At 25.9% G+C, this 114,978-nt stretch overlaps 15 protein-coding genes and 1 pseudogene across 27 annotated transcripts; 10 read left to right on the top strand and 6 right to left on the bottom strand.

Moving 5' to 3' along the window:
- Positions 1-4,389: 4,389 nt before the first annotated feature.
- On the bottom strand, positions 4,390-6,129 carry LOC112602498. Its single transcript, XM_025350588.1, has 2 exons — positions 5,624-6,129; positions 4,390-4,699 (listed from the first exon to the last, which is right to left on the bottom strand). The coding sequence occupies exons 1-2, from the start codon at positions 6,127-6,129 to the stop codon at positions 4,390-4,392; spliced, it is 816 nt and encodes a 271-aa protein (XP_025206373.1).
- A 7,127-nt stretch (positions 6,130-13,256) lies between these two features.
- LOC112602713 lies at positions 13,257-22,486 on the top strand. 4 transcript variants are annotated; one of them, XM_025350944.1, is made up of 13 exons: positions 13,257-13,563; positions 13,693-13,785; positions 13,849-14,029; positions 14,112-14,288; positions 14,366-14,500; positions 14,565-14,910; positions 14,971-15,085; positions 15,864-16,041; positions 16,119-16,374; positions 18,189-18,311; positions 19,623-19,793; positions 19,995-20,174; positions 21,698-22,486. In XM_025350944.1, exons 2-13 carry the CDS (start codon positions 13,721-13,723, stop codon positions 22,465-22,467), a joined length of 2,697 nt encoding a protein of 898 aa, XP_025206729.1. In that variant the 5' UTR covers positions 13,257-13,563; positions 13,693-13,720; the 3' UTR covers positions 22,468-22,486. The 4 variants fall into 4 exon arrangements, with proteins under 4 accessions (XP_025206729.1, XP_025206732.1, XP_025206733.1 ...); XM_025350947.1 differs by having other exon boundaries at positions 13,665-13,785; XM_025350948.1 differs by lacking the exon at positions 13,693-13,785.
- A 6,788-nt stretch (positions 22,487-29,274) lies between these two features.
- On the top strand, positions 29,275-36,783 carry LOC112602537 (mitogen-activated protein kinase kinase kinase 15-like). 4 transcript variants are annotated; one of them, XM_025350656.1, is made up of 15 exons: positions 29,275-29,375; positions 30,961-31,147; positions 33,171-33,374; positions 33,467-33,642; positions 33,769-33,937; positions 34,005-34,114; positions 34,209-34,492; positions 34,765-34,924; positions 35,005-35,161; positions 35,226-35,395; positions 35,476-35,659; positions 35,742-35,875; positions 35,942-36,066; positions 36,140-36,444; positions 36,515-36,783. In XM_025350656.1, exons 2-15 carry the CDS (start codon positions 31,013-31,015, stop codon positions 36,755-36,757), a joined length of 2,556 nt encoding a protein of 851 aa, XP_025206441.1. In that variant the 5' UTR covers positions 29,275-29,375; positions 30,961-31,012; the 3' UTR covers positions 36,758-36,783. The 4 variants fall into 4 exon arrangements, with proteins under 4 accessions (XP_025206441.1, XP_025206443.1, XP_025206442.1 ...); XM_025350658.1 differs by having other exon boundaries at positions 36,140-36,427; positions 36,515-36,603; XM_025350657.1 differs by lacking the exon at positions 29,275-29,375 and adding an exon at positions 29,570-29,630.
- Positions 36,784-38,443: 1,660 nt separating this feature from the next.
- LOC112602718 (protein PFF0380w-like) lies at positions 38,444-46,032 on the top strand. The gene is made up of 12 exons (XM_025350951.1): positions 38,444-39,884; positions 39,974-40,081; positions 40,150-40,495; positions 40,586-40,676; positions 41,091-41,268; positions 41,351-41,630; positions 41,726-41,884; positions 43,335-43,475; positions 44,322-44,417; positions 44,891-45,019; positions 45,084-45,185; positions 45,239-46,032. Exons 1-12 carry the CDS (start codon positions 39,729-39,731, stop codon positions 46,006-46,008), a joined length of 2,556 nt encoding a protein of 851 aa, XP_025206736.1. The 5' UTR covers positions 38,444-39,728; the 3' UTR covers positions 46,009-46,032.
- A 918-nt stretch (positions 46,033-46,950) lies between these two features.
- On the bottom strand, positions 46,951-51,613 carry LOC112602534 (peptidyl-prolyl cis-trans isomerase G). Of its 2 annotated transcripts, XM_025350652.1 has the most exons (13): positions 50,802-51,613; positions 50,557-50,731; positions 50,328-50,435; positions 49,868-50,143; positions 49,663-49,805; positions 49,263-49,402; positions 48,948-49,178; positions 48,782-48,886; positions 48,592-48,708; positions 47,489-47,636; positions 47,347-47,430; positions 47,162-47,277; positions 46,951-47,105 (listed from the first exon to the last, which is right to left on the bottom strand). In XM_025350652.1, the coding sequence occupies exons 1-13, from the start codon at positions 51,244-51,246 to the stop codon at positions 46,998-47,000; spliced, it is 2,196 nt and encodes a 731-aa protein (XP_025206437.1). In that variant the 5' UTR covers positions 51,247-51,613; the 3' UTR covers positions 46,951-46,997. The 2 variants fall into 2 exon arrangements, with proteins under 2 accessions (XP_025206437.1, XP_025206438.1); XM_025350653.1 differs by lacking the exons at positions 46,951-47,105; positions 47,162-47,277; positions 47,347-47,430 and adding an exon at positions 47,960-48,065 and having other exon boundaries at positions 47,544-47,636.
- Positions 51,614-51,805: 192 nt separating this feature from the next.
- Positions 51,806-52,742, top strand: LOC112602535 (transcription elongation factor 1 homolog). Its single transcript, XM_025350654.1, has 2 exons — positions 51,806-52,369; positions 52,581-52,742. The coding sequence occupies exons 1-2, from the start codon at positions 52,254-52,256 to the stop codon at positions 52,711-52,713; spliced, it is 249 nt and encodes an 82-aa protein (XP_025206439.1). The 5' UTR covers positions 51,806-52,253; the 3' UTR covers positions 52,714-52,742.
- An 842-nt stretch (positions 52,743-53,584) lies between these two features.
- On the bottom strand, positions 53,585-55,915 carry LOC112602604 (E3 ubiquitin-protein ligase parkin). 2 transcript variants are annotated; one of them, XM_025350771.1, is made up of 8 exons: positions 55,622-55,915; positions 55,170-55,526; positions 54,961-55,100; positions 54,710-54,908; positions 54,312-54,449; positions 54,127-54,246; positions 53,816-53,900; positions 53,585-53,760 (listed from the first exon to the last, which is right to left on the bottom strand). In XM_025350771.1, the coding sequence occupies exons 1-8, from the start codon at positions 55,820-55,822 to the stop codon at positions 53,657-53,659; spliced, it is 1,344 nt and encodes a 447-aa protein (XP_025206556.1). In that variant the 5' UTR covers positions 55,823-55,915; the 3' UTR covers positions 53,585-53,656. The 2 variants fall into 2 exon arrangements, with proteins under 2 accessions (XP_025206556.1, XP_025206555.1); XM_025350770.1 differs by having other exon boundaries at positions 54,961-55,526.
- Positions 55,916-58,727: 2,812 nt separating this feature from the next.
- Positions 58,728-60,981, top strand: LOC112602656 (dehydrodolichyl diphosphate synthase complex subunit nus1). Its single transcript, XM_025350849.1, has 5 exons — positions 58,728-58,837; positions 59,075-59,452; positions 60,246-60,368; positions 60,518-60,755; positions 60,842-60,981. Exons 2-5 carry the CDS (start codon positions 59,149-59,151, stop codon positions 60,930-60,932), a joined length of 756 nt encoding a protein of 251 aa, XP_025206634.1. The 5' UTR covers positions 58,728-58,837; positions 59,075-59,148; the 3' UTR covers positions 60,933-60,981.
- A 1,418-nt stretch (positions 60,982-62,399) lies between these two features.
- LOC112602704 (arginine/serine-rich protein PNISR-like) lies at positions 62,400-66,551 on the bottom strand. The gene is made up of 12 exons (XM_025350919.1): positions 66,169-66,551; positions 65,781-65,879; positions 65,514-65,717; positions 65,223-65,437; positions 65,051-65,165; positions 64,793-64,947; positions 64,553-64,717; positions 64,323-64,425; positions 64,127-64,171; positions 63,759-63,865; positions 63,461-63,638; positions 62,400-63,126 (listed from the first exon to the last, which is right to left on the bottom strand). Exons 2-12 carry the CDS (start codon positions 65,866-65,868, stop codon positions 62,567-62,569), a joined length of 1,935 nt encoding a protein of 644 aa, XP_025206704.1. The 5' UTR covers positions 65,869-65,879; positions 66,169-66,551; the 3' UTR covers positions 62,400-62,566.
- A 732-nt stretch (positions 66,552-67,283) lies between these two features.
- On the top strand, positions 67,284-77,175 carry LOC112602567 (DNA polymerase zeta catalytic subunit). Its single transcript, XM_025350713.1, has 26 exons — positions 67,284-67,440; positions 67,570-67,762; positions 67,826-67,919; positions 68,016-68,161; positions 68,501-68,577; positions 68,666-68,844; positions 69,120-69,219; positions 71,130-71,286; positions 71,397-71,513; positions 71,575-72,214; positions 72,299-72,439; positions 72,508-72,643; positions 72,704-72,855; positions 73,018-73,191; positions 73,248-73,366; positions 73,688-73,829; positions 74,396-74,526; positions 74,611-74,724; positions 74,820-74,991; positions 75,057-75,200; positions 75,264-75,512; positions 75,595-75,708; positions 75,815-76,005; positions 76,106-76,333; positions 76,399-76,630; positions 76,695-77,175. Exons 1-26 carry the CDS (start codon positions 67,284-67,286, stop codon positions 76,836-76,838), a joined length of 4,443 nt encoding a protein of 1,480 aa, XP_025206498.1. The 3' UTR covers positions 76,839-77,175.
- A 771-nt stretch (positions 77,176-77,946) lies between these two features.
- On the top strand, positions 77,947-80,432 carry LOC112602569 (annotated as a pseudogene).
- Positions 80,433-82,835: 2,403 nt separating this feature from the next.
- On the top strand, positions 82,836-86,004 carry LOC112602568. Its single transcript, XM_025350714.1, has 4 exons — positions 82,836-83,831; positions 85,229-85,297; positions 85,648-85,737; positions 85,894-86,004. Exons 1-4 carry the CDS (start codon positions 82,836-82,838, stop codon positions 85,963-85,965), a joined length of 1,227 nt encoding a protein of 408 aa, XP_025206499.1. The 3' UTR covers positions 85,966-86,004.
- Positions 86,005-86,934: 930 nt separating this feature from the next.
- Positions 86,935-93,698, top strand: LOC112602696 (leucine-rich repeat-containing protein 27-like). The gene is made up of 10 exons (XM_025350909.1): positions 86,935-87,015; positions 87,112-87,301; positions 88,566-88,801; positions 88,881-88,945; positions 89,467-89,583; positions 91,936-92,015; positions 92,107-92,180; positions 92,877-92,932; positions 93,164-93,296; positions 93,404-93,698. Exons 1-10 carry the CDS (start codon positions 86,935-86,937, stop codon positions 93,452-93,454), a joined length of 1,083 nt encoding a protein of 360 aa, XP_025206694.1. The 3' UTR covers positions 93,455-93,698.
- A 776-nt stretch (positions 93,699-94,474) lies between these two features.
- LOC112602622 (DCN1-like protein 4) lies at positions 94,475-96,661 on the bottom strand. 2 transcript variants are annotated; one of them, XM_025350796.1, is made up of 7 exons: positions 96,400-96,661; positions 95,955-96,063; positions 95,779-95,873; positions 95,563-95,707; positions 95,374-95,482; positions 94,936-95,143; positions 94,475-94,642 (listed from the first exon to the last, which is right to left on the bottom strand). In XM_025350796.1, exons 2-7 carry the CDS (start codon positions 96,029-96,031, stop codon positions 94,590-94,592), a joined length of 687 nt encoding a protein of 228 aa, XP_025206581.1. In that variant the 5' UTR covers positions 96,032-96,063; positions 96,400-96,661; the 3' UTR covers positions 94,475-94,589. The 2 variants fall into 2 exon arrangements, with proteins under 2 accessions (XP_025206581.1, XP_025206582.1); XM_025350797.1 differs by lacking the exon at positions 96,400-96,661 and adding an exon at positions 96,231-96,385.
- Positions 96,662-99,414: 2,753 nt separating this feature from the next.
- Positions 99,415-110,556, top strand: LOC112602634 (cullin-5). 2 transcript variants are annotated; one of them, XM_025350814.1, is made up of 17 exons: positions 99,415-99,578; positions 99,715-99,802; positions 100,386-100,598; positions 100,769-100,951; positions 101,833-101,974; positions 102,065-102,285; positions 102,360-102,453; positions 102,518-102,648; positions 102,738-102,905; positions 103,890-104,024; positions 104,094-104,218; positions 104,289-104,419; positions 108,452-108,624; positions 108,705-108,866; positions 109,792-109,910; positions 109,992-110,115; positions 110,211-110,405. In XM_025350814.1, the coding sequence occupies exons 2-17, from the start codon at positions 99,788-99,790 to the stop codon at positions 110,403-110,405; spliced, it is 2,331 nt and encodes a 776-aa protein (XP_025206599.1). In that variant the 5' UTR covers positions 99,415-99,578; positions 99,715-99,787. The 2 variants fall into 2 exon arrangements, with proteins under 2 accessions (XP_025206599.1, XP_025206600.1); XM_025350815.1 differs by having other exon boundaries at positions 99,416-99,802; positions 110,211-110,556.
- A 1,165-nt stretch (positions 110,557-111,721) lies between these two features.
- Positions 111,722-113,557, bottom strand: LOC112602617 (protein sarah). 3 transcript variants are annotated; one of them, XM_025350790.1, is made up of 6 exons: positions 113,464-113,557; positions 113,021-113,339; positions 112,699-112,921; positions 112,460-112,633; positions 112,223-112,391; positions 111,722-111,909 (listed from the first exon to the last, which is right to left on the bottom strand). In XM_025350790.1, the coding sequence occupies exons 3-6, from the start codon at positions 112,906-112,908 to the stop codon at positions 111,782-111,784; spliced, it is 681 nt and encodes a 226-aa protein (XP_025206575.1). In that variant the 5' UTR covers positions 112,909-112,921; positions 113,021-113,339; positions 113,464-113,557; the 3' UTR covers positions 111,722-111,781. The 3 variants fall into 3 exon arrangements, with proteins under 3 accessions (XP_025206575.1, XP_025206574.1, XP_025206576.1); XM_025350789.1 differs by having other exon boundaries at positions 113,432-113,527; XM_025350791.1 differs by lacking the exon at positions 113,464-113,557 and having other exon boundaries at positions 113,218-113,425.
- Between the last annotated feature and the right edge of the window lie 1,421 nt (positions 113,558-114,978).

Genomic DNA, 114,978 nt, shown 5'->3' with positions numbered 1-114,978 from the left:
CATGAATGAATGATGTCAGTTGATTTGAGAGAGGGTTTTCGGGAGGAGAGTCATTAATAGGGGATTGGGTTTTACCTTTTGTTGCGCTGGCGTAGGAGTTCTGTCGAGTGGCCGGACTGGTTTGAACAAGGTTGGGGTTGGTCTGCTGAGAGATGTTCGAGCTGGTGAGGTTTGCATGGCTGGTGGTAGATGAGTTGCTTGAGTGTTGATAGTATTTGGTTTGGGTGAAGTTCTTGAGTTTGGAGTTTCTTGATCGCAACAGAGTTTTGTGTTTGATGCATCCCTTATAATTTGCAGGGTGTGCTTCCCCACAGAGAGCGCAGGATGCCGGGGTATCCCTTGGTTTTTCACAGAGTTCAGAGAGGTGACTTTGGCCGCAGCGGACACAGCGAGGGTCGCGATTGCAATAAGTTTTGGTGTGGCCATAGTCCTGGCATCTATGGCACTGGGGAAGGTCCTTCCGGGAGTGAGGCTCTTCGACTTTAATTTTGGTGTAGCAAAGTGAGGTAAGTTTGAAGATATTTGGATTTTCAGGAGCCGGGTCTAGATCGACGAAGAAAAGCGGGAGAGGAGATTTGGAAAGTCTAGCCTGGATATTAGAGATGTTTCTTACAGCGAAGCCCTTAGAAGTTAGTTCGTCCTTAATGGAATTTGTGTCCGTCGTTGGGTGAAGATTTCTTATCACAACCCGATAGGGCTTATCAGCTTTGACTTGGTAAGTAAAATACTCGAATTTGTTCTCGTTTAGCAGATGTATAATAAGGCGATAGAATTCAATTTTGGTCGTAGTGAGTTTTAGGTGTTTGGTAGATGATTTGCATTCGAAACCGTTTTCACCCGTGATCGATAGTAAGGATTTGCAAAAATCATTAAAATCGACTGGTGTAGTGATGAAGATAGGTGGCGGAGTTGTAGGAGAAGGTACATTTGTTTGTTCAGCCGTATCCATGGAGTCGGGGGTAACCTCATCACTGAGTGCTTTCATAGCGATTTGGAGTGGAGAATTTGGAGGTGTTAGTTTTAGTGATTTTTGGCTCTTTAGATTTTGGAGAAAGACCTGGCGAAACGATACGTTTGTTGTTATTAGTAGACCATGATTGGTCGTCGGAATCATCGGAGAGATTACGTAAGTCGCTGTTTAAGTTAATAATGATGGTTAATTTCTTATTTACGTTTTTATCGGTCTTATCGTTCGGCTTGAGAGGCCGATTAGAATTGTTTTGACTCGAGACATTATCACGAGCGGGATTTTTATTTTTACCCGACGACCTTGAGTTGAGCATCGTCGACTTGAGATAGTGAGCAGCGGTAGGCAATTAGACCGATAAGCCGGTCGGCCGGTAACACGCACGTGACGGGCGGGCAGACGCCGCCCAAGTAGGCAATTAAATATGTTACCGATTTTCGATTTTTGAGACAACCGCGGGTCCGATCAAAGAAAGGTAGACGATATGTTTAAGGTTGAGATAATACGAATTTTTAGACACTTCAACGAAAAAATTCGGTGGTGATTGACTCGCACAGCTAGTACTATATGCGGAAAGACGAAGTAACGATGTTACGCTGACGGCGTACATGGCGTGACTAAATAAACATTTAAGTTTGTTATATTGTATTATTGTATCGTATTAGCTTCGTGGCTTAAATTTATTTGCCAATGCTTTTAAATACTGCAATTTTGAAATTTCATTCATGTTTAATTTATCTGCAATTAAATTATTAATAAAATTTTTTATTTTTTTGTGGCTGTCCAATAATTTTGATTTCCATTTTTGATGATTTAATTAATATTACCGTATCTAACTGCATTGATTTTAATACATCCAAAAATTTATAAATATGAGGGTAAGTAGATGAAAAATTAAAATATTGTATTTACTGTGAAATGATTCACAGCCGTTAGTAGACATTTGCGCACTCGATGTCATTTCAGCCCATATTTTCGGTGGAAAAGACGAATCTTTATCTATATAATTGTCAACCAAATAATCGAGAAATTCAGTTATTTTGTCATTTTCAAGTTTTAGTTTACTAAGGTCTATAGCAAAAACGTTGCCTACCTGAAAATAAATAACTGTTTAATTAAAAATTATAATAATTATATAATAAATTAAAGTAATCAAAATTTTACTTCTTCTAGATGTAAAAATGGAAGGCCAAATATGTATGTGAGATATTTTCCAATCTCGTTGTTTTTTTAATATTCTGTAGCTAAGCCAATTTTTTGTATATTACACCACCAAGATTGACATAAATGAAATATACAACCCTTAATTTCAATTTGTGACCAAACTTCAAGTAATGCATTATGAATGGATTTTTTAAAATCAACGAAACACGTTTTTGGTTCAAATACTTCCACGGAATTCAAACATTGGTTACGTAATTCGACAAAAGCTCGTTTATATGATACTTGACTTTTATCTCTTAGCAAAAAAAATGTTAAGAGTATATAATATTTATTTTTAAAACTATATACGAGTATTGTAAACAATTGGCAAAAATATTGAATACAATAATCAAAAGTACTATCCACACATATAGTAGGTAGTTAGCGAACTTAAGAATTTCGTATTTTTATCACTCGAAAACATCACAAAATCATTTAATAGGTAATTTACTATTAAAAAGTTCTCACCCTTAAATGTCTTAATCTCAATGAATGATAAAATATTAAGGATTTCATTCGCATCTTGTGGTAATTTTGGATAAATAGAATTCCTAGCACGATTCATATTATTTTTTATGAAAATTACGTCTGAGCTTGTTAATGTACTTATATTACACTTTTTCATCTCGTCATGAAATAATTTTGCAGGTCGTTCAGAGAGCTGCTCTTAAGCTTTTCGTTTTAAATTGTTGCTGAGTATTTATCTATTAATTTTTTGCTCCGAGTCTTTCGCAGAATTGTGAATAAGTTTTAGTGCAAAATTTTTAAAAATAATAACCAATAAATAATAATACAAATTATTTTAAACATTAGATAAGAAATAAATAGTTAATAAGTTTATATTTTTTTGAAAATTATAAGCTATCGATAATCAAAGTCAATTGTACGTTTTTAAATAATCAATTCGTTAATGTAAAATGTTTACGCAAGTAAATTTGGAAAAAATATATCTTTTATTTTGGCGCAAATGGGGTGTACCCAAAACGAATTAATTTTTTTTGGCGCAAATAGGTAACCACCCTGGTTTTTACCGATTTCAAGACCGAAGTGGCTACACCCACCCATTTAAATTAAGTATCTATACGACATTATTGCCACAGTTGAACCACAGATTAAGTAAAACTTAATAATTTACTTAATAATTAATTTATTTAATCTGTGGTTGAACCATAAGTTCTGCGCTACTAGTTGTAATCATAAATCATAATGATTTATCTTGGCGTTTTAAAGTCGTGAAGATAAAACGTCTAACGAGTGTACCATAAAGTTAGGTATGACAGTTTAGCAAAATGTATGATCAAAAACTTTTTAATTGCAAAAAAACAAAAAATTTAATCCACTAAAGTTCTTGTGATAGCTGTTCGCTTATTTTCGTTAACCATCATATACATATACGTGCGCACACACTTATGTCGAACTCAACAACAGCGGAGCTCTCTTCGCACTTATGACAGTGCAGCGGTGGAGTTAAATAATTTAATATACGTAGTTTTATACTTCGTTGTTTGATTTTCAAACTCTACTTATATTAGTCATTAGTGACATGCTAAAACAGTTATTACATATATATCTAAATATCTTATATTAATATTATAATATTGTGTTCGGGATATTTAAAATGTTTTTTTAAGGATTTATTTTGCTAGAAAATCCGAGCCATAAATTAATCAGTAACAAAATCTATTAACACAATGGTCATGATGTGTTGGTTAGGAAGTCGGAGTATGTTCCGTTTACCTCTCGAAAAGAAAAAAAACATGTTCCTAACGCTTTGTACACTCACTAGACACCATGGAATTTGCAATTACCTACATAATGTCAACATCCACGCAACAAGAAGAGCTATCTCCGGACCTCGCCATTTGTAATTTGTATATGCTAATAATATTGTATTTTTGATAATTTCAATGTACGATACTGCATGAAGGTAAAAGACATGTCTTGTGAAAACGGTTAATCCCTATGTAATGGTTTCAAACGTGGGAAAAAATAAAAGTTATATATATATATATTACGTCTCATAAATAATTATTTATATAATTAAAGGCATTATAATTTATACTATAATATATTATATATAATTATTATCCAAAAAAATTTTCATTATTTTTAATAACATAAAAAAAAACATTTTGTACATAATGTATAAATGTATAATAATAATATAATATAAAATATTAAAGAACGCGTTAAGTGTTTAACAAAAATATTAATCTAAATTATTTCATAAAACTTTGCTGAACATATCTATTGTAGATTTTTTTAAATTGCTTTTCGTTCACTTTATTTTTATTCTTTTTCGTTTTTTTTAAATAGTTTAAATACAGAAAATGGCAGTTAATACTACATTCGAATTGGAACGTTTCTTCGTTGTTCTCTTGGTTTATCCAAGTACTCACCACTCTCGGTGTAGTTTGAATATAACTTATCACGCTATTGTAAACTGAATATGTTATTCCGTCCAAGTATACTTCCACATCCGAATCTGTTTCTTCGACGAATGCCGAATTGTTTTTGTCTAAATGTTTTCTAAATAAATAATATTACAAATTACAATACAAATATTTAATACTTTAAATTTAATATATACAAATATGCATACGTGTAGCGAATTTTCGAATTCCTATTTCTATTTTATATAATGGTTTAACATTATTAACTATGCATATAGATCAATATTAATTCTTATTTAGATGGGCTATAACAATTTTTTAAAAAATCTCATGGGATTTGACTTGCACTCATCGATTACACACCTGTCACCCAGCATACCTATATCCTCTCTAAATTATAGTACAAGAAAATAGATATTCAGAAATCATGTTTAGTTAATTTGATATAAACTTTTTTGGATATTTTGTCTACATTATGTTGCGGGTAAATGAGTTTATTTATGTACCTATATAGAATCTTAGCTTATAACTAAATGGATGCTTATAATATATATATATAAGAACCTATTTAAATACCTAATAAACAATGTAGGTAATTTATAACAAGTATCTATTAAAAGTTACAAATCATATATTTAAAAAAAAAAATCCAACACTAAAATCTAGTAGGAATGATCGAATACAACGTCATCACAACTCACAAGTTCTGAACTGTAGTTTGAAACAAAATGTTCCGATCGGCTCGGAAAAGTTTTACTCGTTCAGTGTGTGCCCAGTCTAATAACGATCATTTTACATGCGTATATTTAATAAGAATCTTGCATACCTTCTAATAATAGGAGTGTAAAAAGTACAGCAGGGAATTTAAAATTTTTATGTAAGGGAGAGGATATGCATTTTTTTATATACCTCTTTATAAGTATCGAGTTATATAATATGCACTATATTATCAAACTATCAAAGGTTTTATATTTTTTTCTAAAAACAAAAAAATTATCAGGTCCCTCCCCTTTCGAATATTTGCCGACTGCCACTGAGTAATAATTGTATTGTTACTTGCCTGGAATTTAGCACGAAATTTGTGCAGGGCGTTTCGTCGTCATTACTAGGTCCGCCGTTCGCATAACGCTGTCGTCGGTGCTCGTAATCCTCGTCGTGGTATTCGTCATCATTGATATCGCTCCAGCCAAAGGATCTGCTGCAATCGCGGTACTTCGAGAACCATTCGAAGGTGTCGGGCTCTAGCAGCGCCTCCAATCGCGAGTCCGGCAGTCCCAGGGTGCTGGCAAAAAACGTTTTGCACACCTTCACCTTAATGTCGTTATCGTCGCCGTCGTCGTCGCCGTCGTTAACATCCAGCCAAAACTCGGCGGTCTGCTCGATGATGTCTTCGTCCGTGTCCACTGTCCGATGATTGAGCTCGACGCACGCACACAAGTACAGGTTTTGCGCAACGCGCGTTTCTGGCACGTTGCGAAACGCGTCATATGCCACACGACGACTTGCCTCAGGTACCGCTACCGAGCACTCGAGATCGCAGTCCTCGTCACACTTAGCGTCTAACATTTCATCGTACGACGCCACCAGGCTCGCGTCGAACAGTACCCGATCCGGCGCGCCTTCGGAGTAATAACGATTCGTATAATTATATTATATTAATATAATTTTATCATATTTACAACAGTATAATAATATAACATAAACATAGAAGTGATATATATTGACTATATTTGCATAGTTATAGTTATTATCGTCAATCAAAAAAATAAGTGAATAAAAAGAATAACCGCTCTTTAATATTCACGAATAATAATAATAATAATGAATAATGATATAACATACAATAATAAATAATAAATAGGTTCAATTACAGGCTTTATTTAAATTTTTTTTTTTTCAAAAATAATTAAATGGCGTCCCAATAGTCCCAGATGTTTTTGATCTCAAATAAGAATATAGTTATATATTTTAGTGTTATAAAGAACTACCTATATCTTATAAATTATTTTCTAAACATTATTATGATATATCTTAGTTAAAAAATAATACAACGAATAATAAATATTTTAAAGCTTATAGATGATTACACAGATTTTAAATATTTTGTGTAAATTAAAAAAGTTTAATAGTACGTAACGATTTTTTTATTTTTTTATTATTCAAAAAATACTAATCGGAGAAGTTCTAATCATAATCCCATTGTAACAGAAATTATCATTCATATGTGTTATATTATTACATTTTCAAAATATTGAGAATTATTTTAAGCTATTTATACCAACAATCTATTCACATTGTTTTTTTATTATAATATGTGCCAATTATGCGGATAGTATTGACTTCGTTATTAACAATTTAATATTAAAACAATAATATATTATATATGTGTACATAATAAATGCGATGGTTTTTGCAAAAAAATATTTTAACATTCTTGTATAGAATCAATAAATCAGATGATAGAATAATAAATTATTTAAACTCTTATTTATATATATAGATACATATAAACATATTATACAAATAAAAACTAATACACTGTTATTGTTCAAAGTTTTTATTCGTATGCAACGATAAATTGGTTAGTGAGTTTTTATTGAAATCATTAAATACAAATTTAACACGTCCATATTACAGTAACCTATTAAATAATGACGTGTGGACCATGTGGTATAATAGTTATTCGAAAACTTCAATATTATATATTATAAACAGAATACTAAAAATCGACTGTCCGATTTATTTTACTTGTACTCCTTTAATAATATATTACAACATTAAAAATTATATATTTATTGATCTGTGATTAGCAATACTATCATGATAATTGCAGATATTAGTACATATAAATTATATACGAAAAAATAAATAAATATGTATCATAAAATATTATAAAATTAAATTCTTACTCGTGAAATCAAATTTTAGTGCTTCTTGCATGATAGTCTGCAACAGTAATCTGTATAAACTATAAACTCAAAAATACAGGATTATTATGTAACTGTTTGAAATGTACATATTATATTTAGTAGATATAGAAAAAGAAATAAATTATGAATTTTTAACATAGATGTCTCTCTTAAATAATATGAACCACAGATACAGAATATACGTCTCATTCAATCAGATGTGACGTTTCAAAATGTTTAAGATAATATCTATTTGTGTATTATACAACACACCTCACATCAAATGAGCTCTACGCTTCCATATTGCAGCCAAGAAGATTTTATTTATGATTTTTCATGGTATGTAATTATTTGTAAGGTACTAAGGTATGCACTAAACTATATAATTTAGAATTATGAAAACTCAGTACATTATACACACATCTGGTCGCAAATTTGTACAAAAATCCCATCAAAAAATCGCATTTAGTTTTTTTCGAATTGTTTTATTTTCCAGACAAATTTCTAATTTTTCTTTCTCTAAAAACCTGATTTGTATTATTACGAATAAATTTAAAATAAATAAGCCCTATAAGTAGTTGGTTTCATTTTTATTCAAATTTTGCGTTTACCAAGATATTTTCAATTAGGTATGTACATAATATATTATAATATAAATAGATAGACATAAAATACGAGTAGATCATGTAAATGATACCTAGTATAGCATGTTACATATTGTATGCTAATTATTGCTAGTTTTAATTATTTTATAAAAGTATTTCAGTAAATCACACCATTATATTCACACTATAACATTAAACATAAGAAAATTACTTACAAAGTACCTTTTGCAGCAAAAATAAATTATTAATAACTAATAGCAGAAATCTTTATTCTGTAGTTAGGTATACCTATCTACTAAGTTAAACCTTGATATTTGTAAGCAATTTCCACTTTTTAAAGTTGAATTATTTATGTCAAAAACATGGAATAAGATATACCGTGACACTGACTATGATCTATTTATTTCAAATATCGATGTCTATGAGTATAAGACATTTTTATTATTAAATATCGATAAATAAGTTTAATATTAATGAGTATTGTCCTTTATTATCTACGGTTACACAATTGCGCTTGTTTTATATTTTTACTAAAAAAAAAAAAAAAAACGCAACTTAATTGCGCTCCATAAAATATGGAGGAAATATGATGTTGTTTTTTTAACAATTTTCCAATATACAATTTAAAATTGTATTTGAATTTCATCTCTCATAATACTATATTACAATAAACTTCTACAAGTTGTACGCCTCTCAGCTGAATCGTTGACAATTCTTAGTTGTTCAATGATAGTTTTTCATTTTTTATATTCACTTGAATTTAACTATTCAGGCGGATGAATATGTAAAAAGTTTTCAATTTTAAAACGCTGAAAAATTTTTGCCGATTTTTGACTTAATAGTGATATTAAAATTTATTTTTCTGCTTAAAAACATTGTTATTTCACTAATTTTTAAGTTCAATTTTTTCACGTGAATTTCGGGATCGTCACATTTGATTTACACAATGCCGTTCTGTATCCTTTGTCCGTGTCCGTTAAAAGGCGTTAACCTACCTTAGTGAATACACGTACGTTTTAAATACCTTGTTTCATTGTTTTTTCGAGTATTTGACTAAAATTATAACATGACTGAAAGTGTAGACGAATCGCTAGAAGATCTAGCAATATTTGCTTTGTTACTGGATGAAGAAGAGAAAAATAATTAAAGAAATAAGAGACAAAAAAAGGATTTGGGTTCATGCGATATATAGAAAAATAAAAAAATTAAAGGCGAATTTACTACTTTTAATGGTGAGTTGGTAGATCATGAAACAAAATTTTTTGAATATTTTCAAACGTCATAGTACTGTTTTAATTTATTATTAAGTAAAATTGAACATGTTATAAAAAAAATGAGACACTTTTTGGATTTTTCATATTTGTGTATAAACCTAAGAAAAACTTTGTGAGATTTTGGATTCAACTTTAATGAATCTTTTGACCAAGTGAATATTTTTTTTATTGGTATTTATCTTATGCCTATTAATAGCTCAAAAAGTGTCAAAATATTTTGAAAACTATACCATACATTTAAAATAATGATAAAAACATTTTGTGAAAATTTGAAGTACATATTTATATTTGCTTTTGAATTACAACAAAAAATAAAAATCGTTAAGGAATAGAAATAATTAATATACGGGCAATAATACAAAATTACAAATGTTTTTTCCTATGAACTTATTAAATTGTAATACGCTTATATATACGCGTGAATTTACGTAGTTCAAAACAAAAAGAATAATATTAGGTGTAATTATTTCTCACAACATTTTTAACGGAACATGGTAAGTACGATTAATTAGAAATTATTTAAAAATATAAACATTCATTTCACATTATTTGTATCTATTGTGTAAGCCAGTTTTAAAAATGGCACATACAAATAAACTTAAGAGTATCAGTAGATAATAGGTATGAATGTATGATGTATGTATCTATTACAAGAAGCATACCCTTAATTATTTGGAGTTTACTGAGTCAGGCGCGAAGAATTATTCTTGAGGGGTGGGGGTGTCAAAATAATAAAATGCCGACTTAAATATTTATTTTACCTACTTGAATTTAATGACACCTTTTTGAAAAACGTCGTTGTATATTAATAATAGACATTAAAACAAGATTATATAATTAATTAGTACACATTTTTGTTGAAAAAATTTTTTAATTTATGACAAATAAAAACAAAACAAAATTAAATTTATTCAAGAGAAACTATCATAGTTTACAAAAAAATCCTATTAAAATTAAAATTTGTAAATAACTAACAAACATATTTAAATTTATAGTACACACTTCTATAAATAAAAAAATTAATAAATTTTTATTCGACGTTTTTTTAATGCAGCCCAATTGGTTATAAGATTTTCCAAATTTAAGTTATCAACGATATCTTTGGCTGAGTTTAAAATCATGAGGTCATCCATTCTATTTGTTGCCATTGTTGTACGAAGATGGTTTTTTATCATTTTTAATTTACTAAATGAACGTTCGTTAGAAGCTGTTGTCACGGGAACTGTAAAAGCTAATCGACAAAGTGAATTTGCTACAGGAACAAGAGTTTTCAATTATTCAGAAACATTCAAAACTTTCTCCAATGTATTTACATGGTCCATTTTATGACGAAGTATGTTTATTTAACATAATATAGCATCGTAATCAGTTACCAATGAAGCTTCATATGAAGGGGGAAATAATCCACAAGCTTTTTCGACATCTTCATTTGCAATATCATTTTTTTATTTAAAATAAAATATAAGCTTAATATTTTAAATATTGGTTCAACTATTTTAAAACAATCTCTTAAATTATTAGCAGATTCATTAATTAACGTGTCCAATACCTCTTTAAATTCTTTTCTATAAAATGTTTGTAAATTAAATATTGCTTGTGTAGGAGAATTACAGTCAATTTTTTTTTTTTTGGTAAATTTCGTTGTCTGTGAAACCTATGAAAATCTGCATTAGAATCAACGCCAAGTTTTTTAGCAAATATTTCAGCACTGGTTATAATATTATTAATTTGAGACTCATCTTCATTTATTTCTTTTAAGGATTTTATACTAGACTCTATTAACAGAATAGCATCGATAATACTTGAGTTGTCTGTTTCGAGTTGTTCAGTTAAAACTTTTATTTGATACATAATATGTTTCATTAAATAAATACATACTATAAAATCAAATGATAGCATTTTTTTTTCGAGACCTAAGGCTCGAGCTCGTGTTTTATTGTCAATATTTTTATCATTAATTAATTCTTTCAATACGTCTAGTTTATATTCAAATAAAATCCAAACAGCCTTAATTGATTCTGCACGCGCAGTCCACCGTGTCATCGATAAATTACGTAATTTTAATTTGATATCGACTTCTAATAATTTATTGTTTAAATAAAAATAACGCTTACACTCTGTCTCAAAGTAGAATACACCGGTTTCGCGCATCGCGACTGACGGTCGCGGAAGCTCGTTGCCCGATTTTCTCCCACTATGCGGCGAAATTGACAGCAGATGCGCGGCACCAAACTTAAACCGGTCAGCCGCCTGGTGTATTCTGAGACGGAGTATAGTACTTGAAGTAAAAAAAACATATAAACTTTCTAATACTGAAAAAAAAATGACTGACTGTGGTGCTAGCGGAACAGCAATGTATTTTTCTTTTTCAAAATCACTCATTATAAAATAAATTAGCTAATTTAAAAATGAGTACTTTATAGTAAGTAGCTACTAGCTAGGAAATAGTTCACCACAATAATAATATGCTTTGAACTGTGTGTCGGGCCCGAATGCCCGATCGATTAATAAATGATAAAAAATTTACAATAATGTACACAGTAGTATACATGGCCTATTAATAAATATATTTATAATATACTATTCACAACAACACATGGACCATTTTAAATGTTAAATGGTAATTCCTAATCGCATATGACAATTTCTTATCTGCACAGATACGAAAATACTATAAATAATTTACATCGACAAGTTTTTGTATTTTTTATCTTATAAAAAACAATTTGACGATCTCTACTTAAATCGTAATTGTGCCGACTCGATACAGTCAAATTTTCCGAGCGGGGGAGGGGGGTATGACATCCCCTAGACCCCCCTCTAACGCCGGCCCTGAGAGCATCCAAAACGATTTCTTTAAAATGTCGTTTTATTGTTATTTTCACTCCACGATATTATTACATAAATAATATTGCCAATGTGGCAATGTCGACGGGCTAACAAATAAAATAATCTATAAATATAATCGTGGACAGTCATTCAATTTATTCCATTATAAAGTAATTTAATTTTACAAGAATAAAATTTTTTTCCAAATATAATTTTTATTTTAAATTTTTTTATATTGGTGATTTGTTTTTGGACTCATAATGTTTCTTTATGAGCCCTCTAGAGTCACGGGTCTATGACCCATTGCCCGCCATGCCACTCAATGTCTCTATCGTGGTACGCCACTGGTTTTATTACTTAATCAAAAAATTATAGTTATTATACAGACTATAAAAAAAAAAAAAAGCCATGTAGCCATATTTTTGTAATTTACGAAGTCATGGACTTACAAAAAAGAGATTAAATGGATCTATACTTCTATAGTCTTTAATACAAGATTACTAGAATACATTTAGGTACAAATATCTATATAATATATATATATATATTATTAAGATTCTCCAGTGATTACACTTTAACACAAGAGTTAATCTTTATTATCATGTGAAAAAAGGCTTTAATCTTTAAGGACTAAGATCCATTTAACAATTTAAAATGTTCTTACTTCTTGGCGAAATAATATTGTCGTGAAATAACGGTTTGTACGCTAGGCACGTTTTTCATATCCGAGGCCATAATCACGATTCTATCTTAGCCCGTGGCCATATTTGAAGATAAACGCTGGGCACATTTTATAGTAATAACACTAATAACAATACTTACTGCGTTGTGAAACTTATGTATCTTAAATCATGGCTCAGTGTTATATTTTGTAATGTTAGTAAGAATAAAATGTATAATTTTTACTTCATATTTCCTTAGAGGTACCTAGTGGTATTTAAACTTTTTTGAAACATGACACAACAACATTTATTTTTATTTTGGTTAGGTATCTTAAAGTGTATCTAAATTTATTTTTATATTTTTACTATTAATTATTTTTATGTATTATAATTTGTCACAATTTTTAAGACTTTTTCCTGGTCATTATTTAATTTTTCAAACTAAATCTCGCGGCAAATCTAGAGAATGTTTGCGGCACTTAGATAACTTGAAAATCACTATGGCACAGAATAATTACCTACCATGATATCGTCAATGATAATATTGTTTGCTAATTGATTACACTGTTTTTTTACTGAACATTAATTTGTGTTTTATTGATAAGAATAGTACATAATATTTTATTATTATTTATTTGTAGCGGCTACTATTAAAGAACTATAGTTCGTTACTATAGTACAGTAATCAGTATTTAAAGTAATAACTCTGAAGTTAAGAGTGGTAAGTACTCTTTATTGCTAATTAACTGATCAGATTAATAATGATCTTGATTCTACTTTATAATTTATACCTATGCGAATTGAAATTGTTGTAAATGCTAGGTGTATAATTTTTATTTTTTTTAATAAGTACCTATAAAATAGTTCATACCATTGCCATGGAAAATCGTTGTTGTATTTTGGGATGTTTGATGACTTCTGATGATGGAGTTAAATTACACGAGTATACATACTTTTAGTTGAATGTTTAACAGTAATAATTAAAACATTGTGTATAATTTTATAGATTCCCATTCGATAATCAGTCGTTATTGCCCATTTGGATAATGGCAACAAACCGTTCAGATTGGTTACCGATTGCAAAAAGTAGGATATGTGAAAAACACTTTAGTATTGATGATTATGAAGCTGGTGATAAGAGTAATATGCTTAAACCAAATGCTTGTCCCATGATCAATACAAACAATGTAAGTAAATATAATAAAGTGTAAAAATAATGAGTATGTTATGAATTACAGAAAATGTTCAAGAGTATGTATTTGTGTGTAGAGTGTTATAGAAACTAAGACATTAACAGATTCTGAATATGGTGATTTTTCATCTATCAGTGATTTCAACTGTTCTGATATTAATTCTGACGATTTACCAGATACACCAAATACTAGCGATCTGAAATTCAGTGATGATAATTCAATTCTAAGTACATCATCTTGCAGTTTTTATACTGTAAGATTATTTTATTAAAATTTATAATTTTCAATTACTAAAATTAATAGCTATGAGAATTATTTTTTTTTTTTTAGAATTCAAATGAAGCTACAGGATTTGATGAAGATTTTCTATCATCACTTTCCGATACTGAACCAGATAACATAGATTATGAAGAGTCAATGCAAGAATTTGACTCTGTTTCATTATCTTCATCTATAACAAGTTTTGTGAGCGTTGGTTTTGTTATTTTATTATTTAAGTAAGTATCTTATAATATTTTTAATTTTTTAGACAAACCAGCCAATGAACCAAGAATGTGCGGTTGTATTATGTAATCAAAATGCAAGAAACCAGTTTGATAGATTATTTTTTATCAACTTTCCAAATGATAATAAAGAACTTTGTGATCTCTGGTGGAAAACTTGTGGGCGCAAAGACAAATTTGATCCTTTGTCAAAAATATGCTCAATTCATTTTGATCCTGATGATTTTACATCTGTAACTATTAGACGAGAAGGTCAACTTTTTAGACAAACTATTATGAAGAATAATAATACTGTACCAACTCTTTATCTAGAGTCACATGAGTATTTAAAGTTTACAAGAAAACGAAGAAGAAGCGTGAATAATAGTTCTAGTATGTTTAATTAAATTAAAGGTTAACATAAATTTATATTTATTGTTATTTATATTTCAGAAAAAAATGATTTAGAAGCAGATACGCAAAAGAATTCAACAGAAAATGAATTCTGTATTATTCAAGGTTGTGATAAGACATTTTTAAAAGATGGAAAAAAGACATTGTTTTTTAAGTAAAATAGTTATTTTTATTATTTTTAAAAATTAAATAAAATTGTTAAAAACTACAAAATAATAGAAATAGTATGTAATGGTATAATTTAATAGTATACATATTATCTGACATACTGACATAGTCACTTTTTTCTTAACTCTTCAACTCAATAACAAACTGTACAATGCATGTATTGATTCACATAAAAATGCATCGAAGTTAAACTCATAGTAGTATCAGTAGCTTATTTGAGTGTGCATCAGTATGATATATATAATGGTTCAAATCTCACATTATGTATAATTTTTCATTTATATTTTGAAATACATTGCTCTCTGAAATGAAATGGGAAATCCAAAAAAAAAAAAAACAAATATGAAATAAATTACATAAACTTCATATTTAAAAATACTGCATTTAATTTTAATAATTGATTTATTTTATTAATTTTCTTTATTATATTATATTATATTTAATATGTAATCAAAAAATTCTATACTATTTTAACATAATAAAAATGAAAAAAATGTATGCAAATTAGGACTAGTTGATTTTAGTGAATGATAATTGTAGTACGCCAGTTACATAAAATTTACTTTATAAAAATACATTTATTATTTCTAAGATTCTCAAATTAGGTAAATAAAACAAATATAATTCCTTATTATTTATTTGTTGCTTTTATTCTATAGGTTTTTTTCTTATGGGATTTTATTTCTGCCCAATGGTGATGAGACTAGGTCATATATAGCCAATTACTATATTCTAAAATGTTTATAATTTGTTATAACTTTTAGATTTCCATTGGAAAATCAAATTATGCTCAAAAAATGGATAAATAGTATTGGATTACCTAATTGGCAGCCAACAGTTACAGATCGAATTTGTTCTGATCATTTTGAAAATAATGATGTCTTAAAAATTAATGGTGTTTATAGTCTGAATAATGATGCCATTCCATCAACTAAACCACAAGTATGGATACAATTATAAGATAACAAAAATGTTATTAATAATTTAATCATTAAAGAATTTTTTTTAATATTTTGTAGAATTCATTTGTATTGAGTTTTGAAGACAATCGTGATAAAAAATTTAAATCCTCAGTTAACAACAGAAATATTGATTTTGTTTTCAATAATTTAGAATTTGATTATTTAAAAGATGACGACGTTTTAATAGTTAAAGATAATACTACAGAATTAAAAAATGAAAGTAAATTAGATGACCAAGAACAAGAAAATCATGAAAAAATCTTTAAAACATCTACATCCCAATCTAGTTCAGCTAAAATAAATGACAATAAAGGTAATTAAAATAATGTATATTAATAATCACATATAATTCAAAGAAGTTATAAATTCATATCATATACTTAATTGAATTATAAGATTAAATACAAGTAACTAATTAATAAATTTCATTTTAGGTATTTTAATATTAAAATTGCCTTTTTTTTCATTCTTATGTTTGTTACTAAAATTTCTTATTAACTCATAATCTATTATATTGTTTATTTAATAATATGAAGTAGAATACTTGTATAAATATTTTCAATTTCTGGAGTATACATTTTAAATATGACTAATAATGTTTTTATTATTATTAAGAATTTAAATATTTAATTTAATGTGATTGAATAGTACACTACATATTTCTTAAAGGTTACTTTACTATTTTTATCATAACTTGTTAAAAATAAAAAAACCATTTGTTTAGGATATTAATATTTATGGCCTAACAAATAACATTAAAAAAAATTATTGTATGTTAATCATTAAACATAAGGATGTAAAAATATAAAGACAATCTGTCAACATAGATTATTAAAATAATGAATAGTTTGCTTAGATATATATATTTAAAAAAATAATTTTATTAATAGTAAATACTTATTAAAATAATAAATGTTTCTTTTTAAAAGAATCAACTTTTTTATACTAAAAATAATTTCTCATCAATAAAAAAAATCATCATTTTTCAGAAACTTTTAATAAATCCAATTGTGGTGATATTTTGAATATTAATTATATACTAGGAAGACAGTATATACATAAAAATGTAGGGAGCTCAATTAATACATGTATAAAACCATATGAAGAAGAAATCACCAAAGGTATTCCTTATAGTTTATTTTCATGATACATAATATATAATTTTTGATTTATTTGATAGTTATAGAGTAAAATATAGTGATACAATTTTATCCTCAGAACTAAAAATTTTTTTTGTAAAATTTATAAATTTGATTATAAAGAGAAGAAGAACAAACTAAAAATCACTCAATCATAGATATACAAAGTATACATTTATTATATTTTCAGGCATTATTTTACGCTTCGGTTCCAAACTAATTCAAATATTTCAGTCAAAAACAATAACTAAAAAAGTATATCTGTATATGATAAAATTTGTAAAAGTATTTCAAGTAATTTGAATAAATATAAAAACATATACTAATAATAATAAAATAATAACTTTATTGCAAAGTATTTACATATTTTTAATTTACTCCCTGTTTTGCATATTATAAATATAATTACTAAAGGGCATTATTTATCTTCTGTTGTATACTCTTATAAAGTTACTAAGTATTTTAGATGCATAAACCTGTTAAACTATTGTATATCATAAATAATATATAATTAATATTTTAATGTATATTCATAGTATATATATTTTATGTAAAAAGTCTATCATAATTTATAAATTGTATATTATCTCATTTATCTTCACTGAGTTTTAATAGTATGAGAGAGTGAGAAGATATTACATTTTATAACTATTGTAAATATATGATTTCAAATAGAAATAATTTAAATCTATGTTGGCTTACATTTCTTCAAAAATATTGAAGGGTATTTGTATTTTCTTTTATTTAGGGAAAATATTGAGAAAATATGTACTTTTTTTTTTTAAACCAGTCGGAAATCATTCACAAAATTTAAAGAAGCTAAATGAAAAATTTTGAACTTTTATTCTACCTATAAATATGTTCATAAAATAGTTTAAATAATAAAATTAAAATAATAATAAATTTATACATCAATACAAATCAATATATACTACTGTTTCACTCAAAATCTAACATTTTATTATGTTTAATTTGATATACATTTCAGAAAAAAAGATAAAAGATGAAAATTCAGCCAATATTGACTTGGAGTATGTTTATATGGACGTATTGAACTGTAAAAATTTGATAAAAGAACAACCAACAATTGAAACAAACAATAGTGTAAAAGGTAACTTTTTTTGATGTAATTACTAATTATTATATTTTTGGTACTCGTCCAATATGCTATCTACCTCACGTTTAATGGTTTAGTATGCTATCTACCGTAATTTTGAATTATGTGTCGATATAAATAACTCATAGTAAAACCACATATATAATCGACACGAGTCACAAACACATACTAAACAGGTATAATATAAAGGTATACCTACTAACCTACCTAACTTACTAAGGTATAAAATATAAATATAATATGATTGGGTTTTAAATAAAAACTTAATTGCAAAATTATAAAGTATACGGACATACAGTAGATATCATACTAAACTATAATAAAATTACAGTAGATAAAATATTTAAGGTAGATAGCATATTGGATGAGTACCATATTTTTAAATAAATATTCATTGATTTATTATTATAATTAAATGTTTATATGATTTATAATTAAACTATGTGATAAAGATCAAATTTTAACAGATAATTTGTCATCAAAAATAATAATTAAAAAACCATGTATATGTAACTATCCCGTTAAATTGAAACATAAAAAAAAATACTATATACTTATGGTATTCCTAATAGAAATTGTAGGAATTGCATATTGTTCTGTATACACTCAATTTATAGCAGACCAAGATAGAAATCTGATATGTATAATGGAGAGTTAAAAAATTGTAAATTTAAAATGCATATTTTGCATTTTTTATTAATTTTAGCTAAAAAATGTGTATATTTCATTGATTTTATACGCACATTATAAATATTTCATATTTTTTTAAGAAAATTGATTTTTTTCTTTCTTAACCTGTATATTTTAATTAATATTGAATATAAAACTAAACATTTTCATTTAAGCTATTTATTGTAATTTCAAAAATACTGAAGAAATATTTTTAATTATATTTTTAGCTCAAAAGATGTCAAAATGCCAACCAGTTGTAAATTGTTTTCAGTTATAAAAAATTTTATATTTATTATTACTTTATTAATTTATTAACAACATCTGATGTATTTTTTTTTATTTTTTGGAATTCAGAATAATTTTTTTACATATTTAATATCATTTTAATGCATATTTTGTAATTTTTTCATGCATATTTTGCCTTTTTTAGCTCCTAAAATTTTCAAACTCTACTTATAAAAAATATTTACACTACTCCCTTCAAAAAATTGTTTCTTTGAACAAATGCATAATAACTACTTAACATTATATATTGTTAACATTATTGATCTTTCTAAATAAAAATAATAACAATGTTAATAATGATATGTTTAATTTAAATTAAATAATATGTTTTAATAATTATTCATTAAGTGTTGACAGATGAATGTAATCAAACTAAATTAGTATACAAATCAAACAACTATAATTTTAAAAATGTATCTACTAATGTTTCAAATGTTACTACTATATCAAAAAATATATTTAATTCAACTGAAGTTAAGAAATCATATGGAGAATCAATTAGTGACGATGATTCTGATGGTAATTTTTTTAATTTACTTGTGTTTTTCCTTAAAATGCTGCTTTCATACAATCAAATATAGTATATTCATATTGCTTAAACAGGGAAAAAAATTATAATTCAACATTTAACACAAAAAAATAAATATTTTCTTATGTTTTTTTTTTATTTATTGTTCTATCAAAATTAAATCAATTAATTTTTTAAATATTATTTTTTAGTTATAATAGAAAAAAAAAGGATTCCAAAATCAATAAATAATGGAAATGTCTGCGATTATTTTTACTTAGACACATTGGATGAAGAAGAAGCTAAAAATGTTTTGTCATTTGAAAATAAGTGTGCTTCAAAAAATCCAAGTCCAAAAATTTTGAAATTATTAAAAAAAAAAAATACATTTGGTAAGGACAACAATTTAATTTAAAATCTATAATCAGTATAAGCTCATTCATAAAATATTTTATCTTAGTGAAATCTGCAAATTAATTTTAATTATAAACATGATTTAAGCATAATTGCTGTTTTAGATTTAAAATGAAGTAATGAATGTATCGTTTTTATAATATGTATTTTATTTTTTTATGCCTGTCCTTAGCTTTTAGGGCAATAAAATTACTTTGATTTTCAACTTTGAATATAGTTTCTGGTAGCAAATCAGATCTAGTTGATCTTTTAGGGTAGGAAGAGGGGGTCCGAGGTAAAAAGTAAATTGTTTTTTATTGGCATTTTTCTAAAAGAAATTTCAAATAACTATAGACACTTAAATGTTACCTAAAATTGTTGTTAAAATTTTCAATTTTTGACTTTATAAGCTATATGTATGGACACTTATTAGTTATTATTTTTTATTTTTTTAAATTTATTTTTACAAATGTTCCTTAAAAATATTCTCTAGTAAAAATGCTAAGATCTGGTACATTTTGAAATTATTTTAATTAAAAATTCATAGGTTTTTCTTTTTTTATCCAAGATTTTAAAATATAATTCAAGGTTTATTATTATTATTATTATTTTATAAGTTTTTCAGCCTAAATTAAAAAAATTATAAATTGGTTTGTAGTTAAAAATGTATAAGCTATTCAATTTCTATAACAAATAAAAAAAATTTGAAACAAAATATCGTAAGTAATTCATACTGTAATCAATAAAACTTAAAAATATAATATTCACATTGTATTATATAATTAGGTTTTTTTTTGTAGACATTTTAAGTTCAAATTTTGACAAAATAAGGTATTTAAACAAAGAATAATAATTTTAGTTATCTTGTTCTAATTAAAAAAAAAAATTTTGCAGCACTTTTTTGGTATTTGAAACATTAAACTATATATTATTATATTTTTACAAACAATATCACAATGACATTTTAAAATATTTGATTTAATTTTATATTATTTCTTTTTTATTGGACATACCTTATTCATATTATTCTGTATTAAATCGGTAATACTAACTCAATTTTATTGGCTTAAAAATAAATAAAAATAATATATAATTTAAATATATACTAAATAATTTTATAATAAATACAATGTTTACTTCAAAAATTAATTTAAATGACCGCTTTTTTAATATTAAAATAAATTATTATAATTATCATTTTATTATAAAATATACTTAGTAATTTAGACCAACAAACCATCTTTACTTAGAATCGATTCTATATGCTTTAACTTATCATTGAATTTAACATATACATTTCAGTGACTTACTCTCATTTATTAAATGATAATAACTATAGCTATATGAAACATAATATTAACTTCTTATGGATAAATTTTCTTTACAATATAATTTTTCAACCATCATATATTTAAATGACTACGTGTATGTTCATTTATCATTGCTATAAATTTTATTATACTTACTATAGAAAAGAAATTACATTTAATGGACACATTTTCAATGTTTATTATTTTTCTAGGAATTCCAGAATCTATAATTTATAATCAAGACTTAATAGAATGTTATGGTGAAATGCTTCCACCTTATTGTGACCAGGACTGTCAATTTATATGTTATTATTCTATACCTGGCCCTGAACGAAGACAAATTTATAAAGAATTTCAGATGTTACATAATGCAACTGAACAGAACTGTAAAATAACTCAATTAGTACAATTGCGTATGGCTAAAAAGAGTGATAACACTTTTGAAAGTTGTCCAATATATCATTTTATCAGAAATAAAAAATCTATAAAGGTGTGCAGAACTTTTTTTATGAACACATTAGGTATTACTGAACGTCGTCTTGATGCCATTCTAAAATCAACTAATTACAGTTGGTATTCTGATAGAGATACTGCGTTAAAAGCCAACCAACCTAAACAAGTACATGTAATTAATGAACCAATTTTGATGACAGATTTTATGAAAGAATCTTTAAAACCATTGGACAAAGACTACAATTTATATGAATCTGAAAGTGACTCAGAAGTTAGTTTGGAAGATGTTCCTTTTAAGGAATATGAACAAGTATTTCTATACATGAAAGGTATCCCTAGGGTTTTGAGTTCATATCAAATGCCTGGAACATTTAAAAAACATTTCTTTGAAACCAGTATTTGTTTGGAATATATGTACAAGTCATATTCTGAAGATTTTATTAAGAACAAAACTCCACCACCTTATACAAAACGTCAGTTTAAAAAAATTTACAACCAGTACATGAAGACATTTTTAAAAATAGTTTAAATCCACATCATATTTTATTATTGGGTATAAACTTTAAAATAAAATGTTATTGGTACTTTAAGGTATTATATTATTTAAAATTATGAATGTAACATCTATACAATTCTATTTTTGAAAAATAACCTTACTATGTTTTTTTTTTTTTTTATTAAATAAGTTATTATTTACTGTTTAGTATTTCAATAGATCTCTTATTATCTAATTATTTATAAATAGTAATCAGTGTATAACATTAGAATAAATTTAGATATAATATAATTTTATTAGTATATTTGATTAAGAGATCGTTGTAACCTGCACATGTTGTCTCCTACTTACTAGAACACATGGTATTGAAAAGTGTTATCATTAGAATAATCCATTTAACTTGGTTGTTTTTAAAATTAGATTGAATTTATCTATTAAGAAACTTATGTAAGAATATTATCTAGAGTCACAGTAATAAAATGTACATAATTATCTTTAAAATTAAAATATCTAGAAATAACGTATACATGTTACCACATAGACACTAGTCTTACTTTTAATATATTTATAAATAGATTAACTTTAATATAAAAAAATAATGAAGTCAAAAGGATTATTCTTAGCCTACAATTTGATATACTGTGCGTTAGTAAAATGGAAACAACACAATTATTTTATAATATTTTTATATTTTCTTTTATATTCTACACAAAAAACTGAAAAAATTGTCTGATCTTATTTTTTAATAATATATGTGGCGTTTTTTCAAATTAAAAGTATAATTATTGCTTACCTATTATCTTATAATCTATTACCATAAGTAAATACTTGGTGTACTCTTGCAGTTTTTTATTAATTACAATTGTATGTATACAATTAAAAAGATGATATTGATTGTTGTTAAAATTTATGATTTTTAAGGCATTTTTTTTATACAATATTAATTATGATGCTGGACACTTAGTAATGCAATGAAAAAAAAAATAAATTCTATAATTTGGCTGAGAAAATTTTTTATTGGGAAGCACTTTAAATCTTTTTTAAACCTAGGACTCAATTTATCTTAAATCTATTCAAATTCAGTTCTCAGTTTACTATAAAAAAAAGTGTTTCAGATTCAATTTACCTAGCCTCATTAAATAAGATAGCAACAATGCAGGTTAACCACAAACAAGGATATTGCTGACAAAGGTGTATAGTGTATTCCAATCATTAAATAGCTTAAACTAAATTTAGTACAGAAGGAAAATTATCTATACAGGATTTCGATAATGTTTCTGACATTTTACTCCTTGGAAAATTTCTGTTAGATAAGTCTTTAATTTTTTATTTAAAAAAACAATTCAAATAAAATTACTAGGAACTGGTATGCTCCTCAATAGTCAGGACATCTATAGTTGGTACTTCAATTTGATACACCAAAAAAATTTGATTCACCTAAACCTCAATTGGTCAACCCTTTCTTTAACACTACAGGAAATATTAACTTACTCATAGGCAGAGGAATTATTTTCGAATTATTGGAACCAAAAAGAGTTCAACTTCAATCACAAAATGCTTGTCTACAAGATACAAATTTTTCTAGCTATAAACACTAAAGGTAAAGTTGCGAAAGTGATTTTAAAGGTCTATGCTAGGATAAACCTCTGCAGATATATGAATCTGTATCCAAGTCTAATAAGTAAAGCATAGATAAGCAAGAGACCTTGAATCATTTTACAGACATAGAAAACGAAACAGAATCGGTAGATCTATTTTACAATTAGCATAGATGGCATACGATAGGAAAAATAGAAATAGCAACAGCAAGATTTCTCAGTCATACGGAGATTTCAGCGAGATCTAGAACTACGACTTAAATATACACAATTTATGGAATAGTATTTAAAAATGAGAAACACAAAAGAAGTGAGCAAGTAAGAGAACCATCCAAGTGCGACATTTTATTTTCCACACTGAATAATCTTATTATGTGGTCTGTTAATTATTATTTATGGTGATGTTCAATATACGTTTGAAATAATCAAAATTTAATAAGTCATTTGCCTAATTTTCTAAGAAATTTAAAAAATTTTAAAATGTATCCCAATTTGTTTGTATTGTTGATGGATAATCCGCGAAAGCGAATTGTTAACTGACCTTAAAGTCGCAACGGCATCAGTCGGCGAAGTCACTCTAGTAACTTTCGCGAAGGTGGCTTAACCATCAATGGCCCCATAGAAATTACTGCAACACGTCATAAAGACCTGTGTGCGATCTGACAAGATAGCACATTGGAAACAGTTGGTGAAGTCGGTGAAGACGATTTTACAACCAAACTCGTAGACGTATTCGCAAGTCGCAATACATCGTAAAGACTTACGTTTAGGCATGACCGACACATTCGAAACAGTTGGCGTCGTTGGCGAATGTGATTTTACAGCCAAACCGGTAGATGTATCCGAAACACCGTAAGGCCTATGTGTGATCTGACAAAATGGTACATTGGAAACAGTTGGCGTCGTCGGCGAAGGCGATTTTACATCCGAATTCGTTGACGTATTCGCAACATGCCATAAAGGCCTTTTACTATTTCATCGTGACAGGGCACGAATACACGATGACACAGTAAAAGCTGTATGTGGAGGCGTCTCGTCATGAGTAACATTATAAGAGTATAAGACCGCAACATAAAAGATCTTGAACGCAATAACGTAATAAATTTAGATAAATATATTGTACAGCAAAGAACAATGTGTTAGTATAAATTACTAATTAGTAATGAACACGTAACTAAAACACTTTGTTTAAAAATAATGTTTTTTTGTATTTAGTTACCTACCATAGTGATAATATTAACTATTAAGTTATTTTGAGTTTATTTATTTTAAATAAGAACATTTTATAATAGTACCTAATTGTTATGTTAAATTATAGTAAGTAATAATAATCTAACAATCTTTATGGCTTGTAAAAATTGTCCAAGTATAATATTGAATAGACCATATTTGATATGTATTTTATTTTAATTATGTAGACTTCTTAACCTGAATATTACGAACAACTGTAAATTATATCGTTAGGTATTTAAAATGTTTAATTTTTATACATAAAGTTTAAAATTTTAATACAAAGTTGCTCATAATTCATAAGTAGTTCATATTGAAACAGAAAAATATTACAAATAACTAATATCAGTATTTTTTTTTTTTTCTAACAGACATTCGAAGTTTAAATTTAAGCGAAAAATAATATTTAAGTGACGATTTAGGAGATAAGTGATTTTTTTATAATTGAAAAACATTATTATTATTTATAAGGATTTAAAATTTTTATTTACTATTTAAATATTTAAATGTGTGTTATAAATTGTATAAAATGTGAACTATTATCGTGCACTGTCTCGCCAACCGCGAGTATAATATTTTAACATTAATTGTAACATTTTGTAACACGGTCGTTGTCTTCTTTTGGTACCTACTGGCTATTGTAGTACTGTATGTCTGTATGTTGCGCGGTAGTATTAGCGCGCGCTAATAATACCTACCTATTTTAGAATATTGTTTGTTTTTACTCAAGTAGCAAAACTATTATTTTTTATCATTGTGAGCCATATGAGAGGCGTAAATTCTATATACTTATATTAGTTATATTGTAATTCGTATCTTTGTCAAGCATTTTTTTATAATATTATTTATGCTATCGAGCAGGGGTGCCAAACATGAATAGGTTCACTGGCCACATGGACAAATACAATGATACCAAGAGCCAAAATGTTTGTAGATACATTTTATTTTAATTTGATAATTTTTTATAATCTAATATGTATTTTGATATTATATATAAAACGCGAGCCGCAAGTTAGTCACTTATGGTATGGACGACATAGAGTCCCTATAAGAGTTATAGGACCAGCTAGTCCGTCTGCTCTAGTGCTCTCCACAAATTGTGAATTATTTTTTATAAACTATTGTTGTTTATTTTTTTTTTTTTACACTATACAGCCGTAGATTTTATTTTTAACAGTTTAAATAACTTGTTATTTGTTACATTATGAAATATTGAATTATATTCATCGATTTAATCATGAGGATTTTTTCTTAATAGGTACTAATTACTATTATAGTAAGTATTATAAACTACTAGCAGACCCTTCACGGCTTCGCTCGTGATTAGTTGTTAATTTTGCCTTCGGACGATGATATATTGGTATATAGAATTTTCTATTCAAATTTTATCGTTTAGTTATGTCGTATTAAGTGTTTGGAATAACCTTTTGAAAAAAAAATGGAAAAAATATTAAATAATGTCGTCAGAAAATTGGAACATTTAAATACAATGCACCCTCTCTCCACCTCCAAACAAAAATAATTAAAAATCGAGTGATATGATGACATTCAGGAGGGTATTTGGAATAAATATGTGAAAAAAATGGATAAAAGATAAATATTGTTGTTACAAAATGAAAACTTATGAATATGCGTAAAAATTCCAATTTTACTTAATTTATTTTATTTTTTTTATTAACAAAAGTGTTACTAAAACTTTATTTTTGATTTTTCTAGTTTTTTTGAAAAAAAAAAATCATGAATAAAAACGCTTTATGGTTTTTATAACTGATTAGTTTCTAAATTAAAATATTTTTATATCCGAGTAAACATTTTACCAAACTGTACCTATTGCAGTGTGTTGTAATCTGTTGCATAGATAATTATTATTATTTTTATTCTATATTTGCCAAATTAACATATTTTATTATTAAAAATAATTATTATTTTTATTCTATATTTGCAATATTAACATATTTTATTATTATAAATTATCATATTTTTATTTTATTATTATAAACTTATAAAATATTGTAATTATCAAAAAAACACTAAATTTTATAATATTATTATTTATTCGAAATGCCATGTAAAATTGTTAAATACACTCACTTGATTACCTACCTTAAATTACAATCGTTTTACTTAATATTCACAGTGTCATCTTCTTCAATTTGGTAAAATGTTTTCTCAGATATAAAAATATTTTAATCTAGAAACTAATCAGCTTCTATTCATGCGTTTTTTTTTTTTTTTTTTTTTTAAATAATAGAAAAATCAAAAATAAAGTTTAAGTTGTACCTAAGTGCATGATAAATAAAGTTAAACTTATAGGTACACGGCATGCAATTCGGACATATCTCTCTAAGAATTGGCATGCAATTCGGACACTACAATTAGTGTTTATTTTTTTGGTATGCAATTCGGACGCACAGTTTTTTTCGATTAACGCGGTCGTAGAAAATCCCTTACAATTTTATATAGTAGTATAAATAGATACAAATTTAGATATTGATTAATACGAATATTTGGTATACATGTTGATGGTGTACGTGCAATAAACTTCTTGGAACAATTCATATCTACATGTCGACATCAAACGGCTATATGACAGAAGCGCCAAATGCACAAAAATGACCTATCAATTGCGCCAAAATGTGTAGGACATAAGTGCCAATATAATATTGTATACCTAACATGTGAAATAAGCGCCAAAGGTGCAAAAATTACAAATAATTTGCGCCAAAATTAAAATTTTATATTTGTCAATAATAAATTATGATATACATGCGATTAAATATAAATTTAATAAATCAGTTGAGAATTTATAAAAAATCCTACTTTTTTTCACATATTCTAAACGATTTATTTCACAATCCTGATATTTCTTCCATTGTGTAATTATTTCTTCGTGAGATACTCTTAATTTATTGTTAGGAAGAGAGTTCATAAATAAATATGTTTCGCTTTGTAATTTTAATAATAAATTTTAAATAATAATTTAACATCTATTAACCGTGGCACACAGGTACCAAGGATTTTGGCACACAGGTACGATACGATTTTGGTGCTTTTGTACGATACGATTTTATTTTTTCTTATCTAATTTTGGCGCTTATGTCTTCCACTGCATCAAACAATACAATTTGACGAACAAAAAAGTCAGGTTACAGGTAGCTGTAAACCCGCGGGCCGCCCGCCATGCCGCACAATACGTATATAATATAGGTAAACAATTTTTTAATTTTTCAAGAACTTTATACTTATTATTTATCGACAAAAGTGCAGGTACTAAAACCTTCTGTAGAGTGTTGGGTATAACAGTAGAAAATTTCAGCCATACCAGTTCAGTAGTTTTCTCGGTTAGCGCTGTCGTAGAAAACCCCTTACAATTTTAATTACAATAGTATAGATTATATTCAACTACTGAATTAACAATGTATTTATAACTTAAATTAATTTTTATTTAAAAAAATCAAGAAATATTATTATTTTTTTCACGGAATTGTGCTCATTTAGTAGATTTTCAAAAGGAAAAACTCCTATGAAATAAATTGTTGCACGTCGGTACTCAACATATAGTTATTACTTATTTCAAACACACGAATACACGACATATCTTTAAAAGTAGTCGTATTCCGCATAGGTATGTAATAATGTAATATTATACTACATTTATGTAAGTTTATTTATATAGGTACGTGCATTTATACTAAATTACACTTGTCACGTACACATATTGACGTATTGTTACAATCGCGTAATTATGTTCTACCTATTGAAGCCAATTTTCTTAATCAACGGTACCCAAGTAGGTATGTTAAAATGTATACTAATATGTCTTGATAAATGATAATAAAGGCATTTAATATATATATATATATATATATATTGTGATTCTGTAATTTGGTTTGTCCTGTATAAATGTATTTTAAATTGTTATCTTATGATTTTCACACTTAACAATTATATTAGTTTTTGATAAGTCTTTATTTTTTGCGTAGAAATTTAAATACAAATAGAGTAGAATAAATAGCAATAAGCAACTCACCAACACGCGGCGTTACAGACTACAGTGTTTTAAAAATTGCAGTATATGCACTTTGACATTGACGTCTAATATTCGTTATGCTGGTAAGTCTACCTTCCTGTGAATACATTGTACTTAAATATTAAATAATTTGTATATAGGTGTGTATTTTGTATAATAAAATATTATATAAGGGTTTTAATGTTTACAATTATTTGAGTAGGAAAGTTATAGGAGGGGCCTAGGAGAGAGTCGTTTTACCTTTGTGTTGTGTATGATGATTAAACGCACCATTTTTAAGTAGCTAACCTCGATAAGACAGTAGAATTTTTTAATGCTGTCTTAGTGTTCTCAGCAATGTAAGTGTTAAATAAATGAAATTTACTATTTTTTAAAAATATTACTGACTAATGATAATGATTGTATAGTTATTTTAATTTATATTTTATGGTGCATACTCTTAATAATACAAGATTATATGTAATGTTATTGAAGTTAAGTACGTAGGAAACGTATTAATGAATAATTAAAGACTAAAGTTTAACTTTTTCAATAATCATACATTAAAATATTTCTTATATTTTCAATGTAATAAGTTTCAAAGTATTTTTATCATAAATTCATAAAGAAACACACCAAATTAGTTGAGATTATAATTAAATAGTAATTTTAATTAATTAATTTTTTTTAAATATTATTAGATAAAAAAAAATGTGCACAGTCGGTAATGAACTTTAGACAAAATAGGTAAAATAGTATACACATTGTACAATTCCTTAAGAGAAAGGGTTTTTTATACTAGAGTTTCAAAGTTTTAAAATTTTCTTTTTTTTTGGATTTTTTTTATCTGGTCAGTAGTCACTCTCACCAATTCACCATATATATAGACATATTAGGTATATATGAATATATAATGTATACAAGGTTAAAGGGGCGTATGTAATTTGCGCCAAAAACAACCCAAAAAAAAAAAAAAAAATATATATGTAATTTGCGTCACATCTAAAAATTGGTAATTTGCGCAACTTTTTAAATTTGTAATTTGCGCCATTCTTCATCTTATTAAAATTATAATTAACGCGACTAATATTAAAATTATAAATAAATGTATGTAAGTAAAACAAACTCCACGTATATTAAATAAGTAAATTTTCGTTTTGTAATAAAATATATAAAAATAAAATCAAAATTATATTGGACACGCGTCGGTACGTAGTATTGTATATCTTATGCGATATCAATAAATTTATCTGCTGGTAAATACTAAATTCTAACTGCAATTGAAGTAGAAAGTGTAGCGTAAATTACATATTCCATTTCATTTAATGTCGTGGCGCAAAATACCAAAATTAATTTGTTTATGTGGCGTAAAATACTGTTATATTTTTATATTTTGGCGCAAATCACATACGTACTCAAATGTACCTATTCGTGGCACAAATTACAAGTAATAAAATTGGCGGAAAATGCCATCATCCGGTTAAAGGTACCCTAACTTTAAACAATTATTAATGATGATTTAATTGCTAAAATCCATTCTTTAAGAAAATTTAACATAGAATATATTACAAAAAAAAACCTAGCTATGAGCATCGTTCACGGTTGATACGCATAAATATTAAATACGTACAATAATACCTAGTGTCAATAATCTTAATTGTTATAATTATATTTATTTTTGAATTCCAGATAATTTTTATTCTATGCATTCTTGTAGTAACATTTTAAATCGCACCAAATTATGAATATTGTGTGTATTACAAATGCGGACCATGTAGTCCATAATAATAATAATAATTTATTATGCCGCAAAATATTGGAAGAAGTACAACAAGCAACTAGAATGGTTAGCTGTTATAAATTGAATACTTTTTCGGTAATATTATATCTTTACTTTATCTAAAATTAAAATTAAACACTTTTTAGAACTTACTATATTTTAAATAAGTGGTGTCATAAGTACCTTTGTTATATTTTTAACTTTTAATGCTACCGCATATCCTAAAGAAAGTCTTAACCTTTCTTTAGAATAAAATAAGTGACAATGTTTCTATATATTAGATAAGTGTATGATGGGTACAATGGTTAAATATAATTATTCATTTTGTGATACACTGCTGATAAGTTACTTAGGTACATAATTTTGTAATTCATTTTGAATTAATTTATAGGTATCTTCTAATTGTCTAATTAGTATGTTGATACTAATAAGTATAATACATAAGTCTATACTTTAATTAATAAGCTAATCGTTAATATAATTATGTAAGAATTTGATTGTATCTATAAGTAGAACAATAAGTAATAGTTTTAATTTATAATATAAAATAAAATTGTAATAATAATATAGGTAGTTATTAGTTGAGATTTGATATGTAGGCATTTTTTTTTATTTATCCTATTAAAATACATTTGTTTTATATTATGTAGCCATGTAGGACTTATTATTTTACTTCATTTATATATCATAGACCATTATAGAGGTCTATCGAAGACAAATATAGAATTTATCTATATCTATCCGACGATCAACACTTGGTCTATTAATAATTTAATATGATATCTAAATTTTTCTCCCGTTTTTTTAGTTAATAGTATTTTATTTTATATAATGATAAATTAATATAATAACATCGTAATAATTACGTTAGATAACCGAGGCTATTCGTAAAAAACATTTGAAATTAATTTTTATAATGTATAGTTAATGTGTATGAGAATCTATCAAATACATTTTATCTTGCAACGACTTTTATAATGTTTAATTTATCTTATGTGTTTATAAAAAATATTGATATACATAATAGACTCGTATAGTTTTATACTTGTTTATCGTATACCTATTCGCATATATAATAGCTGCATGTTTTAAAATTATTCAATATTCAGTCATTAATGATGGGCATGTTCGAATTTTAAAAATCTAGATTATTGATATCTGACTCGATTACAAATGAAAAATTAATGTTTGAATTAATTATACTATAGTCGATAAACTTTAATTGTAAACTCATTCTTTTAAATTTTTAATATAATAAATTAGAAATAACTCTTAGTCATATCAAAAAAATAAATTTGAATCCGGATAAGAGTTAAATTCAAATCCGGAATTGAATATCCGGGTATTCGAATAATCAAATCCATGCTTACTACTATTAGTTATCATGCGACGTGATCACGTGGACACATCTTTTTAGCAGATACCTATATCGGTACTAACTACTATATGTGTATTTTTTGTTTTTAATTAATTTGGGATTACCTTTATTGATCATTGTTTATACTTATTTTATCTGTTAGAAACACGTCAAATGCTAATATTAGTAATATTACTAATATTTCTTATTAGTTATTTTACATATGGTTATGACGTGATCTGTGATTTAGCTAAGGAATAAGCAATAATTCCGTATTTCAATGTTTAATATTAAACATTATAATAATTATTACTATATAAAAAAAATAGGTAATATAAATTATTAATGTTTTTTAGGATTTTTAACTATTACTTTCTAAAAATTTTTTTAAAGATATAACTTTTGGTTTAAATTAATAACTACCTAGGTAATAATTTTAAGCATTTATGGAGATCACATAGTCATTCTTAACAATCTTAACATAAGTTAACATTTAAAACGTAAATCATAAAAGCATTCAAACATTTGAAACATCTGAAATAGATTGATTGCACTTATTCATCTCCTTAAAAAAAAATATGAGCTCTTATTCAGTTAGATATGAATAGTTCATTAAATTCATCATCTTTGTAAATCTAAAGGGGCTGAAACCTCAAAAACATAATTTATAATCTTAGTAGCCTCAGTTTATAATTTATAAAATTGTATACTTGTCACTTATTATTTTACTTATTATATTTTGTATTTTGATACCAATTTTAGTTTGAACTATTTGAAGAATTCGATTTAGAAGAAAATGATGAATTAAAAACATTTTATTATGCAGATGTAGTTATAGTTGATTTTTCAACAGATATTCAACGCGGCTCTTTATTTTATTATTTAGGTTGTCGCCAAAATTTTGGAATGAATCAAAACATAATTTTATATAACAATTTAGATGACGAAGTTACATTACGTCTGAAGGTATATCATATGTACATAAAACATAATATTTTGCTTTTTTTATATTAGATGGAAAAATATTACCTTTTTCTAATAATTATTTATGTTCTTAGTGGTCTTGTGATGATTCTATTACGTTTATTCCATATAAATTAGCTGAATGTGGCGTATGTCTTATATGTATTAATTCTTCATTGCATGACAATAACAGTTCAACTGCTATTGAATCTACAAAATCAGTTGCAGAAACATTACAAAAATGTTTAAAAAAATTTAAAATTCAATCCAAGTATGAAAGTATTTTTTTAATTTTTTATGAAAGCAATGAAACTAAAATTATTTCTATTATACAATATTTATAAGTACATTAGTAATAATAGTAATTAACAGAATACTTTTATTTTGTTTGATATAGAGATTATATTAAAGAGAAATTTTTATCAGACTTAAAAACAGCTACAAAAACTTACTCTGGCGAAATGTTACGACAAAAATTGCTCATAATGAAAAATTGTCTAAATGATCCAAATGTACTTACTATTGATATACTATACAACATTATGGAAGCATTTTGTGATGTTCAGGTAGTTACAAAATCTCAATATTAATTAAAAATTATCAACATTTTAAATAACTGTCATATGATATCAGGACTATGATGGAGTGATTCAACTTGTTAAAGACGTAGAAGCTATTCCTGACAAAAAACATTTTATACAAACACCATTATTGCAATACTTATATTGCTTTGCTTTAAATAGGTGATTTAAAATTGTTAAATTACTTAAATTGTATCTTTATTAATAATTTTATTTTAATATTTGTATTACCTATCTACCTATATTTTACATTCAGAAGTAATAAACCTGAGAATCAACTAAAAGCAATGCAAGTAATAGAATTTTCATTGATAAAAAATGAAGGTTTTATACCCGATTTAATTTGCTTATATGGTCGTATTTATAAAGACAAATTTGTCGAATCTATTTTAAAAGATAAAGCTGCCCTTCAAAATGCTATTTATTGGTATCGGAAAGCTTTTGAAATGCAATCAAATCTCCATTCTGGAGTCAATCTTGCAACATTATTACTAGTTGCTGGGAATGAATTTTCTAAGTCTGAAGAGCTTCAACGCATTGGTATCTATATATCTTATTATTATTTTTGTTAACAACTTAATAACAAATAATAATATACAGTTGTATATTTTTCAAAGTACCTAGCTAACAAAAATTTAAATGTTCATTGATGGTTTTGTTGCTCATTTTTGTAATGCATATTTTTCAATTTATATTATTTTTTAACCATACATAACCTAACTATGCATTTTACTTTTTAATTCTTGAGTTATCTAACACCAAAATATATTTTAACAGTTTTATATTTCACTTAAATTAGTAATTCTATATAGGTGTATTTTTAAATAATTTAATTGGAAAAAAAGGAAGTTTAACATCTCTTGATGACTACTGGACTATTGCAACATATTTTGAAATTAACGTGCTAACAGAAAATTATGGTAAAGTCATTAAAGCTGCTGAATGTATGTTTAAACTAAAACCTTCAATTTGGCAAGTAATTCTTTGTAAATTATAATAAATAACAAGTGTACCTAATGTATATAATATTGTATATTTATATTGTATAATAGGTGTTATAAATCAACAATTGGAAATATTAAACTAATATGTGAGTTTAGAAAAAAAAGTGGAAAAATTAATGCTCAAGAAAATAACTTTAAGTTTTGGATGGAATATTTTATAGATGTTACCAAACAAGAAATTGCCAGTAACATTTACAGTTTTCCTGTGAGTATATAAATAAAATTAAAAACTATTTTAAAATCAATTTATTAACAAATTTTATTTTTAGGTCATAGTTTTAGAATCATCAAAGATTTATTTGCCTGGCTATGTTAAAGTAAACTTTGAGGTTGAAAAAAAATCTGTTTCCCTGCACAAACAATGTACAACATGTACTATAAAAGATTGTAGACAAATGGAGAATTGGATATTTATTAGTAGTATGATTAGGAGTGTTAGGTATTTTTATTTATTTAATATTTATCATTATATTATAATTTTTTAAATTTTTAAATTATATTTGTTATTCATTTTTATAGTTGTTGTAAAATAGATGAACGGTGTTTATTTTTATGTGTTAACACAAATTTTGATAGTTTCCAATTATATTTTCCATCATCTCTATGTCGTCAAAAGTTTTATGATCTTGTAAAAAATATGATGGAATATGATAAAGGCACGACCACTTACTTGAATAAAGATTTGTCTAAGAAACAAATTAATGTAGTTATTTATGTTTCTTTGAATAATAGTATTAATTGCACATATCAACTTAATTTATATTAAAACGAATATTTTTTTCTAGTTTATATATGAGCTTAATGATGATAATACTAAAAAAATTCTTGGCCAGGGAACATATGGAATTGTTTATGCAGCTCTTGATAGCAACACAAAAAAGAAAATCGCAGTTAAGGAAATACAAGACATTAACATTAAGTATTTATTTATTTAAGTATAATATTTATTTTCATTTTTTATATTAATGTATTATTATTTTTCAAGGGATGTTCCGCAACTGCTAAAAGAAGTAAATCTTCATTCTCAACAGTATCATCGCAACATTGTTCAGTATTTAGGATCAATATATGAATGTGGTACTTTTAAAATAATTATGGAACAATTACCAGGTAGATATATTTCATATTTTATTGAGTCTTGAGACATTGACTTGAAAGTTCATAGACAAATTATTGTTCTTAGAAAGTCTTTCCACCTTATTACGCTCGAAATGGGGACCATTAAAAAGAGATGAGCCTGTTATTTCATTTTATACTAAACAAATTCTTGAAGGATTGAAATATTTACATGATCAAAATATTATACACCGTGATATTAAAGGAGATAATATTCTGATTAATACATTTACTGGTGTGGCAAAAATATCTGACTTTGGAATATCTAAACGTCTTTTTGAATTATTTCCAACTACTAGAAGTTATACAGGCACATTGCCGTATATGGCTCCTGAAGTGATAAATATACCTTCAGGTGGTTATGGCACACCAGTATGTTGAAAACAAGTAGAGGCTAAAAAGTTAAAACTATTATTATAACTGTTTTTTGATTTTTTTGTAGGCTGACATATGGTCATTAGGTTGTACAGTTGTAGAAATGGCAACAGCTAATGTACCTTATATAGAATATAGAGAAGCAGCTGCTTATATAATTGGTCATTATAAGAAACATCCAGATATACCTGTTGAACTGAGTGATCAAGCATATCTTTTTTTATGTCGGTGTTTTACTTCTGATCATAATCAGCGAGCAACAGCTACTGATTTATTAAACGATGTATTTATTAGTCAGTATGCCAACTGAATTATATACATAACATTTAAATTAAAGATCATTTTTTATTTAAGCGGGCCTATAATTAAATTAATTCAATTGGTGAAATAATTTAAATAAAATACTATTTAAAATATATTTTTTATAATTTTAGATAAAAGATAATATAATTAAAAGTAATATTATAACTCTTCAATTTTATAAAAGTGTATTTATGCCAGTAAATACTAACATAAAAATTATTAAAAGGGATTTAAATTAATATTTAATTACCTATTTCAGATTTTTGTATATTTTATAAATTAATTTATATTATTATTTATTTATAATAAAATATATTTAAATAAATTGAAACTGTTGATAGCATTTCTTATAAATATTCAAATAGTAAATTATATAATGTATTAGAAACATTCATACTTGTTTAATAATTTTTGTGTAGAAGAATTTTTTTATTTTACAATATTATTCACTGATTACAGTGACTTACTGGCCCATACATGTATGGTTTAATTAGATCAGAGGTTGGCAATAGGTGGCTCGTGTACTGAATCTATGAATATTATTAAGGGAAGATAAATGGAATGTCAGAAATATTTTTCTTTAGTGCTGATTTTCCACACATAATACTATAATAGATATTTGGTCTATTTTTATTTTATTAGAAATCAAGAATTTATTAATTTTCCAACAATATTTGAATATAAAAAAATTCTAATTCACACTGCAGTCAGTTTTTAAGTTTTTTCTCTGATTTAATGAAGAATTTGGTAAAAACTTCAAATATTTTATGAATAATGAGAAACTATTGCAAATTTTTAAATATTATCATGAAGTTTCTTCAATGGAAGAATGGACAAAGTAGCTCAGTCTTCCAAAATCTTCATTTAAAATATAAATTATTGACTCGTAAGTAGATATTTCATTGAGAATATTCAAAATTACATCCATTTTCTACTAAAAGTCTTTAGGAAAAACATGTTTTGAAAAAGTACATAGAATGAATTTGACTTTGGCTCCACATCTGCGTATAATTTTTAGTTTTTTTTTAGCAGATATACAATTTTTTCAAAATTTGAACAATATATAACTTAAAAGTGAAGATAAATAAGTTGTACTTATACAGTAGATTAAACATAAATTCATGTTTATACTTGTACATAGTAAGTCAATGCCAGATAAGGTAAATATCGACCCAGAGTTATACTTGATAATTTATTGGTGAAAAAACAAGTCTATTTAAAATTTAAAAAGGTGATAATTTTTTTCGAACCATTACAAATTTAGTACCTAGCTTAAATCATGTACTTAACTGTTTCAAAATAGGTATTGATCTTAGTCTCTACTCTATATTAAGCAACCGTACCTAAATAACCCAGTCATTTACTGAATTTTGCTAATTAAATGCTTTAAGGCAGGAGTGGCCAACATGAATAGGTTTGCGAGCCACATGTACAAATACAATGATACTAAAAGCTATAATGTTTGTAGATTTTATAAAATTTGATAATTATTTTATAATTTTTTACCTAATCTAGTATTTTGATTTCATAAAATTACTCGAGCCTTATCTGATAATGATGTGAGTCACAATATGTGGCTTGCTAACTGTAAGTTGCCACCTTCTCTTTATATTATTTAATTTGCCATATCATATTTACTTATTGTATAATGTAATGTACAGATTGTAAATTTCCAATAAACGCCATTTATTTAAAAAAAAAAAAAAAGTTGCCACCTATGCTTTAAGGTGTTATAATATTCAATAATTTGATTTTGAGTTTGTGTATTATGAGAGCACTACACCCACAGACCACAAAATATGAATATTATTAACATAACATGTTAAAAATATTCGGTATAGTTAAAAATAAAAAAAAAGTCAACATTTAAGCATAGTGTTCTTAGGTTTAATTTTAATGATAGATTAATTCAATCTAATATTAAAATTAATAATGCACAATTGATTCAAGAAACGCTAATTTTCTATGTCGTACGTAAGACGGTGACATTGCGGATGTGACGTCTTCTTAATAATGATCTGCAAGACTTCAATAAAATACATTTTTCTAATTATATGAAAACAAGCGATGAAATAAATTGTAGCAGACCGTTAACTAATACGGAAACAGAAAAATTATTTTTATTGAATTACCTAGATTCTTTTTTTTTTTACGGTTATGAACCGACGACGCCGCGGGGACTGCTTGCGCATTTCTTCCGCGACACCGCCAATATGAATTACCTAGATCCTAGATTACTGTAAAGAGACTTTGTAGTACTTACCCAGAAAAATATTATTATTATTATTATTAATTTGTAACGAAATCATCTTAAAATACCCCCTCCCCTCTAAACTATTCATCCATGTACTTAATGAATAAAATATATGGTTACTGGATGGTGGCCGGCGGGTGGTGTAACTTGACTTTTTTTCGTCTATGGACAAAAAGTTCACGCCATCATTGGTCATCATTACCATCGATTCAAAATCGTTAATTTTTATTTATTAAATCTAACCTAACCCTGATCAATATGTCATGTTGTCATCATAGTTTATAAATCAACTAGTAAAAATATTGTACTAGTGTGATACATGTCATTAATACATTGTTAACTATAGAGGATACTATATATAATCGTGGTAACAACGCCGTGTACATTTTAATTCTATTTATACATTTTTATCACAACTGCCGATACCAAATATTAGCGTCGATCTAATATTCATTAATCATTATTGCTCGTAAGTTTGATAAATAAATAAATAACCGCAATATTGTATAATATGAACTATTTTGTTAAATATTTTTGAATTTTGTCGCTGACTGTTATCCTTCCTTCCATTGCGTATTCCTTCATTCATTTCATTGGCCAGGGATGTAGACCGCTGAGTGCACTGTTCAATAGTGGTATTTCTGTCCACTGTCTACGAGTCTACAATTCCGGGTTTACGTACGCAAGGCTTGACAGATATTATTAAAGAGTATTAACAGTCACGATGACGGATTCTGATTTGAGTGACGTTTCTTCTACAAGCGATGTAAATTATTCAGACATCGACTTCGATACACCAAACACTACAGATATGAAGTTAAGTGACGTCAGTGACTATCCATGTGATGATGGTTCTGTTAGGAACATTTCATTCGAAAGAGTAAGACCTTTTATTTATTCCAATTTAGTACCCCGGTTGTGCGTGTAAAGTATATAATTTGATGGTTGTATTATTTATGTTTTATTTAGAAAAAAAAAAATGCACTGAGATCATTAAATCAAGATTCGCTGTCATCGCTTTCAGAAAATGAATTTGACACCGTGTCTTTATCTTCAAATGTAACGAGTTATGAAAATGTTTGTTTAGTTATTTTATTATTATTATGTATTTGTAAAAAATAATATGATTTTGTTTTTTTTTTCAGACCAGCCAATATGATACTAAATGTGCTGTTATATTGTGTAATTCAAATGCAAGAAATCAGTTTGATAGATTATTTTTTATCAATTTTCCTAAGGATAATAAAGATCTTTGTGAAATTTGGTGGAGATTGTGTGGACACCATGGTTTGTTTAATCCTTTTTCAAAGATATGTTCTATTCATTTTAAAGCAGACGATTTTACTTCTAATATGGTAAGAAGAGATGGCAAACTCTATAAACAAACAATTTTGAAAAACAATTTTATTGTACCAACTCTTTATTTACATTCGTATGAGTATGCAAAGTTTACTAGGAAACGACGAAAAAAACGTGTTAATGATGTTTGCAGTAAGTATAGTTAATGATTATTAATTAGAAATTTAAATTATTCTATTTTAATTATGGTAAGTATTTATACAAAATAAAATTTAAAAATAGAACACACAAAATCAACATCAATATATGTTTGTGTAATTCAAGGCTGCAAGAAAACATCTTTAAAAAATGGAAAAACTACATTATTTTTCAAGTAAGTTATATTTAATATGGCTAAAGAATGTTTAAGAAAAAATATAACTTTAAAAGTTTAACTAGTTGAACACCAAATATTTTATTATTAGTGATACAACTGGGGTTACAGTTTAGGTTTATAATAAAAAACACTAATGTGATCAAAATAAAATACAACATTATAGTATATTATGTAATAATAGACTGATTCGCAATTATATTTTAAATTGTATGCAACATTGTGAAATAATCAATCCATGAAATACATAATACATATAAAATACATAGTATTCATATATTTATTTTTAAAGTATATTTCATATTTTTAAAAGACTAAGTACTGAGAAAATTTTACTATACTTATTTTATACAACTGCAATCATGGTTATTTCAATGGAATTAATTTTAAAATAAGCTAATATTTAATCTTTAGATTTCCGCTTGAAAACAAATTTCTACTAAAAAAATGGTTAAATAATATTGGATTACCTTTTTGGAAGCCATTAAAAACTAATCGAATATGCTCTGATCATTTTGAAAGCTATTACATTAAGAAGATTGATAATGTTTATCAACTTAATAAGTATGCAGTTCCATCAATTAAACCAAAAGTATGTTTATACAGTGAATTTTTAATATTTGAACATATATAATAATATTTTACATATAATACCATAAAAATTTATTTTGTAGAACTTGTTTGTCTTCAATAACAAAGATTCCAATAGTAAACAGTTCAAAACATCTATTAATGACTGTACTAATCCATCTGATTTTAGTAGAATAAAATTTAATGTAGTAGATAAAAATACTTTGATAGTCAAAGAAAATAAAAGAAAAAATAGTGATGATGGAAGAACTATTTTGTTAAATTCATTAGAGCATAAAATAGATCAACAGCTAAAAGAATATGATAAAATACTTGAAGTAACTACACTTTTAAATTCACCAGTATTACATGACAGTAATAAAGGTGAGAAGAAATTAATCTATTTAATCATATGTATATTTAAAAATTTTAGACATAACATTTTAATAAATAAATATAATATTTTAAACTATTAACAGAAGTACAATCATTAAATTCCTCAACAAAATGCAATAGTTCAAATTTTGAAGAAATGTTGGATGATGTCAATGACGTTAAAGAATTTCAATCTAAAGAAAAGACTGATTTAAGTTTAACAAAACAATATCTAGAATCATTTGAAAAAGAAATTGCAAAAGGTAATAAATGATTTTTAATTTTTAGTTTGCATCTAGATTCATGTTTTTGATAATTTTAATATTAGTAAATTGTATACTTTTTTTTATATTTATTAAGGAGTATTAAATTGTAGCTATAGATTATCTCATAGTAAAAAAGATAATAAAAACTAGGTAATGATAGTAATTTTGGTATTTAAAAATTTCACACCATGTTAAATTTGTATGTGGTGTGTTTAAGCAGAGTCTTTAATTGTACCTATTACTGTTAATCTTTTATAATAAAAGTTTAGTCATACAATATAGTATTTAATAAGTCAAATTTTTGCAATCAATTATGAAGACATTTTTAAAATTGTATAGAACACTATATAGTCTGATAAAATAATTATTTTCATTTTTTAATACTTCAAAGAAATAAACCTATGTTATCATGAAAAGATTTTTTCCTTATTAAATCTTTTTTCTAAATTTGTTATTATGATATTTTATTTTTATTTATTTAAATCCATAAATTATAAATAAGTATATAGTTTATTTTTCAATAATCATTACAAAATAAATATTCTGCTGTATAGTAGATGTCAAGTATACCTTGTCATTGTGTTAGTAATTGTAATGGTATATGTTATTTTTAAGTTAATACTAAATCAGTACTACTAACTTTACCATAGAAATATGTAAATAGGTTTATGCTATAAAAAGGTAAAAAAGGTAATAGAATGATAAATGTTTTTAAGTTTTTCAATTACCTACAAATAATATTTTTAAATTTGAACAAAATAACTAAAATCTTTATTCTTTGTTTGCATATTTAGTTTCCTGAAAATCTGAACTAAAAGTGTCTATAAAAGAAAACTGGAAAATTAACCTTAATATGTTTTTTAAATTTTTTGGTTTTAGTATGAAAAAACCTTGTTTTAAATTTTCAATCCTCAACCATACTTAAACATTTTATAAAACAACATGTAACTTTTAATGTTTACAAATGTTGTCAAAATTTAAACTTTTAAATACTTATAATTTAAAATCTTACTCGTATATCTTTAATATTTTTAAATAGCTATTATAATAACAACTTAGGTGAGATCTTGAATTCAGTTTTCAAAGTTTTTGCTTGGTTAACATATTAGAAAATAAAATTGTTTTTAAGTAACTCAAAGAAAATCAAAATATTTAGAAAATTGATGTACCCAACTTGAGTACAAAAAAAAAAAAAAATAATAATAATAATAATTATGACAACAACTTGTTTTAGTTTTGGATAAAAATAATTATTTTTTCTAATAACTTTGACTATTTTAAAAAAAAATTTTACAAATTACCCCCTAAAGTGAAAGTTCCAAACATATTTTCTACTAATAAAATTCATTACTTTAATCTGAATTTAAAAACATTTAATTCAATAGAAATCTTGTATATAGTATATATTAAAAATTTAAGTTAAATTTCAGCATTTTGATTATTTCAGAAAGAGAGAACATAAATGGAAGTATAAATAATAATGATATCGATTTAGAATATGTTTATTTGGATATATTAAATGATGTAAATATGAATGCAAGTGTTATGGAAGATCAACCTATACATGATACAAAGAATAGTTTAAAAGGTAACTTGCTAATTATAATTACAATTTTTTGGAGATATCAGTGGCAGTTCAAGTTCATGCTACAGTGCACAGGATTATATGAAATATTTAAAAAAATATATTAAAGTTTTATTATATATTATAACTGATCATTATGTACATATTTTGTAACATAAAAATGTGATAAAAATAAAAAAAAATTTACAACTTTTCATGTTTATAAGTAAGTCTATTAACAATTAAATAATTTGTAGTGCACAGATGAGTTAAGCTCTATTTGGTCATACAGTATTAGCTACGTTTATAAATTTGTATGGTAATTAAGTATTGTCTTTCGAAGCTCCATTAATATGTGTACTAAACCTATTTTTATTGTGTTGTGCTATCATAACAATTATTAATACAATTCCATACCATTATGCATTGGCCATTAATTACTGTTTATTTACTCTCATATCTAAATACTAACAATAATAATAAATAATATCAGGATAAAGAAATTATTTTTAATAAATAAAGAACTTAAACAACTAAATGTACATAATTAAATTATTTTGGTTATGTACTTCTATCAAATTTTTGTTTTACTAGCAACTTAAATTGATGTTTTATAAAAGTTGATAGTGAACTTCATGAATTGCCACTGGTTAATGTAAATATATATTTAGAAAAAATATAACTAATTAGTAATTAATTTTATATTAAATGATTTATTTTTGAGAATCTATTATAGTATAATTCTAATGCTAGGATTTGTTTAATTATGATACCTTGATATCAATAGAATCTTTTTTCTCACATAGAATTTCAATTGAATACTTTACATAGTTAAATTTTAATTTCATGTACAATTATTTTTGTTAATAGATGAAGATAATACAACTGCATTAGAATATGAAATAAATAAAAACGATGTGAAAAATATGTCTGTAGAATCAATAAAGACAAATATATTATTTGAAGGTAATTATTTATTTACTTCTATATATAAATAGACTTTTGTAAAATTATTTTGTATGATATATTTTAATGACATACCTATAAAATAACTCGGAAAAAAAAGTTTGAAAACAAAATGTATATTAAAAAAATTTAGCCGTTTTTTTGTCCAATAGAGTTCCTTTAATTCACAAAAGTTAAATTTAAAATCATAAGAATTAAAAATATATATTTCATTTTCTTGTAAAAAGTCAAAATACAAGTTTTAAGTTTGACTTAGATATATATTGTACTGACAGTTTTGTGATTTGAATAGTTCGTTTTTCAGACTTTTTTTTTAAAAAAATGTTCTAGAATATTTTATTTGACAGTAAAATCAAATTATTTGTCCTTGGTATTTTTATTAAATGATTACCTCATAAAATATAATTTTATTATTGTTAAAATTTAAAAAATAACATATTTTGTATTTAATTTAAATATTTTGCTTATTTTAGAAAAAGAAGTGATGAATAAAATTTCAAACAATAATGATATGGATTTGGAATATGTTTATATGGGTATGTTAAATGATGAAAATATGATGGGAGTACAGCCTATTTATGATACTAATATTAGTGTAAAAGGTAATTTAATTATAATAATCACTATTTAATATCTTATATTTTATAATTTATTTATTTTTATTAGATGGATGTAATGCAACTGAAATAGGATTTGAAACAAATAATAATAATAATAATAATTCAAAAAACATGATTGCAGAATCCACAAAGCTTAATATCGCTGAAGGTAATAAACATATTTAATGTTTGATACATTTTTAATACCTATTTTTGTTCTAGAAACTCCTGAATCTATCATTTATGATCAAGTTTTAACAGAATGTTATGGTGAAATGCTTCCACCATATTGCGACCCAAATTGTCAGCTAAAATGTTATTATTTTGTACCTGATCCTCAGCGAAAAGAAATTTTTAATCAATTTCATCAATTGGAAAATGTGACTGAACAGAACTGTAAAATCGCTCAATTAGTGCAATTGGTTATGGTTGAAAATTCAGAAAGTAATTTTGAGAGATGTCTGACATGCTATTTAACTATGAATGAGGAGTCTGTGAAAGTGTGCCGAGTATTTTTTATAAATACATTGGGTATTCCTGAACAGCGTCTCGATGCCATTTTGAAACCAGATAATTACAATTGGTATTCTAATAGTGATGTTGCGTTGAAAGGTAATCATCCAAAACAAGCAAAAGTAATAAGCGAACAAATTATAATCACAAATTTCATGAAAGAATCTTTAAAGCTGTTAGACAAAGACTACAATTTATATGTTCCTGAGAGTGATACTGAAATTGATCTAGAAAGTGTACCATCCGAAGAGCAAGAAAAAGTGTTAACTTACATAAAAGGTATTCCTAGAATTTTATGTGTGCCCAAAATTTCTGGAGACTTAAAGAAACAATTATTTGAAACCAGTATTTGTGTGGGATATATGTATAAAACGTATTCTGAAAACTATATTAGAAACAAAATTCCACCACCATTAACAAAATGCCAGTTTAAAAAAATCTACAATCAGTATATGAAGTCTCATTTAAAAATGATTTAAACTCAAATTAATTCTATTACTGTTATATTTATAATACACACTGTTTTAAAAAAAGAATTATGTATTTCTTGTTGTTAATTGATTAGTTTATTTGTTTTATAAGTATTTAATGTTTAAGTACTAATATTTCATTATTTTGAGTAATATATCTTTCATATTTAGTTTTTATGAAATATTCTTAGAAAACATATTTTTTTATTATGCTTCATGACTGATGTTTGTACAGCTGTAATTTTATTGGCATAATAGAGTCTATACTGATAATAAATGTACGGATAACTTGTTTTTGCTCAGCTTATTTTATTTATTTCCTTTAATTATTATATTATAATATAATAATTTGTACTTTAAGAATTGTTGTATAAAATTAATATAAATGTTTTTTTCAAATTGTTATCATAAAAAAAAAAAATGTAACAGCTTAAGAATTATATTGACAAAATCTATTATGCTAGTATTAAAATAGACTACTATTAAATACTTTGATAATTTTAATTTTTCATGTTTAGAATTACTAATTCTACTAATATAATTATTTAACCATGGTATGTTAAATTTATATGTTTAACATTTGGTTATCAAACTCATTAGTTTATAGAAATTTAATACATTTGAATTCTTTTATACAGATAAAAGAAATACATTTATAATTTTTATATTATACTAATATTTGTAATTTTTCTTGTAGTATAGAAATTGTTGCAGATGCTCCCTCTAAATTATGATTTGTCATCAGAAGATTTTATAACAACTTATATACCACTTTATTTTCTTATTCAACAAATTGTTAATACTACAGAAAAATAGTAAAAAAATTAAACTGTTATAAAAAAAAAATAGATACATTGTTGCAATCATTCAAAAAAATAAATATTTAATGTTCAAATACATAATTTATAAAAATAGATCTTATACAGTATAATACTAATAATTTAGCCAGAATTTCGTTATCTTAACTTTTAAAAATCATTCATTTAATGAACACATTTTCAATTTAATAATCCAATTTCTTTTAAACATTCTTTAGCGGCTTCCATTTTAGCCATTTTTTTTGTTTGACACCTTGACGAACAATACTGCACTCCATTGACAACTACCTATATGAAATAAAAATAGTTAATAAAATATTTTTGTATATATTTGTAATACTTACAGTCATAATAAACGTTTTTCTATGACTAGGACCAGATTCGTCTAGAGTATTAAACTTGGGTATGTCCCATTTACGTTTTGCACAAAATTCATTTAATAATGAAACTGGGTGTTTTCCTACAATAATATATAATTTTTATTAAATAAAGTTGTTACTTTATTGTTTATCATGTTTAGACAATTTACCTTCCAGTGATAACATAGGTGGTACTGCTTTTTTTGAAAATTTCTTTGTACGATTTCCTTGGAGTTCTTCTTCAGTCACCAGTCCTTTAACACAAATAGTTAAATAATATACTTTATACCAACATTGAAAATTTTTTTATACCTCTTTTATCCATTTTGACATCCAATAAAAGAGGTTCTAAAGATCCAGATTGATTCTTTCCAAGACCTTCACCTGGTTTCCATCCCATTTTTTGTAGCAAATGAATCCCAATGCCACTGTTTACAGGAGCAGAATTTTTTAGCTGGTCCTACAATTATAAATTAATTATACTGAGCATTAAATATAGGCATATAATTCAAAATTAACAACCATAAAATATTTGTATAGTTTATTGTATAAATAATAATTATTGTACAGCTGTGTTGTTTTCGGTAAAAAAATATCCGTGTTGAACTTGATGATCATTGAAATCCATATTATGATGATTTTCATTTATTAATTTTATAATACTTACAAAAATACAAGTTAAGTATTTTCAAATGTTTGTTTCCACTTTAAAATAAAATTTAACTAAATACTGTAAATGTATACACTGTTAAATGAATACATTCAAGTATTTATTAAAATTACCAGGGGGCTGCATCAGATATCCCATGAATGTTCCTCAGACGAACCGTCGTTCGATTGTGGTGTTGTTGATATAGCGCTTAAATAAGTTAAACACAAGTAATACTGCCTGTAACAAATTTCCATTTGGCTTTCGTGCACTTAATATGCATGTTTATTTAGCAATGCAGCAATTGCTAGATAAACATACAGCTTAAAAGAAAATGTCTTGATATCATAAAATATGTAAACAATAATTTTATTTAAATGATTCAATCATAGATTGAATAACAACATCAAGACTTTTTCTTAGAAGTTAATTAACTAAATTTATTATTAAATGCACATTAAAATGTATTTTGTTTGAATTGAGTAGGTTCTCAGTAACCAAAATCAACAAAATTATTAAAATGTAATGTAATTTTTTAAGTTATACACAAATTTTGTATTTGTCTTTTACAATAATCATTCTAGTCTTATACTACTTTAAAAGTTAATGTAATATTTCCAAGTGTTTGAAAGCCCAATGAAAATTGTCAATATCGAATTTGAAGAAAATAATATAATATAGTGCAAAAATATATTATACCCACTTTATATTTTAAAAAAAAAAAAATAAAAGGAAAATTGGAGTACAAAGATCCTATACATTTTACCTTTTTCACCCAGGTTTGAAATCCAGCAGAAAGTTCTGCAGGAGTTAATACTTTAGCACCAGTATGACCAGTGAATTGTCCAGTTTCAAATGACAACAAAGAATAATTGCCATGTGTCTAGAATATCAAACATAAATTAATATTTTAGTTTAATGACCATTCAGACAATTAATTTAATATTCTCGTTTACATAAGGTGTGAATGCTGGAGTTTCAACAATAGGAGACACATACTGATAATCCATAGGCACTATAGCATTGGTTGGACTTAAAACAGGTTGAATAATAGGTTCCACCTGAATAAGGCAGTTTATATACATTTTATCATACAATTTTAGTAGTTTGAAAAAATCTTACAGGAACAACTTTTGGAGTCTGTTGAATATTATGCGATTTGTTAGAAAGTTTATTTCCTTCATCAGGTTTAAGTATTTTATTTAATTTTGCAGATTCTTCTGGACCTATGGGCATCCATTCAGTAAGAGCCAAACTATGAGTTTGGCCACTGGATACGGGAAACTGTTGTCTCAATATATCTTGTCCAATAGTTTTTTCTTGAAAGGATTTAATAGGTAATTGTGTTGCATTCTAAAAATATGAATTAAATTATATATTTTTATATATGATGGAATTCTAATAAATTTTTTATTAATTGCGTTGAGATTTATTTACTCTAATATTCATGACTATATTAGGTCTTTCCTTGACTAAAAATGGGTGGTGGAAAGGTTGTTTGAATTCATCATCATCAGAAGAATAAGAAGAATCATCATCATGATCCTTATCCTTTTTTGAAAGTTTACGACAAAAATCTTAAAAAAACAAGCTTTATGATGACATATATAATATTATTATAATATTTCATATGCAAATATTACTCATAATCAATAATAATTTGAATAATATTATAATGTTAACTAAGCTAAAAAAATTAATATTTATGATAATTTTAAGTTTTAATAAAATATTTTTGTACAATTGTACATAAATTATAGTATATTATGTGGAAATAACAAGATAAAATTATGTTAAGTGTTAATTACAAGGTTACATTACTTCAAATGTGCATTACCTGTTAGTTCATCTACAGTTTTAGTGGGTACATTGGCTAAAGTATCTTTTTTTACACTTCCCACTGGTAATACACCCTGTTGTACTAAAGACAAGGCATTTTTACGAGCTATTTTAAATAATTTTTTTTTATCAATTTTTTCACTGAAAAAAAAATCTTGCAACAATTTAAAAAATAAATAACAATTAAAAACTAATATCCTTACCTAGAAGGAGATCTATGTCTAGTCCTAGATGTTTCTCTAGACCTTGATTTTTTTCTTGTTCTATTATAATCTTCTGATCTCTTTGACTTTTTACTATCCCTCGATCTTGAACGCCTAATTAATTTTGGGTATTTATCTGGTGTTATAGATCTTTTATGATGATTGCTTTTTTCTTTTGATTTAATATCACTATCATTATTTTTACACTTAATGTTAGAGTCATTTTGGTTCCTTGAATTAGTCTGATGATTTTTAATGTCATCATGTCTCAAATACCTAAACCAATATTGAACACAATTATTTAAATATGTCAATACTTAATACTTATGAAAGTATCTATAATATTTATATTACATAAAATTGAATTTAAGAAGATAAAAATAAATGAGAATCAAGATTCATCAAAATATGTATAATGAAGAAATAGAATAATTTCTAATTTTAAATATTTAATACTTACTTATCTTTGCTATTTGAACGAGATCGACTATACTTTTTAAGTCGTTTTGGAGTACTTGATCTATTTCTACTTCTTGATCTTTTCTTTTTTTTTGATTTATGCTTTTCTATAAATGTATGTGTTTTAGGTTCAATAAAAGTTTAAATAATATTTCTTAGTTTAAGTTATTTTTATTAACCATTATTATGTATTTATGCAGTAATTAAATGTAATTAATAATATTCACCTTTTTTTTTTCTTTTTTTCTAAATCATGAGATCTACTATTATGTTCACTATTTTTACATTTTACAGTTTTTAACCGTTCTTTTTCCTGGCCTTCAAAAACTAATTCATGGTATAAACGGCTGTCTTTTAAATCTTTAATGATGATTTTTCCATTATTTAATCCTGTGGAATTATGTTCTGAAAGTTTGAAGAATAAATTATGTATATAAAATTATAAACATTTAATTAAATAAATATCACTATTTACTTATTTGATTTGAATTATTTTCTGGTGTTTGTACTTTATTTTTATCTACTGAAATTATATCTGGATGACAGATCTCATTTTCATTGTGTTTAACGTCTTTGATCTCCTCACTTTTTTCATTAGCCGTACTCACAATTGTTTCCATGATCACATCTAATGATACTGACATACCAGATTTGGCTTCTTCTAGTTTATCTTTTTTGAGTTTTAGTTCTATGTAATCTCCAGGTGAATTAGATCTTGAATGTCGTTTTTTTTTTTTGGATTTCTTCGATTTTTTTTTGTGTTTTTTATGTTTTTTTTTTGACTTATCATGTCGTTTGTGTTTGTTAATGGATTCTGGCATCGAATAAGTGGACGTCACTTCTGTATCAGGAACACAAGGAATTTTCTGCTCCAAAGAGTTAAATAACTCTTTAATTATTGTATCTGATGTCTTCTCCATGTAAAATGTATAATATATTAATTTAAATTTTTTTTCTAACTATGAATAGGTAATTAACATGAGATAAGTGAAAACGAACTGTAAGTAAAAACGTAACCATAAAAGTTAAAACGACTCGAATTAGTAAATAGGTAGTTAGTTATTAGATTATTAAATGTTTTGGTATTAATATAAATTGTCAATATTAAAGAATAATATCATAGATATCGTATAAATTAATAAGTAATAACAACAAATAACTTCAAATATATATAGTCCTTCAATAATTAATCTATAATGGTAAATGGGTCATTGCTGGGTGGCTTCGTTATCTGATAATAATAGTATCTAACACGGCTGTAAATAATACTATCTACACCTTAGATCTTAGATGATCAAAGATTTACACACGCCACACGCGTGGGGTAGTTCTTTTCCTTTATACTATAGTTCTGAGTATCACCTTTTGGACCATTTATGTAACTCTAATATGTTGTGCACACTGTAGCGCTTATCAACTGCCGGTATTTGTTTGTTATAATTATTATTAATTATTCTATACTTATTTCCATAGAATAGAACACAACATAAATTATAAACTAGTGAAACGAATAAAACGAATTGTTTGGATTTCCGTCTTCTGGACTGCACAACGTCTACCATGACAAAATAGATCTATTTCGTCATGACGTCTACGACACTAAATGTAACAGTGACTATATTCATAAGTTAATCTATCTCGTTGTTTAGAGTTCTTTTTTAACTTAATTTGAAAGACGTTTTTACTGTTTGTATTTCATCCCGATTTGTCATTAAATATCAATAAATATTAACAATGTCAATGCGTTAAAAAAATAAAAACTGGGAAGTAACAATTATAAAATTATTGATTAGTGCACAATAAATTATTTTCTTTAAAAATACATTGTGTATGTGATAGTGATACAACGAAATTTTAAGTTATTATAGTGACATAGTGAAATAGTTTTTGTGACTTGTGTTGACGACTTATCTAATCACCTAGTGCAATGGGTCGTAGGAAAAGTAAAAGAAAGCCGCCCGCGAAAAGGAAAGCCATAGAGCCTCTAGACACACAGTTTAACTGTCCGTTTTGTAATCACGAAAAATCTTGCGAAGTTAAAATGTAAGTATTACTTATGATAAATTAGATCTAATTTGTCATGGTATTGCTGTCAATTGGTTTTAAGGTGTTATGCCGGAATAAAAAAACCTAACTATTACTATGAATCATGTTATTGCCATGCATATCGTAATTTGATGTTATTTTGAAATCTGTACACGAAACATACAAATTTGTACACAATTTTTTGATTAACAACACACTGTATATACAGGGATAAGAGTCGAAACGTGGGGAAAGTGTATTGTCGTGTTTGCCTAGAATCATTTCAAACAACTACAAGCTTTTTGTCTGAACCAGTTGACATATACAATGATTGGGTTGATGCTTGTGAAGCAGCTAATTGATGCAGGGTGATTACTGAAACAAGAATAAGGTAATTATATTGTAATGCTGTAAACCATTGTTTTTATAATTTATTTTAATATTATAATGTACATTAATATATCAAGAGTCAAGACACACGCATCATCTTATATTTTGTTCTGTATTATTATAGTCCTAATTATCTCATTTAGCTTAAAATAAATTATCTTTTGGCTTGTATTAAATACACGTGAAAAAATAGTTTTGTTTCATCTATTATCCAATTTATTGCTATTGGATTGTTGGTAAAAATATATTTAATGTTCAAGAATATTATAAAAAATACTTATCAAAGTGTACTAATTGCCTTGTCTATATTGTACTTGTTAAAAAATGGCATCAATCATAACCATATTAAAATACTCTTTTTTTTTTTCAGAACAAAAAAAAAAAAAAATGGAAACTAAACCAAAACAATTTTGTATTTTAATATATTTGATCTTGTTTCTTAAAACTATATATTATAATTATTATTGTAATCACCCTACACAATTCATTGAAGTATAAAATATTATAATTTTAAATCCTTACCTTTAATTTTCATTATAAGAGTTATGGTAATATGTATTTTCAATTATTCATAATTTAAAAAAAAAATAAATATATATATATTAATCTATATCTGTAAATTTTTTTCTTTTATTGTTGTATTTTGCTTTTTCTAATATCATACTTAGTAAATGTTATATTCTAAGTTTTTCAAGTACAACCAAGATTATTATTTATATTTTATTATTCTTTTTAACAGACAAATTGTCATATAATTTTGAATAGTGTTAAAATTGGTTTTTTGACAAAAGTATTTGCATATTAAGAAAAAATAAAGTTAAGAAAGACTAATTATTAAAATAATATTTTACAACACAAAGTATGTTAATAAATTAAATATGAGAAGACATTTACATAAAAATTAAATACAATATATTAACTGAACCAGTGGCTGCCCATACACTCTCTTGTCCATTCTGTTTGACACAACCAACACCACGGAAATGAACATCGTGTACATATCATATGCATACAACCTCCTTAAAAATAATGAAGGAAACAATAAACCATATAAAGTACGCAAATAATAATTACCATCTCTTTCAGTGGCTGTACGGCATTTTGGACATGGTTTTGTAGAAACTTTGATCTTAATTTTACTTGCATCATCCCATTTAGACTAAAATATTTATGACAAAATTAATTTTTAATATGTATACCTGAGCTGGAATAAGATGATTAGTTGAGCACAGATATGCATGGTTAAAACAACTTTTTCAAGTGTGACTATTGAATGTTTCTATTAATCAAGAATGCAATCAAAAACAGGCATGAATACACCTACTTAGTCATCTTTTTATTCCAGTTCAGGTAAATATAAGATATTATTAATCAATATTTTATACCTGTGAAACTAATTTAGGGTCGACTGAATAACCACCAGTAATGTCAATCACTAATTGCTCTTCTTTTGGTAGACATTCACCAATATGATAACCTTGGAGACATTTCTTACAAAATACATACTAAAAATTAGAAAATAATTCACTTTAGAATCTTTTCTATTGAAAATTCCAGTAAACAGTATTACCCCACATCCTTTAATGCACGATACTTTGTCACAATCATCATCAACAAGTATACCTGCACCGCAATTAGGTTGAGGACATAACACACCACCATTATTAAGCACATATTCTTCAGTTGCAAACCTTTCATACATTTCAAACTAATAAATGTGTAAAAACTTTGTATAATGTAACTGAATATTTATATTGTATGGATGTTAATGGCTAAACCAGAAATATAATAGGAGTTAATGATTTGTTAATTGTAATTAATTATAAAAGTATATAAAAATAAAATAAGTTATAGATACATGAATGTTTGGACATTATCCAAAAAAAAATTAGCTCTTATATTTCTTGTTTGATTATGGTAGTGATATATCAATCCACATTAAAATTTTATACGCTTAATGATACTTACATGATCTTTGCTTAACACTTTAAAATGATAGGGTTGGTTAATTAAACTGTTTGGGCAACCAGCTGGGCATGGTAATGTGTAACCAAGATTATAATCAAATACAAATCTTCTTTCTCTAATTCGGCTAATTGCATACTCACAAAAACATTCTAAGCATGTTACATGTCCATCATCACATGGATACACAAATACTCTTGATCTATAAAAATATATATTAGGACATTGTTATAGAAACATTAAAATAATATTACCTAACATCAGTACAAGCTAGACATTGGATATCATGTAAATTATTTCTAATTAAATGTAGTGCAACTGCTTCATCATTTTCACCTTTGGTAACATGTTCAGAACATTTGAAATAAAACTCTGACCATCCTACTTCTCCATCCTTAGAAAAATTAACAATTAAAAAATAATAATAAAGCAATAAAATCAAATAAAATTTATAAATACATACTGTACACTGATTTATCTCACAATGTCCAGTAATTCTTTTAGGTTTGAGCACATCATTCCAGTTTTTCGGATCACCATCCACAGTAAATGCACCACTCTTACATTTGAAACATCTCACACGGATTTTGCCAATAGTTATATTAGCACAAGGTGAAGTGCAATAAACATAAAAGTTTACAGCTGCACGTTTTGAGTCATTAAATTCTTCGTCTTCTTCGATACATGTAGATACACGTGGCTTGCGTTTAAATGATCTGTGTCTAGACTTGACGGCATGTAACACAGTCTGTTCTGCAAGATTATATTCTTCCAATAACTCTGAGTCTTGTAATTCTTTACCGGCAAATATGATTATCAACTATGAGAATAACAGCATAATCCATGAGTAGAAGAAAAAAAATAGGATATGTGTAATGCATAAAATATCAATGACTAAGAAGTGAACAAGCAAACCTCTTCAGGAGCCATTCCCAGTTTGGGGGCAACAAATTCTTTGACGTCTCGGACTTCCCATTTCGAATCCAGTCCTACAGGTACAACAGTACCGGTGTTGGTCTTTACGAATATCAATAGCGAATTTGTGAGGCGCCTGGCGAATATCGTGTCTAGAACACGGCGAATGAAATTCAATAACCAATCTAATACATACATCATACACTCGGTTTATGAATGATTAACAAACATTTAAACGTTGTTGATATTTATTATCTTTTAAATTTTAATAATCGCATTTATGTAAATACTAAATAATTAATATCAAAATAGTAAATGACTATTATCGTTATTTGTTACAAATAATACAAATTGCGAATGAATTATTATCAAAATTAACTTTTTAAACGGTCAAACCGCAGGGTCATGTGATAACAGACATGTGCGACAACGTCGGGTCAAAATTGAAATCTCCATCTATTATCCTATGCTTTTCTGTTTTTATTTTTATTTTATTTTACTTAATAATAATAATTTTGTTTTAATGCATTCATTTTCAACATTAAGGGCACGGTTTTGGATAGCAAATTAAACTAGTTGATACTTTTAAGTCGTCAAAATAAAAAAATGACTGTAATTTTCTAAAAAATCGGGAATAATAAAAAAAAATGGAAACTTTAATATTAAAGTGATTTTTGATAAAATTGGTTTTTTTATTTTGTTATAATTTTTAAACGGATATAACAGTAAAAACTTGAAATTTTTTTTAAGTATATGTATTTATTTAATCATGTTTAATGAATAATAAATAGATACATGGAAACATTTTCAAAATATTTTGACTTTTTGAATAATTTTTAAACAATTTAAATTTAAAAAATTTTTTTTAAACAAATGACGATAAAAAATTGATAAATGAGTAAAATTGTTTGAAAATTTAAAACAAGGTTCCTAATAAACTGAAAATTAAAATTTAATTATCAATCTAAAAAACTTAAATCAATTCTAAATTTGCAGTCTAGTGCGTTTGGCGTGTACGTTAAGTAGGAATACCACTTCGACTTTTTGTTCTAAATCCTAATATAGTAGTATATGTAAATCATATTTTTAAAAGAAATTGTGTTGTTATTATATAATATAAATTAAAATAGTTACACTACAAAAAGGTTTTTTGCGTACGCCTATATTATGTTGACTATGAATTAATCTAAATCTCCGAAGCTCAATGGAAACATTTACTGTCCTAATCTACTGGCCAATTTTAATTTCTCTATGCCTAGTCATAGCATTAGACTATCAAATGCTTTTTACGTGCCATTTCAGCTCAAGAATTATAGATTAGTCTGTATGTTCCTATAAATAGATGCATGATATTAGTAAGTAGGTAAGTATAATGTTGATATTTCACTATTTATGACTAATTATAGTTTTATACTTATTTAAATTGTATACTTTATTAATTGTTTAAAAACTATAATCTCATGTAATAATTGTATAGGTACTATTAATTAGTTTATGTTGTAATTGAACAAACCACTCGTCTAAATGGAATAGAATAAAATAAAAACAAATAAATATGAAGTCAAATGTCTATATAGTGAATATAGTTTAAAAAGGCTCTAATATTTTCAAGATTAACATTTTGTCTATATAGAAATTAATGACAAAAATATTTAGCAAAAATCAAGTATAAATTACAACAAAATAATAAATTTTATCTGAAATAAATTAGATCACTAACTTATTTTAAACGTCAATAAATCACTTTTAATGAATCGATAGACGGTATTCGGCACTCGCCCACCTATAGGCTATAGCATCGTTTCTCAACTTTTTTAGTGTCGTGACCCCCAAAATAGGTATAAAATATAGTCAATCACTTCGCGACCCCCCCTCCATCTAGATTAGGTAAAAATTTAAACAGTAAAAATATCCTATCATTAACCAAACGAAATTAACATTTTAAATACCAATTTATAAATACTATATCTAGAACTTAAGCTTATCAAGTTTGAACATTATGTATCGGGTCGTTAGGAATTTCCATTAGTGGAGTAATGCCCGTTTTGTAAAAAATCAGCGTTTTATTATTTTTGACCTGTGCGACCTGGTTGAGAAACGCTGGGCTATAGCACAACATATAATATATAAATATATAATTAAATCTTATTAATAAGGATTTATAATCATTATAAATTTAACCTATAGTTTATAGTACCATATATCATTTAGAAACGATAATGCTTCTTAAAGATCCAGAATATTTTAGGGACATCGTTACTCAAATTCTGTGTTATGTCTGAAAATAGTGTATTGAATATTCGAGTCTTGAATAACAAGCATATATCATTAGCAAGGTATATCATTATTTTTCAACTTTTTTTTTTTTTTAAATATTTTTATTAGAAATAAATAATAATAAAAGTCCATACATCAGGTGCACAATAAGCCTATATGTATACTAAAGGGTCCGGAGTTGATATAAAGGGGTTGATTAAGCAGTCACCCATTAGCGACACTTATATTAAATCATTTTTTTTTTTTTTACTTTTGATAACTTATATTGTAATTAAGTCGAATCTAGAGGATTTTTGAAGTTGAATTTTCGAATAGCTGGTTTGATTTAATTTAGGTTGAAATATTTTTCGGGACTAATGATGGCCGTTGGGAGATGGAAGTTTGATAAGTGTTTTAGTGTTTACCTCGTCTATTTATTCAGTTGTGAATATATCTCATATACATTATAATTATAAAGCTCATATTTTATCAGTAAACATTCGTTATTTAAAAAAAAAAAAATGTTTACCTTTTAAAAAATAATTTTTTTATATAACTTATAAGGTATCTAAAACATATTTGAATTTTTTTATTTTATATTTGGAAATACAATATTTTCCAAACAAATTTCGACTAAACCAATTAATTCTAAATTTAAAATGATAAATGAGTAGTAAATAACTCTAACCTTTAAATTATGCTATTATAATGATTAATAAGGTCCATAATCCCAAACTCGTACGTTAGTGATGTTACATTACATTAAACCTATGCATTATAGACACCGCATTTACAAATATACACGTAGGAGTTACTGTGTTAGGTGATAATAAATAGTTAATAGGCACTAAACTTAAAATATATCAATACTTATATAATATATTATGTATTTATCATTTATGTATAAAAGAGGTCTGAAGTGTTTAACGTTGAATACTGAATAACGAGCGAATAACTTAAGTAAGTAATTACTAATTTCAATATTTTCAAAAACAATTACAAGTTATAATAACTCACCTTGTTGACGTGGTTACACTGTAACCTTGATTTTATCATTGACAACTCGGAAAATTGTTCATAGATAATCGTTTATCACAATCAACAGTGAACAGTGAATATCAACAAAATTGCGGTTTTTTCGTTGCAAAGAATCCACGATTTATAATTTCTATTTGTATATTTTTTATTTTAATGTAGGTTCTGATGCTGCAATGAAAGTTGGTTAATCGGACGTCCGTTATTTTTTTTAATGTTATTTGAAAAAAGAAAAAATGAGCAACCTTTTAGTTTACAGAACGCTGTTAATAAAATTTGTTTTTTCGTCATTACTATTTTTTTTACACTTTCTGTATGCGTTATACGCGTGGCTCATCGACCAGACAATATTTAAACAGCCAGATCCTTGGCACGATCGTTCTAAAAATGGATATAAGAAGTATCGGTTGAAAAAGTTGCCCAAACATCTCGTAGTGTCTGTGTGCCAGGAGGAAGTATTCTATGAATATTTAGCCAAGTTACTGGCCTGGGCGTTGTTCTTAGAAGTACCAGTCATTAGTTTTTACCATAATGAAAACGGTAAAGTATTAAAATTGTACATTTTGAGTTTTTTTTTTTTATACATTATATCATATTAATGAAATTGCCAGTATTATAAATTATTTAAGTATTGGTATCTATTTACTTTTTCATGAATTAAATACATAATAATATTTTGAATATTTTCTTTCTAAAAATATTTGAATACATTTTAGATTCTATTTTACTGTATTAAACTCCTTCAAATATTTTACTTGTTTAGAATTATAAAAATATAAGTATTACTACCAAATTATTTTTTAATTTACATAATATGCCAACCTAACTAATAATTTTGAACAATCTATGTTTTTGAAATGTAAAAAATGTTTATACTATACAATTTATTGATACAATGAAATATATTAATTTAAATTTATTTTAAATAATAAAATTTTCATTAATAAAATATATTTATCTTGATGGTTATTTTAAATTTGAATTTAGGTATAAATAAAAAAATAATAGTTTATAAATATTAGATAATAATGTAAATATAATAACAAACAAGTTTCTATAAAGTAGGTACTACAATTAATAATTATTTTTCAATACTAAATAATTTAAATTTACAATATTGGCACTACTAACATTATCAACAAAAAAAAAATTTTCATTTATAATATAGAATTTATCTATTAATGAATGAAAATCTTGTGTCCACTCTTCAATTCATGTTAGCCTTAGATCTGTCTTTAGTATTGTATATATAGATAAACTTGTGTAACCTACATTTACTATTTATTATGTTATATTATTTCATATTAAAATTTTTGGTTTGTTTGTTTTTTAGGTATATCTTCAGAAGAATTGTTTTTTGCTTTCAGAGATCAGTATAGTAGTTTATTGACAAAAATCAATTGGGGATTAGAATTTAATGATAATATAAAATTTGAATCAAAAAAATGTATTAACGGTAAATATTTCTTAGTTATTTAATAGTGACTTATTAATGTATATTGCATGTCTCATTAGAAGATTAACTGTTATTAAAAAATGGAATTTATTATTCAAACAAAATAGTAAAATTGTATATATTTTTAATGAGCTTTTTTATACTTCAAGGATATAAATGGGAACCAAGAATTGAAGTCAACATACTGACATCTAAACATTCTAAATTACAATTAGTAAATGCTTTGCGAACTGTGTGCAGCACAGAAGAAGAATTCTCAGACACTTTAGTCGAGTTAGCAATCAATAAAACATTCCCCATGGTTGAACCAGATTTGGTTGTAATCTGTGGCAAGTCATGTACAACATTTGGTTTATTACCTTGGCATACTCGTGTCACTGAATTTTTGTGAGTTTAATGTTTAAGTACTAGATTTAACTAACTTGCATGTTGTTGCATATTCACATATTAATTATACTGTTGTTGAATTCTAGAACATTGAAAACACATTATAATGTCACATTTTTAAAGTTTTACAAATTATTGGAACAATACAGCAAAAATGAACAAAGATTTGGAAAATAAAAGCTTTTGTTAGATTTTAATAACTACATTTAAGTGTAAATAATAGTTTATATTGTTTGTCAATTGTTTAAACATTGTTATTAAAAGGATATTTGTTTCCTAATAAATTATTTATTCAAATCAAATCATATTTATGTAAAAAAATATTTTTAGATATCATTGAAATGGTTAGAGTTAAACAAAATACATAAATGTTTATCATAAACTGTACTGAAATAGTCTTATTAATTAATAACATATTAATTCTTATATAAAATATATTATAGTCAATTATTCCAATTCGTCGTTATAGAATTTATAATTCAGGTTAAAAAGATTTGAGAATACAATTTTGCTAGGATTTTACATATCATATTAAGTTATTAAATTTATATTTAATGTTGAGTGTGAGGGGAGTAGAGGTTTTTGAATATTATAAAGGAAAATTAGAAAGTTTTAAAACATTAAAAAATGTTGATCTAGTAAATCATTTTTTATTAAAATCTATAAAAAAAAATTGGAAATTTCTCTTGACCATAAATAGATCATGAGTTTGAATTATAATTAATTAATAAAGAATTAAATTTTATCAAAAATCAATTTAGAAAAAAAATTCTTGTCTTTTCTTATTTTTATCTTAATTAAGTACCAATTAGATTCAGTTGACTATTCAAAATCACCTACAAGTCTAACAATGTTGAAAATTGAAATATTTAGATGACTACTTATCGTGCACACACAAACAAAAATTTTTAAATCAATACATTTATCACTGTTCAAAATCTAAAAAAATGTAATGTAATTAATTAGTTTAAACATAAATAGTAGGAAAAAATGATATCTTTGCTTCTATTATAATATTAACGGAAAGCTCTTCTAGATAACACTTATGTTTGGATTAATAAAGTTTGAAACTAGCTATTACAGAACATACAATTTTGAGTTGAAATTTTGCAGATAAATTATATTTCCAATATAATTGGTTTACCATTTTAGAAATCAATAATTATTAATTGTTTATCAGAAATTCAGAATTAAATAAATAAAATGCTTTTGAAACTGATAAATTTATTTATTTTGGTTATTGTGTATAATTAAATTACCAAACACACAGGTCTTTTGATAATTTATCAAGGAGTATAGTATGTACAATTTATAACATAAAAATGAAAACACTAATTATGCATTATCAATTGATAATCTGATCAGTAGAAAGAATAATAAAATATCTGTAACTACAATTCTCAATTCAAAACAAAAAATACAATTACATTAAAATGTTAAATGTATGATTTAGTAAATACATAATAAGATTTATTATTACTATACTACTGAATACTGATTATTATAAATAAATAATTATAGATTTAATATTTATAAGCATTGTATACATTATGCAATATGTATATACAAAATTAATTTTCATTTAATAATTGAGATTAGAATTTAAGATTCCAATAATTATTTAGTATAGATTACTACACTAAATTAGGCAATTAAAAAGTACATTATTTATGTTACTAGCCATTAGTCAGTTTAATTTATTTAGAACTAACCTAGAATTATTTTAAAAATATAATAAAGGTGTAATGTAAAATCTTAACGAGTAAATTTCAACAATATAATGATTAGAATATTAACCTTTTAAAATAACATTATTTTCTATATCGATGTTTGTTACTTCTTGATTCATTTGAACTAGAAGAACTATTTCGTTTGCTTTTATGCTTTTTGGAATATGAATGACGTGGAAGTGGTGACCGACTTCTTCTCGATCTAAAATGTGGAGATCTTCTATCATAATATCTTGAACGTGATCTACTATTATGTCTTGAACGTGATCTACTATTATGTCTTGAACGTGATCTACTATTTTGTCTTGAACGTGATCTATTTCGCTTTGATATTGAATGAGATCTACTTTTATGCCTAGAACGTGATCTTCGTTTTCTTTTTACGCTAGTTCTAAGAGTTTTTTTGTTTAAGGATTTTGATTTAATTTTGTCATTTTTTTTATAACTATATTTACTATCAGTATTATCGCTTTTTATAGTATCACTACTACTGCTTGATGAACTAGAACTCGATGATCTTTTAGATTTAAATTTCTTTTTCTTTTTTTCATTTTTAATATTAAAATTATCAAGAAATTCTTTTTTTATTTTATCATGTTCTTCGTCTATTTTTTTGCTAGATTCTTCATTTTCATTACATACTGAAAGATTATAGTAAATCATTATTTTAAGATCAATGAATTCAATACTATACACTAAATATTATAGATTAATTAAGAATATACATTTTTAAACATATTAATATTTTTTAAATTTTGTGATATTGATGTAATATATGTTATATAATGGTTGTATTTAAATTAACAATAAAAAAAAAAAAAAAAAAAACCAAATTACCAAATATTAGTAAATTATTTCTAAATCTTATTTATTCTAGTCATTTTTAACTCTGCGATATTGAATACTGAATACTAAACTACAAACTTGTTCATTATATACAACTTTTTTTATTAAACAAATGAAACATAATTTTACCTTTTGTCTGAATGTTTTCGACTACCTGACTACCATTATCATTAATTTCTTCACTCAACTCGATACTATTATCAAATTTAGATCTTACAAGTTTTTCCTTGGCTTCTAATTCATCCAATTCCGTAAGTATTCTTGCTTCAATATTACTGAACTCACGTTGGCGTTTTAATATTCTTTCCTATTATATTATATTATATGTTATCAATTACAAAAAAATGTTTGATTTATGTATGGTAATCAGAAATGAAACAATTTAAAATAAATATAAGTTTATGTATAAATTAAATATATTATTTACTTGAATAGCTGCATCAGAATCTTTTTTTAATTGTTTATAATCAGATATGTGTTGTTCTTCATCACTTTCATCTGAAGATTCAGATTCTGAACCATAAACTCCAAGCCCTTTAGTAAAAGTTTTTATTTATGGTAAGTTAATTGTAAACATCATGTATTTGTAAATGATGTGTATCATAAAAATATTGGTTAAAATTCAAAAAAATATAAATAGGTAGTACAAGTTAACAATACATGTTCATTGATTTTAGTTATAGATGATTATTTATAATTTCAAAGTAAATATATTTTAATTCTGACTCAAATAATAGAATTAGCACATTAATGTACATTATTTTATACATATAATTAGTTATATCAATAACTTACCCAGTTTACTAGCTAATGATGTTTGATTTTGATTTCCTTGAATATCTGTTACAAGGCGTATTATGATTTTGATAATAACATTTAAAAATATATATAAATATAAAATATATATTTATTCATACATTTACTCATGTACTTACGTTATCAAATTGTTTTATACACAGACTATAGAGTTATAATTTTTAATAAATATTACCTGTTTGTAGAGTAGTTTTTAGCACTTCTTTAGCTACACTTAATATCATATCATTAGTAACATCCATTAACAATTTTGTTAGAATTTTTCGTAGACCTAACATCTGAAATAATTTAATTCTAATACAATTACTAATGTAAGTATTTTAATATACAAACATAAGAAACAATGGTAACTTAAAACTATTATTGTTTATTGTAAATACAGGTAAATGTTAAAAACTGTATTACCGTATCTTCCCAGATTTGAGCTTTAGTCTTACGTGGAATAATAGGAGAAGAGTCATTCTTCAAAACCTCAATTTTTTTGAATTCAGTACTATGAATATAATCAGAAGATACATGTTCAATTTCATCATCGACCATTTGAGTTTCTTGATCAAAGCTAATAGGCAACTAAAATCAAAAATTATCAAAACATTTTATAATATTAATAACTTGTAATAAAATCAATATTTTTTTTTTACATACATTGGGCGATTCTTGAGTAATATTTTCATTTATAGAATTAGAATAATCAGATTCATCAAAAGATTGATCTTGTTCAATTTTACGTCGTTTCTCCCTTTCCATTTTTTCTAGTCCTTCACGAATCCAAGCAGGTAATTGCTTTCGTTTTGCAGCATCTTATTATAAATATTATAAGCAAAAAATATTATTTTAATGTAACAAAAAATGATTTTATTTTGTTGCAAATTTAATAATAAAATAATATAAAATCAAGCTTACCAATAAATGATGGATCTTGAGTTTTATTATCTACATTGGAAATCATACTAACTTTATTCCATTGATCAGAATCAGTAGGTGGTGGAATACTAGTATTGGATCCTGCCCAATAATTCTAAAATAATATAAATAAGTAAAAATAATTACAATTATTAAAATATTAAAAACTTACATTATGTGAAAATGGTTTGTTTGGTCCCACCATTGGGAAATATGGAGGTGGTTCACATAATGTAGGAGGTACAAAAGGTGGTCTAAGAGAATTAACAGGCTCAATAGTAGGTGCTTTAATAGAAGAAGCTGTTGAAGATGCCCAATTCCAATTCCATTGTTGTTGTTGCTGCCAAGTCCATGTATTCCAAGCTCTTGGTTTTTCAATATTATTTCCTGGAAAATAAATATTTAAATAAAAACAAATAGTAGGTAAGACAATATTTACATTAGTTAATGGTAAGCTACTAACTTGTAACAGGACTGACAATATTATGATCACCGAGCATTTTATTTGTTACTGGAGCTACGTTTGATGGATTCCGAGGTTCTACATACTGACCAAGTTTGACCAAATTGTGTTCAGAAGTCGGAATCTTTACTTGTTGTCCAGGGGATATAGCAGGCGAAGTTTCTTTCATTTTGATCCATTGTTGAGCCAAACTTGCCCAGTCCACTAAAATATATAAATTTATTTTAAATGTTATGTTTATGACATTGATTACAGTTTGATACATACCTTGATCGTTGTTCATGTTTTTATAAAATGCTGGATCCATCCATTGGTTTCCATAAGCCATGCTTGTTGATGATGGATCCGACCACATCACCTCCACAACTATTAAAAGTGCTCAAGATAATTTTTTTAGGTATAGTTTCAAAATTAATGAATTTATAGTTTGTAAAATATCAAATTGGTGCGCCTGTAGATGTTTTAATGTCAAGTGATATAAGTACTTTAAATATGAACAAGAATTAATAGGATTTTTATTATCTCATACAATAATGAAGTCCAGTTGAAAACAATTTCAATTTTCACTTTACCTACCCAAGTTAAAAATGTATTATTTCAGAACATTAAAAAACGTCAGTGTAAGCAATACATTTCATAAACAATGATGCCTTACGAGTTATGTGGTACAGTAGAGTTCCAAATGTCGTCTTAGAATTAGGTCGGTCGAACTTTGTTCAAGTTTCAATTAATTCGGAAGATACCCACAAGGTAGGCCGTCTGTGTTTAACAATTACTAATTATAACTGGTAATTGCTAGGTAGTTGTAAGCAGCTTGTTATAATTAGTAAGTTATATAAATAATGTGAAATTAAACTCATACTTCATGGATACATAACAAAAAAATATTTAATATTTATATATCTATGGTTGTACTAAGGAATAGATTTAGTTGTACGGAACAATGATAGTATAAATAGTACGATACTACGATAAAATAGATCATAATATCATAGATAAATTGGTCAATAATACAATATCAATTTTATTATGAAACTTCGACAATAAATTATATACTTCAGAACGTGCATTATTATTTATTAGTTATTACTAATTAGAGAAGTTTCGAGTTCGATAAAAAAAACGTCGAAATTTGGTGACATTTGCTTCTGATGTTTCTATACTTCTATAGTCCTATACTCCTATGACATTCGCCCTACCGGCTACCACGGTATAATGATAACGGTCACCTTATTATCATAGAATGTTAGCATATTATCACGGAATAAATTAAATTGTGTAGTATCACTAGTATCTATTCTATTACTCTCCTAATCTTGAGAGTTGAGACCGTCGTCCGTTAAGTAATTACTAATTACATAATTACTAATTAGTAATTGTCTAATTACTCTATGGCCTAACGCCTGAGGGCTAAGACCGGCGTGCTCTGGAGTCTGGATCATCAGAAATTATCTATGTCGACTATATCTATGATCTGGATAACGTTATTTTTAAATACTGATTTCACCCTCTAATCATTAAATAAATATTTATTCTCAAATCGTGTATCGTATTATCCAGTATCTACCAAAGAACTGAAAGAACTATTTCAACAGATCTTCAGCAATCGCTAACCAGTTTTCGGCGTTACACCTTTACTTCTTTAACAAATGTCGGTGCTGAATAGTGAATAGTAAATCAAGTGTCAACTTGTTACCTTTGCAAAATAGGATTTTTTCCCATTAGAATATGATACAATAATAAAAGAAGTACAAAAATAATTATCCAATTATGGAAAATGCTAATATTGTTCAAAACGTGAGCTTGGTTACAATAGACCATTACATGAGTAATCCTGTGGACGGTTTTGATTCTTTGTACTCTGAGTTTTGGGGAACACAGATACTTCAGGTTCCTGTCCTTAGGGTATTTGGATGTACACCAAATGGTAATTATAAGTATATATTTGTTTAAAATATGAAAGCTATATTTTTCTAGTTTATTTTGGTTTATATAATAAAATGTTTTAGTTTGCTAGACGAAAAATAATAATTATAATTTATTTTTAAAAATTTAGGGGAAAAATGTTGTCTACATGTGCATGGAGTATTTCCTTATATATTTATTCCATTAGAAGAATCATATGAAACAAAAAATCAAGAGATTTTATATAATTTCGGAAATAGTCTTGATAAAGCATTATGTTTGGCTATTGGATCCACAAATTCAAAATCTAAACATATTCATAATATTATTACAGTTTGTGGAAAGTAAGTTTAATAATTCCTTCGTGAGTTCATCTATCTATATATTTAAAAAATTAATATTTTTAGATCTTTTTATGGCTATCATAGTGAAAACACTAAATTTTTAAAAATTCTTTTCTACAATCCATACTTGGCTAAAATTGCTGTTGATTTATTACAAGTAAATAACATATTTGTAAATACATTATATTCTATACTAATCAGTTAAATGAACTACTTTATTCTGGATTTTTAATATAAACATTTTTATTTTTAGAATGGAGCTATTTGTAACACAATATTCCAGCCTTATGAAGCACATATACCATATCATTTACAGTTTATGATAGATTATAATCTTCACGGAATGAATTATATAAAATTATCTGCTGTTAAGTATAGGAATTCTGTTGAACAACAAGGGTAAGTTAGATAAAAAAAATGTTTGTCAGTAAATTTTTTTACAAACAATGGTATTATTTTTGAAGTTAAAAGATTATAATATATTTTTATAAATTGGGTAAGTCATTGAGATAAGTAAAACTTCTTTTTATTTTTATTGGAAATATTTTAAATTTAAATAACATACTTATCCGCTATCAATAATTTTAAGTTGAGCTTAGAGGGAGAAATCTTTTTCTTTTTTTTATTACATTTAATTATTGATTTCTTCAGAATAATAATAATTGGTTATTATTATAAAATAGAAGTTGCGCTTTATGTTTTTAGTTCTATTATTTATTTAATTATTTATATTTTCAGGCTTTCAAAAACTAGTCGATGTACTAATGAAATGGACGTACAAGCTATTCACATCTTAAATCCTATGCTAATTAATGGTATCAACATATTCTTCTCCTTAAACTTAATAAATATAATATTATTTTTTTTTTTTGGCAATCAATTTATTATTGTTAATATTTTTAGGAGAATTGGAAAATTCTGGTTTGGTCAATATTCGGGAACAAATAAATAAATTATCTACAGACTTGAATGTAACAAGGAAAGGACTTGAAGTATTTAGTGGAGAAAGGAAATTGATTATTCCATCAAATATAGAAATTGAATTTGGTATTGAAATAAAAAATAAAATGAAAAAAATAAAAGTAATTTTTTAATGTCTTAAATCATATACTGTTAATTTTAATTGTTTAAAAATTATTTTTAATCACTTGAATCATTTCTAATCTATCAAAGAATTATATGCATTTTATTTTATTTTAAAATAATGTACAATAGATTTTAGAAATTAATAAGTTGGTATACTTAAAATATAATATCCACCTTAATATTTTATATTTTTATCAACATTTTTCATAGTAATTGTTGTTTAGATGTATTTTTTTATTAATGTATGATTGAAAATATTTGTGTTTTGCAGAAAGAAAATATTACTAAAAATACATTTCCAGAGCTAGAAATATCAGTGAATGAAGATTTAGTATTAAATTTATCACAAGTTTTCCAGTCTCAAACCTCTTGTAAGTTACAAATTTATTTTTATTTTTTTTTTAATGCTTAAATATATTTATATGTTCTATATAATTTTTAGTATAAGTGAGTTCACTCATTTTTTCTATCAATCACCATATTAGATAAAAATGTGTAACTTATGGTTGTTTAAAATATTCTATGAATAAATACTTTAAAATAGTAGTGTAGATATTTTTTTCCTGGGTGTAGGGTTTTTGTTTTACTTTTAATGATCTATGTTGATGTGTTTTCTAATAAAAAAAAAGAAAATGAAACATAATTGTAATGATTTATCTATTTAATATCATTCAAATATTCAACAAATATATTTTTTAATTAGACAAATATTGAGTTCAAAATAATTTAACTATTTAAATTAAATTTTTTATTAAATAATAATAAGTTGAATTATTAACTAGTATCATTTTAAAATTTCATTGCACGTTTACTCCATTCTGTTTTAATGAATTTAGTATTCACTAATTTTAACAAAAAGCAATAGAAAAAATTCCCAAATATTTTTATGTATTACTTAAAGAATAGATTATGAAAGTATTATTTCAGTTGATACTTATAATTGAATTATGCACAAAAATATTAAATACATAATATAGTATAAACTATAAAATATTCAGTTACAGGATAATAAAAAGAATCTATTATAGATTGATATCTATTGTAGACAGGTTTTAGTATGTTTTTAGTCAAACTTGTATAAATATCTATTTAATAAAAATAAAATCTATTGTAAATGTTAATACATATTATAAAACATAGGCATGCACATAGTTATAAATGATAATATAAAATTACCTTGAAAGTTTTGATATATGTATATATTATAAAAGAGTACCTAGCTTTTTAAGTGTATCTATGTACTCTGTTGTTAGTTGTATAATTGTACATAATATATAAATACGTAACTAATTATTTCATTCCGCAACACTGGAATAATATATACATATAGATACAATTTTATTTGTGTTTGAACTAAGATTTTTATTTGTTATTAAGGTATTTGAGAAAAATACTACGGTCTGTGTCTATAGTAAAAAAAAGTGCATAATAAACATGTCAAAATATACTAGAATACCTATCTTATTACTAACACTTAATCATTTAGAATGTTTAAAGAGGCGACTGTTAAGTCAGGTTTCACTGTTATAAATACTGTATTTTTTAAAAATGTTTAAATATGCATAATAATTTAAAATGTTCCAAGTATGCAATAAATAGGTATCAAATTTTACCCATTCACTCATTAATCTTAGATTCAAATGTATATTTCACATAACTGATTTTTAAACTAGTTAATAGAATATTTTAATGCATTAAAATCAATTTCAACAAATTGATTACAATTATTATACTAATATTACTGAAACATATGCTCATTTAAAATTATAGTTATCTGTAAATAAATGTATCAATTTTTAGTGTAATCAATGAAAGACTGACAAAGCAGTTCATATCTGGCCCTGGAAATCAGATATTATAATATATACTGTAGTCTATAGATGATATATAGTAATTAGTTTTATTTATAGTCCATATATATAATATGGTAAAATAATGCAATTAGCGATATTGTGAAAACCAATATTATAAATTACACTGCAGAGTTGAACTACAGATAATTTTAATAATTACAACAATTAAAATAGAAAATTACAATAATTTAATATTCTTTTATTTGTTTTATTTGTAATAATACTATTGTACTACTATATATATTTGTAATTGCCTTGTCATTTTGGAAGGGAAGAAGGGGTTTGAATTATTTAATATTACATTTTTTTAAGAATAATATAATTAATTTTTTAATTACATTAGGTATCAAATTTTTGTAAATATTTTTTATGCTTTAATATTTTATTTTATTTTTCTATCAATTATAAATTATACTTGTATAATTTAGGGGATAGTCAAAGCATTGATTTAATGAATTTATTAATGAAGGAAACAATTGCTTTTAAAAATGAAGATAGTATTCTCTGTCACAACATTTCAAATGAAGATGAAAATGAATTTGAAAATGAAGAATTGTCTATTTCTATGATGCAATTGAATGAAAAGTATTTTAAATTTCACCTACTTACTTAATAATAATATTATTTTAATTTTGATTTATTTTTTGTTACTAGCTATTTCTTTTAATTATTAATTACTATTTTTTATGTTATAGCTTATCACAAAATTTAGAAAATAGTAATATTTCAAATCAAACTCAGATAAAGGATTCATTAATTAAGTCCAGTATTGATGTGGATAATTCCAATTTACATTCATCCAATAATGATCAGTTAATACCAGTTTTTAATATTGCTTAACTAAAATTATATAGATTATTATACATTTTTCAGAACATTTATAATAAATTATAATGATGAAGAAACAAACAGTAATCAAACAAGTGATATGTTTCGTAGTTCAAATAGTTCTGAAGAAATTCATGACGATACATTAAACTATGTATCTTTTACTGATAATGATAATACTAGTATTTCAAGTACATTGTGGACATTAAATTTAAAACCTCCTACGTATGATGATTCTCTAAGTTTTATTGATACTTTTAAAAACACTCAATGCAATATACAACTCCAACTCCAACATAATAATGTTATTGAAAATATTAGAAAAGATCTATTGTCATTAAGCTTTCCTGTTAGTAATGATATAAATTTTTTTGCTTCTGAGAGTAATATAGTTTTAGAACCATTAAAGCAACCACCATCATATTTATTGGCATTAAAATGGTTAGAAACACGTTATCCAAAATATAAACGTAAAAAAAAAAAATTAGAAAGTATTAAACATAAGGGTCTTATAACTCCCGATTCACTTTCAAAATCAATATTATTGAAAAACACCAATCGTGTAACACCAAATTCTAGTCAAAACAAATTCTTTACCTCTTCTCCTTATACACCAATAAGAAGAGAGAATAAATGCTTGAAATCAAAAAGAAAACTTAGCACTCTTTTTCTGGATTCATTAAATGTGAGAAAATAAAACTATAATCCAAATAAAAGTATTCAAATAATAATATTAATAAAATCATATATATATATATATATATTTTAGGCAGATGCAAGTAATGATTCAAGAACTGATTTTTTTAATTCACTTAGAACTACCAACAGTTCAGATAGCAATATTTTAGATGGAATATATGTTGGTCAAAGTTCCCACAACTTTTGTATTGATTCAGAAAATACAAGCAATGTATTTTATTTTAATTATTTTTAATACATTATATTACAACTAAAAGTATAACTAATTTTTTTTTTTAGAGTGACAACCTTACTATTATAACAATGGAATTACATACACAAACTAGAATTAATATGAACCCAGATCCGGAATATGATTGTATACAAGGAATTTTTTATACTATTTTCAATGTGTCAGAAAATTCTTTAAGAACAGGTAAACTAACTTTAAAAGAAAACTAACATTTCAATACATTGTATACATTAAATTTATCAGGTTCTATTTTGGTGAATCAAATAAATAACAACTTTAATGGTTTTTCGAATTTTAAACCACAAATAACTATTTGTAATGATGAAATTGAGTTAGTGAATACATTTTTTCAGTTGGTAAATAATTTGGATCCTGAAGTTATTTGTGGCTATGAAGTAAGAATAAAATTCACTGTATAATATGTATTATCTGATTTAACTTATCTTTACCAATTTAATAAATGCTATGTTTAAATAGTTTAACACATTTTGTTTTATGTAGTTTGAATTAAAACAAATTGATTGTCAATAACATTATTGTTTTGTTACTAACGTTAGATAGAAATGCATTCATGGGGTTATTTGAGAGATAGATGTCATCATTTAGGACGTAATATGAATAAAGAATTATCTAGACTAATTACAGAAAAAGAACAAACTTCTGAGTTTAATGAAGAAATGAAAATCAAAGGACGAATTGTTCTCGATGTTTGGAGATTACTGCGACACGAAGTTAAATAATTTCATTTAAGTTCTTGAAATATATTTTAAAGTAACTTTTATTTTAGTTGTCTGTTCAAAGTTATACATTTGAAAATATGATATATCTTATACTACATCAAAGAGTACCCAGTTATTCTTATCAAACACTTTCATTTTGGTGGGATCATAATACACTTTTATACAGGTAATAGATTTATATATATATATATATTTGGAAGTTGAAACTAGGTACCTCGAACAATATTATAAAAAAGCAACATAATTAAAATTAATTTTTTTTCACATATAAATGTAAAAAAACTTAATATTTCAGAAATATTTATTACTATAAAAAATTCTTGGTAAAAAATATTTTAATATTAGCTTTGTTGAAGGATTTTAGCTAGAAACTTATACCTTTCAGTAATTATTGTGTGTTTTTGTGTTCTACCACTAGAATAAACTTATAATTAGTTATTATCTAATTCATTTTTTTTTTTTTTTTTTTATAAATAATTATATTTAGGTGGTTGACTATAGATTATTATCTGTTTAAAGTTGAAAGCACAATAAATATTTTGCAACAATTAGATATAATAGGCCGAACAAGTGAACTTGCAAAATTATTTGGTATACAATTTTATGAAGTATTGTCAAGAGGTTCACAAGTAAGTAATTATTTTGAAAATAATTCATGGTTTTTATAGTTTTATTAATATTTTATAAATAAATATTAGTAGACATTTTAATAACATTATTTTTTGTAAAAATCTTTAATATGAAAATTAATTTCCTACAAATTTGTTTTTATTAAAGGATTAGATATGTTTTTTTTTAATCATATTTTAATTATAGTAATAATATAACAATATTATAATATGAATATAATATTTAATAAATAATAATTAATAATAATATTTCATAATAATATTACAACAATAATAAATAGTATTAAACTATTAAATAATAATAATGAGTAATTATGAAAAAAAAAGTGATTCAATTCTAAATTTGATTACTTAAATAAAATAACTGAAAATTATTCGAATAATTTTTAAAAATTTAGTTGAATAATATTTTATTCGAATAACCATAGTTGAAAATTATTTGAATGATTGTAAAAAATTCATTTGAATAATTATCTAGATAAAATTTTTCACTACTCTGGAAATAAAGGTTGTTTCTTAAAACCCTGTATTATTATTAAAACTTTATAAATTATTATTCTTTTCAGTTTAGAGTAGAATCAATGATGTTACGTTTAGCCAAAAACAAGAACTATGTCGCTATTTCACCAAGTATAAAACAAAGAGCTGAAATGAATGCAGCTCAAAGTATACCATTAATTATGGAACCAGAATCAAAGTATAAACAATTACTTTCTATACTTTTATTTTTAATTTTTAACCTAATATTTATTTGTATATGTATCTTTTTGGAATAATCAAGATTTTATACAGATCCGGTCATAGTGTTAGATTTTCAAAGCTTATACCCGTCTATTATTATAGCTTATAACTACTGTTTTTCAACATGTTTAGGCAATATTGATCTTCTTGGAAAGTTAGTAAAATATTTAATTTTTATTAAGATGTATTTAGATGTCCTTACATACAGATTGTTTTTAATTAATACCAATTGATATTTCATGCTAATAGATCAGAAGTATTTAAATTTGGTTGTACTAATTTAAATGTACCTTTTCAAACCTTACTTAAATTAACTGATGACCTAACCATTTCTCCTTCTGGAGTCGCATTTGTTAAAAAAAATATCTGTAAAGGAATTTTACCTTCCATGTTACAAGAAATATTAGACACCAGAATAATGGTAAACAATAATAATAAAATGTGCTTATTATATTTGTTTATTTATTTAATAAACAATTTATTTAGGTGAAAAATTTGATGAAAGAACAAAAAAATAATAAACATCTATATAAGATTTTAAATGCCCAACAACTTGGCTTAAAATTAATTGCCAATGTTACATATGGATATACTTCAGCTAATTTTTCTGGAAGAATGCCATGTATTGAGGTAACAGTTCAGAGAAATAATATTTTTTATTCTTTAGTATTAAAAGGTAATTTGGACGTTTAGGTTGGTGATAGTGTTGTAAGCAAAGGACGTGAAACTTTGGAGAAAGCAATAACATTAATTCAGTCTACAAAAAAATGGAATGCCAAAGTTATCTATGGTGACACTGATTCTATATTTGTGTTATTACAAGGTCGGTCTAAAGAAGATGCATTTAAAATTGGTAATGAAATGGCTGACATTGTTACTAAAGATAATCCAATACCAATAAAATTGAAATTTGAGAAAGTTTATCTTCCCTGCATTCTGCAAGTAAGTTTCCATATCTTTTCATGAGCCAATAATTAATAGACAAATAGTTTTTTCTTACTCATTTGATATTTATAAAATGCAGACAAAAAAAAGATATTGTGGATATATGTATGAAAATATTGAACAAAAAAAACCTAAGTATGAAGCTAAAGGTATTGAAACTGTACGCCGTGATGGCTGTCCTGCAGTGTCAAAGGTATATTTTTTTATAAAATAAAATAATTAAAATATCATCAGGTGTTTTAAACCTAAACTATTTATTTGATGTATGCTAATATAGTTTTTATTTTATTTTTTTTTAGATTTTAGAAAAAAGTCTATGTATTTTATTTGAAACAAAAGATATTGCAGCAGTAAGATGTTATATTGAAAAACAGTTCAAAAAGATTTTTAAAGGCAATGTAAATATTCAAGATTTTCTTTTTGCTAAAGAATATAGAGGGCGCAATGAATATAGGCCAGGTGCATGTGTACCTGCTTTAGAGTTAGCCAAGTAAATTTTTAAATATTTTTTTTAATAATTATTTAATGTAATCAGTAATCACCATAAAATATTTATAAATATTAAATGTAAACTGTTGATTTAATTTAAGACAATGGACTGCAGTAGACAGACGTGCTGAACCACGAGTGAAAGAACGAGTTCCATACCTTATTGTAGCTGGACCAAAAGGTTTACCATTAATAAAACTTGTACGGTCACCCAGGCATTTCATTTCAGACAGATCTGCTCGAATAAATGCAGAATATTATATCACAAGAGCAATAATACCACCACTTCAAAGATGTTTTTCTTTGCTCAATGTTGACATAAACAAATGGTAATTATAATAGTAAACAAACCACTGATTAAAGAAAAATTATGTTATTAATAAACTAATTTTAGGTATTCAGAATTACCTCGTAAATATAATTTTCATTTTCCGGATATTACTACTACAACAATTAATCGGAAACAAACACTATCTCAATATTTTTTTTCGCAAAATTGTATTTTATGTAATAAATTATCACAGCATGGTTTCTGCGAACAATGTCAACAAAACCCTCAATATTTAATTGTACAACTTAATCATTTATTATCAAAATGGACTAAAAAACAAGATGATTTAAAAACGGTAAAAATTAAATAATTAAATATTAAAAAAAACATTACTCCAACAATACTTATTGTTTCAATAGATATGTCGATCATGCTGTGGAAGAAACTTTGAATTGAAGTGTAATTCTTTAAACTGTCAGATATATTATAGTTCTCAGCAAGCAGCAAAAGATATGCAACAGTATTCTTACATAAATAATATTAGGCAAAATTTTAATATATAGAATTTATTTTTAATACTTACCTATTTACATATATTGCTAATATTATTTCAAAAATGTACATGGTGCGTTTACATTTATTATATATGTTGGTTTTCAGTGGCGCATCCAACCAAATTTTTTTTTTTGATTAGCCTAATATATTACAGCCTGCAAATTATAATAATTAAGATTAATAGTTACAGTTACAGTTTATTGAAAGATTACAATTAACTAAAATCTTCCCTAAATTAGCCAATAGTGGGTAAGTATGGTAATAGTTGATATAATTAGGTATAAAAATAATCACATTACTTTAGAACTGTTCAATAATTGTTGTTATATAGGTACCTACTTGAAATGTACACTTATCATTGGTTTTAATGTTTTGTAGATCATATTAATTATTAGGTACAAAAAATTAATCTATATTCTATATGATATTTTGTAGTTATAATTTTATGTTGTTATTATATTGTCATAATTTTTATTTTTTATAATTTTTTACGAGTATTTTTGATTGTTATTTTGTTGTATACGTATACTTTACATTTTATTTAGAGGCTTTAACACATAGAATATACAATAAATATATAAATGTATGTTGCATATAGATATTTAAAATAAAAATTATCGTATATTATATTATAATTACTAATTAGTGTTTTTGTATTTGGTTTTTAACAAGGGTTAAAACTACTATATCTATATATTGTCATGTTTTAGACTAAAGACCACTCGATTGTCTCAACTACTGTCCACTCCATTTTTAAACAAATCATAATGCGTGATCAATTATTCATAAGTTAAATGTATAAATGTCTAGAATATTTATAAGTAGTTATAACTTATACGTAAACAAACACTAAAAATAATGTGCCTGCCTTTTTTTTTTTTTTATCAACAAGGTACCTACTAGGTATTACTATCAAAACTGCTGTAAACAGTATAAACAGTTATTTAGTGGGTAGTTTCTAACCCATACATTGTAGCTTGTAATAAATAATAATATGCTATATATAGTGATAATTGTTCTTATTTTAGGTATTTATCCGTTTTTGTGAAATTCTTATTAGGTACCTATTTATGTTAATACGCCTATCTACTTCAACATATCTTACAATTTCATGAGATGTGGCTTGTCCAATCGTTTTGGAAATTGTGCGGTCTGTTCAATATCGATCTAACTTATAATAAATTCCAAAACATGTACTCGATATTCTTGATTGTCACATGCATTTACAATTTTATTACCGCGTCGAATGCATTATGTAAATTAGACCATTGGTGTGATGTTTTTTCGACGGCCATGATCGGGATGTACACTAGAGTGTTGGCGTTCACCACTCTCATGTCGAGGATAACCATAATGGTTCAATCAAAAGACAGTTTACATAAGTACAAAGAAACTATAAAAGCTTTCGAAATGTATTCGCCGACGTCATCTACGCAACATAAGAATTACAAGATATTTTCGTTCACCGTCGTTTTCGTATGTCTGAGTATAATTTTACCGATAAACGTAAGTCGGTTGTATTATTTGTACCAAAACGAGTCCTCCGACATATCATTATTCATTTACTATCTGTTCATATACATTCAAAATCTTAGCATGTGTTGTATAGAAACGCAATTTGTCACCCAGTGTTTTATAATCTACACCAGATTCCAAGGAATTAACGATGATTTGAAAAAACTACGGAACGAAAACATTAACTACACTAAATACCCGTTCATATTGGGCTCGTCGGCAACTATGTGGAAAGATTATAAAAAATCGTTGCAGTGCGTCAGGTATGACAAGGACTTTTATCAGCCGCAGCTAATTAGTCATCCGATGGCGAATGCTGTGGAGATACTCAGAATTAAGCATTGGCTGACTCGTCAAGCGGTGGACATCCTCAATAACTTGTTAGGTATCCAGATGGGACTGTCAGTGTTATTATTGTGGGTAATGGCCTTGTTTGATATTTATTATGAGATATTTCGCAACTCCCCGTCGAAGTTATTGGTCTACGGTTGGTTATTTCAATACTCTCTGAGATTGTTTATGATTACCTTAATAGCGCACTACACAACGAAACAGGTAGGCAATAACTAATAACTAATTGCCAATATAAGTATAAATGTACCACCTAAATGTTCTAATTAGGTACTGTTTGAGTTGTATAAGATACCATTAAATATTTAATTATCTATATCAAATAACTTTTAGTGTATTTATGTAGGTATATAAATCTATCGTAGGCGTGCGCTGATTTCTTTTTCAAGGTATGCAGAATTTTAACACTACACCCCCTTAACATTATTTTAAACTTTGAGATTCTAGTAGAAAAATATACATAAATATTTAGTAATTTATTATAAATATTATTACTTATAATTATAAACAATGGTTTAATTTAAAAAATTATGCTGTCTTAGTGTCTCTTAATCAATAAATCTTTACCTTTCTTATTTTTTGTGGGTACTTAAAGAGTAAAGACAAAAAGTTTTACCACAGAATAAATTTTATATTTTATTGTCAAACGTTTATCGAATATTAGTGTCCTCTGAGGCGAAACCTAGCACGGTAGTACGTACTGCACTTCTGCCTACTGCATATGAGCTGGTAGACAGGGACGTATATGTCGTACATAGAAAAAAGTTTTGGGGGTTGTTTTTGAAAATCAGTTATTAAAAAATAAAACTTTTTTTTTAATAAATATAGGAAATACATAATAGGTATACCTAATAGAAAGTATGCCAATAATACATAATAAGCATAATTTTATTTTATTTATAAATCCTGTTTAAGTATTTTCATTTTTTTTGTCATATTAGGTATACCAAAATTTTAATTTGTTAGTATTAAATTTTTATTTTGATTTAGCTGATTTTTCACAAACACGATTTAATATTATACCTGTCTAAAAGTATAATATAACGATTAACATTAAAATTGAATAAGTAAATAATCATACAAATAACCAAATATTTTGGGGGATGTTCAAACTCCCAAAACACTCCTCTGTGTACGTCCCTGTTGGTAGGTAATTGGTATGTCCTATACTCATTTATACATATATTATTGTAAGTTATACTATTAATAGATTTTAATAAATAAATATACAATTAAATCATCGAGCATTAAAAGCATAAAGATTTTACTTATTTTTGCTATTTCCGAAAGGATAACTGCATTCAGATTATGCAAAATAGCAGCTGCAGTATCTGCAGCTACTCTCTAATACCTTGCGCACGCCCAATAACACCTATCCGTAAAATTTCGAATTTTACTGAACAATTAAGTAAATATATAAATATATAACTATAAATAGGTATTGCCATATATATATGTTGTATTTACATATTATATAATAATATATTTTAGGCAATAAAATCAAAATCAATCATTTTAGATACAAATAATCAAATGTTGGATAATAGTACAAAGGAAGAGGTAATAATTACCATATGATATATCTTATAATTATAATTTATAATAATGCCTCATATATATATAGTGTTTTCACTGGTTTAAATTATTTTAGTTGTCGTTGTTTGTGAATCAAATAAGCCATCAGTCAATCGAATTTACCGCATGTGATTTTTTTTACTTTGAATACACAAATTATAAAATCGGTAAGTGTAAATAATACATAAAATTATTATATCTAAATAAAACAATACTCTTCTTAAAAACAAAGATAGATACATGGCAGTTTATTTTTTTTAGTATTAACATTGATTATAAATTATTGTTATTATTTTTAGTAGTAGTACCTATTTAAAATCTATATAATAATGACAATATTTTGGCTCAAGTATTTTTTTTCATAATAATTGCATTTAATATTTAATTAATTATATTCTTATTTTAAATATTAATCAAATACGTATAGACAAAATTTAAAAATCGTCTACTTAAACTACACGTTTACACTACCATATTAGTTTTATTTAAGAATTTTTTCAACACATCCATAACATACATAATATTATTATGAAATATATAACTAGTTTTGTAATGTCAATAATAACCTAAACTTATGTTAGCGAAATTTTATTCGTATAAAAAAATGTTGATTTTTATTTTTTAAACAAACTTAAACATTTAAAAAAAAAAATTAAGTTTTACAAATTCTGGAAGTAATCCAACAATTATCAATAAGTTAAGTATATCGCAACAAATTCGTTGGATATACAAATATTTCATAAAATATCTGTATGTTATGGTTGTACTGCTATAACTATATAATTATATGTGTGTATACTTACACCGTTGTTTTTTTACTTATTTATAAAATGTGATATTAATGCGATATGTTGATATCCGAATTCCATTTACATCGTTTCAGGTCTTTGATAATAATTTTTAAAAAATTACTAAACTTCATCAGTAATTAAACAATTTTAAATATTATTTTTACAATTAATTATTGTTACCTACTTTTTTTATACTTTATAATTCAACTATTCAATTATCAGTTTTCTTAATATATCACATTCAATGTGTAAATAAAATAAAACAATTCTTAATAATTAAAGACTTAATAACATTGCAGACTCCATAACTTTTCATCCCAACTTTGGCACATTTAAAGTTCCCAGATATCATCTTAGCTAAATGTAAAGTACGTAAGAGAAAATGTTACTGTAAACTGCTTAACGATATATTTTTTATTTTTATATTTTAAAAACGAATAAAATGAAAGGGTCTTACGGCTTCTTGCATATATTAATTCACTGTGTTATTCACTTATCACATATATTTTTATTATGTACAGATTTTAAAGGATATCTTTTTAAAATAAAAACGAATAATTAATTATTAATTAACGTGTTTTTTTATATACATATATATAGGCTATAGCTGCTGGTACAACCTATTTGGTAATATTAGTACAATTTCATTCATAAAAAATAGTAAATTATATATTTACCTCTTAAGAAGATTTTGGCTACTTTTAAGTCTTACTCGTAAGTAAATTTAATTTTATTAATTAGTTTAAATCGGAATATAAATATAATTATTATTTACTATTATGTATTTATTTTTTTTTATTTAAGTATATGATTTTTCATTATAATATCAATAATATACGAAAAGTTAAAGTCTCTTATTATTTCAATTTTATACCTATATGGTTATACATTTTGAACTATAAACATTAATATTTTTAATACCTATACCCATTAATTATAGGTATACACTTAACTACTTAAGTTTAACGACTAAACTTTGTTTTTAATTTATAGTAATATAAATTTGATATCTCTGCGCAAAATTGTTTTCGTGCAAATTGATGACTCATTGAATTCAAATTTAACACATCCATTACGGTAACCCATTCAACACAGTAGGTACTGCTATAGCCTATAGGTACAGCTATATTGTGCCAACTTTTTCACCTTTTTTTTCTTCAAATAAATATGTTTATTTATAATAGTACCTATTATTACGTTGATATAAAATCGCTAAAATAAAATGTTCAACGCTCATTGCAATATAATATCACTTGAGAAAATAATTATGTATAATAATAAGTCAATAAATTGTCAAGTCGATATGTTACTCTATTATATTATTATCATGTGAGCACTCGAATATCGTTAGGATTAATTTGAAAATACAATACGAAAACGTAATTTAAGTACCAAACGTCAAATCGAGTAGATGTATAATTTATGTTTTTGCAACTTAATAAAGTATTCTTCGCTTTTTGGTAAAGGGCATAGGCACCGAAAGGTCGGAATATAGGTAGGTAGGTACCTATGTATATAAGTTGAATTGAAGTTAATGAAACGAAACAATATTAAATTCCACGAAGCCTCAATCAAATTGGACACCTCTGACCAAACGCAAGTATACTTGCGGTTATATATATTAAATTATTGGCATTTGCCATATCGTTACATAACATAACCTGCAGTTATATAATATAAAGGACGAGAATATTGGCACACCAATAATTATCGGGGCCGCATATTATACATATAACATAGGTGTTTCGAAAGTCGTCCGCCATAACAATAATAATGATGATAAATAATAATAATAATAGTAATAAATTGTTGGCTTATCGGCCGATCGTGTTGTTTTGGAGGACGTTCGGCGTGTTCCCGGTAAACACGCTGGACGAAAACCGGAAAAGTGACGCGTCACTGCCGATACTGTCCACGCTTCTGCTGTTGGCGTCGTGCGTGTACGTGCTGTTCGTCGGGCCGGCGGTCGTCTGCCGGTTCGGCGATAAGTGCAGCAACCAGTCGATCAGAGTTCTGAAGGATATGTACCCGAAAATAGTGAACGTGACGTCGATGCTGTCGAGGATCGCGCTGTCGTACTCGGTGACGGCGAGGTTCGACAAGTACAGGGAGACGATGGGGTGCTACGAGACGTACTCGCCGACGACGGTGGCCGAGGTCGGCCGGTACCGCGTGTTCACGGCCGCGGCCGTGTCCGCGTGCCTGCTGCTGGTCCTGCCGGTCAACGTGCTGCGGTTGTGCATGCTGTGGACGCCGGACGGCCGCGATCCGGCGCCGATGCAGGGGATCGCCTTCTACGCGTTCATCTACGTCCAAAACGTGACCATGTGCTGTTCGGAGACGCAGTTCGCCGAACAGTGTTTCGCGCTGTACAGCAAGATCAAGGCCGTCAACGACGACGTCGCCGTGCTGGGCAGGTCCGCTGGGCTGGCGCGTTCTCCGAGACGCTCGGGACGCGGTAACGCCGCCGGGACTGCACCCGATGCGCCCGCGGGCGGCGTCGCGGCCGCGGTCGACGCCGTCGAGTCGCTGCGCATCAGACACTGGCTGCTGCGCGAAGCCATCGGCTGTCTGAACCACATATTCGGCGTGCAGCTGGGCATGTCGGTGTGCGCGCTGTGCGTGATGACGTTTTTCGACATCTATTACGAGACGTTCCACGTGATGGGCAAATACGCCATGTCCGACCTCATCTTCTACTGCTGGATGCTGCACTACGCAGTGCGGTACGTGGGCATAATCCTGATGTCGCATTACACCACGAAACAGGTATAGGCTGCACTCGCGGTCCGCGCCGTTCACGTGCAGTTATTAATTGTTATATTCCTTTAAAACGCGATTTGTCTTAGGTTCACGGCCATGCGTCCTATTGTATATTAGTATGTGCGTTTTTGTATCTTAGTATAGGTGGGATAAAAGCGCAAAAATAAATATTGCGCCCGTTACACTGTAAGTTTCGTTTTAAAATTATTAACTATCAAATTAAATTGTTCATTTTAATTAAATACGTAGTATTTTTATAATTCAAAAATACATCAACAGCGATCGAGTTTTACGATTGTACGACAAAGGTATAGTAAAACCCATTACGCGTGGCCAAGAACAACTACTCGGGCTGTACACTATTCTACAGTAGTCCGAGCTATAAGTAACTAAATTTTGACACTGTAAAAAGGAAAACATTGAACATCATTTTAAATTGTTATCGTTTTTTTTTTTTTTATATATATATATCACTGATACAAAAAAAGTTCTTATTGTTTCAAAATCCATTAATTTTGGAATCGAATAACTTTTTTTTGTAATTCTGATATCGAAAAAATGTAAATACGATGTTGTCAAAGTTCTCCTCTTTTTTAGTGTGAAAATTTGATTGTTTAACTTAAGTTACAGCCTGAGTGATTCTTACTCACGTGAAACGGTTTTCACTTTGTCTAATGTTTGTAAGACGGTGACACCGCATGCGGTTGCGGTTAAAGTGTAGTCTTAAGAGGATATCAGCATTATATTATTTGTTTAATGATTTTTCTCTCTATTTGGTACACGTGAAATTTTTGATATTTACGTTCAACAGAATCAATTTTATTTTGTTTTTGTTGGCTTTAGTATTAGAGTAGGAAATTGTAATTGTAAGAACACAGATAATGTTCTAAATTTTAAGTTTGATGATAGTTAATTCATTCTAATACTAATAATAAGTGAATAAAACAAGGTTGGTTTTGCTGAACGCCTACAATTTACTATATAATGTGCATCAGCGCATGGATCTGTAGATAGAGGAATATATAGTGTATTATCACATTCTTTTAATGGATAGTCATTACAAAAATTAAATAGAATATGAAAAAAACATTTTCAAACTTAATTGTCTTCAACTTTATAGATAAATGTGTGACAGAATGTGATTTGGTGTCTGACCCGGTTACCCTGGTATGTTATATACTATTAAGGTATTGAGTGATTTCTAGTTTTTATAATAATTGTATGCACATATTTTTTACGAAAATATAATATTTAGGTATAATTTATAAATATCAATGGACTTCCTGCAGCAATGTTTCTATACATTTATACCCGTTATAGAGTATAGGCTTTTGCCTTTACTTCTATAGGTATCTAATTTATATAAGTACTAACTAATAATAAATAATAATTTTATGTTTCAGGCTATTTATACTAAGACACTTATAGCAAACTTAAAAAGTAATTGCTTGGATTACAGTATAAATCAAGAAGTAAATTTATTTTTATATTACGAAGATTAGGTATTTGTTTTGTATTTAATTTAGAATTAAATTAAATACTTTAGATTCTAAATGAAGTAATGGATGTGTTGAATTTGAAATGAAATATTTAAAAAAAAACAACATTTTCTTATGTTTATTCTCAAATTTTAAGGCAGTATAAAAGCTTCGATTTTTTTCATTTTGACTATAAATTTGACTTTTTCGTACTTTAAAAGGGTTAAAATATAAAAATTCAAAAAATTGCAAATCTCCTTTGTCCCGGATTAGAATTAACATTTCAACGATATATTTTACCTTAAAATTAATATAAATTATAAATTTATCACTTTTTTATGCAGCTACATTTGTTTTTGGACCAGCTTTCTCATAGTTCTGTCGAATTCACAGCATGCGATGTATTTACATTAAATATACGACTCATAATTTCAGTAAGTTTAATATTTATTCGTAGAAATTATACGTATTGTTTTATTAACTAATACATAAATTATTTTTATTTATTTATATATTATGTATATGTATATGTGTGTATACATAAACAATCTAGTTAATTCTACTTTTATGTTTTATTTTGTTGTTTAAAGACTTTTGCTGCGGGTTTAACTTATCTTGTCATTTTGATACAATATCAGACAAACATAAAAAACTCCACATAGTGCAACTATATAAACTTGGTACCATTGACTGATGATTGATTATAGACAGTGTAAAATATTAAATTCTTTTATAATTTTTTTTTTTTTAATTTAATTTAATGATGTATTATGTTAACAAATAGTAAGTATATTAAGTATATCATTATATATAACTGTAATTTAGATACTTATTAACTATACTATATATAACTGTAAGCCGTTACAATAATAATTTTAAAATCAACAAACTATCATTTAAAATAAAATATAAACATATTATTTATAGTTAGTTATAGTTGTATTTAAGTAATCTAGAATCTAGATAATAGTCATTAACCCGGAATGGCTGGAATTTTAAATCGTCCTAAATTATTATATAGAATAGTATAAGTTTTAGATTTTGTGTCTAAAAAATTATTAATCAAACCAAATATTAGGTATATTGTATAGTTATGTTTGTTTATAAAAGTTGATTGTTTAGTTAAGTGAGAGAATTATTGATATTGGTATTTACATTTTTAAATATCTACCTTGAAATAAAGAAATTTATCTTTTCTTGAAAACATAAGGCAAAATCATTGTATCAAAATTATTATTTTTTTAAATTTTATATTTAACAAACTACTTATCTATAAGAAAAACGAATATTTTAAAATCATAAGTCTTACGTAGTAACTATCTAGCTATATATTATATAAATATATAATATCTATTATTATAAATAGGAAATTTAATGATTATTTTGGAATGTTTTCAACTGACTTTTTGATTGATTATACTTACAAAAATACAGATAAAACTTTAGGTCCAAATAACTTTTAAAAAGACTTCGCTTTAGGAATTAATTTAGTTAGGTTTAAGCAGACCGTTGTCATGACAACACTATACGATGAATGTATTGATATCACAATTTATTAATATAATGTACCTTTAAAATTCGATTTTGATTATAATATTATATATATATAAATAAAATAATAAATGAAACCGATGGAAATCGTAATTTTAAAAAATAGAAATATAATTTCGATTCCTGAATCTCTTATTCTAGAAATAGGTTGTTTTGTTAGAGTGAGTATATTATCTAATATAACAATGTATCTGTTATGTATACTTACTGTTTGTATTTCAATTAATTGATACTATGATTTATATGATAACTAATAGTATTTATATTTGGACAATAACATCATACGAACATTACCCGACGAATTATTTACTGGCTGTACAAATCTTATGTGGTTAGATTTAAGATGCAACAGAATACGTCGATTGCCAGACGGAATCCAGGGTCATAAAAATTTACAGGTGTTGCTTCTGGGCAAAAATGATATAAAGCGATTGCCTTTAACGCTAGGTATGTAAATAATTATATAGTTGATATTATTAATAATATTTATGAATTTTCTATATAATTTTTAAGTACCTATTTACACAATCTATCATGCTCAGCACCATTTTTTCCTTTAATAATAAATTAATTTCTGATTTTTGGAATTTTTAAATATACACAAAAAAATATTATCATTTCTTAAATTGTACTACTTAGGAGTGTCCTGTGACGATATGAACTTCTATTTTTTAAATTAAGTATCTTTTTTACTGTTAATTATTTATTACTTTAGTGGATCATTTTTAAAAGAATGTTGATGTACTTAACTAAAAATTTGAACTAGAAGATTCTCGGTAGTTAAAATTTTTATATTAATAATGATAGTTCTTAAAAATGGTTTTGTCAAATAATAAATTATATATAGTATTGGATTTGGTATAAAATTTATTAAACTTGCACCATTTTAATAGACTATTAAAGTTGATAAATTGATATGAATTCTATAATTTTCAAATCACCATAGCCCCCATATTTTCCAAATCCATTATTATAAAACTATAATATTCTTAGTGTATAAAATTTTAATAACTCAAAAATTACTTGGTTTAGATTTTAATTCAAATACATCAACATTTTCAAAAAAGATTATCGGTTAAATAATTTACAGTAGAAAAGGGGAGATTTTATTTGAAAAACACAAGTTTACATATCCATAAAATACTCTTTAAGCAGTATAAAAAATGGTGTAATTACGATATTGTACAATTAAAATTACAAAAATTGGATTTTTAATAACTTTGTTTATTAAATCAAAGGGCGAGAGCATACTTAGTTATTATCTTTGTATACTACATTACTACTTAATTATAGACGATTTTCTGCGGAAAATATTTAAGTGTAGACAAGTATAGACAGTCGTAACTCGTAAGTATATGTATTTTCCAACCAATTTTGTACTTCTTTAAAAAAAAATTTTCATAGGTACTTTTTAGTGTATATATAACAGTTTATTTAATTAGTTTTAGTTATTTTTGTTAGTTTTTACCTAGTATTTATAATTTTATTTCTTAAAAGAACAATATAGCATTGCAAATAGATATATAGATGCATTCTATGTAAGTTTTATTTTCATCACTAATTACCAATTTGAATTACATTACAATTTCATTAAAATAGATAATACGCTTATTAATTATTATAATACGAGTATATATATATATATATAAATGCATTACATTATACTGTTAGAATATTACATATTGTATCGGGTGTAAATATTGCTTATTAGGGTCATTACCAAAACTTCGAGAATTAAACGTTGCTGGAAATCCACTTGATTGCTTTACAAGAGATATGATGAAAAAAGGTTCTAAATACTTAATACGCTTTTTACAAGAAAAATGGAAAAGTGATCAAAATATTACAGAATCGATGCAACAAAATGATGATGAATTAAACGATGTAAACGCAATAAAAAAAATAGATGACAAGATACTTAAAAAAAACAAAAAAAACAAAAAAACTGTAATTATAACTTAAAATAATTAAATATCTATCTATTGCTTTCTCCTATTTTAATGTGGATTGTATTAAAATTGTTTAGATGGATACGTCAAAAATGCAGTTGATGGAAAGATATAGTTGGCCAATGATATTTCTTACCAATTGGTATTTATACTATTATTTACACTTATTTATCATTTTTAATCACTGTAATGTATAATAATATAATACATTAATATTCAATATAATATGTAAATCTCCAGTTGGTAAATTTAAGGTTTTAAACTGCCAAGTTTATATTTTAAGCAATGAGTAGTCTCGTCGTTTAACTAACTGAGACCCATGCGTGAAATTAAAATATTTACTTTGATTTACTGATAGATACAACAATAATGTATACACGTATTTTGGTTAACTATAATAGATATTCCTACTAACCCTACTTTGATATGCTGGCGTTTTTTGAAAGGGTAATTTTCTTCTAAGTTCTCTTCTTTCTAAATTTAAAAAGCCGAGAAGCAGATATTATGAGGTTTAAAACAACTGAGTGAATTGATTCATGTAAAGATACACAACGTACTGCTAAAACTTTCAGTTTGATGCACTATGCACTAATATGATTTAATAAATTAATGAATAACTTACTTAATTAAATTTTTGTTATATTTACATATTATGCAATTTAGGAGCAGTGACCGTTTAGTTACCGATCGAGATATTAGAATGAAAGAATTAGAAAGACTTTATTTAGAAAAACAAAAAGTAATATTAGAAAAACAAGAACGAATTTTACAATCCTACAAGTAAGTTTAGTTGTTTCGTTAATTTATTAATTGAATAATTAAGGGTTCTGGGTCAATCGACCGACAACCATTCGACCGACAGGATAATCGACCGACAACCGAAATACCGACAAGATAATCAACCGACAGGGTCAATCGACCGACAATAATATATGTTGTAGTGATGGACAACGATCAATGATATATATTTGACATCGATATCGATTTACAATTTTATTCGATATATTACGATATCGTAATGATTAAATTTAAATCATTATTTTTAGTCTTTACTAGAAACAAGTGCCAATTTTCAACATTTTCGGCAATATTTACTATTATAATATTTGGATGTCTTGAGCCATACTTAAAATATATTACATACTTTTTTAAATTAATTATGGGATGGATCATTGAAGATCGCGCATTTGTCATAGAGGAGCAATCTCCAAGGCGTTTAGCAGTTAAACATTCAGCTGCCTTGGAACTTTCTGATAGGAGTGAAAGAAAAATTCTGCACAGAGATCTTCATATGTACCCATACTAACTGATGATTACACAAGAACTAAGTGAGAGAGATTTTGAAGCCCCTATCAGAAAGTTCCAAGGCAGCTGAATATTTAACTGCTGAACGCCTTAGAGATTTCTGGATAGATGCCCTCACACGTGTCACATTTTCCGGTGTTATTATGGTCAAAGGTCGGCCAGACTATTTTTTTCTTCAGTGAAAAACCCTTTGCTCTGAAGTTGGACACCCAAACGAGCATTTTTTTTCTATCTGGGACAAAGTCATGTCGGTCAAGTTGGAAACGAATGCGAAATGCTCGCCGAGTAGAAATCGCAGAACCACCATTACGAATATACTCCTCTACAACAAATGCGCAATTTTCAATGACCCACACCATTACGCCTACTAAAAATGGCATATACACAGCTATTGATCGATATCCCCCCCCCCCATAGTTGTAGCACTACCACAACTCACACAGCACAATCTCTAAATAAGGGAGGTTTTTTGCCAAACCCAATATTAATATTTTTAATTATTTATATTTTATTTTAGGTAGGTACCTAATTTTTTTTAGAAATTTTTCAAAATAATGTATCAATAATGGCTTATAAATTAGATTTTTTTTATATGTACATACTATATTATACCTACTACCTATATAATTTAAAATTTAAAAACTTAAAAGCTATTTATTTTATAAAACTAGGTTTTTTTTATATTCCTTCTGGCAATCTGGCGATACTTACATAACTACTTAATAATAATTTAATTTAATTTTTTTATTTTCAAATCTGAAGATTGAAAATATAAAAATACTGACATTATGAAACAATATCTACGAGTAACTTCTAAGTTAAATTATAGATAAAAATTATTATTTATGTGATATTATATATCTACATATTTTGTTTAAAGTCAGTTTCTCACAATTAGTGGTTTAGTTATAGGCTTGCAGGTAGCCAGCATACATGTTATGGGAATGACGAGTAATAGCCGTAAGCTTAGATAATTATAGGTATATACAATCAGTGCTACTACTAAAATGTTAGCGACTTCAAACACAGATAAACAGGGCTCGGATTTTAAAGCATTTGAAAATTATTATAGTTTATATATAAAAAAAAACAGAGTGAACTATAAGTTTGTTTTGTGCACTAGGGACTCCAAAAATGAAATTTTATACTGCAATATTTTTTGCATACTTGAAGTATTTTAGGATTTTAGTGTAATTTTTTGATAATTTGCATAATATAACTTTAATTTTGTATTTTCGTAAATCTAGCTTATATTATATGGTGTGAAGAGAATAAGAAAAAGTTTATTATTTATTTTAATTTACTTTATTTGAATCCATGGGAAAAATACGCAAGTTTTCGTTCATATTAAGGTATATTTTTAAGTGGTCCGGTTGATATTTACATATTTTAGTTTAAAATATTATGTTGTATATTTGTACGTAATTCAACGTCATTCAGTTCTTTCTATCGTTTAATATTCGATTGTGTATAATTTGTTTTCCTGTTTCGTTATTTAACGTAAATTGCCGAAAGATAGTATCTATCGCACTATTCGAGACTAGGATATTTTGTATTTAAGTTTTTCGAATAACGTAAGTATTCTGTTTTGTAAATTGTGAGAGGGTTAAGTTATAATAGTAATAAAAAATTTAACGTTACACAACACATAAAAACGGATATACATGTCAAAATCATTAAACAAGAGCGAAATAAAATTGAAAAAAAAACACCAGCTACAAACAAAATATCAAGCTCCACACTTAACAGACACACATCAAAACATACTTAACCAAAACTTCTGTTTATGAATTATAATATAATATTTTTAAGTTTTTAAATGTTTAGAGATGAAGAAACGCTGAAAATATGGAGAGAAAAAGCAAAACAATTGCAATATTTCGAAAATTTGCCCAAGTTAAAAAACTGTTAGTACCTCGTAGTTGTTTATATATTTGTAACCTAATTTAATTAGTAATAGAAGTATTAATACATACCTAATTATTTTATTGTATTTAGATCAAGGACTTGAGGTACCATTTGGAGTAAATAAAGAATTTTCTAAAATGATATCTAGACAAACGTATCGAAAAGTAATTATTTAATTATTAAATTAAATTTATATGTTAAATCACGTGGACCGTTTAGCACCCTAGGAAATTTATCATGCAAATATTTATTTTATGACATATTCAATGATCACTTGGATCTATAAAACAATTATATTATAGCATATGGTATTAAAAAGGTTTTTAAAAAACTAGAAATAGGTTTATTTAATTTAATAAGTACTAAGTAGGTATATATTTTTATTAATACAAATTATTACTTTAATAATATTGTACCTACTTATTGGTTTTAGTCCAGTCCTGGTTAAATTTATGATATAAATTGATGAGTAGATTTTTTTAACCATAAATTCTAATAACAGTTATTCTAAGTTAGTTTATTTTAATTAAAAAAATGTATTTGTTTTTTATAAATTTAATTTCATACTAATTTTAATATTGAAGTAATAGTATTTTCTTTGTTAGCATTTAAAGTTAAGTTGAATGGTATACGTTATGATGGATGGTGGATAAAATATAACAATAGGTAGTGGTAAAATATGTGACAATTTAACCATCTATATAACCGATACAATAGATAAATTATAGCTTATTTTGCAAAAATATTTGTGTAAATGGTGTAAAAAGTAAAGTTATCAACTCAATATTTACGATTTAAAACTAAAATTATAATTATTTTTAGAATATTGCATTTTTTTCATAATGATAAATTATTTTTAGGAATGTGTGGAAAATATTAAGTATAAAAATGCTGAAAAACCTGCTATAGTTAAACCGTATGTATCTTATATTATATTATATTATTATTGTTTATTTTAAATTTCATTTTGAGCTATTTTTGAACTCAAAAGTAAATTAGTTGGTCACCCATTAAAAGTATTATTAATGCAAAAGTCAATTGTACAATTTTTATAAAAAAATAAATGTCCAGAATCATGGAAGAATTTGTAAATTAAAATTTTGATAAAATATATCTCACGTTTATTTATTTGATTTAAAATTTCAAGGTTTGATTTTGACTTGGAAATGTCAGATATTTACAAAATGCTTATAAGTTTAACATCAAGTGAAGCAGAAAATACAAACAGTGATAAAAAGAATAATTCTAAAATATCAAATATTGATTGGGAAATTCAAAAGGTTTGAAAATTACACTGTTCTATAATATATATTATATTCTATCTATTTTACAACATTTATCTTTGTAATAATTTACTAATGCTATTGAATATATTTTCTATTGCCAGTTACATGATATTCAAAAAAGAATTGCTCATTTGAAAACACGCATGATTTAATCAATAAGAGACAAAAATGATAACTTGGATACCTATTAAAATTCAAAGAATTTAAACTGATCATAAATTAAAACGGAAGAGAAAGATGTTTAACCCAAAACTTGAAAAATATAAGCTCTTAAGAATTGAACATTTGTCAATTCTTGTTAGGCTCAATTACCAACTATGCAGTGTTTAAATACCAATTGAATATCACTTGAATTAAATCAATTCACTATAAGCACACTTTATTTTTATAACAATAATTAAAGCATTAATTATTTTATTATTTTATAATCAAAATATATTCTTACTATTTATATTGTATTGAATTTACTAGATATTTTCATTACTATTGATTTTAGAATATGTGTAATACACATTATTATTATTAAATAAATGAAAATTTATATTTTTCACACCAATAACTAATATCATTGATTATAGAAATGACTATTCTATAATCAATGCTAATACTGTATTTTTTGTTATACTTTTAAAATATTTGAAACAAGGTTATAATTTAACCTTGAGTATTTTACTTTTCAATTATTTCATTAATATAAGTGTTATGGTTGAATAAAAATACATTTTAAAGTCATCCGCTTATTTTAAACTTAATTTGTAAGTCTGTCATATATTAAAAATACTTAAGTTTATGTAAAGATACAAGTATTAACTATTATATACATACTGAAAAATAATTATTTCAATGTGAATTAGATAATACATTTAACTAGATATGTTAATGTAAAATCTTCATTATCTCACTTTCTTATCATACATATATATTTTTAATAATTAATTATTATGAGTACTTTTGTATAAAACAAGATATTAATGGTACTTAATGTTATGCTTTATAACTATTACAATAATACATATTTGAATAAATATAGATAAACACAATAATATTTGTGTGAATGATTTTATTATAATTCAAATTAATATATATATAAAAAATATTTTTAATAGAAGACTTGCAATTAAGTGATTTTTATTATGTACTGTATTTTTGAAATATTAATTGAAATTAAAAATGTATTTATATGGAAATTTAAAAAGCAAACAAGAGATCGATTCAGTTTTATTTAATTGTATTATCTTATTTTATTCCAGTATCTAATCCTGATCAGCAATAATCGACTTCTTAGTTTCAGCTGTTACTATTCTTTAACCAATCCACAAACTCGTCTAACATAACAGGCCCTATAAAAAAATATAAACATTTTTAAAATTTAACATATAAAACACTATTGTAATTCTGACAAAAAAAATTGAAATGAACAGTCTATTTGTCTAAAGTTTATTCAAAATAATTTTGTTAAACTTTTATTTAAAAAAAAAATACCTAGTGTAGATTTATATTCTGTGAAATTTAAACCAAATAAATATTATAATATAATAGATATATGTGATTTATTATAGGGTTTTTACTAAATTGTATTGTTTTATAAAACATTATATTTATTGCTAAGTAAAAATATTTTTATAAAACTTACAAGCTCCATCTATGTCATAATTTGCCAAATCTGTAGAGATAGATCGAGAAAATTCTAATATATTGCACCATTGATCTTTATTGATAACTCTATACTTGGATTGATCTATAAATTTAGCAAATAAAGGGTAAAGTTTCCATTGTTTCCCAAGTAATAAATTTAACATTAATTTTGCAGTTTCTATGTCCATACTTCGTTGATCTTTATCCTAAAAATAAAAATAAATCATCTATTATTGTTTTATTTAAATTAAAAACAGTGCAACTTCAATAGTCTAAATAAGTTATATATTAGGAGACTTAAGTTAAAAAAAAAAAATAACAATAAATTAATTTTTATCATAACAATTTTATAGATTTTATAGTTTGCATATGTATGAATAGATGAAATAATACTATAACAAATATTATTATTATAAGATATTAAAGTTAAACTTACTCTTGCAAAATCATATGCATATCTATAAATACTTTTGAAAGTTAATGGATCATTCACACACAACCTCAAAGATTCTAATTTACTTTGAAGTTTTTTAACTGAATCACACCTGCAATTAAAATATATCTTATTAATGAATAATTACATAAGTAATATTCGTTTTAAATTTATATAAATTAAAATATTTACTGTAATTCTGTAAGACCCTTTAACCATTCAGCACTAGAAAAATATCCCATTGATTTAGCATTCATTTTCCAAGCCAAAACAAGCATAACTAAATCTTCTGGATCAACCCCAATATCCATACAAAATTTTTCCATACCTTCAGGACCTAAAAGTAATTTAAATATATAAGTAATTTAAAAGATTTAAAAATTAATTGTACTTTTATTTTATAAATACCTAGTTCGCCTGCATCATTTGTATATTTATGATACCATGAAAGACATTTTTTACTATTAAAAACCATCATTTCTTCAAGATGAGTTCTTTGTGCACTGAAAAATAAAACACATTGCTTAAATTTAAAATATACTACAGGTAGTTTATAATTAATGTAAGTATCAATTTATACTAACCTAGTATAACGACGTTTTGGAACCGAAGCATTTTCAGCTGTATTTATTTCAGTTGTGCTACGTCGTTTCCTTGCCATAATTTAGATAATACTTAACTTAATTTTTATATCTAAAAAAGTAAACAACTCATTTCAAATAAATATTATATCTTATCAAAATATAGGAGATTGAATCATATAGATTGTAAACAATTATTGTTATGTAGACAGGAAGTTAACATTTTTTACAATTGTGATGGAGCAATTTATAAACAAGGAATAAAATAAAAATACTTGCCATAATTTACAAGTGAAATATTTCAAATTCTCATATTGATTGTTGCTGCCTAGCAGTTATAATATTTTTAACTACGCGTTTAGATTTCCTACGACTTTTTTGTCGATATTGGAAATAACTACCAAATTAACTAATTTAACACCATATAAAAATGTTAACGAATACTTACGAGAAAAATTTACTGTTATCTATTGTAAGGTGTCGTAGCGTATTTAAGTAGGATTACACTGCTGTAGGCCTAGGTACGACGATCAGGAACTCGGGGATTTGATGTTTTATTTCGGGAACAATCGACAATATTCTCAGTTATCATCAAAATGTTACAAATAGGATTTGAGTGATTTGACTAGTTTCATATAGTATATTATATTAAATATAAATAAATGTTGCTATAAATTGATATTATTATAAATTTTATCTCATGCCAGTTTTTTTTTTAATTTACAATTTAAAGTTATCTTTTGCTGTATAATCAAGTATTAAATGTAAAACGTAAATATTATCTAATTAGTAACACAGAAAAGATTAAATGTACTATGCAGCAGATTATTTTGCTATTATACGCTGTATGCCTGTATGTTGAAATTCAATACATTTTAGAAAAAGGTAAGATAAACTGGCGAGTGGCGACAATTCTTGACCAATAATATACCACTAACCAAGATCAAACAAGGGTTATAGATAATATATTATCAAATGCACATCCTGGGCATAGTACCATAAATAATATGTTTATGATACTATGAATAGTATAAATAAAATTGGTTTACGTACCACAAAAATATTATAGAAAGATAATATAATATATTCTTCTACGATTATCAATAAACCATAATCTATCTAATGTATATCTATAATCGTAATTCGTAATTTTTTTTAACTTTATAAACGGTATTCACATATTTACCTTATATCTGTGGCAGAGTGCGTTAAATTCGCCGTTATCATTTATATTTATACCATGGTATAAAAAAAAGGGAATTATTATTTTATGTATATACTATATAGATATTTGTATAATATCTATAGTCAATAGTCATGTATCATTTATTAATTTAACAGTTTAATCGGTTTATATTCAATTTTCAAACTTATTAATCGATCGTTGATGCTGATCATGATTTTTAGATTTTAAGAGGATCAATCTTCCAATAATACCCATGTATACACGATTTTTTATGATAAAAATGTTTTAATTTTTTTTTAATTGGAAAATTAATCTAGTATTAGTTTAATTGTTCTGATTGAAGGTTAACATTAAAAATTCAATACTTATCAAAATAATTGGAAATAACAAAAACAAAAATATAGAGTAAAATGGAAATTTATATGTTTAATTAATTTTTGATAAAATAGATTTTCTTACTTAGCTATAATTTGAAAATTTAAAATTGTTGGTACATAATTTTTTTTCACCAAATTTTAATCTAAGAATTTTCTATAGATAGGTACATGATCAAATTTTAAAAACATTTTGACTTTACTTTTCAGCTTATATAGATACTTGTTTCTCGTCACCTTTTTTCAATAAAAGTGCTTCTACCGACTACATTTATTGTTGATAGTGGTTTCTTACATTTATTCGTTTGTCGTTACTTTGGATTTTGAGTGATTAATAGTAAAAACAATGTACAGTATTTTTCAAAAAAAATGTATGTAAAATATACTTTTTACGCAAGACTTCTAACTAGGTTTTGGCTAACGACTTTGTTTTTATAATGTCAATTAAAAATAAGTAAAATTCCGTACAGATTAAATATTTTTAAGGGATATTAATCTTAGCATTTTCTAGGCATGAAATAATTTTCAAAATATTTTAGCTTTTTTATTATTTATAAGCAGGTGGTTGGTACCATTATTCGATTTTTGTATCATACAATTTTTGTTTTTGGTTAAAAAAGATTCCACATAATATGTTGTTTCTATCACCATTAGAAAATTTCTTAAATATAAAAAGTTCAATTTTTTTAAAAGTGTTTGAAGCTTAGCCTTTGACAAAAATTATCAAAACCACGAGTTTGCAAATTATTTTGTAGTTAGTGGCACACGTGTCGTATGATATCTACAAAAAGAATCATCTATATAAATCTATAATCTCAGAGCAAAAATTTGAATCTGAATAGGAATTTTCATTATCATCAGGTCTATGATCACCAAACCATAATCTGCCTCTATTGTACTTTGGTTTGCCTTGGAAAAAAGACTCGGCATTCGTCAATCTGTACGAAGTACCTATTCTTTACCTTGCATTTTTTCTCAATATTTAAGCTGTTCGACAATAACGTCTCGACAAAAATTATACCTATCTGAGACTATGTGATATTCTCTAACACTGGTAGATTACCAGTCATTTTTCTGTTTGCATATTTATTAATTGATTCATCCAGCACTAAACTTAATCCGCTATTATTTTTCTACTTCTATCGATATATGTAATAAATGGATTTTCTTTACGAATGGATTGCCATGTTTGATAACCCTTTTTTTAGGCATCGTAAATATTTTGTTACAATAACATCTCAAATAAATTCTGAAATACTGAATGTCAATTAGAACTGTATAATCCTATACCTATTACCTATACAAACGTCGATACTCGATACCGTCAATACGAACTATGGTAGATAACGTAATTAATTGTAGATAGCATACAACACCAAAAATTTGTTCGTAGATAGCGTAATATGACACGTGTGTATGTCCACAACTAAAATTTATTAAAAACATATTTTTTTCATATATTTTTAAAGTTAAAAATGTCCATAAAATTAGAATATATTCATACAAAAATAATTATTTTTTTGAGTTGAGGTTTTTATGTATACTATTAATATTCATACTTTTATATACACAATTAAATTTTAATAATTTTATGATATTGTGTGTATGTATTATACTATTATGTAAAGAGTTAAAACCGTTAAAATTTTAAGTTTGTGTGTCAACTGTCAATAGTTCCTAATTTGATATTTTATCATTTAAAGCGGCAATCGCGGTTTTAGAAGATTAGAAGATATCTATCTCTATTCTCTAATCTTCATGATATCTATCTTCTAAAACCGAAATGGTGATTGTAAATTGATAACAATGATAAACGGCATAATGACGTCATAAATAGTGATACATTTTTCCTGCTATTCGTTGGTGTGTTTGGAAACTGATGCGGCGAAGCGCTAGCGTAGGCAGTGTCGCCCGAAATCATAATTTCAACTTTCGCGTATACCTATTACCTACTGGCTACTACCTAATAAAATAAATAATAATATATGCTACCGAGTACCGAACTTATCGAAGTAGCACGTCTCGCTCGCAGACCCTTTACCCAGTTACATTCTGTATGTTGTCTAAGTAAGTTTTGTTTGATAAAATTCAGTGACCAAAATGCATTTACGCGGTCAACAACAATTCTTTTGAACTCACGAACTTGGTTTTTGTTTAATTATTGTCATATTAACTAAAACTATTATTATTATAAAATTGGTAGATCGTCGTGTATGTTGTTTGACACAAGAATAATATAAAAATAAGTGATTTCGGTTTATTTTTCTATCCAAAACATGTCTCAAATGAAGGTAAGCTATGATTATATTTTTTATTAAATTTAATATGCCACGATTGATTTTACTACTCATTGAAAAAAATATGTGTTAATAAAAATGTATTTGATGATTAAAGTTTGCCTAATTTTAGTTTGGATTGAAATTTTATTTATCTGTTTTAATAACTTATTTTTAATGTACAAAAAAAAAATAATTAATAGATTAACTCTCATGTAGGGCGAATTGACCTAACAATAACTTTGATGAAATCGCCATGATCATTTTTCATAAGTTCCTGTGTTAATATTTTCAAGGTAGCCATGCCAAAGTATTTTTCCACCTAAAATTACATTTGTAACAGTTATTAGAATTCTATAGGCATAGAAATGAATTTAAACTGTAAGGTTTGAATACCCTACATGGTGTAATTGAAAAAGTATACTGTAGGGTTATTAAATCATAGATTGCGACAGTAATAAGTCTGATAATTTTAATGTGACAGTATACCTGTTAATGCTTTTCATGCTTGGTTTCTTAACAAATCTTGTATAACTTTAATATAATATTAAACTTAAAGTATTTTAATAATTTTAAAATTAAATTTCTATTATTTTAGATTGATAAAACTATAGTGCGGTTTGAAGAAAAATGGCCAGAAATGAGACCCATTGTAATCAAACTTTTACAACAAGAACCAGTGACTCAAAATGAATGGCAAGATTTATTTTATGCAGTTCATCTTGTATGTCTTTGGGATGAACAAGGACCACTAAAAATGAAACAATTTCTAAAAACTGACATAATGGAATTTATAAAAAAAGCTCAACAAGTAAAATATTTTAAAACAATCCAGATATTAAATTATAATTTGATTTCCTTTTTTGTTTGATTAAAATTAAACACATTTAAAAAATTATAATAACTTTTATTTTGAACATTTTAATACTACCTAATTTAATTTTTGTTATTAATTTTATTTTGTATTTGCATATTATTTAGAGAGTTATGGCCCATCAAGAAGACCAAGCTCTACTTAAAGCTTATATCAGTGAGTGGAGAAAGTTTTTCACTCAGTGTAACTATCTTCCAACTCCTTTTAGACAATTGGAAAATTCTCTTACTGGTAAACTAGCAATCGGTATAAAAAAATGCAATGCTGATAAAGATTCTGTTGTCCGAAAGGTAAAATATATACTTATTTCATATAGTATAATAAGAGTAAACATTTTGTTTATTTTCTTATGTGTAGATTTAACATGTTACACAACAGGCACACAAGGGAAAATTATTTCCCCCCAAATTTATGGAAAATGATGAAGTCTATTTATATTGAATAAAAGTGGGTTTTGTCTATAAGAAAGATAAATAAATTTATTTTTAATCTTACCCCTATGCATATTACAAGAAAAATCAATATCAACTTGTCTTATTATTATTAATAAATTTAAAAAATACTTACAATTTTAATTAAAAATAATTAATATGAATAAAAGATAAAAATTTAATAAAGACAGTTTAAAAATGTATCTGGCGATGATTATCTAAAATACTCATAACTACTTTGTCTGTAACAATTGTTACCGCAAAGTGATTGTTACCAATATTATAAAGACTAAAAACTTATTTAAGAAATTTTATTAGATAAGACTAGTTAGTCTTACCAGTTGATGGGATTGGTTTTACAAATATTTATAAAAATGATGACATTGATATTGAAGAAATTATTAAATGGTTTGCAGCACTACTTTAAAAATTAGATTTTGTGTTTTAAAAATAAATCTTTATATTTCCTAAAAATTAATATTTTAAAACATTGAAGTTTTTAATAAAAAAATAAATAATCATACAGTTGAAATTATGTAAATTTCTTATTATATATGTAGAAAATGCATAACCTTAAGGTTTAAACTCTCTTAAAGTATTTTTTGTGTTTAAGTCTGCTATTCGATATTTTTTAATTACTACATAATAATAATAATAAATTGTTAAAAATAATATAACTATTTAAAAAAATTTATTATATAATATTAATTTTATCATATTTAATATTTGTTTTTATTTAGTTGATGTTGGACAGCTGGAATCAAAGTATTTTTAATGATATAAAACAGAGACTTCAAGATTCAGCTATGAAACTTGTTTACTTAGAGCGAAATGGAGAGGCATTCGACTCTCAATTAGTTATAGGTGTAAGAGAATCATATGGTGGGTATGCATACAATTTTGTTTTAATTCATTTTCTGTATCAATTATTCTTAATAACATACATTTTTAAAAATAAAATTACTGTTTTAGTTAATTTATGCTCAAATTATGATGATAAACTTCAAATATATAGAGATTATTTTGAGCGAGCATATATTGAAACAACTGAAGCATTTTATAAAGCAAAAGCCCCTGAATATTTAGAGATTCATGGTGTTCAAAATTATATGCGATATGCTGATTTGAAACTTCGGGAAGAAGAAGTTCGTGCTCAAAAATATTTAGAAACCAATAGTGGTTCTGTCCAAATGGTAAAGTATAATTTTATTAAAATTTAAGTCAATATTATTGTTGATTTATGATTTAAAATAATATTTATTTTTAGTTGACAGATTGTTGTGTTATGGTTTTGGTTTCTAATTTTCGCCATACTATTTTAGCTGAATGTACAGATATGATTAAAAGCAACGATACTGAAAGTAAGTTAAAAACAAATAATCTCAATTTGCTCTTATTTTATTTCATTTTTTATTTTTATTTTAGAATTAACACTTTTATTCAAACTAATGGACCGAGTACCTGATGGAATTTTAAAAATGTTAAAAGATTTAGAAGATTATATTGTAAGTGCGGGTTTAGCAGACATGATGGCATCAGCAGACATTATAACTCAGGTTAAAATAGTGTTTTCATTAGAAAAGTCAATAGCTATAATCATATGAACATTATTGCATACTAAATATTTTAATTCATTGGGTTATAGGATTCAGAAAAGTATGTGGAACAACTTCTTTTATTGTTTCATAAATTTAGTAATTTAGTACAAGAAGCATTTAATGACGATCCAAGGTTTTTAACTGCTAGAGATAAAGCATACAAACAAGTAGTTAATGATACTACTGTGTTTCGATTAGAACTACCTACAAAACAAGTTAGTATTTAATATTATACAACAGTAATTTTTAATCTAAGAATTGAAACCATCTTAGAGGATTGCCAATACTAGTTTTAACTATGAATGTTTATAAGAATAATATTTATAAGTGTGATTAAAAATTTAAAATCTTTGAAGTTATAACTTTAAAAAAAGTTAACGATTACTTTTAAATTTTTATATATTTAAATTAAGTAGTAAATTTAAAAATATCAAATAAATATTTTATTTGTTTTGTTTTTGCTAGTTGGAATTGTACTTCTTATTTATAATGATTAGTGTTAAATACCACTAAATACTTCAGCCCAATCACTTTAGATGGAATTGTAGTTTGCTTTTTAAGTGACTTTTTTTCATGGATTTGGAAATTTTTATTCCATGAATTAAAATAATAATTTTTTTAAATTTTATTAAATGTTTGACATTTCTGTGATTTTATTCTAAATATTATTTTACACATAATTGAATTATAAAATTTAAAATGTGAAGTTAAAAATAAAGTTATACGTGTTATAACCAGCATTAGTAAACATGCAAGATTTTGAATGTGCATTTGTTTGTTTTTGATAATATTAACAATATTTAATACTATCAAAATATTAATAAAACTGAAAATAATTCGATAACTTTTAGAAATATATTATAACAACACTATAGTCTATTCGGAATGAGATCGTACCTCGGCGACGGTCAGATGCCACCACAAAATTTTCCCACCACGAAAGCTCGTAAGGCTAGCGCTGTGGAACAAAGCCACGCCCATGCGCAGAAATTGGCCGCCGAGGTACGATCTCATTCCGAATAGACTATAGTTATAATGAAATACCAAACATGGTTTGGTTGTCAGCTTTGATTGAAAGTAAAGTTTTGATATAAAATTTAATAAAGAGTTCTTTAATTTTTAGTTTAAATAATAATGGATTATTTTACAAGCAGTTGTTAAATAAGTGGTTGTTTATTAATGCTTAACTAATTTTCTAGAATTCTGCTGTTAAGTGTCAGCCTGAATCAAAATGTCCAGAATTATTAGCCAACTATTGTGATATGTTATTAAGAAAAACTCCTTTAAGTAAAAGGTTAACTGCTGATGAGATTGAAAGTAAATTGAAAGATGTGGTATGTATGAAATATAAACTACTTTTGGTTTTATTCACTGCTCATTAATAATATTCTTATTATTTTTAGCTACTTGTATTAAAATATGTTCAAAATAAAGATGTTTTTATGAGGTTTCACAAAGCACATTTAACTCGTAGATTAATATTAGACACTTCTGCCGATTCTGAAAAAGAAGAAAATATGGTTGAATGGTACAATTTATTAAATAATACTTCGGATCTTTATATTTAAACTATATTTTATGCTTATATTTTTGTACAGGTTAAGGGAAGTTGGTATGCCTGCTGATTATGTAAATAAACTAGCTAGAATGTTCCAAGATATAAAAGTTAGTGAAGATTTAAATCAACAGTTTAAAGAAACCTATAGAAATCTTAAAGGAAGTATTGCAGGTAATTAATTTGTATTGAATAAAAGATAATATTTTTAGAATAAACAAAATATAGTACAACATGTAATGTGAATATAAATAACTCTCAAGTAACAAAATTATCCAGTTTGTTACATAGAGTACAAAGACAGTTTATAATTTAATTCACACTTATGCTCAGATACTACACTGTTAATTAATTTAAATTCAGTTCAACCCTTACTATCTGATCCCTTAACCTTTTCTAGGTGTTAGAAATAAGATTGATTTAATTTTTTCATAAAATTGATTAATAAGAATAATGAAAGATAATGTATTTATGCAATGGCCAATATAAATAAAAATTCTTTTACTGAGATATACCATCACTCTAGAACAGCAATTTTCAAATTATGGTGCGTGTACACAAAATGTTCAAAAGTGGTACGTGAACAAAAATGCATATACTTGCTAATCTAATGTAATAACTCGAACGTCAAAAGGTTGAAAATTATTGTTCTAGAACACAAGTTCTGTAAACCTCTATTGGTATTGTTAAATTTACGTTTTTTGGTAGTAGATTCCCTTCACCTATAATTTAGAGCTATCATCAAACGTGTGGTTATAATTATTTTTTAAAAGATTATAAAATTGTTAGCATTTTTATAAAGTCAGTTGATAGGACAAAGTCAAAAGTTGTCCCTCCTGAAATGATAATTGAGTTTCTTGGAAATAATTTCACCATCATCATGTAGCCTCACAACTCTGTTAGATTTTTGGCTACCACTGTCACCGATCTCCAATAACTACAACCCTGGATTCTTTCTTCTTAATCTGTTACTTCTAGTCTAGTCTCTCTAGATCTTGACAGACTCTATTCATCCATCGTTTCTTGGATCTGCCTCTGGTTCTTCTGTATGTTTGTATTCAATTGACGACCTAACTTCATTTGTCTCATCTCATAATCTGTTCTCATTATATGACCAAATCACTGAATTCGCTGACCCTTCGTGTTACTTGTTATATTAGTTACTTGGTTATTTCCCTTATTTCCACACTTTTTCTTCTATGCCATCTATTTATTGCGGTATCGAATACTGGCCGACATATTGTTCTTAGTAATTTATTCTCGAAGCTTCTTAGCTTTTGTTCAATTTGCACTATTATCGGCCATACTTCACATTTATGTTGTTTTATACTCATGTATAGACATACTTTATTCCACTAGAGAGTTTGACTTAAAATATTTGATTAGTGCAAAACAAATCCTTTTCGCTTTAAGTAAGCGACTGGTTATTTCAGCATTCCTGTCGTTACCAGTTATTGTTACTTCTAAATACTTTAAGCTCTGGGCTTTTTCGAACACATTTTTGTCTACCATGAGGTCTTCTTCACTTCCACCTGCCAACGTTTCCATTATTTTTGTTTTCTCATCATTTATTTCAAGGCTAATCTTTTTAACTTCATGTATGAGTGTTTTCGTGTTCCGCACTATCATTTCCTTATTTTCTCCCACTAAGTTCAAATCGTCTGCAAATCCCAACACATCAAGCGTAGTTTTTCCAATATTAATTCCTAGTTTATTACTTTGTACACTACGTATCACTTTCTCTAATGCTATGTTGAACAATATTGGTGGTAGTGAATCACCTTGTTTGAGCCCAGTCATTACTTCGGATTCTTCCTAGACTGTACAGTCCACTCTAACTTGGTATTTGGTTCTATTTATACACACTTTTGTCAGTGATATGAGTTTTTTAGAAAACCAAACTCAAACATTATATAGACTATCGCGATGGATGCTATCGTAGGCTTTCTTAAAATCCACAAACACTTGCCATATGTTTTGTCTGTACTCTTACTTTTTAATAAGTTGTTCAATAGTTGCGAGGATTTTAGTCATCCTAATAATTCTTTGGAGAATACTTTATATGCCATGTTCAATAACGATATTCCTCTATAATTATTGCAGCTTATCTTATCTCCTTATATAATGGGATGACTATAGCTTTGCTCCATTCTTCAGGTAGTTTTTTTCGTTCCATATGCGTTTGTTCAATTCATAAATCATTTTATGCAGTTCTATGCCGTTATACTTTATAAATTCAGCTGGTATCCTGTCTGACCCCGGGGGGCTTTCCAGTTTTTAAGTCGGTTTATAGCTCTTTTAGTTTTGTCTAAGTGGCTGATACTGGTGTTACTAATATTTCTCCATTTAGTAATTCTTCAAGATATTCTTATCATATAGATGCTTTTATCTGCAAGTCCAACAATATCCTGGTGTTTTATCTTTTGTGGCTTTTAATGTTGTGTTAAACTTCTGGTACTTTTTAATTGCAGCAAAAAAATTTCGAACTCTTCTTTGTGTGTGATCTTGTTCCGTGTTACGTAGAATCTCGTTTAAGTATTATTTTTCTATCTGGATTACCTGTTTGCATCTCTTGCGTTCTTCCTCAAATAGTTCTTTGGCCTCTACCGACTGATTTCTCAAAAAGTTCTGTCGATATTCATTCTCTTTAGAACTGCATTCTGTTATTCACTATTACACCATTTCTTTGGCTGCTTTCTATATTATCCCAATGATTTTTTTACTACCTCATCTGTAAAATTCTTTATTGTAATCCATTTATCATTTAAGTCAAGCATGTCTCTTTGTTTTAACCTTAGCTCTTCTGTGAAATCTTCCATATATTTTTGATTTCCCTCTTTTTAAGTTTTTCTATATTGATTTTAATTATTCTGTTTTTAGTTATTCGAGCATTCTTTAATCCAAGTCTGAATTTTGAAATGACCAAAAAAATGGTCCTCGATAACTTCTTACATCCGAAATACTTAATCTGAATCTTCTGTCCATGAGTATATGGTCAATTTGGTTATAGATATTTCCGTCGGATGGTTTTCATGTATATTTGTAAATATTCTTATGAGGAAAGAAAGTGCTACTTATGGTCATGTTTCTTGAGGCTACAAAAGCTACTATCCTCTGACCATTATCATTGCTTTACTCGTGTGCGCTGTGTAGGCCGATTATAGGTCTAAACAAAGTTTTTCTCCCTATTTTAGATATTAGAAATCACTTATGACAATCCTCACCGTATTTTTAGTGCGCTATCATAGACTTCCGTGACTTCCTCGTAAAATTCCTTCTTTAAAATCTCTTCTTTACATTCATACATTAATTTGTTAATTATAAATATATTAAATGGTTTTGTGTCCAGCCTTATTGTACATATGCGTTCAGACACTGGGTTAAATTCTTTTACACAAAACTCGTAGTCTTTATGCAAAGCAAAACTCGTAACAAAATGGTGTGTGTCATCTAATCCTTTAGAGTATATTGTGTAATCGTTTATTTTAACTTGTTCTGTACCAGTCCATCTCACCTCTTGTAGTGCTGCAATTGTTACATTGTACTCTTTCAGTACATCAGTTAGATTCTGACAAGCTCCAGTGCCATATAAGCTCAGCGTGTTCCAAGTCGCGATCTTAATCTCCTTACGATTCCGTTTTCCATTTCCAAAAAAATTTCAAGGTAATACAACCATTTGAGGATTTTTTGATAGTGGTTTCTTAACAATAGTTTTTATTGGGATGAGTCGTTTGCCCGTCGCCAAACTCACAACCCGAAGGACCTGATCCTCCCAACCAGCTAAGGTCATAGAGATAGCTATTGCAACACAAATTGTGCTAAAACAACGCCAACTTCATGAAAATACTATGTAATATCACCCTTTTTCACTCCTTTGTTATTGACTTGCAAGTTCTTGCTAACTACTTGCAAAATATTGACACTGTTAAGAACTTTTTTTATAGAAGTCTATGAGCCAACTTCATACTGGTATATACTTAAATATTTTTTTCTAAATTTATAAGTGTATTTCAATAAAAATAATTATTTAATATGTAAAACGCTACTAAAATCATTTATATGAGAAAGAGGAATTTTTTTATTTTTAATTGTAGTTTATAATGTTTTAAATGTATATTTTAAATTTTATTTGTAAAATGAGTATAAAAAACATGAATCGTGGGAACAAACTTAAATGATGATTACAATAAAATTGGTGATTTGTAGATTCTATCAATATTAAAATATTAAATGCTGGAGCTTGGTCACGAGGTAGTGAACGTGTTACAGTATCATTACCTATGGAGTTAGAAGACTATATACCAGAAGTAGAAGACTTTTATCGAAAAAAACATAGTGGTCGAAAATTACAATGGTATCATCATATGTCTAATGGCACAGTAAGTAATTTTTTTGTGTAAAATATAAATATAAACAATGTACATATTATTCACTTTTAAATAAAATTTATATTATATAGATAACGTTTTTAAATGAAATTGGTCGATTTGACATTGATGTAACAACATTCCAAATGGCAGTATTATTTGCATGGAATCAAAGACCAAAAGATAAAATATCTTATGAAAACCTTAGATTAGCAACAGAGTTGCCTGATCCCGAATTACGACGGACATTATGGGTTAGTATATGAATGCTTAAATGAAAATTTTTAAACTTATAGTTTGAGTTTAATATGAAACAATTATTAATTTTTAATTTGAACTGTTTTTTTATGTATCAAAATAAGTAAATTGTAAGTGGATTTAAAAACAGTTTCTGGTTTGTGTTTTGTAAATTGGTAATTATATTCTAGTTAACCATTAATTGCATTGAAAATTTTACTCATCTTAGCCATTGGGAACTTGAATTTTTTTTATTAATGTTTTTTGACCATTTCTACTCCATAATAATAAATCTAAAGATTTTCAAGGAAATTTTAACATTCCAATACTGATGTATTCAAAATTAAGTATTTATAAAATTACAAAATTATAAGTGTGCCTGTATCAGCTTTCAACTTGGATACAAATTAGTATGTAAATTTTGCATATTTTTTTTCTTGATATATCTTGGGTTAAATTTAATTTAATGAATGTATTAGAATAATTTTTTTTATTGAGTGTTAAAGCAATTTTTTAGAATTTAAATAAGAGTGTATTTTAAAGGTTTTATATAATGAAGTCTCCTTAATCCTACAATTACTATTAATCAATTTAAATCAATTTTTTTGTAAGAAAATATGCTTATTTTTCATAAAAAAAATGTAAATATAATAATTTATGTGTAAATATTAAATTTATTATTATTATTATACAACCTCGCTCCAATGACCAATTTCGAAAAAATTTATAATGGCTGTAAAATATTAACTAAATTCAGTATTAATCTTTTAGTTTCAGTTGTATAAATAAGTTTTTCAAATTCTAGGTTTTAGTTTAGGTACTGTGACAAATATTTATAAGATTTTATTTTTAGTTACTATTAATTTATTATAAAATGAGAACAATATTTATAACTGATTTTAAGCACTGATATTAATATTATGCAATTACTGTATTTTTTAGTCTTTAGTTAATTTTCCAAAATTAAAAAAACAAGTAGTGCTAGTAGAGCCTGAAGTACCATCTCCAAAAGAGTTCAACGAGAACACGTTATTTTGGATTAATGAACAGTTTTCTATAGTGTAAGAGTAACTTAATATAAAATAATTTATCTGGTTTTCTGCTTAAATGTTACAATTTTATAATACAAATAATTATTTTAGCAAAAATGGTAAACTTCAAAAAAGAGGAAAAATAAATTTAATAGGGAGATTACAATTATCTACCGAACGTAGTAAAGAAGAAGATAATGAATGTATCGTTCAATTACGAATTTTAAGAGTCCAAGTGAGCATTTATTTTACAAATAAAACTAATTCTATTACATTGATTCTTATACTGAACAATACAGTAGTCTTATAATTTTCTTTTTTTTTTTTTAGGAAGCAATTATAAAAATATTAAAAATGCGAAAACAAATATCAAATTGGAATCTTCAAACAGAATTGGTCGATATATTAAAGAATATGTTTTTACCAAGTAAAAAAATGATCAAAGAACAAGTTGAATGGTTAATTGAACATAAATATATGAAACGAGACGAAGATGATATTAATATGTTTGTTTACATTGCATAATTCTCAACCTAAAAGTATCACGATATCTATGTTACTACATTAAGCTATTGAGTAACATTTACATACTAGTTAATGTTTGTTTTCATAGTTTATTTATTTATTTTTCTTTTACCAAAGATTTTGGATGTAAATATTTATGTATTATTGTATATACAAGATGTGTTAAAAGTGTCATTTTGTATATTGTAAATACTAAATAATTGATCCTAATAAATTTAAAAATGATCAAGTTATTTAATTATTATAATTAATGTTTTGGTATTTTTTTATTTTTTACAGAAAAAAAAAATATTAACATTATAAAATTCTATTTTCATTTTGTTAATATCAATAATTCATTTAAAACACAGTGTAACCTCTGTATAGTGGACAGCCATGGGGAATTAAAAAATGTCCAATATTGAGAAAATCTCTACATACCAGACATTTACAAGAAATTACTAAATGTCCACTATAGGAAGATTCTATAGAGAATTGGTTATACATAAACATATACATACATTGCAATTTGTATATATTGAAATATTGATTAATTATTTATTATATATAATAATAATATGTATGTAATAAAAACTGGATATAAAAATGTTTTTAAGAATCTTAACGTATTTACACTATGTGCAACACACAACTGATGACTAAACACTTAACCAAACCATTTATTTTCGATTAAAAAAATCTTTAAGATAAAATAAAATATGAACGAAGTGTATTAAAGATGAATCTAGTATTTTTATTTATTTTAACATTTTTGATGTGTACAAATATGAGAGGTAATTTTTAATTTTGGTACTAGTTTTTAATGTCTACGTCCACTATTTGGAGTGTCCATTATTAAGAGGTTAAACTCCTACTATGTACTTTTATTTTTGCTGGGGAATTCAAGTGTTCACTGTTGAGAGAGGTCCATTAATAGAATTTTCACTGTATTAGGAAAAATATTATTTTATCACATGATGGTAATACTATATTGAGTCAAACATCCTATTAATAGCAATAATAAAAAAAAAAAAAGATTCTTATAAATAAGAAACACTTACATTTTTACATTTTTTTATTATTACTTAAATTTTATACACTATGAATGTATTAAAAACTTAAAAAGTATGTTATAAGTAATTTTATAGACAGTCTTAAAGGAAATAAATCTAATATGATTAAAAATTTTGTTAAACATACAACCATTTTAAGAAAAATATGTTAAATAATGTGCTCTAATAAAACAATTACACTACAAAAATAATTATAAAATAATAAAATAGTTTTACATTAATTATAATAAGTATTTAAAATATCAAATAAAATACATAAAATATCATTAAACATATATAGATACCTATCTAATAAGAAAATAACATAGATTAAAAAACACCATTTTATTTTTCTGGTAGCCTTGTATGAGGAATAGTAGAAACTGATGTCTTAGTATTTTCATGTCCTTCTGCCACATGTAAAACAATGCCTGGTAAAGTATCGGTTGCAGCATGGATTTCATGAGGTTGACCTGAAATCAACAAACATTTATAAGCATAATTATTAATAGTCTATATTATAATACATACATATACAATTAATATTTAAAATAATTTTTTTTATACATATTTAGTTTTAAAACAATTACTTATCATGATAATTGTTTTCTTCGTATTTAATGTTTATAATATATAATTATTTATATAAAATATAAATAAATAATATTTTCTAATTTCTAAAATTACATGTTGTATTAGTAATTAATTGCTAAGTATAAATTATGAAATTTTTTTAAATCATACATTTAAAAATATATATGAAGCAAAATAGTATTATGTAATTACCAGGTGTGAGGCTCGCTATAGCAGCTAGTAAATCATAATTTATAAGAGGCTCGCCTTCAGCTCTAGGTACCCAACCTTCTGGTGGTGAGGCTGGAGGTGATATTAAAAACTGTTTTACTGGAGCTGGTAATTGTAAGTGTTGGTCTGCCGCATCAATCGGTGTAACAGGCTTAAATAAATCGCAATGTTATCCAAGTTATATTTTATTTAAGATGTAAAAATTTTGGTAAAATTTACCTGTGCGAAGTAACAATTGATTATTGTGTCATAAAACCTTATTTGATGCATCTGAATTCTGGCATTAGCAGCAGATACTGAAGTGCCATAATTAACCCTTAAACGCTTGAAACTACGGAAATATTGAACAGAAATTATCTCCCCAAACCGGCTGAATAACATTTCCATTTCTTTCTGTAAAATTAGTTTAAAGATAATATAAAAAATAAATTAAACTTATTAAGATAATAAGATACAACCTTAAGATCATCATCCTTAAAAATTGCAGGATCAACATTAGTCACAATTAATGATGTAGGCAAATCTTCATCATTTAAATCATCTAATGATGATTGTTCAGAAGTTACAGCTTTGTATAAATCCTTTTTGTCATCGAGTAGACTCGGCAATCCATCGACTTCATTTACAATAATCTCTTGATCTTGGAGTTCTTTTTGTTCGTCCACCATGATGGTATGTGTACTACATGAATGATAATTAAATTAAATTAAAAATAAGCACAACTACCGAAATTACTATATACATTATTTTAAATAGTATCGAATTTTGGGAAATACTCACAGTTAACTAGAAATTATGGTTTATATGTATGATTATTGTTTTTAAATATACGACATAATTTTAAGTTGAAAGTCAGTAGTAAGCTTTATTGTATGAGAGGTATTTCAACAAACATTTCAATTGTCAACTACACGGTTTGCATACAATTTATAACAACTCTGTTATTAATTATTATATGAAATGTCATTTATCAGTACCCTGTTACAGGACACTCCTGTAATACGAAACTTTCGTGGTCAGTGGTGATTAATGATGGTCGATGGTACGTCTACCAGATACTTTCAGAGTCCAGACTCCAGACGAGGTTTATATCGGATAACTAAAAAGAAAATAATTTGTAATAATGAAATAAGACAACAAAAGTAGCTAAAGAGTAAAGGCTAAAGCTGAATTGAACTTATTTATGTATACCATGAATCACTTGTAATTGAGACGGGGCTTACCACAGTAGAGGCTTAACTGATAACGCTAGTCAGCTGATCTTTAGAAGCACCGAACAAGTTAGAAGTTTCACGAAATATTATTTTTGTTACGTACCAACAAAGATAGAAATTATAATACATGTAATTACTATAAATATATTTTTTTTATATTAAAAGAATATTTACAATCTTTGCTTCAAAGTTCAAATGATAATAAACAAATTAGATACACACACATAACAAGAAAGAATATAACAATGTTGTAGATATGTGAGGAAAGAGGTCATTCAGTGATAGAACCCAATTTTAATTTATTTTTTTCATGATTTTTTTTTTTTTGTTTATTAATTATTAATGATTAGTTGACGGTTAATTAAGTATTTATTAAGTTTCGATAGTCGACATTATTTTCGGTCGAGTCGACGAGGAAGGGGGGAGAGTCCGGCAAATGAATTTGAAACAAGTTCAACGATTAAAGAATTTAAATGAGTCTTTAATTTAGATTGAAATTTATTAGTGTTATGCTGGTTAACTGACATTATTTTAAAGTCGTTTTAATTTTTAAGTGTCTTGTTTGACACATGCGATAACGCAAAAGAGATAATACGGAGAGTGATAGATTGGAAACTTGTATAGAGTACGAATTTGGAATATCTTGGCACATTCCCAAATGTGATTTGCAAAAAACAAATATGTCTTAGTAGGGGTTCGTAAATTATAATTTTAGTAGTTAGTACCTATATGACGTATGAGAGGCTAATTTCGATTTGAGAATCAGACAGATGAAATCTATAATCGAGGATATTCTTTTTAGATTTTATGTGAGGATCCCGAATATTTTGTCAAATATGCAACAAAGATATTTTACATCCAAAAATATTGAAGTTTAGAGAAGAGGGTGTGGATATTTTTAGCGGGGACAAGACATAAATATAACAGTTAATCACATAAGAGTATATTAAAAACATATAAACGAGCACATTGAATTCTATATCATAATATACGAATACGGAGAATGGATTAAAATAGATTATTTTTTATTTTAGATATGGCAACTGCAAGGTGTATCAAACTATAAAATATCAATATAATACACTTTGGTCCGTGGATATGAGAGGGTACCTACCAACCACCAAGTTAACCGTACGCCGGTCATTGTACCTACTTCATGACTTTGAAGTCAGTAATTATTTACCTATAGGCTATAAGAAATATCTATATTCCATTGATCTATAATTAATCTATTTTAACATTATCCCCATGAACCCATGAAATTAAACATTATACTTGAATGAAATTGCACTTTTTTAAAAATATATCTAGTACCACAGGTTCATTATAATCGTTTCTATAACGAGTACAGGTGAATAGCAAAATTGCGTGGAATAGATTAAGAGGATGTTACACAGACATTTGTTGTCTCTGTCTCACAAGTGTGTAACATAATAAATTTACATTCAGTAGATTAGGTTTAGCTTCGTTAGTTTAAAAATTAGAGTGAATTTACCTGTTATGAAACTTGATGATAAGAAGATT

The sequence above is a fragment of the Melanaphis sacchari genome, unplaced genomic scaffold (assembly GCF_002803265.2).
Source record: "Melanaphis sacchari strain LSU unplaced genomic scaffold, SCAv2.0 Contig8_pilon_pilon, whole genome shotgun sequence".
NCBI lineage: Eukaryota > Metazoa > Arthropoda > Insecta > Hemiptera > Aphididae > Melanaphis > Melanaphis sacchari.
The sequence above is the reverse complement of the archived record's forward strand: the minus strand, read 5'-3'. Positions and strand labels throughout refer to the sequence as shown.

Coding starts and splice junctions, on each gene's coding strand:
- LOC112602498 (XM_025350588.1), bottom strand. CDS start 6,129: ATGTTAGACGCTAAGTGTGACGAGGACTGCGATCTCGAGTGCTCGGTA. Junction 4,700..5,623: donor AATTTCGTGCTAAATTCCAG/GCAAGTAACAAT, acceptor TTATTTATTTAG/AAAACATTTAGACAAAAACA.
- LOC112602713 (XM_025350944.1), top strand. CDS start 13,721: ATGGAAAATCGTTGTTGTATTTTGGGATGTTTGATGACTTCTGATGAT. Junction 14,501..14,564: donor CTTCATCTATAACAAGTTTT/GTGAGCGTTGGT, acceptor TTAATTTTTTAG/ACAAACCAGCCAATGAACCA. Junction 16,375..18,188: donor TAAAATAAATGACAATAAAG/GTAATTAAAATA, acceptor TATACATTTCAG/AAAAAAAGATAAAAGATGAA.
- LOC112602537 (XM_025350656.1), top strand. CDS start 31,013: ATGAATATTGTGTGTATTACAAATGCGGACCATGTAGTCCATAATAAT. Junction 33,643..33,768: donor AAATTTAAAATTCAATCCAA/GTATGAAAGTAT, acceptor TGTTTGATATAG/AGATTATATTAAAGAGAAAT. Junction 35,876..35,941: donor ATACAAGACATTAACATTAA/GTATTTATTTAT, acceptor TTATTTTTCAAG/GGATGTTCCGCAACTGCTAA.
- LOC112602718 (XM_025350951.1), top strand. CDS start 39,729: ATGACGGATTCTGATTTGAGTGACGTTTCTTCTACAAGCGATGTAAAT. Junction 40,082..40,149: donor ATGTAACGAGTTATGAAAAT/GTTTGTTTAGTT, acceptor TTTTTTTTTCAG/ACCAGCCAATATGATACTAA. Junction 45,020..45,083: donor TACTAATATTAGTGTAAAAG/GTAATTTAATTA, acceptor TATTTTTATTAG/ATGGATGTAATGCAACTGAA.
- LOC112602534 (XM_025350652.1), bottom strand. CDS start 51,246: ATGGAGAAGACATCAGATACAATAATTAAAGAGTTATTTAACTCTTTG. Junction 49,403..49,662: donor AACTGTAGATGAACTAACAG/GTAATGCACATT, acceptor TGTTTTTTTAAG/ATTTTTGTCGTAAACTTTCA. Junction 48,887..48,947: donor AGACTCCAAAAGTTGTTCCT/GTAAGATTTTTT, acceptor TGCCTTATTCAG/GTGGAACCTATTATTCAACC.
- LOC112602535 (XM_025350654.1), top strand. CDS start 52,254: ATGGGTCGTAGGAAAAGTAAAAGAAAGCCGCCCGCGAAAAGGAAAGCC. Junction 52,370..52,580: donor AAATCTTGCGAAGTTAAAAT/GTAAGTATTACT, acceptor CTGTATATACAG/GGATAAGAGTCGAAACGTGG.
- LOC112602604 (XM_025350770.1), bottom strand. CDS start 55,822: ATGATGTATGTATTAGATTGGTTATTGAATTTCATTCGCCGTGTTCTA. Junction 54,909..54,960: donor CTAGCTTGTACTGATGTTAG/GTAATATTATTT, acceptor ATATTTTTATAG/ATCAAGAGTATTTGTGTATC. Junction 54,450..54,709: donor AAGTGTTAAGCAAAGATCAT/GTAAGTATCATT, acceptor CACATTTATTAG/TTTGAAATGTATGAAAGGTT.
- LOC112602656 (XM_025350849.1), top strand. CDS start 59,149: ATGAGCAACCTTTTAGTTTACAGAACGCTGTTAATAAAATTTGTTTTT. Junction 59,453..60,245: donor TTTTTACCATAATGAAAACG/GTAAAGTATTAA, acceptor TTTGTTTTTTAG/GTATATCTTCAGAAGAATTG. Junction 60,369..60,517: donor ATCAAAAAAATGTATTAACG/GTAAATATTTCT, acceptor TTATACTTCAAG/GATATAAATGGGAACCAAGA.
- LOC112602704 (XM_025350919.1), bottom strand. CDS start 65,868: ATGTGGTCGGATCCATCATCAACAAGCATGGCTTATGGAAACCAATGG. Junction 65,166..65,222: donor ACAAACCATTTTCACATAAT/GTAAGTTTTTAA, acceptor ATATTATTTTAG/AATTATTGGGCAGGATCCAA. Junction 63,639..63,758: donor ATTCTGATGCAGCTATTCAA/GTAAATAATATA, acceptor ATAATATAATAG/GAAAGAATATTAAAACGCCA.
- LOC112602567 (XM_025350713.1), top strand. CDS start 67,284: ATGGAAAATGCTAATATTGTTCAAAACGTGAGCTTGGTTACAATAGAC. Junction 69,220..71,129: donor TTTCCAGTCTCAAACCTCTT/GTAAGTTACAAA, acceptor TGTATAATTTAG/GGGATAGTCAAAGCATTGAT. Junction 72,644..72,703: donor AGAAAATTCTTTAAGAACAG/GTAAACTAACTT, acceptor TAAATTTATCAG/GTTCTATTTTGGTGAATCAA.
- LOC112602568 (XM_025350714.1), top strand. CDS start 82,836: ATGATGATAAATAATAATAATAATAGTAATAAATTGTTGGCTTATCGG. Junction 85,298..85,647: donor ATTACAGTATAAATCAAGAA/GTAAATTTATTT, acceptor TTTTTTATGCAG/CTACATTTGTTTTTGGACCA. Junction 85,738..85,893: donor ATATACGACTCATAATTTCA/GTAAGTTTAATA, acceptor TGTTGTTTAAAG/ACTTTTGCTGCGGGTTTAAC.
- LOC112602696 (XM_025350909.1), top strand. CDS start 86,935: ATGGAAATCGTAATTTTAAAAAATAGAAATATAATTTCGATTCCTGAA. Junction 92,933..93,163: donor AAACCTGCTATAGTTAAACC/GTATGTATCTTA, acceptor TAAAATTTCAAG/GTTTGATTTTGACTTGGAAA. Junction 93,297..93,403: donor TTGATTGGGAAATTCAAAAG/GTTTGAAAATTA, acceptor TTCTATTGCCAG/TTACATGATATTCAAAAAAG.
- LOC112602622 (XM_025350796.1), bottom strand. CDS start 96,031: ATGGCAAGGAAACGACGTAGCACAACTGAAATAAATACAGCTGAAAAT. Junction 95,874..95,954: donor CCAAAACGTCGTTATACTAG/GTTAGTATAAAT, acceptor TTTATTTTTCAG/TGCACAAAGAACTCATCTTG. Junction 95,708..95,778: donor AAATGATGCAGGCGAACTAG/GTATTTATAAAA, acceptor AATTACTTTTAG/GTCCTGAAGGTATGGAAAAA.
- LOC112602634 (XM_025350815.1), top strand. Junction 100,599..100,768: donor TTATAAAAAAAGCTCAACAA/GTAAAATATTTT, acceptor CATATTATTTAG/AGAGTTATGGCCCATCAAGA. Junction 101,975..102,064: donor AGGTGTAAGAGAATCATATG/GTGGGTATGCAT, acceptor TTACTGTTTTAG/TTAATTTATGCTCAAATTAT.
- LOC112602617 (XM_025350790.1), bottom strand. CDS start 112,908: ATGGTGGACGAACAAAAAGAACTCCAAGATCAAGAGATTATTGTAAAT. Junction 112,634..112,698: donor TTAAGGATGATGATCTTAAG/GTTGTATCTTAT, acceptor CTAATTTTACAG/AAAGAAATGGAAATGTTATT. Junction 111,910..112,222: donor TATAGCGAGCCTCACACCTG/GTAATTACATAA, acceptor TGTTGATTTCAG/GTCAACCTCATGAAATCCAT.